The 144,179-nt window shown below is 41.1% G+C and overlaps 2 protein-coding genes across 4 annotated transcripts in view; one reads left to right on the plus strand and one right to left on the minus strand.

The window, feature by feature from the left end:
- The first annotated feature begins 7,704 nt into the window (after positions 1-7,704).
- Positions 7,705-92,298, plus strand: LUZP1 (leucine zipper protein 1). Of its 2 annotated transcripts, none has more exons than XM_036257059.1 (4): positions 7,705-7,927; positions 65,264-65,371; positions 86,099-89,301; positions 90,989-92,298. In XM_036257059.1, the coding sequence occupies exons 3-4, from the start codon at positions 86,218-86,220 to the stop codon at positions 91,151-91,153; spliced, it is 3,249 nt and encodes a 1,082-aa protein (XP_036112952.1). In that variant the 5' UTR covers positions 7,705-7,927; positions 65,264-65,371; positions 86,099-86,217; the 3' UTR covers positions 91,154-92,298. The 2 variants fall into 2 exon arrangements, with proteins under 2 accessions (XP_036112952.1, XP_036112953.1); XM_036257060.1 differs by lacking the exon at positions 7,705-7,927 and adding an exon at positions 57,435-57,464.
- A 4,215-nt stretch (positions 92,299-96,513) lies between these two features.
- KDM1A (lysine demethylase 1A) overlaps positions 96,514-144,179 on the minus strand; it is a 62,164-nt gene continuing 14,498 nt past the window's right edge. Inside the window, exons 3-20 of one of the 2 annotated variants that reach the window (XM_036256076.1) lie at positions 137,585-137,644; positions 131,338-131,471; positions 127,806-127,884; positions 127,339-127,431; positions 125,492-125,598; positions 123,179-123,260; positions 121,592-121,686; positions 112,643-112,785; positions 112,086-112,176; positions 110,840-110,974; positions 110,383-110,456; positions 108,776-108,887; positions 103,759-103,891; positions 101,295-101,482; positions 100,798-100,912; positions 98,928-99,055; positions 97,838-97,984; positions 96,516-97,006 (exon numbers count right to left, since the gene is read on the minus strand). In XM_036256076.1, the coding sequence (XP_036111969.1) occupies positions 96,821-97,006; positions 97,838-97,984; positions 98,928-99,055; positions 100,798-100,912; positions 101,295-101,482; positions 103,759-103,891; positions 108,776-108,887; positions 110,383-110,456; positions 110,840-110,974; positions 112,086-112,176; positions 112,643-112,785; positions 121,592-121,686; positions 123,179-123,260; positions 125,492-125,598; positions 127,339-127,431; positions 127,806-127,884; positions 131,338-131,471; positions 137,585-137,644 (2,102 nt within the window). In that variant the 3' untranslated portion in view covers positions 96,516-96,820. Of the gene's footprint in view, positions 97,007-97,837; positions 97,985-98,927; positions 99,056-100,797; positions 100,913-101,294; positions 101,483-103,758; positions 103,892-108,775; positions 108,888-110,382; positions 110,457-110,839; positions 110,975-112,085; positions 112,177-112,642; positions 112,786-121,591; positions 121,687-123,178; positions 123,261-125,491; positions 125,599-127,338; positions 127,432-127,805; positions 127,885-131,337; positions 131,472-137,584; positions 137,645-144,179 lie in introns of both variants that reach the window. The other variant, XM_036256075.1, reaches the window with a different exon arrangement.

The following is a 144,179-nucleotide window of genomic DNA, read 5'->3' on the forward strand; positions in this document are numbered from 1 at the left end:
AATACCATGCAACGTGTATTGTGGTCTTCCTTTGTTTACAAGGAACCATGCATGAGCAAAATAGAGTATTTATGTTTTAGACCAAACATATTTGTCCAACAGGGGAACGGGCCCTTCTGAGAGAAAGAAAGTTCATCATGATAGGAAGTATTCAAACAGAGGCTGAATTTCCACTTGGCTAAAGGTTCTGAAAGAAGTCAAGCTAAACTACCTCCTACCAGTCCTTCTAACTGTGAGCTTCTGGGCTAGGCTTCATGGTTAACTCTGAGCACCTATTTTGTGCAAAGTTCCAGGTGGGGCTTTGGTGACCCAGGAACAATTGAGACGAGGTGCTGGCCCTCCGGGTTACTCACCTGTAATAGGTTGAAGCAGGATATCTGGGAAGCAGGAGAGTGGAATGGTCTGAGCTCTGCAGACAGGAGACTAGTTTAATTCATAACTGTTGTTTTGTAGCTGTGTGGCATTGGAGAAGTCACTTGACCTCTCTGGTTCTCAGTTTCCTCATTTCCTAAATAGGTCCATCCGTTATCTTTATAGATTCTGAAGACTCAATGATGAAGTAGTTTTAGAGCATTTGTAGCACAGCGCCTGGTATGTAATAAGCACTTTATTTTATTGGCAGTAATAATTTTATGATGACCTTGAGTAAGTCACTTCGTTTTTTAAAGCCTCCGTTTTCTCATCCGTAGGATGGAGTTAATAAACTCACATCATGAGGTTGGAATGTTGCTATGTTATGGGGTCTGGGGTCTGCCATTTAGTCTCTAAACTTCCTCTCGGGGTAAGTGGGTCGCATCCTACCAGGCTGTGGGACTAAAAGATGACGGACTCAATCAGCACGGTCCAGGCACAGAGTAGGAACCGCCGTTAACCAGGACGCGATTTCCTGGCCTCGCTCCCGGGTAAGGAGGTCTGTGCTGGGTCCCATCCCCCAGCCGGTCCTGCTCAGGAAACGCGGAGAGAAAGCCAGGAACCAGGCCTGCCAGGCCCCGCGGCCCCTCCGCGCCGTCCCTCCTCCCCCGTCCTTGACTGCAGGAAGCCGGCTGGCGGGAACGCCCTGCCTGGTGGGTGGGAAAGGCCGGGAGCGCGCGGGCCCCGCCGGCTTCCCAGGCCGCTGCAGCGCGAGCTGTCACTGCGGCAAACGCGCCGCCCTCCCCCGCCGCCCGCCCGCCCGCGCTCCTGGTGCAGTCTGCCCGTCAGTATTTCAGCGAAGTGCTGCAGCCCGATCCCTGGGCGGCCGGAGCAGAAAGACAGTTCTACCGGCGCCATCGCCCACCGGCACGGAGCCCACGCCGCTGGCGCTGGGCTGGGGAGGGAGACTGTCCAACCCTCTTTTGGGAGGTGAGATGCTGAGGCCTGAGGGTTTATAGGTGAGTGGTCCAAGGTCATGGCTAGAAAACAACAGGGCCAGGATTCAACTTGTGGTCTGTTTTAACCCTAAAGTTTGTTCCTTGAGTCTGTGGTCCTGGTCAAGTCCTTGAGGGGTTCAGGGAGGTCAGGTTCTTGTGGAAGCTCAAGAACAGGAGATGAGAATCTGGGGGCTACTGATGGTCTCCCAGAGGTCCATAAACCCCTTGGTTTTGTAAGTAACATGTTGTGTGTTGCATTTAAAAAAAAAAAAACTCTCACCTGAGGATATTTCTTATTGCTTTTTAGAGAGGAATAGAGAGAAAGAAAGAAAGAAAGAAGGAAAGAGAAAACCATTGATGTTAAAGAGAAACTTTAATCCCATATGCACCCCAACCAGGGATCAAACCCACAACCTAGGTATGTGCCCTGAATGAGACTCCATCCTGTTTTGGTGTTTGGGACTATGCTCTAACCCACTGAGCCACCAGGTCAGGGCTGTGTGTTGCATTTTTCTTCAGAGTTTCAAAGGTGTCAGTGATCCCCAAATGGTTAAGAACCACAGCTTTCCAAGGCCTGCAGGTTCCTCTGAGGGGAAGCGTACTGTAAGAGGGCCTGAGGTTCCTCTACAGCCCATAGCATCTGGAGAATATCTGTGCAGGGTCCTACTGTTACTCTGGAGGACTTGGGGTCTCTACAGGATCCCAGGATCTTTCTCTTGGATCTTGAAAATATTTCTATAGGATTCTGGGGTGTTTGGGGATTTGAGGTCCCCATGGAGTCCTGGTGTCTTTTTCTGAGGTTCTGAGAATCTCACTATAATGCCCTATGGTCCTCCGTGGTACGAGTTCTAAAGCGGACTTCAGGATGCCAATGAACTCCCTGAAATTGTAGCCATGACTTTGTGGGGCTATCTGTATACATATAGTTTCTGGGAGAGGTTTCTTGGATTTCACCAGATTCTCAAAGGGGGTCTCTAATCCCCAAAGCTGGGCAAAACATTGCTTTAGAGCATTCAGTGTTAGATAGACCTTGCTCCCTTCTTATGAATGAGAGCCAGGGAAGAATAAGATGGAAGAAATAAAAGGCAGTGTTGTATAGTAGACAGAATATGAGCTATGGAGTCAGGCATTCTGGGTTAAAATCCTAGCTTTTCCCTTTATTAGCTGTATGACCTTGAGCACATTTCTTAACCTTTCTGAGCCTCAAGGCCACCTCCTTTAGGAAGCCTTCTCTGTGTCCTGGGTTAAGCTACATCCCAACTCTACATCCTGGAAACCCTCACAGCACCTGGCCTGATACTTTGTGGCACTCAATGCAATTGTTGTAATTCATTGTGTTTAATGTTGTCTTGTTTCTCCAGACCTTGGCTGTCTCACAGTTTGTGCAGTGCCTGGCACATGTTAGGCTCTCAGCCATTTGTTATGAAATAAATAAGAGTGAAGGAATGGAGGGATGCATGGCAGATGTACTGGGAGCAGAAGGATTAAAAATGAATATGTATCGTTCCCATCCTTGAGGAGGTCCCAGGCTAGTGGGAAAAATAATATGAGTTCATGCTAGGAAGACTATCCTAAATGTGTTAATGGGGGATAAAACTTAATGGGGATACACAGCAATGGAGAAAGCACTAGGAGATTCAAAGATGAATGGGATTCAGTCCTGGAAGAGCTGACCTAGGGACTTCCCTTTGTATCATGTGCTGCAACTTACAAAGTGCTTAACTCACACAAAATATCCAGGTATTCCCTTATCCTGCAGAGATGGGTAAACTGCTGCTGAGAAGAGTTCAAGGCCACCCAGGCAATCATGGATGCCTGAGTGTGGCTCACTGGCTTCAAAATTCAGTCCATATCCTGCAGGAATTGGGCTTTGATATTGTGCTGATCTTGGTTTATTTATTTTAAGAAACATGCCCGGCTGGTGTGGCTCAGTGGTTGAGCATCAACCCATGCACCAAGAGGTCACTGGTTCGATTCCCAGTCAGGGCACATGCCCAGGTTGTGGGCCAAATCTCCAGTAGAGGGCATGCTGGAGGCGGCCAATCAATGTTCTTTCTCATCGATGTTTCTATCTCTTTCTCCCTCTCTAAAATCAATAAACACATGTTTTATTTCTTTACCAATAAAGAAAAAAGCTAAAAAAAAAATATTTAAAAAGCATGTGTTTATTGATTTTAGAGAGAGAGAGGAAAGGAGCAGGAGAGCGAGCGAGCGAGAGAGAAAGAGAGAGAGAGAATGATGTGAGAGAAATATTGATCTGTTGCCTCCTGTATGCACTTTGACCTGGGACTGAACCCACAACCTGGGCATGTACCCTGACCAAGAATTGAACCAGCAACCTTTCCGTGCACGCTCAACCAACTGAGCCACACCAGCCAGGGCTATTTTTATTTAAAAATAAATATTTTAATTTATTGATCTGAGAGAGAGAGAGACATCGATTTGTTATTTCACTTATTTACACATTCATTGGTTTTTCTTGTATGTGCCCTGACTGGGGATCAAACCTACAACCTTTTTTTTTTTTTTTTGGTATGTGCCCCTAGTGGGAACCGAACCTGGGACTCTCTGGTCTGCAGGCCGACGTTCCAACCGCTGAGCCAAACTGGCCAGGGCTAAACCTACAACCTCGATTGTATTGGAATGACGCTCTAACCCTGAGCTACTCAGCCAGGATATGAAGGTTTTGGTTTAGATCCCACTAGATGTGAGACTTTGGACACATTACTTTACCTCCTTGAGCCTTGTTTTTCTAATCTGCAAGACAGGAATATTAACACTCATAACCTATATGGGATAGTAACTATAAAGTATCCAGTATGATGCTTGGTTTATTGTAAAGGATCCATAAGTGTTTGTTGAGTGAATTAATGAAATATAGGTGCTTGTGGGTGGCCTGATGTGAGTGGACTTAAAATCATGCCTTTCTGGGGATAGTAGGAGTAATTTAGGGCAATTTTATCCCTTTCCACTCTTGCTCTCTATGATTCCTGTGAGCCTTAGCACTGGCCTCATCCACAATGTTATACTTTATTGTTTACAAACTAACAAAAGTGAACCAAGTTCTGGCCAGTTTGGCTCAGCGGTTAGAGCGTTGGCCTGTGGAAAAATGAATCTCGGGTTCGATTCCAGTCAGATCGTGCAGGAAGCAACCAGTCAATGTGGCTCTATCACATTGATGTTTCTCTCTGTCTGTCTCTCCCTCCTTCCCACTCTATCTGATGATAAATGGAAATATATCCTCGGGTGAGGAATTAAAAAAAAAAAGAACAAAAGTGAACCAACCCCAGCTTGGTTAGTGTGTGTGTGTGTGTGTGTGTGCATACGTGTATATCTATATCTATCTATTTATATATGTGTGTGTGTATATATATATACACATATATATGTTTGCTACCTTTTTCCTGATGACTAAATAATAGAACCTCCTGGTAAAAAATTTAAATTTAAATTGCAGAAAGATATAACGAGGAAAATAAAAGTGCAAATTTAGGCACAGTAGGCAAAAGATGCTGACATATTGTTAGTCTTTGGGAGATGGGGGAGGGCATAGGACGGGAACAAAAATTTTTGCCCTGGCCGGTTTGGCTCAGCGGTTAGAGCGTCGGCCTGCGGTCCTGAGAGACCCGGGTTCGGTTCCCGCTAAGGGCGCGGACCTCGGCTGCAGTTTGTCCCCGGCCCTGGTCGGTTGTGCGGGTGGCAGCCACTCGATGTGTTCCTTTCACATCGATGTTTCTCTCTCTCTCTGTTCCTCTCTCTCCCTCCCACTCTACCTGAACAAAAAATGGAAAAATGTCCTCGGGTGAGGATAAAGAAAAAAAAAAAAAAAAAAAAAAATTAAAAAAAAAAAAAAATTTTTTTTCCTGCTTATTAGTATCTCCTACTGGCTTTGCCATAGCTCTTGGGAGTTCTGTTAGGAGTCTTGCCTTTGGCTGTAGCATTGAAAGTTCAAGTACAGCTAAGGGCTGGGGAGGGGGTAGAAGGTGAGAATTTCTGGGTAGGGGCTTTCTCCTGAATGCCATGAAGAATGAGATGTAACCTGTGGAACTTCCTATTATTCAGATGCCCGTTGCTGATTTGTCTTGAAGAGTATTTTCTAAAGTTTTTGCTACACACATACGCGCGCGCGCGTGCGTACAAATCAAGAAGTAAATAGTTCTCTGTATTCTCCATATTTTTATGCATATACTAAGCATGTAACCATGAGATCCTACTACACCTACAATTATGCAACTTACTCTTGTCATTTAACAATACCCAGTAGATACATTTTTCTTGCCTGTTCACAAAAATCTACCTTATTCCTTTTACCAACCGAGCTTCTTGAAGTCAGGACTATTAGTTAACCCTACAGCCCAGAGGCCAGCACATGAAAAGCCTTACTGGGAGGACATCTTGAAATAGTAATAGCAGCCACCATATCCTGCCATGAATTGGGTGCCAGACTCTGAACTAAACTCTTTCACATGTTATTTCATTTAATCATCACAGCCACTGTATGAGATGGGTACTATTATTATTCCCATTTTTAAAATGAGAAACCTAGGTGCAGAGGCTTGAAAGTCCAAGGTCACACAGCTGGTAAGTGGTGGAGCTGAGATTTGGATCCTGGTCTGTCCTGTGCCAAAGCTTTGGTGTAAATGAATGAATACGTGGTTGATGGTGTCATCGGTCTCCGGGAGAAAATTCTGTCCTCAGAACCTCCCTTGTGTGTCCTGGGTTCTCTCTTCCAAAGGTTTGCAATGCTTGGAATCAGCGTCAGCACATAGGAAGGACTCAGTAAAGGGCTTTTTTTTGCCTGCAGTAATCCTGTGGCCATGCTTGCTTTTCATGGGAAGTAGCATTTTTGAATTTCCTATTCTAAAAATAAGCCTCAATTTGTTAGGGGCCCTTGAGGACCAGCCCAGGCATTTCAGGACAGCTATTTGCCTGTCCACAGCACAGGAAATTAATCAGAATCCCAAAGCCCTTTCCCTCTTCCCACAGGCCAGCACTCTGGAAACGCCCAGGCCTTGCTGCAGCCCTCCTAGAGGATTGCGGAGATGCTAAGTGCCAAGGGCAGTAACATAAATCCATCACTCTGTAAGGAAAGTGAGAGGAGAAAGACATGAGGGAGAAATGGGTCAGATCTGTTGCAAAGAATGTGCAGAGAGAACTCGGAAGCTGTTCCCACTTTTGAGGGGTGCCAAGTGACAGAGATACCCTGTGGTGTCAGATGTGACTGCAGAATCCCCCTGGGGTCTAGGAACTGGAGTGTTGGTTCCTGTTCCAGTGGCAGTCCTCTGCAGGGCCACTTTCAGTGATCCTCTTGCTCTCATGAGTTCCAAGTCTTCTACTATGTAATGATTGTGCAGATTATCATGAAGGATGGTATGTGGTGTTACAAGCTAGAAATAATATTGATGATAATAATAAGGAAAATAAGAATGACAACTACATGGTTTGTGGAACATGTGTGGGATCCGACTTCAAGGAAGGGAGAAAATGCTAAGAAACAAAAGGGAGGTCAATTTGATATAACTTAAAATGTGTTCTTGACCACATGAGAGTTAAACACAATGCCATGGACATTCCAAGCAGGGAGAGCCAGACTTCTCACTGGGGGAAACTAGGAGTTGTAAGTTGAGATGAGACAGAGAGGGAAGAGCATAGCATGAGCAATGGGGCAGATGTGGGAAAGCAGTGGGTGTGCTAGAGGAAGTTTGGATAAACTTTAGAGTGTGTGTGTGTGTGTGTGTGTGTGTAAAGGTAGTTCAGGGCTTTCGCCTTTATTCCATAGGCAATAAGGAACTTACAAGAGATGTCTCAAGAGACCAGCTATGCTGCTGCAGTCAGAGAGGAAGCAGCCCTCAGCACATCTATGCCCTTGTGAATGCAGCTCTGTGCCAGTATGTGGGAGGACATCTACCAGGAGAGTGTCTCTGGTTTGTTCTGCACCACCCTGGGTGTGGGTCTTGGGGTCCCTTCAAAAGCTTTCCTCCCCACTTCTCTGGGCTCTAGGTACCTTGCACATAGTAGGTCCACGGGAAATTATTATAGAATTATTGGAGGGACTTTTGCGATCATCTGGTTATCGCCCCTTCCCATTTTAAAGAAGTTGAAAGTGAGGGTTGGGAAAGGACTTGTTTAGGATCACACAATGAATTAATAGAGCTGAGGACTGGAACTCAAGCCTTCTGAGTCTAAACTGAGTTCCTTTCCCACATTTGCTGAGTAACAGAAATAGTATTTGCTGAGTGATTACTCCATACCAGGCCCCGGGCTAAGCACCTTTTCATGGATTATCTCACTTAATCCTCACAACCCCCAGAGAGTGCCCCTCTTGTCTCCCATTTTGATTTCCCACCGCGCCCGCAACTCGGCGGAATCCAAGCCTTGGGAAGGGGGAAAATCGACCGTGGGGGCGGGGCGTACAGACCAGCCCCACCCCCCGCCGCAGACCCCGCCTTCCAGGACGCTGACGTCACCCTGTGGGCCAGCCCCTCATTGTCAGTCCCGGGGAGCCCGAGGAGGCGCCGGGCGCCGGGAGCAGGGTGCCGGATCCCTGGGCGGCGGGAGCGTGGGCCGGAGCCGCCGAGGTGAGGGGTCCGCGGTGGGGCGGCGAGAGCGCGGAGCGGGAGGCCGGGCGGGCGGGCGAGGGGAGAGGAGGGCGTCCAGAGTGGGTGGCCTGCCCCGCGGAAGGGTCGGGACACCCGGGGGCGGCGGGGCAGAACCGGCGGGCGCAGCCGGGGGAGGACTGGGGGTGTGTGGACTTGATGGGGGGGGGAGAGTGAGTGGGATTTTGGAGTTAGAGCTCGGGAGGGGAGATCTTTGGGGGCGAGACCTTGAGAATGTTTTTGGAGTTTTTGAAGGGGGAGGGAAGCTTCTAAGAGACTTCTTGGTGGGAACGAGAATCTGAGGAGAAATGTTGAGTCAGGGAGCTGAGGGGATGTCTGGGGGGGCGGAGGAAGAGTTTTAGGGTCGAGTTTGGGAGTCGGGGGAGAGCGCGCGGGGCCGGGTGGGGGCGGGGAGCGGCGCGCCGGAGCGGGGGGCCGGGGCTGCCGGGGAGGGGGCTGCGCGGGGCCCGCGGGCACCCGGGGAGGAAGGAAGTGATCTTACAGGAAGAGCCCGGGAGCTCCGGAGGAGGAGGAGGAGCAGGAGCAGGAGCAGGAGCAGGAGGGAGGTTTGGGAGCGCTCGGGCCGGCGTGCGAGGCCGGCTGCGGGACCCGGCTGCGGGGGCGCGGGCCGGGCGGGGAGGGGTCCCGCCGCAGCTGTCGGCCCGCCTCGCCCGCCCGCGTCCCGGCGAACGCTGGTCTCACAGCCAGACCGCCGGGCCAGGAAGGAATTTAAGGCATTCGCTTTGTTTAAGTTGCCAGTAGACAGTCCTGAGGACTAATTAATGGTGGAATCTGCAGGGGAACGCGGGCGAGCCGGGCCGGGGCCGCCCCCCGCCCGCCGCCGCAGAGCCGCCGCCGCAGCCGCAGCCGCAGCCGCCGCCGCCGCGGTGAACTTTCCGCAGCGCACGCGGCCGGTCTCCCTGGCGCACCCCCGCCCCTGCCCGGCCCGGCAGGAGCCATAGCTTCCCGAAGCGCAGGAATGAAGTGCGGTTTCTGGGGCTGGGAGCCTCGGGCTGCGGAGGCTGCCTGCGGGGAACCCGGCGGCCCGGGGCGGCGGGGCGGGGGGGCTCGGAGCCCGGTTTAGCGCTCTGTGAGGTGCCTGCGGTTTCTGTTAATAACCTTGGAGGAAGGCTCTGGGAGCCAAGAAAGACCATCTTGCTCTGGAGCATCTGTTTCTTCATCGTCAGCCCCTTTCCTAACACTGCAGAGCTTGTTGTGGCTTGTTTCGGAAATGCCTAGACTAGTGCTCACACTTGAGGGTGGGAGAGGGGAGGAGAATAGGTACCCCCAAAACGCTGCAGTGTGCTCTCCACGAAGACACAGACTGCTTGCAGATTTTCCATCGCACCTTCCCTGACACGAATGACCTTGGGAAGAGAATTATGCTTTTGAGCTCCTGGTGCTTTATCTGTCTGTCACGTGTGGAAAAAAGACTCTGGATTCCCCTGCCTTTTGAGGGTATTTTGAGAGGTGGGGTTTGTTCAGGGCTTTTTACGAACTGCCGCAGTTCTGGCTTCAGGAGCTGGACTAGTGTCAGAACGGGGGAATTCAGGTCACCTAGTAAGATTTCACTACCTCACATTAGGGCGGGAGAGAGGGGTATGGATTTTCGGGGGACATTTCCCTTCTGAGAATCTGTACAGTATGTTCCAGATTGCTTTCTGTCACATTGTGTGCGGGATGGTGGCATTCGTGTGGTTAAATTGAATAACCCCCATAGAAAATTCTCTTGTTAGAAATAATTATTTTGCTCAGAATTCCCCTTGGGGCAGATTAAGGTTTTGCTCAATTTACTCCGAAGAATTTTCCAGGTTTCTAAAATTAAATCACTTTTCTAAACATAGTAACTAAAAGTTTGAAAAACTGGAAATAATGGGATGGGAAGGGAGTTGATTAGAATATAAAGAATGCAACAAATACTTGTTCATCGTCCTGTGATTACTAGTGGGGATTGTGGCTTAACCTTGATTATTAATAGGTATTTTCTTACTCTTAATAATTTAAGACCAAGAAAGGGAACTAATATTGTTGAATTGTCTAATCTGTGCCCAGTAATTGTGCTAGGTGATATATAGCTCACATAGTCTTCACAACAAGTAGTTGGCATCTCTGTTTCACAGATGAGCAAACTGTGAGGGTCAGAAGGTGAAGGGACTTTTCCCAAGTTTATATATAAAATTAGTAAGAAGTGGAGCTGGAATTCAAACCTAAGTCTGTTTCTAAGGTCCATGTTATTTCCACTAGGCATACTGCATTGGGAACCAGGAGGATTTTAGACCCTAGACCCAGTAATAGACTTAAGTCAATTAAGTCTATTTCCCAATAATGTTGCCTTCTTTTCTTCCAGCAATGTTGTCGGTATGCTTTTGAGATAGTCTAGTTTTTTTGTTTTATAGAAAGACAAACATACAAGGCTGTGGTAGTGGTATGTTCTTTTTTTTTTTTTAATCCTCACCCAAGGATATTTTTCTTTTTTTTTTTTATCCTCACCCGAGGACATTTTTCCATTTTTTGTTCAGATAGAGTGGGAGGGAGAGAGAGGAACAGAGAGAGAGAGAGAGAGAAACATCGATGTGAAAGGGACACATCGAGTGGTTGCCACCCGCACAACCGACCAGGGCCGGGGACAAACTGCAACCGAGGTACATGCCCTTAGCGGGAACCGAACCCGGGTCTCTCAGGACCGCAGGCCGACGCTCTAACCGCTGAACCAAACTGGCCAGGGCCCAAGGATATTTTTCTATTTATCTTCAGTTAGAGTGGGAGGGAGAGAGAGGGACAGCAAGGGGAAGAGAGAGAGAGAAACATCTACATGAGAGGGACACATTGACTAGTTACCTCCCCCATAACCCCCACCAGGGCCAGGGACAAATCCCAACCAAGGTATGTACCCTTGGCTGGGATTGAACCCGCCACTCATTGGTCCATAGGCTGATACTCTACTGCTGAGCCAAACTGGCCAGGGCCAGTGGTGTATTCTATATGCAGTAGGTGCTTAATAAACTTTCTTTCTAACATTAAAAAATGTTTTTATTGATTTTTTGTTTTGTTTTGTTTTAAAGAGAGGAAAGGAGAGACAGATAGAAACATTGATGTGAGAAACATTGATCAGCTGCCTCCTGCACGCCCCCTTCTGGGGATCCAGCCCAACCCAGGCATATGCCCTGATTGGGAATCAAACTGGGACCTCTCAGTCCATGGGGATGATGCTCAATCCACTGAGCCACATGGCCAGACATAAATTGTTTTCTTTTAGATTACCTGGGTGATCATAGATTGCATTTATGTAATGAAAGATGTTAGCTAACTGTTCTTCCACTGTAGAGATCATCATTGAGGTGACATTCATGATCAAAAATTGAACCGTTTTTCATGTAACATGGCTTTTTGGGACAGTGTCAGCTTATGAGTAAAGCATTACATACAGGTAGGACCTACATAGTCTAGCTGAAAGATTTGGTATAAACTTTAATGCACATAATAGATGCTTAGTAAATATTAGCTGAATGAATGTATACATTCTTTTTTTAAAGTCAGCTTTTTCAAGGTATAATTTACCTACAATAAAGTTTACCAATTTTAAGTGTGTACTTTGTGATGTATACATGACAAATGTATATAGTTGTGTAATCACTATTGCCTTCATTTGTTTAAACTGGTTAGTTTAAACAACCAGTTTAGGCAAATTGGTTAGCAGAGTGATCCCTGGGAATTTTGAAGTTCTTATATTCACATTTAGTACTGTTGCCATCAGAGTGAATACTAGAGCATCAAGGTGCTAAATTTGTAGGATATAGGGAACTCTTAGATATTGAATGGTGAGATGCATGAGGAGAAGAGAAGTAAGATGGGGACACTTGTCAAATTAGGGGAAAGACAAATTGAACCAGGTTTTCATTATTTTTGACACATTGGGGGGGGGGAATTCCCAAATTATTAAAGAATTGAGCTGTTATTTTTATGGTTTTTGTTTGTTTTTTAAATGGTAGCTCCTGAAATACAAAACATCATCCTTGGCTATCCTTAAGAAATGCTTATACTTTATGGTTGTTCAAATACTTCTTAAGGGTGGGGATGCTATAAAATGATTGAAGGTCTTGCCCTTCCACCTATGACAGAATATCCTTAGTTTATCTCTAACTTCTTTTAGCTAATATTCCACAAAGGGAATACATTAGGTAGAAAATGTGTCTTGCTGGGAAGACATAAAACAATTTTTTCCTTCTCATAATTTCTTGTTACTAAACCTGCCCCAATCAGTTTTATTTAAGTTTCGCTTTTTTTTTTTGTTTTTTTTTTCTGTGGTACGTGCCTCTAGTAGGAACCAAACCCTGGACTCTGGCCTGCAGGCCGACGCTCAACTGCTGAGCCAAACTGGCCAGGGCTATTTAAGTTTCTATCTTAGGAAATGCTTGAAACCTATTACTGTGCTTCTAGAAGAAACCTCATTTTTACTTCTTTCCTTTTTGTTTCTCTTTATTTATTCTATTTCTATGTTGACTGTTTTATTTATTTATTAATTTATTTAATCCACACCTGAGCACATTTTTGCATTTATCTTCAGATAGAGCGAGAAGGATGGGGGAAGAGAGATAGAGAAACATTGATGTGAGAGAGATACATCGAGTGGTTGCCATCCACACGACCCCAACCGGGGCTGGAGACAAACTGCAACTGAGGTACATTCCTGTAGTGGGAACCGAACCCGGGACTCTCTGGTCCACAGGCTGATGCTCTAACCGCTGAGCCAAACTGGCCAGGGCTATGTTGACTGTTTTATAATCATCCTCTCCCACCCAGTGAATCCTGAGAATGGAAACTTCTCAACCATCAGCCTTCCATATACTATTAGGAAATAAAAATTAAATTAAAATATCAGTCTACCAACTCAGTGTTTTGGGTTATGATAGGGAGAAAATAACAACTCTATGAGTCATTATCCTCATTTTATTTAGTTTTTTAAATCCTCACGCTTGTCTTCTCCACTGGACTTCACAGGAACAGGGAACTCATCAGTTTTGTTCACCAGTTACCTAACAAAATGACTTACATGTAGTAGGTGTTTAATAAATATTTAATGACCACATGCCCATTTATTTTCAGACAGAGTCGGGGAGAGGGGAGAGAGAGAGAAAGAAACATTGATGTGTCCAATTGGTTGCCTCCCGCACAACTCTGACCAGAGCTGGAACCAAACTGCAACCAGGTTATCCCCCCTTGACTGGAATCAAACCCAAGACTCTTTGGTCTATGAGTGGATGCTCTAACCGCTGAGCCAAACCAGCCAGGGCATAATCCTTATTTTATACATGAGGGTCTGAGCTCAGAGCAGTAATGCCAGAGCTAGTGAGGGGCAGATCATTGATTTGAACCCAGTTATGATTGATACTCAAGTTTGGGATCTTTCTATTTCATTACACTCTCTGGTGTATTGGGGTTGAGGGGAGAGGGAAGGCCAGGGAGGGTGAAGAGAAGTGCTTGAAAATACCTATTAAAATGTAAGCCAAAACATAACAAGTATTGCTAACCTGTTTAGGCATTGCTGTTTTCATCTATTTCTTTCTTAATTTCTGGAGATAGCTTTTTACATACCTCCTTATAAATTCTAAATTCTTTTTTTTTATCCTCACCTGAGGACATTTTTCCATTTTCAGATAGAGTGGGAGGGAGCGAGGAAGACAAAGAAAGAGAAACATCGATGTGAAAGGGACACATCGAATGGCTGCCTCCCGCAAGACCCCAACCAGGGCCAGGGATGAATTGCAACTGAGGTATGTGCCCTTGACCGGAATTGAACTCAAGACTCCTTGGTCCGTGGGCCAACGCTCTAACTGCTGAACCAGACCGGCCAGGGCCCTCCTTATAAATTCTAAAGAATTTATAGCTTATCCTTTATTGCAAAAATCTCTTCCCAGATCCAGCATTTATTCTTTATAAACATCTTTATAAACATGGTACTTTTTATTTACTGGCTAATTTACTCCTTTCCCTATTTTATGAGTATGTGAAAGCAGCAGGTTAATCAATCAATCAGGACCCTACATATTTGTATATGTTTCTCTCTTTGTTTATCTGGATAGAGTAATAGTTTTAAAAATGCATATTATGTTATTAAAAACTTGCATATAATTTAAAAAACTCATTACAGTGTTTCTTTGTTTTTATAAATTATTTCATTATTTTATTTATTTTTTTAATCCTCGCCTGAGGACATGCTTAGAGAGAGGAAAGGAGAGAGAGGGAGACAGAGAGAAAAACATCAATGTGAGAGTGAAACATTGACTGGTTGCCTTCCACATGGGGATCAAACCTGCAACCCAGGTATGTACCCTGACTGGGAATCAAACTGGCAATCCTTTGGAATACTGGATGATGCTCAACCAACTGAGCCGCTCCAGCTGGACTTATTACAATGTTTTATTGATGTATATTGTGTGTGTGTGTCATAAAAATACAATTTGATGACTTTTTCACAAACTGAAAATAGTCATGTAACCAGCATCCAGATCAAGAAACAGCGTAACTAGTACCTAGAAGACCTGATATAGTTTCCTTCCAGTTCCCGAAGCCCTTCTGCACGCCCCTTTCCCCCAGGATGGCTTCTAACCATGTAGATTAGTTGTTTCTGTTTTTGTACTTTTGTAAAAATTGAATCGTACAGCATATATTCTTTTGAGTCTGGCTTCTTTTATTCAACAATATGTTTATGAATATGAAAACACTTTATTTTTTAATCCTCACGTGAGGATATTTTTCCATTGATTTTCAGGTAGAGTCAGAGGGATGGAGGGAGTGAGAGGGGGAAGAGAGAGAGAGAGAGAGAGAGAGAGAGAGACATTGATGTGGGAGAGACACACACATTGACTGGTTGCCTCCCACACGACCCCAACCAGGGCTGGGGATCAAACCACAACTCAGGTATGTGCCCTTGACCAGAATCAAACCCAGGACTCTGGTCTGAGGGTCAACGCTCTAACCACTGAGCCAAACTGGTTAGGTTGGCAAACACTTTAAATGATTTTCTTTGGGCTTAGAATAAAGTCCAAGTTCAAACTCTTTATCTTGGCCTTGTATATAACCTGGCCTCTGCCTTCCTCTCCAATCTCATTGTCCATTATGCTTTAGTCACAGTAGTTTATTTATTTTTAAACTCAGCAAGTCCTTTCATACCTCAGGGCTTTTGTATGGGTGGCTCTCTCTTTCTTGAACACTTTGTTCTGCTCTTTGCCTGGCTGCCTCCTCCAAGCCTCAGCTTATGTATCAGAGATACTTTCCCTAATTGTTCTATTTCGCTAGTCCTTTCCCGTTATTCCCTGTTACTGTTGTCTGTTGCCTCCCTTCTTTTTTTTTTTTTAATCCTTACCCGAGGACATTTTTCCATTTTTTTTATACAGGTAGAGTGGGAGGGAGAGAGAGGAACAGAGAGAGAGAGAGAGAAACATCAATGTGAAAGGAACACATCGAGTGGCTGCCACCCGCACGACTGACCAGAGCCGGGGACAAACTGCAACCGAGGTACATGCCCTTAGCGGGAACCGAACCCGGGTCTCAGGACCGCAGGCCAACGCTTTAACCGCTGACCCAAACCGGCCAGGGCTGTTGCCTCCCTTCTTAACACTTATTACAATTTATAATGATATATCTGCTTACATGATGATTATTTGTCTTCACTGGACTTCACAGGAACAGGGAACTCATTGGTTTTGTTCACCAGTTACCTAACAAAATGACTGACATGTAGTAGGTGTTTAATAAATATTTAATGACCACATGCCCAATTCAGCACCTTTGTTCTCATCTTTTAGTCCTTTTCTTCTCTTATGCTGTTTAACTAGTTAATTTTTTCCATCCTTCAAGGCTCAGCTCAATTACCCCTCTTTGAAGTCTATCCTGAGTTTACTATGGTAAACCTCTGTAAAAAATTATGACATTAGGCCCTGGCCGGTTTTGCTCAGCGGTTAGAGCGTCGGCCTGTGGTCCAGAGAGACCTGGGTTTGGTTCCTGCTGGGGGCGCATACCTCGGTTGTGGTTTGTCCCTGGCCCTGGTTGGTCATACAGGTGGCAGCCACTCGATGTGTCTCTTTCGCATCGATGTTTCTCTCTCTCTCTCTTCCTCTCTCTCCCTCCCACTCTGTCTGAACAAAAGATGGAAAAATGTCCTCGGGTGAGGATTAAAAAAAAAATTGTGATATTAGTTTGGTTGGTCGACCAATGCACCAAGAGGTTGCCGGTTTGATTCCTGGTCAGGCCACATGCCCAGGTTGTGAGCCCAATCCCCAGTAGGGGACATCCAGGAGGCGGCCATTCGATGTTCTCTCTCAACAATGTTTCTCTCTCCCTCTCCCTTCCTCTCAAATCAATAAAGAAGAAATTTAAAAATGGTGACATTAATTGCTGGTACCCCTTGTGTTCTTGGTGAGTCATACTAGTATGAGTCTTATCTACCTAGTTGGATCAAAAGCATCTTTCTCAAAAATCTTGCAGCTTGTAATGCCAGTACCCCTCATACTCTTAGTTAACTTGACTAGCTTGTATCTTTACCTAATTTGATCAGAAGCCTCTTGATCAAAAGCTAATTTTGTCTTAGCCTGTACTTCCCTCAGTTCCTTTCACTGAGCTTTGCACATAGTCGTCTCTCAGTAAAGTTTTTTTTTTTGTTTTTTTTTTAAATCCTCACCCGAGGATATTTTTCCATTTATCTTCAGATAGAGTGGGAGGGAGGGAGGAAGGTAGAAACATCGATGTGAGAGACACATTGATTGGTTGCCTTTCTCACAACCCAACTAGGGCCAGGGATTGAATCGCAACTAAGGTACTTACCCTTGACCAGAATCGAACCCAAGACTCTTTGGTCCATGGCCAGTGCTCTAACTGCTGAGCCAAACTCGCCAGGGCCCAGTAGAGTTTTGGATGATTGACCATAATGATGCTTATGTATAGGTAGCAGTTTTAATTTCTCAGGCTTATTAACATGGATTCTTTTTTTTTTTTTTTATCCTCGCCTAAGAACATTTTTGCATTTATCTTTAGATAGAGCAGGAGAGAGAGAGAGAGAGAGAGAGAGAGAGATGGGAGAGAGACACATTGACTGACTGCCATCCACACGACCCCAACTGTGGCCAGGGACAAACTGCAACCAAGGTACATGTGCTTAGCGGGAACCAAACCTGGGACTCTCTGGTCTGCAGGCTGATGCTTTAACTGCTGAGCCAAACCGGTCAGGGCAACATGGATTCATTTTACTAGAATTCTGCTTAGTGTTTTCTCTAGTCCAAAGACTGGGAGTGTCCTTCTGCTTCAGGTGATTTAACAGCTATTTGGTTGTGAAGGTACAGGAATTCAGTCCTGGTGCCATAAAACAGATATTCCTTTGGAATCTGTCATTGACAAAGAAGTACTAACTATGCATAGTTTCTTCTTGGGAAGAAGCTTAGTGCTTCTCACGCTCTGAGATTGGAGTTATTAACTGAAATGAGATACTAGGTAGTAATGTCATTTGAATTATTTTTTTGAATAACATTTTTAAAAAGTTTTTTCTTAAAAATTTTTTTTTCTTTATTGATTTGAGACAGAGAGGAAGGGAGAGGGAGAGAGAGATAGAAACATCGATGAGAGAGAACCTTGATTGGCCGCCTCCTGCATGACCCCCACTGGGGATCGGGCCCACAACTTGGGCATGTGCCCTGACGGGGAATCGAACCAGTGACATCTTGGAGCATGGGTCAACACTCAGCGCTGAGTCACACCGGCCAGGCTGAATAACATTTTATTTTGATGTCAACAATGAAAAATTTAAGCAATTAAACCTGTTTAAAGTCACCTTCTCTGACTTGCCAGTAAGCTCTCTCAGTAGTTATTCTTACTCTTTTATTAAAGGCAGAAGAATGTATGTACTAATTTTGTATGTACTTAAGCGAATTTAAATGCAAATTTAAATTAGTAATAACTAGAATGGTTTAACTTAGTAACATGTTGCACAATTAAGTGATAAATACAAATAGTTTTTACGAAGTGCCTACTATGTATTTTAAAGTAGTGATCATTTTGGCTTTTCTGAGAGAACTATATCAGAAGATTGTGGGGTAATTTAGTAACTTGTTTTTTAAATGGAAACATTGTGGCAGAGGTACTTAGGAAGTTTCTGAGAGACACTGGAGTCATTTTGTTAACTTTCATAATCTTACTATTATCTTTTTCTTTAACAACCTAGAAATATTGTATGAAATCAGCCTATTTACTTTTTAACTTATGTGTAGAATCAGAAATTTCTTTTGAAATGTGAAGGGACAAATAATAAACTGTGGGGAATTCATTATAAAAAGTAATTTTCAGAATGGATTACAAAGTTAGTACATATTTAATTCAGTCTCCTACACTTTATACATTCACAGTAAAATTGTTCATAGTTTTTGTTTTTAGGCATTAAGAGATCTTGTAGTACATTTCTGAATCACAAATTTTATTCAAGTAAAGCTTTATTAAATGTGGTTTATTGTATTCTGATTCTTTAACAATTGGTTACTCATTTATGTTTTATTCTCATTCTTTGACCATTTTGGCTAAATAGCACTTTACCTTATAAGGGTATTTAAAACTCTGCAGTTCCAGTTAGCCTCAGAAAGCCCCAATTTCTCCAGATAGTGGCTGTGAGGATTAAATGATTAATGTACAAAAGCACTGTGTTCATAATGTTGGTACATAGTAAATATTAGTTAGTACTTAAAGAAAACTTTTTTGAGAGTCTGTTTATTTAATTTTTAAAATTTATTTTAAAGAGAGAAAGTAGGGGGAGAGAGAGATAGAAAGAGAGAAAGAAAGAGAAAGAGAAACATCTCTCAGTTGCCTCCCGTACATGCCCCAATCGGGGGATTATACCCAAACTCACCACCTTTTGGTGTATGGGACCACACCCCAACCAACTGAACCACAAGGCCAGGGCGAGAGTATGTTTATTAAAGTTGGTGCAGTGAAACAAGGAAGGGCTTAGGATAGAAGAAGCAGCAGAAGACAGCATAGACAGAGCTGCTTTGGCTCTCTAGAAACATGGGAAAGAAGTGAACCAAGGTGGGGCTGCTGTCAGCTCACTGGAGAGTCGGGAAAGGAGCCTTGGGAGCAGGTTTTAGTGATCATCAGCCTGGTGACCTGCTGCTGCCCATTGCATCCCTTGTTGCAAGCCTCCTGGGACCCTTTAGAGTTTAGGAGATGCATGCCTGTGGGGGAAGAAGATGGGAAAGGGAAAGGTGCTGGTGGCTCATTATTTCAGTTTTACCCTTGCGTTATTTACTCAAAGAACCGAAGAAAAACTTTCTTATTATTTTTATTTATTTATTTTTTAAATCCTCACCTGAGGATATTTTTCCATTTATCTTCAGATAGAGTGGGAGGGAGGAAGGAGAGGGAGAGAAACACTGATGTGAGAGAGACACATCGATTGTTTGCCTCCCACACAACCCCAACCAGGGCTGGGACTGAACTGCAACCAAGGTACATGTCCTTGACCAGAATCGAACCTGCAACTCCTTGGTCCGTGGGCCGATGCTCTAATTGCTTAGCAAAATGGCCAGGGCATCTTATTACTTTTTTTTTTTTTAATCCTCACCCGAGGACATTTTTTTCTATTTTTTGTTCAGATAGAGTGGGAGGGAGGGAGAGAGAGAGAAACATCGATGTGAAAGGGACACATCGAGTGGTTCCCACCCGCACGACCCAACCAGGGCTGGGGACAAACTGCAACCGAGGTACGTGCCCCTAGTGGGAACCGAACCCGGGTCTCTGCACCACAGGTGGATGCTCTAACCACTGAGCAAAACCGGCCAGGGCTACTTTTAAAAATTAATATTTAGTCTTTACCTGGCCAGTTTGGCTCAGTGGATTGAGTGTCATTTCATGGACTGAGAGGTCCCAGTTCAGGGCACATGCCCAGGTTGTGGGCCTGGTTCCCGGTGAGGGGCATGCAGGAGGCCACCAGTCGATGTTCTCTCTCATGGATGTTTCTATCTCTCTCTCCCTCTCCCTTCCTCTCTCTCTAAATCAATAAAGAAAAAATATTAAAAACAAAGAAACAAAAAACATAAACAAAGGGCATCTCAGATGAAAGGAGTTTTTTATATTGAATAATTTAGCCTCATGAAAAATATTTACTTTAGTATTCTTTGGTGAAAATGCCATTGAGCAGTGGTACAGTGGTGACTTCTTAAGGAGGTCTGTCGTTATGCTATTAATTTATGTCAAAATGACAGGTTATTGTTTACATAGGTTAGTCTGGGCTGAAGTTTGGTCTGTGAAGGCTTCATAGAGGCAGTTTGGACCAGAGTTTTGCAATAAGAGGGATGGATAGGACTTAAATAGACAGAAAGGAAGAGGGTGGTTTTCCAGGCCAGGGCAAAAGGAAAAGCAAAGATAATGAGATTGGAGTAAACTTGTATTATTGATTGGACTTGAGAATACTTGTCTGATCTAATAATAGAGTTTAGCATATGAACTAGAAAGAGATATTATTAGTAAGGTATAATGCTCAGTCAGATTATGAATAGTCTTGAAAGTTATATTGAGGCATTTGGACTTGATCTTGCCAACATTTGGGAACCATTGAAGGTTTATAAGTTGGGGAATGACTAGTAAACTTGAAATTATAGACTGATTTATCAGAGGGTTTATATAGATTATTGGAAAGGAGGCCAGTTAAAGAATTTTGTGGAAATTTAGGTGTGAACACTATCAGGACCTGAATTTAGGGACTAAAAAAATGGACCTGAATTTAGGGACTAAGAAAATGAATATATTGGAGAGATATTTTGAAGAAGGAAGGAAGAGATAGGTTTAATGATGACATGGAGAAAGGAAGTAAAGGTAACTCAAAGATTAGGAGATTGGGAACATTTGTGATTAGTTAACTGAAGTTGGGAAAGGGGACAAGACAGCCTTTTGCCTCAAATTTTCTGCTAACTGCTTTACATCTGTGTGTTTTTACAATTCTATTTGAGATATGTTGAGAGTCTTTAAAATTGCTCTGGGATTGAATTGGAAGTTAAAGGGGTTCTTTTATTTTGGAAGTACTCATTTGGGGAAAAAAATAGTACATTTCAAACCACTAAACATTGAGTAAGTTCTTAGTTATGGAGATTGAAACCCTAATAAATAGTATCATCATTAGATGATTATCTAATTATCTACGTGCAGAGGAATTTTTGGAATGCATTTGTTACTTTAGAAATTTTTTGTTTAATTTGTCCTGTGTGTGCGGGGGTGGGAAAAAGTGGGAGGGAGAAGCTTAAAAGACCAAGTATGTTCGCTGCTCCTAGTTCTAGTCAGTGACATTCACTTATCTTTTGGGTAATGTCCCTCATATACTTTGGTAGAATTCTCAGCAAATCCTTATTAAAAACAAAGGTTCAATTCAGAAAACAAACAAAAAACTATTGAGACAGTTCAACAAATTGCTAGTCTTGGCAAATAAAATTAAAGGAAGTTTTCAGGATCCAACTTCTGGGATTTGAAGATCATACCACTTGAAAATGTAGTTAGATCTGTAAATTTAGTTTCATGATGCCTAGCACCTTTTTGGTATGTGCCCCTTCATTCCTTCCATCATCTGCAGTCATTAAATTCTTTAGTTTACTCTTCATGTTTGCCGTTGAAAATTGCTTCTAAGTTCTATCTACTGCTGTCATCTCCGTAGTAATATAGCTCAGCCCCACCCTTGTCTGCCTCATTCTGATGTTCCTTTACCAGCTGCTTCTACTGAGTCTGGTAGAACCTGTGTGCAAATGTGAGCAAAGTCTTAGGTTCTTAATCTTGTCTCTCAACATTTCCTCTCTCTCCTACCTAACCCATAGTTGAAAACAAGGCCCTGGTGGGGTAGCTAAATTGGTTAGAGCATTGTCCTGATACACAAAGGTTTTGGGTTCCATCCTAGCAGGGCACTTACAAGAGACAACCAATGAATGCATAAATAAGTCAAACGACAAATCTGTGTTTCTCTTTCTCTCTCCCCCACCTCTAAAATAAATTTAAAAAAAAGTAAACAAGACCAGTTTTCTAATGAATATTATTATTCTGTTTTTGCTGGTTGAATACTCTGACTTTTTAGATAGCAATGTATTTCTGGTCCTTCACTGTGGCTTTCAAATCATTGTTTTGCCATTTTTGCATGACTTCTCATTTTTCAAAGTCCCTCCCATTTGCTGTCTCCATTTTCATTTCTTTTGTCCAGTGGATCACTTTTCTTTTTTGTCCCATTCCGTAGTATCCACTTTGTCTAGTACTTCATTTTTTTCAATTACTGTCTTTCTGCCATGCATCTTTACTTCACTCTTCATTGAGTCCTTTCTTTCAGATTATAAATATACTGAGGTCTTTTCTACCCTAAAACAAATAAATAAAACCCCCTTGCCTTTCTATCTCTGAATTATTGCCATCTTTTTTATTTTACTCTCATTTTTAAGAAGTGCATTCTGTATGTACTTTTTAAAAAAATACTTTTTTTTTAAATTGATTTTTTAGAGAGAGAGGATGGGAGAGGGAGAGAGAGAGAAATATAGATGAGAGAGAACGTAGATCGACTGCCTCCTGCATGCCCCCCACTGGGGATTGGGCCCATAACCTGGGCATGTGCCCTGACTGGGAACCAAACCAGTGACCTCTTGATGCATGGGTTGATGATCAACCAGTGAACCACACCAGCTGGCTGTATGCATTTTTTTCTTCTTTTCTCACTCATTCCTTAACACCTTGCCCTTGTTTCTGTCCTTAATATTTTACTGAAATGACCTTTCAGAAGACCCAGTACCCATGCATTTCCATATCCTTTTATTCGTTAATCTCTCTACAATCTTTTTCTAAAAAATTTTTTATAAAGTTTTTTTTTTTCTTTATTGATTTTAGAGAGAAAGGGAGTGAGAGGGAGAGAGAGATAGAAACATTGATGAGAGAGAACATCGATTGGCCGCCTCCTGCATGCCTCCCACTGGGGATTTGGCCCACAACCTGGGCATGTGTTTTGACCGGGAATTGAACTGGTGACCTCTTGGTGCATGGGTCGATGCTCAACCACTGAGCCACACCGGCCAGACTCTCTACAATCTTTAGACTATTGATCATTTTCTTCATTGAGCACTCTGTTCTTTGACTTGGAATTAAAAATAGTGTTTAGTCCCATCTAGCCTAGTAAGGCTATTTTGTCTGGAACTTGGCTGATTGTTGGACTCTGATGTTCATCTTGTGGCCTGTACTGACTAGCAGAGAAGGGGTGGAGCAAGTTGGCACTGTGCATCTTATAGTGCTCTGTATACCATGTGGACTTTTAAGTAAATAATTGATTTGACTTGCCAGTCTTCCTGTTCTTTCTCTTTCTCCTGATCCTGCTGTGGCTTGTGTGTAAGATGGTATCTGCCTCATAGTGTTCTGAAAAATAAATGAGTTCATGCAAAGGGCTTAGAATGACACAAAGTGAACATACAATAAATGTTAGCTATTGTTATTATGTTTTTAAGTTTTTCAAGGACTTTATTATTATTATTTTTAATTCTCACCCGAGGACATTTTTCCATATTTTATTCAGATAGAGTGGGAGGGAGAGAGAGGAAGAGAGAGAGAGAGAAACATTGATGTGAAAGGGACACATCGAGTGGCTGCCACCCGCACGACCGAACCAGGGCCAGGGACAAACTGCAACTGAAATACATGCCCTTAGTGGGAACCGAACCCGGGTCTCTCTGGACCTCAGGCTAACACTCTAACCACTGAGCAAAACTCGCCAGGGCTTAAGTTCTTTAAATAACATTTCCTTCAAATAACATATTCCTATGAGAGAGGTAGAGTCTAGAGTCTTGCATATTTAGTCCCATTTTACAGATGAGAAATTCATGAAGGAACTTGTCTAAAGACACCAGAACAGAATTTAATCGAATAAAATTTAAAAGGTTATTTAACCCTAGTCTGAAAGAAAAAAAATGGTTGTGATGAGTGTCATAATAGTCACTTCTCTTGTGTAAGTAGGACAAATCTGTGGTGTTTGGAATGAGAAGGAAGACTGTTCCTAGCTACTCCCAGCTACTCAGTTCTTTTGGTCCTTGATTCTCTACCTGCTATTAGATGGGAGGTGGGCAGGATGTTCCTGCATCATTCCTAAGCCATCTAGCAAGCTGAGAGAAACAGTATTTGAAGGGTATAGGATTTGCTGGGAACTGAGAAAACAGCTTACCTTTTCTGTGTAGAAAAAAAGGTAAAATGAGTGGGAGAATTGAGCTACCTGTATGAGCTGTTGCTATCATGTGCGTTGTTTCATGGATTTAACTCTTAAACTACTTCAACTGAATTCCACTTTTTTGTCCTGTGTCAGTTACTTGCAGTTGTTTAGACATTTTTAGGGTCTAAGTACTTCTAGTTTTTTATTATTTTTTTAATGGCCTGAAATGGCTTGATGGTGCTCAGCTGTCAGCACCTGATTTTGCTGCAGTGTGTACTGCATGATCTCTGCATTACTGTAACCAGAACTTGGTTAGACTTGCCCTTTCTATTTCTTTGATGAAAAGATTTCTTTGCATCTCTCCCTTAGGCTAGTCTGCTGTAGCATTGGAGGCTCTTCTACCCCTTGGAAAAACCTGAAGAGAAAAGAATTTTTGAGCAGTTAGTTACCTTGTGTTGGGGTTTCTCTTGGCCAGAATTTCTCCAGCTGTTAGCCTTCTCTTAGGTCTGGTACATAGAAACTATGTCTTCAGCAAATGTGTATTGTACCTGTCCATGTAAGAGACTACCTCTACTAGTCAGTAGAAATGCAGAGTATAAAAATGGAAGCATATTGAATTAGACTGAATAATGATTAATGGTAGATGAAGCAATATATCGAGTGAAAGAAATCTAGGATCAGATAGACCTGTATTCAATTCCCAGTTCTTCTGTTTATGACCAGTATGACCCACTGGCAAATTGCTTAACCTCCCTGAATCACAGTTGTTTTTTTTTTTTATCCTCACCCGAGGACATTTTTCCATTTTTTGTTCAGATAGAGTGGGAGGGAGAGAGAGGAACAGAGAGAGAGAGAGAAACATCGATATGAAAGGAACACATCGAGTGGCTGCCACCTGCACAACCGACCAGGGCCAGGGACAAACTGCAACCGAGGTACGCGCCCTTAGCGGGAACCGAACCCGGGTCTCTCAGGACCACAGGCCGACGCTCTAACCGCTGAGCCAAACCAGCCAGGGCTGAATCACAGTTTTCTTACATACAAGTAGATGTACTCATACCCAGTTCTTAGGGTTTTTGTTTTTTTTTTGGTTAATCCTCACTGAGGATATTTTTCCATTGATTTTTAGATAGAGTGGAAGGGAGGGAGCAGGATACATCGATGAAGAGAGACACATCGATCGGTTGCCTCCCACATGACCACATCCAGGGCCAGGAATGGAACCCACAACCCTTTGGTCCATGAGCTGATGCTCTAACCCCTGAGCCAGGGCTTCTTAGGGTTGTATTAAGGATCAATTGAGTTTATTTTTATTTATTTATTTTTAATCCTTACCCAAGGACATTTTTCCACTTTTTGTTCAGCTAGAGTGGGAGGGGGAGACAGGAAGAGAGAGAGAGAGAGAGAGAGAGAGAGAGAGAAACATCGATGTGAAAGGGACACATCGAGTGGCTGCCACCCTCATGACCCAACCAGGGCTGGGGACAAACTGCAACCAAGGTACATGCCCTTAGCGGGAACCGAACCCTGGTCTCTCCAGACCGCAGGTCAGTGCTCCAACCGCTGAGCCAAACTGGCCAGGGTGATCAATTGAGTTTAAATTTCTGACACTGAACAGAATGCATAGATATAATGCTGTGAACTGTTACCTTTCTGAAATTGACTTCCTCATTAAAATTGGGTATTAGTATTTAGCTCAGGTGTGTTGTAAAAATTAAATGAGGATAGGTAGGTACGTAAGTAGATAGATAGAAATGTAGGTAGGTAGATAGCCTGGCATGTAGATTTTATATGTACAAAAAACAGCTGAAGCAAATGAAATGTTATAGGCAGTATTTCTTTGAAAGAAGCAAATTAAAATGCTACCCAAGTCATACCAAATTCATTAGTGCTATTTCAGTAGTCTATTTGGGTGACTCTTGCTGTGCTGAGCTGAATATGTGCATTTCCAATTGTATTTTGCCCATGATTCATTATTTCCTCAGTTTATCTCATAGTCCAATTTGTTCTTTTTTCCTTCTTTTATGTTATTTTTTTTTAATTTACTTTTTTTAAATTCTCACCTGAGGACATTTTTTGCATTTATCTTGAGGGAGAGAGGGAGAGAGAAACATTGATGTGAGGGAGAGAGACATCGAATGGTTGCCACCCACACAACCCCAACCAGGGCCGGGACAAATGCAACCGAAGTATGTGCCCTTAGCAGTGGTTCTCAACCTTCCTAATGCCGCAACCCTTTAATACAGTTCCTCATGTTGTGGTGACCCCCAACCATAAAATTTTTGTTGCTACTTCATAACTGTAATTTTGCTACTGTTATGTCTTAGATGACCCCTGTGAAAGGGTTGTTCGACCCTCAAAGGGGTTGCAACCCACAGGTTGAGAACCAGTAAGGCTTAGCAGGAACTGAACCTAGCCTCTCTGGTCCATGGGCCCAAGCTCTAACCGCTGAGCCAAACCTGCCATGGCCCAGTTTATTTGCTTTTATTCTTATGTTTTTCAGATAGAGTAGGAAGGAGGGAGGGAGAGAGATTGAAACATCGATGTGAGAGAGAAACATTGATTGGTTGCCTTCTGTACAACCTGACCAGGGCTGGTGATGAACCACAACCAAAGTATGTGCCCTTGATTGGAATTGAAACCCCGACTCTTTGGTCCACGGGCTGACGCTCTAACCGCTGATCCAAACTGGCCAGGGCATAGTCTGTTCTTTTTATAATATATTTTTTATTGATTTTTTTTTTAGAGAGAGAGGAAAGGAAAGAGAGCTAGAAACATTGATATGAGAGAGAAACATCAATCAGCTGCCTTCTGCACACCCCCTACTGGGGATTGAGTCCAAGACCCGGGCATGTGCCCTGATCAGGGATAACTGGGCCTCTTAGTCCATGGGACGACATTCAATGCACTGAGCTAGTCATAAGAATAAACCTGGATTTTTATTAAAGAAATTTTTTTTTGGTACGTACCCCTAGCGGGAACCGAACCTGGGACTCTCTGGTCCGCAGGCCAATGCTCCAACCACTGAGTCAAACCGGCCAGGGCTGTTAAAGAATTTATACCTAAAAGAGACCTTTAAAGATTTTTTTAATTCAGTGTCCTCTATTACAAATGATAAATTAGAGGCACAAAAAAGTTAGGTTCATTGTTTTAACATCCTATTTGCTGGGTGTTTACTATGTTCCTGACTCAGGCTGTATAAGTAGTTAGTGGCAGAATTGAGATGAGAAGTTAGGTTTCCCGGACTCTCAGTTCATTATTTACAGTATACCACTTTGCCATTGATTACTAAATTAGAATCTGGTTAAGACTTAGTATCAGGAATTTATCAGTGTTTCAGTTTTCAGCTAAGAGTTATAAAAATTTGCCTTCAGCTGTGGCCGATTTGGCTCAGCAGTTAAAGCATTTGCCTTAGTAACAAAGAGTCAGGGGTTTGATTCCTGGTCAAGGGCACATACCTGGGTTGCAGGTTCAGTCCCCGGCTTTCCACTCAACTCCACCTGGTTGGAGTTGATTGGAAAGCAACCAATCGATGCATGTCTCTCACTTCAATGTTTCTCTCTCTTTTCTCTCTCACTCCTTTCCACTCTATCTAAAAATCAATGGAAGAATATCCTCGGGTGAGGATTAACAAAAAAGAAAAACGAAATTTGCCCTCAAGTTCTGATCCCTAATTTTGTGGCATCAAGTAGAACTGATGTATACTTGTTAGGTATTTTATGTATAAATGATGCATAGTTTTAATTTTTTAATCATTCTTCTTTCAAGGACCAATTTTTTTGCCTTTGAGAGTTATATGTGGCTCTAAGGTCTTGAATTGACTACCTGTGATTTATTATAGCAATTTCAATCCAACACCCTTGGTGTTAACACTACCCAACCCAGGTTCTCCCTGGTCACATGGACTCCCAATGAAAATGATTTATATTGGCACTGTGCCTATTTCTAACCACCTGTTCTATTAATGTGGTTTTTCGACATCTTCAGTGGAATATGCAACTACATTGGAATCACAAATACAACTCTCTTGAAAATCTCAAAAATTTTTACCTAAACACCTACCCCATAAATAGGTACTAGTATAGGCTGATGAAATGATATGAATAGGAGTGTAGCATATTCCCGAGGAGTCCACAGTTCTTTTTTTTTTTTTATACTCACCTGAGGACACCCTTCCATTTTTTGTTCAGACAGAGTGGGAGAGGGAGAGAGTAAGAGAGAGAGAGAGAGAGAAAGAAACATCGACATGAAAGGGACACATCGAGTAGCTGTCACCTGCACAACCAACCAGGACCGGGGACAAACTGCATCCGAGGCACGCACCCTTAGCGGGAACCGAACCTGGGTCTCGCTGGACTGCAGGCCGACGCTCTAACCACTGAGCCAAACTGGCCAGGGCAAGTCCACAGTTCATTATATGCAGTTTCAAAAACCAAAAAGTACTTAAAAATGAAAAACGTAACTCACTTTGTGGCAAAACCTGACCTGAACTAAAGTGAGGCTATTTATAATCTTTATTTATCCTACTTAGTATGGTTATTTATATATTTAACTGTAAAAAGTTAATGTATTTGCCTACTGGAAGATGTCTTAGTCCGTATCATATTATCTTTCTAAAATCTAAAAAATTCTGAATTTCCAAATTCCCAAATCAAGGTAGAGGAATCAAACCGGTGCCTCTTGGTGCATGGGTCGATACTCAACTGCTGAACCACACCAGTTGGGCCATTGGTTGACTCTTGTATGTGTCCTGACCAGCTATCGAACCTGCAGCCTTGGTGAACCTGCAGCCTTGGTGGGTCGGATGACGCTCTAACCAACTGAGCTCCACCTGGCCAGGACCCCCTTCAATTCTATATTTTTTTGAAAATTTCTAAACCTACTAAATAGTTCAGTGAATAGTGTTATGAACAGTCATATACTTTTTACCTATATTATTGGTTTTCAGAGGGTTTATTCACAGATTTTGGGGGTCCCCAAGGCCCTTTAAGGGGATCTGTAGCCCGGCCAGCATGGCTCAGTGATTGAGCATTGACCCATGCACCAAGAGGTCACTGGTTCGATTCCCGGGCAGGGCACATGACCAGGTAGTGGGCCAAATCCCCAGTGAGGCATGTGCAGGAGGTGGCCAATCGATATTTCTCTCTCATTGATGTTTCTATCTCTCTCTCCCTCTCCCTTCCTCTCTCTCTAAAATTAATAAAGATAAAAAAAGGGGGGAGGATCTGTAAAATCAAATCTACTAAGACCTCATTTACCTCTTTCACAGTAGTGACATTTGTACTGTTGATGCAAAAGTAAGCAAGGGTGGATAAAGCTGCTGATGCTTTAGCACAAATCAAGGTAGAGATATCAAATTACATTAGTAATAATTAAGTTTGTGATACACTTTCAGTAAAATCAAATTCGCCAGTTTCACTTTCACTTTTACTTAAGATATGTTCTTCATGGGCCCTGGCCAGGTGGCTCAGTTGATTGGAGTGTCCTCCCATACACTGAAAGGTTGTAGGTTTGATTCCCAGTCTGCGCAGGTAAAGGAGGCGACTAATTGATATTTCCCTCTCACATCGATCTTTCTCTCCTTCTAAAATCAGTACAATGATATCTTTGGGTGAGGATTTAAAAAAAAAAAAATCCTTGATAAAGCAGGAATAAGTCTCAATTTTATTAAATCTTGACCCTTGAGCACACATCGTTTTAATAGTCTGTGTGGCTCTGGCCAGGTGGTTCAGTTAGTTGGAGCATCGCCCTCTGCACCAAAAGGTCGTGGGTGTATTCCGAGTTGAGGCACATGCCCAGGTTGTGCGGTTTGATCCCCAGTTGGACGTGTAGGGGGTGCAAATGTTTCTTTCTCTCCTTCCCTTGCCCTTCCTCTCTCTAAAATCAATGAAAAGACGTGTGTGTGTGTGTGTGTGTGTGTGTATCTATTTATCTATCTCTAAATATATATTTTTTAGTCCTCATCCGAGGATATTTTTCTGTTTATCTCAGATAGAGCTGGGGGGGGGGGGGGAGAGAAACATCAACCTGGGAGAGACACATCGACTGGTTGCCTCCCACACAACCCTGACCAGGGCCAGGGCCGAACCACAACTGATGTACATGCCCTTGATAGGCATTGAACCCATGGCTCTTTGGTCCGCAGGCCGACACTCTAACTGCTGAGCCAAACCAGCCAAGGCTGTTTTACATTTTTTTTAAAAAATCCTCTTCTGAGGACATTTTTCCTTTTTTTGTTTAGATAGAGTGGGAGGGAGAGAGAGGAAGAAAAAGAGAGAAACATCGACGTGAAAGGGACACATTGAGTGGCTGCCATCCGCACGACCAACCAGGGCCGGGGACAAATTGCAACCGAGGTACGCGCCCTTAGCAGGAACCGAACCCGGGTCTCACCAAACCCGGGTCTCTCTGAACCGCAGGCCGACGCTCTAACCGCTGAGCCAAAATGGCCAGGGCTACATTTTTATACTGAAAATATTAGATAAATATAACCCATATAAACAAATTTAGAATTACCTTTGGGGTAATTTTAAAGATTAAGTGTGAAGTAGTTCTGAGATAAAAAATTTGAGAACCACTGACCCAGATTCACAATTGTTAATATTTTGTCATATTTGCTTTATCTAATTTTTTTCTGAAACATTTGAAAGCAAGTTGTATACATCATGACCTGTAGCCCTTAAATACTTCTGTATTCAACATCAATACAATAATATTTAATATTCATATTCAGTAACCCAGTTCCATAAATGTTCTTTGTAGCTTTTCCTCCTCTTCAGAATTCACTTTAAGGATTTCTTGATATATTGGGTTATCATGTCCCTTTTAATCTAGAGCAGGGATTGGCAAACTTTAATAAAGGATCAGATAGTAAATATTTTTGGCTATGTGGGGTCTACCTCTTGCAAGAAACAAGAAGTCATAGATAATATGTAAATGAATGGGCATGGCTGTACTCCAATAAAACTAGTTTGAAGACCGCTGATTTAGAACAGCTCCACTTTAAGTTTTTGTGTATCATTAATAATACTTTTTCTTTTGAAGAGTCCAGACCAATTATAATGTCCCATAAATTGGATTTGTTTGATTGTTTTCTTAAGCTTAGATACAGGATAAACATTTTTATTAAGAAATATTGCATAGATGATGCTGTGTCATATGGGGAGGCACATAATATTAGTCTGTCCCATTATTGTTGATGGTAAGATTGATCTCCTTGTTGTAAAAGCACCTACTGTCCTTTGTAAGTAATTTGTAGGGTGACTTTTAGACAATGTAAATATCCTGTTCTCCTACCAAATGGTTTTAGCATTTAGCATTCTGCTTGCCTGAATCAGTTATACTTTGGTGGTTGTGATTATAGTTCTTGACATCTGCTTTAATAATAACAGTAATAAAAGCCAAATTGCATTTTCAAAATACTCGTGAACTTAGAAAGTTCTATTCATATATATTGTCACTGCAATTCTGTAGTTTAGTTTCCCATCATACTCTCTCTCTCTGGGAGGGTGAGGCTGGAAGATTGGGCCTACATGTGTTATCCTGACAGCTGGTTTCTAGAAGCAGGGTTCCAAAATATGGTGTCTTTGTCTTCTGAGCCCAGAGCTGCTTAGGAATAAAGGACGTAGCCTAGTCTAGACTGGAAGTGGTCTTTGCTTTGGGTAGTTTTTCTTGTTCCTTACCTCTGTATGTTGATATTTCTTGTGTTTCGGTGGTTCAATTTGTGGACCTTATAATACTCTCAGGATCTGTTTTTTGTCTAACTAAATGTTAAAGCTTATATTGCATTCCAACCAAGTAGTTACAGCTTAGAGAAATGCATATTAATTTTTTAAGAGAAACATTTTCCTCCACTAACTTCTTATGAAAAATTTCAAACTTACAGAAAAAAGCTAATACAGAAGTCTAATAAATACTTGTTCCTTTCACCAGGATTAAATAATTGTTAACTGTTTGCCTTATACTCTGTAGCTATAAATATCTATATATCTATATCCATTTTTTCTTAACGATTTGATAAACTGCAGCTGTGTAACCCCTAGAATAAAGACACTACTACATAACCACCATATCATCAAACGTCAACAAATTATTTTTCTAATATATAATATTGGTCCATTTTCATTGTCTCCAGATTTCTCAAGAATATCTCTTATAGTTTTTTTTTTGAGAAATAGTCTCTTGAAGGACAATGATAGATGAGAGATTGACATATAGGGTGGGGCAAAAGTAGGTTTACAGTTGTGAGGATGTGAAACAGTTTGTTCATGTATTATTTATTAATTATTGTATTATTTTCCTTATGAACAACTGTAAACCTACTTTTGTTCCACCCTGTATAAGTGAACAGTGAAGTGCTCTGTGTGGTCTCTGTATGGTTGCCCTGCAGGTAGCTGCATCTGGTTGCATTTTGTAAGTCAATAAAATGAGGTCATCTGACTGCAGGGCTTCTTTAGTTTTTGATCAAGTGTTGGACTTCTCAGAATATCAATGATGAAATGATAAATTGAAAAATAATAAATTAGAATGACACCTAGCCTAGTACCTGGCTCATAATAGGTACTTACAGAATATTTTTTATTTAATTAAAAATTTAACTGGAAGGGTGTGCCAGAAAAGACTATAATTGAGCATTTATTTATTTATGTTTTTATTGATTTTTTTAGAGAGAGGAAGAGAGAGAGATAGAAATGTTGATGTGAGAGAGAAACATCGATTGGCTGTCTCCTGCACGCCCCCTACTGGGGATTGAGCCTGCAACCCAGGTATGTGTCCTGACCAGGAATCCAGCTGGGGCCTCTGAGTCCATGGGGCGATGCTCAATCCACTGAGCCACACTGGCTGGGCTATAGTTGAGCATTATTGAGTGATACTAGTGCAGTTAGTCTGTTACATGCTGTGGGAGATGAAGTAGAAAACAATATTCATACTCTTGAGAAGAACTATATATAGTATTAGCTGAGAGGAAACAAACTTTTTTTTTTTGTTTATATATATATTTGTAATGTTTTTACTGATTTTTTTTTTAGAGAGAGAAGAAGGGAGAGATAGAAACATCAATGTGAGAGAGAAAGACTGAATGGTTGCCTCCTGCCTGCCCCCTGGTGGAGATTGAGCCTGAATCCCGGGCATGTGCCCTGACTGGGAATTGAACCAAACCACTCTGTCCATGAGATGACACTCAATCCACTGAGCCACACCGGCCAGGCGTGGTTAATATTTATTCGCTGTCTTCTGAACGCCAGGTAGTGTTCTAGGTACTGGGGTATAGTGATGAACAAGACTGACAAAATTCTTGCCTTCATGAAGCTTACATACTTGTTGGGAGAGACAAGCAGTAAAAATATCAACAATAATTTAGATAGAGATAGAGGAAAATAAAACAATTTAATACAGTAGGGATTAATGAGAAGAGAGTGCAGCTTTAGCTAGGACTGTCAGGGAAGGCATTTCTGAGAAAGTGAAATTTGAATTGTGACTTGAATAAAGAGGAGGGAGCAGCCATGGGAAGATCTGGGGGAAGGCAGAGGAAGCTACAACTGAGATCCTAAGTTGTGATTAGCTGGCCTAGGTGAAGACCCATAGAAACCAGTGTGAATGGAGCAGAGAGTGAGAAGGATCAGAGAGAGTGGTAGAAGAATATGATAGGAGATGAAATAGGAGAGGAAATCAATGACCAGATTGTGTAGGGTTTTTATTTCTTTTAAGTGATAGGAAACCATTGAGAAATGCAAATTATACTCCTTAAAAATAACTGAAGGATTCACGTAATTAATGAGGGCTTGCTTTTAACTATTACTTGGTATGTCCTGAGGATACTCCCCTCTCCACACTTTTGTTTTTTTTTCTTAAACAGATCTTTGAATAATTGTTACATTCATAACATTATACTGGTGGGAATACAAAGAAATAATAAATCTATACTATACCTTCAAGGTGGTTTGCATTGTAGCTGGAGTAATATGAAATAAATGAAAAAATATGTCTAAGAATAATGCATCTGTCATAGTAGTATATACTTAGATGCTAAATGGTGTAGTAGGTGCTCAAGAAGGGAAGAGTTAAAGAGCAGTGGGTATAGAGTTCCACTGAAGAGAAGATGGCATTGAACTGTTTTTTGAATAGATTTGATGAGGTGAAGGTCATTCTAGTAAGGCACAATGTCGGGGCAAAGGTGTAACATGAAGGAGTTTGTGCTCAGGAAATAATGAGTACATTAGTCTGTCCAGAAAAAGAAAAAGAGAATGGCCAGTGTGCTGGGGCCTTGAGTGACAGACTAAGGAATTTAGACTTTAGTATGTAGTTGTAGTGGGTACTTCTCATAAATCTTATTTGTGTGTCGGTCACTTGTATTTGAAATCTGTATATTTAACTAATAGTTATTATCCACTGTGTGCACTTGTATTCTTTGAAATTCTAACAGCTTTGATCACTTGCAGATGTAAAATTGAACTGTAATTCTGGCAAATGGTTTGTATATAGATACAGAAACAGATGCAGAAAAGGAATGAACCAGGAAAAAAAAATTATTTTAAATGATTTTATTTCCTTAGGAAGTTTGATGGGGTGGGATTTGTGTATTTAGTAGATGCTGAGTAGTTGGGGGATTTGTTGTTTAGAAATGGATTGGGGAAAATGTTGAAACTATAAGAAAGAAGGCTATACTGATGTTAAAATGTGTTACAAGATTCCAAATCTCATTGTTATCTTTATAATGCTGGTCTTACAGGTTGAGTCTTATATAAGGCTTTTATTCTGTCATCAGCGTTTAAATTACACTAATAATTATCTTTGTATAACACTTTATAGTTTATGAAGTGTTTTTAAGGGCATTTTTACAGTTGAATTTTGGGGTACCGTTGTTAGGTGGGGAGGCAAGAGCATTTATCACTATTTTATAGCTTAAACTTGAACTCAGATTTTACTTCATGTCTACCTCTTACTGTACTAAACAACATTGCTTTTATGATTTCACTTGCTTTATATCCAGATTTCCATAGTAATACATTATTTTGATAGATTCCATTTTGGAATAAACCAGTATTTTTTTTTTAAACTGAAAAGGCTATATTTTCCAATATTTTTTATTATTTAAAGGGAGTTGAATGAACTTGATTTTTTTTGTTATTTAAAACTAAAGTTGGACTGAAGAATTTGATCTTAGACAGATTTTTTATTTTTATCCTCACCCGAGGACATTTTTCCATTTTTGTCCAGATAGAGTGGGAGGGAGGGAGGAAGGGAAGGAGAGAGAGAGAGAGAGAGAGAGAGAGAGACATCGACATGAAAGGGACACATTGAGCGGCCACCTCCCGCATCACCCCAACTGAGGCTGGCAACGAATTGCAACCGAGTTACTTGTCCTTAGCAGGAACCGAACCCCGGTCTCTGGACTGCGGGCCGACACTCTAACTTCTGAGCCAGACCAGCCAGGGCTTAAACAGATTCTTGAGTTTGAACTAAAATAACCTATTTAACTCTCTAGGAATAAGCAAACATTAACCAGATGTCTTTGTGGTAGGTGTAGCACAGGGAATGGGAGATGGGGGGAGCCTTAGGAATGAAAGTGTTACAATGGAAAAAGCAAGAATTTAAACTCAAGTAGAGCTGAATTTGAATCCCAGACTGCTACTTATTGCTTACAAATTTCTTTACTTCTTGGAGCTTCAAATTCCTCATCTATAAAATGGAGATAATAATACCTATCTTATAAGGAAGGACTATTTTGAGGATTAGGATGATATGTACAAAGCATGCTGCTTTATAAGAAATTATTTTGCATAAACGAATAAGTAGACAAATGTGTGTGGTAAGAGTTAACTGAGTCTTGACAGAAAGTGCTTGGCTGACCTGCTACAGAATGGAGTGAAGTGATAATGGCTGCCAACATACTATGCTCTGCTTTTGTTGAAACGTGCAGCTCTCACACTGGTGTTTGCCAACATTGTATTTGACTCCTCATATTGTAGAAGCCAAGTCATTCCTATAAAGTACATATAAGTCATTTGGAAACATCTATAGGATGAACCTTTAAACCTCTGTTGCAGTTTAGTTAGGGGGATGGAAATTTCAGGTTACTACAGAGTAGTGAAAGTCAGGTGGTGGGGTGCCTCTCTGGGTTGGCACCTAGATTCAGTTTCCTGAATGATGTAACCATTGAAAGGAAGAATTGCCACCCAGGGTGAGATGTTTGATGATAGTATGGCAGGTGAACTGTATAGGATAGGATAAAAGACCAAGAACTTATTTTGTTTTCTGAAGTAGTGCTTTATTCATCTGTAAACATTTATTGAACACCTACTACATGCTAGGTACTGTTCTGGGTGCTAGGAATACAGTGGTAGTAATGGGAAAGCCTCTTGTCTAATATAGTAGAGCTTACGTTCTAGTGAGGGAGTATGTAAATATAAAATACAATGACTCTCAGGTAATGCTAAGTACAATGGGAGAATAAAACAGAAGAAGCAAGTAGCAAATTAGAGAAAGGATGTTTGTTTGTATTTTATATATTTCATATAGCTTTTTAAATGGATTTTTTTGTTTGTTTTAGAGATAGAGAGAGGAAGAGAGAAGGAGAGAGAGTTTAGAGAAACATTGATATGAGAGTGAAATAGCAATTGGCTGGCAACCTTTCGTTGCACAGAATGATGCCCAACTAACTGAGCCACACTGGCCAGGGCTGAGGGTTGTAGTGGTTATTTTTATCTTTTTTTTTTTTTTTAATCCTCACCTGAGGATATTTTTCTATTTATCTTCAGATAGAGTGGGAGGGTGGGAGAGAGAGAGAAACATTGATGTGAGAGGGACACATCGACTGGTTGCCTCCCGCATGACCCTGACCAGGCAGGGGAAGAACCACAACTGAGGTACATGCCCTTGACCAGAACTGAACATGGGGGAAAATAGGTCTGCGGGCTGACCCTCTAACCACTGAGCCAAACCAGCCAGGTCAGTGGCAGTTACTTTTAGATAGGGTTTCACTTAGGGATGATAGGGAAAACTTCTTTGAGAAGTAACAAATGAGCAGAGTCCAGAATAAAGCCAGTGTGTGGCCCTCTAAGAAAAGGAGCCCAAGCTGTGTATTTTAAGTTGCTTTAGAAAGTGGAAGGGAGGATTACCTTGTTAAATGATTGAAATTAGCCTGTATTAATTCTCATGTGTCTACTGTAGGGACAGAGTGGGTTTGGTACAGTTGAAAATCAGCCTGCTACCATCTTTGGAACATATACTGTAGGCTACATCACTCCAGAAAATTTACATTTAGGTATCCAGGAGACCTAACAATTTTTTCCCCCCTCACAGTATTTTTTAAAAGTTATGTATAGTCCTTGGACTATCTCTATCAGAATTTAAAGGTAAATCTATGGGTTCCACAATAGATCCAATAAATTAGAATATTTGAGGATGGTACCCAGCAATCTGCAATTTTAACAAGTTATTCCATATTCATACTGAGATTTGAAAATTACTGTTTCAAATCTTGTTGATAGAAATCATCTTTATTCCAGGCTTAGTGGGTGGGCAGGCAAGTACCTGCTTATTTAAGATTCATTACTTTTCATAATTTACATTGGAGCTTGCATTTCCTTTTGCTTGATTGAATTCTTGGCTTTAACCTTTGATATACTGTAGCCTCCATATTAAGATGTGTTGATAAATAAGCAGAAAATGAAACTTGTCCTCTTTGCTTAAATTATTTTGAATTTTCACCATCATCCCTATCCCCGAGAAGGAGCAGCCTCTGAAAGGAAAATGCAGAATTGGCTGTAAAACTGATATGCTTTAGAACAAAGCTTGTTTACATTCAGTAGTTTTTTTTTGTTTGTTTTCTGTTAGTTGAAAATTATAGTAATTGTACTTAAGGTTTTTTATTTTTTCATAGGTCTTTAAATCTCTGCTATTCAAAATGCTGAATGAAAGAAAAAACAGAATAAAGATATTGAGAAGGTATTTAATATACTTAGTAGCAGGCAATCAATAATATTAATTTGATTCAAGGGAGGGGATGGAAACAATCAGCAATGGCAAATTGAAATCATCTGTAGATGGTCAAACCATTTCCCTAAAGGTGTTACACCAACATTCTCGTAGGCGGGCACATTGTTGAAGAAAGTATACAGTATTTTCCCCCATGTTAGTTTTAGTGGTACCACTGATAGTCGTCAAGTTGTGGGAAAACTAGTAGCCAGGAAGCCTTTCTGCCAGGACCCACCTCCAAGCCAGTGGCCAAGCTTAAGAATTTTGTGTCCTGCCTTTTGGGTACTGTTAGGGCTACTGTCTTCCTTTCTTGGAAAGAGGTTGAGCCTTTTATAACTGGAAAAGGCCCTATAATGAATGAAAGTCAATACTTTTCATTTTACTGTTAAAGAAACCAAGATTCAGAGAATTGAAATTTTCTTCAAGTCCTTGATACTACAATATGAAGTCTGGTAATGTGGTTTCCTTTGATGAGGTCATACAATTGAGTAATTTAAAAAAAAGATTTTTTTCTTTATTGATTTTAGAGAGAGAGGAAGGGAGAGGGAGAGAGACATAGAAACATCCATGAGAGAGAACATCGATTGGTCGCCTCCTGCACACACCCCACTGGGGATCTGGTCCACAACCTGGGCATGTGCCCTGACTGGGAATTGAACAGGCAACCTCTTGGTGAATGGGTCAGTGCTCAAGCACTGAGCCATACCAGCCAGGCCAATCGAGTGATCTTTAAAAAAATGTGTCCCTTTTGCAGTGGTCGGTGTGGCTTAGTTGGTTAGGCACATGCCTAGGTTGTGGGCTTGATCCCTGGAAGGGGGCATGCAGGAGGCAGCTTATTGATGGTCTGCTCTCATATCAGTGTTTTTCTTTCTCTTTCCCTTTCCCTTCCTCTCTCTCTCTCTTAAAAAGAAAAATGTGCCCTGGCCGGTTTTGCTCAGCGGTTAGAGCGTTGGCCTGCGGTCCAGAGAGACCCGGGTTTGGTTCCCGCTAAGGGCACGTACCTCGGTTGCAGTTTGTCCCCGGCCCTGGTTGGTCGTGCGGGTGGCAGCCACTCGATGTGTCCCTTTCACGTCGATGTTTCTCTCTCTCTCTCTCCCCCCCCCTCTCCCTCCCACTCTATCTGAACAAAAAATGGAAAAATGTCCTCAGGTGAGGATTAAAAAAAAATATGCGTGTGTCTATATATAAATATATGTATTTAAATCAATGCGTGTGTGTGTGTGTGTATTTTTTCCCCCCAAACCCTCACCTGAGGATATTTTTCCATTGATTTTTTTTTTTTTTTTTTTAAGATAGAGTGGGAGGGAGGAAGGGAGAGAGGAAAGAGAGAGAAACATTGATTTGAGAGACACACATTGATTGGTTGCCTCTTGGGGTTGGGGATTGAAGATCGAACCTGCAACCCAGGTACGTGCCCTTGACTGAATGGGGCTCACGACTCTTTGGTCTGTGGGCTGATGCTGTAACTGCTGAGCCAAACTGGCCAGGTCTCAGTAAAAATATATTTTGAGCTCTGGCTGGTTTGGCTTAGCGGTTACAGCATTGGCCCACAGACCGGAGAGTCCTGGGTTCAGTTACCACTAAGGGCACATAACTCAGTTGCAGTTTGTCCCTGGCCCCGGATAGAGTCATGTGGTGGCAACCACTCAATGTGTCTCTCTCACGTCAATGTTTCTCTCTCTTTCTCCTTCCTTCTCTCCCACTCTATCTGAAGATAAATGCAAAAATGTCCTCAGGTAAGGATTTAAAAAAAAATGTTTTTAGAAAAACGTGCCCCTTTCAGCCCTGACTGTGTAGCTCAATTGGTTAGAACATCATGCCAATATGCCAAGGTTCGATCACTGATCAGGGCACATACAAGAATCAATCAACAAATGCAAAATAAGTGGAACACCAAATCAATGTTTCTCTCCCTTCCTCTCTCTAAAATTAGTAAATTAAAAAGAAACAAGATTGCTTTAAAAAAAGAAGAAACCTTTCTCCCAAAGGTTGTTATCTTTTCCGTTCAAAGGTTTCTGTTCCACCCTGACTATTCTATCCTGTTGGTTGTTTTTGAATTTGCTTTTCCAGTGATTGGGAGGTCCTATTAGGGTATGAGTGGCAATTTATATCTTGCTTTTAGTAAAACTTACATATCATTTAAGAGAAAAACTCTTAAGCCCAGCTGGTTTGGCTCTGTGGATTGAGCATCATCCCATGGACTGAGGAGGTCCTGGTTTGTACTGTACCTACCATGCCAGGGTTTTGGGCTTGATCTCCTGTAGGAGACATGCATGAGGCCCCTGATTGATGTATCTCTTTCAAATTGATGTTTCTTTCTATCTCTCCCTTTCTTTCTCTCTAAAATCAATAAAGAAAAAAAAACATTAAAAAAAAGAGAGAGAGAGAAAAACTCTTGAAATTAAGGCATATGGAAGGGACAGTAACTGGCCCTGAGTCACACTGCAGAGCAGCAGAGGAGGTGAGTTCACAGGAGTTGGTTTCTTTGCTTGGCACCTACCATATATAGGGTGGGGCAAAAGTAGGTTTACAGTTGTTCGTATGGGAAATAATACAATACCTAATAAATAACAATACAATAATAAACTTTTGCATACCCACAACTATACACCTACTTTTGTTTCACCCTGTATTTACTTTCTTTTTCCTGCCTTTCCTAAGCCACTTCACTCCTGTAAACTTAGTCTTATGAGAAGAATACTGTGGCATAAGAAGCTTGAGTTGGGAGTTTGGATTCTTGGTCTTAGGTACAACTTTGCTTCAAGCCTCCATTTCCTCCCTTTGGGCCTTATATCCTCCATCTTCACAATGCAAGGCTGGACTAGATAATATTCGATGACCAGGGATCTCTGATAACTGATGTCATGAATCCTGGAATGGCTTGCAGCTTGCAGTTTACTCTGACACAAAGAATAGAGTCTACATTGGAACTTTTACCACAAGGCACTTTGGGTGGTCTCAGGCTAATTTCCCCCCCCAGGAGACATGTTTGTGAGAGTGTGGGTTGTATAAATAAACCAGGGTTTTGTTTTGTCTTAAAGACATAGTAAAAGGTTAAAAAAATAAGTTACCGAAGTCTTGAAAGTTGTGGGAAGTACATTAATGTGTATCTCAAGTAACTGTTCTAGAATGTTTTGTTAGATTTTTATAAGGTAGCGATTTTCAACTGTTGTACTGCAAGAATTTTAAAAAATATACAATACCTATTTAGTCAGGAAATAGTCTATTTTCCTTAGATTGTCAAATAAGAAAAATGACAACAGCCAGTACAACAATAGCTGTCCAATATGAATGAATCAAAATTATACCTATTTTTCTGTCAGATCGGCAAAATATATATTTTTTGGTGTGCTGCAAAATTTTAGTAATTAGTTTATGTGAGCCATAAGATGAAAAAGTTTGAAAATTGCTGATAGAGGGTGGCACAGTATTGTGGTATTCTCCTGATGCTATTGCAAAGAACAAGGGGCTATAAGGAAGTTCAAAGTCCATAGTTAGTTTCCACTTTTGAAAAAGGAGTGCTTGCTTACCCCAGGGTGTGAGAGAAGGGAGAGCTATTGAGGATAAGATTTCTAGCTTCCTTGGAACTCCCACTTCCCCGTGGTATGGTTTGAGCCCCTTTTGGCTCTTTGTGACTAGAAAATCTGCATTGAGGCTCGACTTGTTTAATTTAGGGGAGTTTGTTTCCCTTGAAATTGTCACTTTAACTCTAGAATAGACTAATGATTGTTTTAGGGTACTCAGAGCTCCTTGATTATGAATCTGTCCCCTGAGCGGGCTTGATGGCTATATTGTAAGGTGATAAAGTACAGTCTGGCTCTGTCTGTACTGGAAACCATTCATCCGAATGCCCTATTCTTCTCTGTGGGTGGGGTTCTTTCCATTCCTGCCTGAATGAAAGCATTTAGCTGACTTCCTGATCATGCCCTGTCTTGTCCTTCATTTTTTCTTTGCCTTTCATTATTCTTTGCTGCAACTCAGCCCATCTTCCAGTTGTGTCTCTGTACAATCAAGGGCCACAAAGCTTTGTCTATGTTTGTTATTGGAAAGGAAACTTTATAAGCTGGAATTAGGAAAGGGGTTTAGGTTTCTTTGCTATATTCACAAGATTAGGGTGAGGAGTGGGGAAGCTGGGACGTGGGGAGACTTGGATCTAATAAAACACTCTAGATGAAGTATTTGCGGAAATGGAACTTTGGGTTGCTGACAGAACAAAAGTATTTGAGGAATGCTCTTGATTTGATAAATAGGTTATTTTTAGTTTGCAGAAAAAGTAGTTTCATCAGTTTAGTGGAATCTTGCAGTTGTGTTTGTAACCTAAACTAATCGGTTTAGGCTTGTGCCAGAAAAGTGTCAGGTAGCACGCTAATTTCCTCCTAACTTTTAGTACTGCTTGGTTTAACTCCTCCAGTCCTGTGGCTGGGCCTCAGGGCATTGGTTGGTAGTGTGGAGTAATTGGGGGAAAGGGGAGAGCTGCTGTTGCTTGAGATGTTCATGGAGGATACAGAACCTGTATGGTAGCCTTAGTGCATGCACTTGGGCTATAGATCTTTGCTGTAGGTGTAATGTGGTGCTTAATAGTGTTCCCTTTTGGAACACCAAGCATGACTTTGGGTGTAACTGCCTTAGAATTTGATAGGCTATTTTTCCAATTTACTTGGTACTCTTTATCCATCTCTTGGTTCTTGTTTTTTTTTACTCTACCTTGAGTGATTTTTATTGGATTTTAAGCTCTCAGGTTATCATTCATTCAGCATACCTTTATTGAGTGCCCACTCAAATGTGTGCCTGGCATCATGGTAGGTGCTGAGTGTCCTTTGGTGTTTGTTTTAGAGACTCTAGATTTTATATAGTATGTTAATTCTGTGGAAGAATGGCAACTTATTGATTACTTCAAGTATTCTTATTTTTAATTTTGGGTAGGGCAGTTTATATAAATTACTGGGTCAGTAAAACATGTTTAGTGGTCCATTCCAGTTTGGGTACTATATACTTATTTATGGGAGATAGACCTTCCTAAGATGTGAACTTTGCAGTGGTGTGGGGAAAATGATAGTACAAAGTATTGAAGAAAAAATAAAAACAAGTACAAACTAAGTCAGCTGTGTATAACTAACTACCTGAGTGCTACGTGGTCAGTAAGTTTTACAGCTCCCTGCTGGAGCAAGTTTTGCTTTTACAGTATTTCTTTAGCTTTACATAACAGAGCTGTTAGCCAGCAGCTTTTGAATGTGGCTGTTTGTAGTTTTGGGATTTTTTTTTCTCCGTGCCCTGGTCTTATTTTTTGGTTAAATAATGTGTATAACTGATTCTCATGGGAACAAGGAAAACTTAAGAGGTAGTCAGCTCAATAAAGTAAAACAGCTAGTGACTTTTGGAGAGGCCAGGGTCGTGGGGGTGGTGATGTTCCTGTTTCTCTTCCTGGGCACTGAAGAAAGAGGCTACAAATGAAAGTCCTCCTGGGGCCAGAACCAGGTGGAGGGCAGCAATGGGGGGAAAATGGGAAATATTTGTAATACTCTCAACAATAAAGATAAATTTAAAAAAATAAACAAAAATAAAAGTCCTCCTTTAGTTGCTTTCAGTATGCCTTAGGTCAGCAGATTATTTAAAATACAAGCCTCAGTTTCTTTACATATAAAATGGTTTGGTAATACCTCCTCATAGAGTTGTGAGGATTAATTGAGATTATGGTAATGAAAGCACTTTGTACTATGAAATGATGTATAAGCACTAGATATTATTAGGCAGTATATTATTTAGGGAGGAAGAGGCATAGACTTTTGAAGCCTCTGGTAGGATATTTCTAAGGAGCCTTTTTGATGATTCTGGGTATCCTAGAATCTGGACTTCCTTCAGTTGGTGTTAATAAGGAAAATAATATTATTCATTGTTATTTGAAAGAAGGGGTACATGTGGGAGATGAATTATTCTTTCTGATAAATCTATATAAGTATATCTATACTTTAAAAATATATTTTTAATTGATTTTTAGAGAGGAAGGGAGAGGGGGAAAGAGAGAAACATCAGTGAGAGAGAAACATCGACCAGCTGCCTCCTGGACACAGGGATCGAGCCCTCAATCCAGGCATGTGCCCTGACTGGGAATCAGCCAGTGACCTCTTGGTACATGGGTCGACATTCAACCACTGAACCACACTGACTAGGCAGTATATCTGTACTTATAAGAACATAAATAAGGCACTCCTCATCATTTTCAGATATTTAGCCATTGAGCATTTACTGAACTGTTACTATGGGCCATGTTCAGTGCATATGCTTGGATTCACAGCTGAATCCAAGCCTAATCCTGGTCTTTTAAGAGCTCAAGGTTTGTGGAGGGAGATAAACAAGTCGATAATTATAATTCAGAACTGTAAGTGCTATGCTAGAGGTAAACCTAGGGTCTTTCAAAAGGGCCTGTTCATACTTGATTCCTCTCAGCTTCCTCTCCACACTTTGTTTACATACTGAGAGATCTTGTTTACAAGCTGTGAGGCCTAGAGAAGTGAAGCAGTTTGCCTAACATGACCGTAGCTAGTCAGTAGTAAAGCTAGAATTGAAATCCGAGTTGTCATACTGCTCACTGTCTCTTAGTTCCATCAGTACCAACCTTGACTTTTCCTCCCTGGCCCTAAATCCTTATTCTTTTCAGAGGTGCCTCCCTCCCTGCTCCACCATCTTTTCAAGTTTCTGTTCTTATTACCTTGTCTCAAAGTTACTATTGCAATAGAATAGAAGTAGAAAGACCTGGGAGTCTTATGTTTGAGCTTATTAAGGTAGAAGAATGGTTCTTAACAATGGCTGCACATTAGAATGGCTTTTAGTGCTTTTATAGAGTACTGATACCTAAGATTCTGATTTTTTTCTTCCATATTTGTTTATACGTTATTGAGATATATCTTACAGTATAATACATAAATTTTTTAGAAATGAATTTTTACATATACAGTCATGTGAAGACTACTCACATCAAGATATACATGAGGTCAAGATATAGAACATTTTCAGAATTCCAGGATGCTCCCTCATGCTTATTCCTCATTGATACTGGCTGTTCAAGTAACCACTTATTCTGCCTTCTATCTCCATTAATTAGTTCATCTGTTCTTGAGTTGCATGTAAATAGAATCAAATAGCATGCACTCTTTTGGGTCTGGAGTTTTTATTTAACATTTACCTGGATTTCATCCATGTTGTGTGTAGTAGTATGTAACATTTCATTGTTTGGAAGTAGCACAATTATTTATTCACTGTTTATGGATAATTGGGACAGTTATAGCTCTATGACAAAGCTGCCATGAACATTCTTAGTCTTGTCTATGTCTTTTGGTGGACATATACAAGAGTGGAATTGCTGGGTCATATGTCCAGCTTTGGGTAGATACTGACAAATAGTTTTGTGGTTGTACTAGGTGTCAGCATTAAAAGTTTTTTATTATGGCCCTGGCCGGTTTGGCTCCGCGGTTAGAGCATTGGCCTGCGGTCTGGAGAGACCCGGGTTCGGTTCTCGCTAAGGGCACGTATCTCGGTTGCAGTTTGTCCCCGGCCCTGGTTGGGTGGCAACCACTCGATGTGTCTCTCTCACGTTGATGTTTCTCTCTCTCTCTCTCTCTCTTTCTCTCACTCTCTCCCCCTTCCACTCTATCTGAACAAAATATCGAAAAATGTCCTCGGGTGAGGATAAAAAATAAATAAATAAATAAATAAATAAAAGTTTTTTATTATGAAAATTTCAAACCGTCACAAAACAAAGAAGGCTAATACAGTGAACCTACATATATCTAGATTCAGTAATTTTCAAGATTGTGCTACATTTGCTTCATTCCTTTTTTCCCTTGTTTGTTGAAGAATTTTAAAGCAAATCCAAGATAGTCATTTTTACCCCTACACACTTCTGTATGCATATTTAAATTGGACATTTTCTCACATAACTAAATGCCATTATCAAATTTGATGAAATTAACAAATCTTTTTTTTTTTTTTATCCTCACCTGAGGATATTTTTCTATTTCTCTTCAGATAGAGAGGGAGGGAGAGAGAGAGAAACATCGATATGAGAGAGACACATCAATTGGTTGCCTCCCACATAACCCCAACCAGGGCCAGCGATGAACTGCAACCGAGGTACATGCCCTTGGCCGGAATCCAACCCATGGCTCATTGGTCCTCAGACCAATGCTCTATTGCTGAGCCAAACTGGCCAGGATAACAAAATCTTTAATAGTCTAATTCCTAGGTCATAATAAAATTTCCCGATTGTCTAAAAAATGTCTGCAGTTAGAATACGGATCCATCCAGAGTCCACAGGGTAAGAGCAGTTTCTCTTCCCCTGCTCCCCCTTTTTAATATCATTGACTTGTTATAAAAATCGAGTCAGTTGTCTGATAGTAGTAATATTTTTGAAAGCTCCCTAGATTTTTCTATTAATTAACCAGAGTTGAAAACTCTCAGATAGAGTGTATCTTAAGACTATTCTTAAAGGGAAGGTGAAAGGTAGGTAATAGAATATAAATAATTTGTGGGTGATAGAAGCTATCATCTGAGGACTTTACTCAGTAAAACTTATATGCCTAAACTGGTCAAAGGTAGGCCTCTGTGTGTAGATATAATATAACAATAGTCATGTTTTTAGTGTACACAGGGCTTTCACATACGTTATTTCATTTGATTTTTACAGTCTTATAGTCAGGACATATTGTCATTTCTACTTCCCAAATGAGGAAACTTTGCAGAATTAAAGCAATTTTACAAGGGTCACAGAACCAGTAAATCAGAGAGACAAGACTGGGACTCAGGATTCTATTGTCCTTTGTACTGCCCAGTATGTGTGTGAGTGTGAGTACTGTTTTGTTTTCAGTACAGAAGACATTGACTTGAGACTTGTTGTTCAGCATGACTTACTAAAAGAATGAGATAAAGAGACACAGCCATAGCTACAGGATGGAACTCAGATGAAGGCAGACATAGGGAACCTGGCAGGGAGCCTGACCATTTTTTCTGACTCCAGTATCCTCCCTGCCTTTTCAGATTTTGCTTGGTTACACCTCTGGTCCCACCCACCCACTTCTCTTAGTATTTCTTAAAAAAAAAAAATTTTTTTTGTTGTTAATCCTCACCGAGGATATTTTTCCATTGATTTTTAGATAGGGAGGGAGGGCAGGAGGGGGGGAGAGAGAGATGGAGATCTATGTGAGAGAGGCACATCGATTGGTTGCCTCCCACACAATCCCAACCAATATCCAGGATTGAACCTGCAACCCAGATATGTGCCCTTGACCGGGAATTGAACCCTCAGCCCTTCCATCTGCAGGTCGACACTCTAACAGTTGATTCAAACAGGCCATGGCTCTTAGTTTTGTTTTTTTTTTAAATTTTTTTGCCTTGATTTTTAGAGAGAAAGGAAGGGAGAGGAAGAGAGAGAGAGAGAAGCATTGATGAGAGAACCTCGATTGGCCGCCTCCTGCATGCCCTCTCACATTGGGCCCACAATCTGAGCATGTGCCCCCGACTGGGAATTGAATTAGCGACCTCTTGGTGCATGGGTTGATGCTCAACCATTTAGCCACACTGGCTGGGCTCTTAGTATTTCTTTAAAATAATTTCTGCTGGAACTGGGCAAGTTAATTTCGCAAGGTTTCTTTCTCAAGGGAAAGTGAAATGAAATAAAAATTTGCAAGGGCTCAGTTGGTGTAGCTCAGTGGTTGAGTGTCGACCCATGCACCAAGAGGTCACTGGTTTGATTCTGGGTTGGAGCACATGCCCAGGTTGTGGGCCCAATCCCCAGTGTGGAGCATGAGAAGGCGGCCAGTCGATGTTCTCTCTTATTGATGTTTCTATCTCTTTCTCCCTCTACCTTCATCTCTCTAAAAATCAACAGAGGAAAAAAAAAGCAAGGAATATAAGGCTTAATCAAAATGATGATGATAAGAAAACTGAACATGTATAGAATATATTTTATGCCAGGCCTTATGTACTTAGGCACTTATTGAATATTTTCATATAACCCTTCTATCAGCCCCATGAAGATATTAAAGTTTTTGTATACACTTGAAGAAACTGAGATTGTGATGTCTAAGCTATTATAGTGAGGACCCAGATTCCGTAGCTTCTGAGACCATGTGTGCTCTTTTCATTATAATATGTCGTCTGGGCAGTAGTCAGGGAAGAGAGGGAGTGTGGAATAGAGACAAAGGGAAATTCTCTATAGAGGCCATGAGATGGAAAGAAACTTCTTACTAGGAGTAGAAATAACAATGACTCCTTCAAAATGGGCTTTGAAATTAAAATGGCAGCAGAAAACCTTTATAACTCAGGTCTTCTAGTAGATACAGCTCTGTATTTATTCTGTTTGTGACAGCACCAAGGGAAAGTATATAGAAGGGCATTTTTATCTTCCACTGTCATAAGGGAGATGTCTGTATAAACACACAAGACTTCTAGATCAATACTGTGGGCATTTACAAATCAGTCCAAGGGAAGTGGTCATCTAAGCTGGATGTGAGGATAAAAGGTTTTGGAAACTTTGGATGACTTGAGATTACTAGGAATTATAGCTCGTACATGTTGCAGTTCTAGGATGGTACCCCCATTAAACAGACAGAACTTTTCTACAAAGCTGTCTGTATTAATTGTTTCATTCCACTTACTCGGTTAGCTCCAGATTGGCTTCTGCCCTTATCATTTCACTGTAACACCTTACAGTAAGGTCACTGATGTCCTCCGTGAAGCTGAATTCAACAGACATTTTTAGTCTTTAATTTTCTCAGTGAAGCTGACACTTTTGACCACTCCTTCCTTTTAGAAACTCTCTTCTCTTAGCTCCAGTGACATAACAGTGTCCTATTCTTCCTCCAATTTTTCTGTTGTTTTTACAGGCTCATCCTCCCTTCTATAGCTATTAAATGTTCTACTGTTCAGGCCCTTCTCTCTTCTCATAGTTGGTACTCTCTCTGGGTGATCTCATCCACCTCACTGGCTTTAGTAACCACACCTCTGTTCATGTGACTCATAGATTTATGTCTCCATCCCAGATCATTCCCCTGTGCTACAGACCCATCTTTTGTCAGCCAGGCACTGTTCTAGGTACTGGGGATATAGTGATAAACTAGATAGAAAATGGGAGTAGGTGTAGGGAGGAGGAGACAAGCAATAAACAAATAGACAAAATACCAGACAGGGTTAAGTGCTAATAAGGTGAGCATGTTATGTTAGGGGTGGTATGTTAGAGGTTGAGAGGTACTTTATATTGGCTGGTCAAGTGTTTACAGAGGTGGTAAAATGTAAACTTACCCTTCAATGGCAAAAAGGAGCCAGGTGTACAAAGTGATTGACCAGTGCAAAGGTCCTAAGGCAAGAATGAACACAGTGTGTACAAGAAACAGGAAGTAAGGAGAGGACCTGGTAGGGGATTAGGGCAGAGAGGTGGTTAGGGGTCAGATCATGTAGGGCTTTGGAGGCTATGACGAGGACTTTATTTTATTTTATTTTTTTATCCTCACCCGAGGACATTTTTCGATATTTTGCTCAGATAGAGTGGGAGGGGGAGAGAGAGAGAGAGAAACATCGACGTGAAAGGGAAACATCGAGTGGCTGCCACCCACAAGACCCAACCAGGGCTGGGGACAAACTGCAAACGAGGCATGTACCCTTAGCAGGAACTGAACCCAGGTCTCTCCAGACCGCAGGCCAGCACTCTAACCGCTGAGCCAAACCGGCCAGGGCTATGATGAGGACTTTAGATTATTCTAAGGAAAGGGAAAGCTGTTAGAAGTATTTTTTTGTTTGTTTGTTTGTTTGATTTTTTATCCTCACCTGAGGACATTTTTCCATTTTTTTGTTCAGATAGAGTGGGAGGGAGAGAGAGGGAGAGAGAGAGAGAGAGAAACATCGATGTGAAAGGGACACATCGAGTGGCTGCCACCCGCTCGACCAACCAGGGCCGGGGACAAACTGCAACCGAGGTATATGCCCTTAGCGGGAACCGAACCCAGGTCTCTCTGGACCGCAGGCTGACTCTCTAACTGCTGAGCCAAACCGGCCAGGGCTGTTTTGTTGCTTTTAAGCAGGATAGAGTCTTGATCTGGTAAAAATTTTTTAAATCTAATTGGACTGTTTGGAGAGTGGTCTATAGAGGGACAGTTAGTGGTCTATATAGGGACAGGGAGGCTTAAGGAGGCTATTATAGTAGGTAGGGTGAGAGTTTAGTAGCTTGGTCTATGGTGATTAACAGAGAGCAGAGGGACAGATTCAAGAAAATTTGGAAGTAAAGTTGATAGCACTTGCTGATGGATTTCCATGTGGCTTGTGAGGGAAAGAAACATTCAAAATGATTCCCGACAATTGGCCTGGACAATTCGATGAATGGTGGTGCTGTGAACTGAGATAGGGGAAGATTTGAAGAAGAATGGGTTTGGGGAGAGGGTTGGAAGGTAAATACCATCGAGAATATGTGGGTATGTGATGTCAGTTAGACATCTGTGTAGAGATGTCAGATGGGCTGCTGGATATGCTTTTGGAGTTCAGGGTGATGAGTGCCGGAGATACAAATTTGGAAGTCATTGATATTAAAAGTCATTGGACTGGATGAGGTTACCTAAATATGGGGAGGGTACCAATAAGGAAAAGAGGTCCTAGGACTGGCCCTGGTCAAGCAGAGAAGGAGCCAGCATAGAAGACTAGGATGAGCCAGTGGAGTAGGAAGGAAATCAGGAAAGGGTGATGTCCTGGAACCAAAGAAGAAAGTGTTTTGATGGAGCAAGAGTAGTTATTTGTGTTAAATGCTATTTAGAGGTTAAAGAAGTGACCACAGACTTTGGCAACATTGAGACCTTTGACTGATGAGCAGTTTTAGTGGGACATTGAGAGTAGAAACCTAATTGTAGTGAACTGAAGGAATGAGAGGTAAAGAAATGAAGAGTATAGACAACTCTCTCTCTCTCTTTTTTATCCTCACTTGAGGACATTTTTACATATATCTTCAGATAGAGCAGGAGATAGAGAGGGAGGGAGGGAGAGAGAGAAACATTGACTGGCTGCCACCCACATGACCCCAACTGTGGCCGGGGAAAAACGTCAACCAAGGTACGTGCCCTTAGCGGAAACCGAACCCAGGACTATCCGGTCCGTGGGCTGACGCTCTAACTGCTCAGCCAAACTGGCCAGGGCTAGACAACTCTTTTTAAGAGGTATTGCTGTAAAGATAAGCAGATATGTAGAGGTGTTGGGGCTGAAGTAGCTAGGAGATGTGGGATCAAGAGATTAATTATTTCTGTTTTTTGTTTGTTTGTTTTTGAAAGATGGGCAATTCTAGAATCCTGATTCTCAAATGTGGCCTCTGGATCAATCAGGGAACCTGTTGGAAATACAGAATCTCAGGTCCCACCCCAAACCTACTGAATCAGAATCTGCATTTTAATGAGATCCCTAGCTGCTTCGTATGCACATTCAAGTTTGAGAAGCACTGTTCCAGAGGGTGGCTTCTCAAGCTATCTGTGATGCAGGACCAATTAATTTTCTCTTGATCTGTCTGGGACCACTATGTCTGATTTGTATGTAGCTAACTCCACCTGTGACTTACTGTGTGAGTTCGTCAACACTCTTACTGGTTTAGACCCTGTTTGAGAAGTTCACTGATCATCTGCTTGGATGTTGCAGCAGTGTCATCTTGCTACACAAATGTCTAAATGCTTACTCTCAATTTCTGTACTTCTAATGGTAACAGTTTGTGGTTTGTGGACCACACTTCAAGTAGCATGCTTGTATGCTGATGGGCATGAGTTAAAGAGAAAAAAATGAAGATGTAAGAGAGAGTGGGGATAATTGCATATGAAGGTAAGAGGGAATTGGATCCATATTAGATAGGAAAGGTTGTACTTTATATACCAACAAAGACTCTTTATTCTAACAGTAGGGAAAGATTGCTGATGTGCTGTTAGATTTGGAGTTAGGAAGATGATGGTATGAATGTTGCATCTTGGTGACAAGGTTATTAGCTGATAGGGGCTGGAAGTTTATTGAGAGAAAGATGTGAAAGTCATTTTGGAGAGTGGGAAAGTGAATCAACTAGGGGAAATGTAGCAGGATTGTTGGCAGCATCGAGGGACCTGTTTGAAATTTGTAGTGATAAATTTAAAATACCAGTTGAAGAAGAGCATTTGAAATCTTGTTCCCTGGCATATGTCATCAGTATGGCTCAAATAAACTTTTAAAAAACATTATTAATTTATTTTTATTACAAATGTTTCTCCTTTTCCCTCCATTGACACCCTCCTCCTCAAATAAACTCATATAAAAAAAGAAAAAAGCCAATCAATGTAGTTGTATTTTCTCTAGAGACATGATTTAGTTTATAACTTAGCTGTTTTGATATAGGCCTGGAGAGGTTGTTAGTTTGGTTTCCTGAGGATTGAAGTTTTACTAGTTGAATATGAAGAAGAGGTGGGGAGGGTAAGTGAATGAAAGGTTTTTGCATGGGACTGATTATGAGGAAAGTGAGAACATGAAGGGGAGGGCATGTAATTCCATTAAATTACTTCTTTTCTCTTATAACATGTGGATAAAAAACCTGTTGCACAGAGTTGTTACAAAGATTAATTCACATAAAGTGCCTAGAAGGGTGCCTGTGCCTGGTACATAGTATGTGCCCTCTGTGCACCCAGGATTGTTAGCTGTTATTTCCATCATCTTTCCTGGACCACAGAACTGGCCTCCTTGCTGATCTCTTGGCATCATTCTTACCTCCTTCCATGTATTGTCCATACTGAGGCCAAATTGATCTTTTTGAAATGTACACATTTTACCCTTATTTAACACTTAAATGACTTCCTATAGCTCTTTGGATAAAGACCCAATTTGTAGTTTGTAGTTCGGCTTTCAAGGGCCTGCATGGTGTGGCTCTCTCTATACCTCTTCTCATGCGGCTACTTGACCTTCCTTCTTTGGTCACACAGATATAGTTTAGTTCCTCAAGCTCACCATGCTTCCTCTTCTATTTAGAATGTTCTCACCACTAGTGGGAGCCTTCTTAGGTCTCCCCGAGTGAGTAAGTTTCTATTAATTGTATTTCATATATTTTATATTTAATAGTATGATCTTTCATCAATGTTTTTGTGTTACACTCTACAGCAAATGCCATGAAAACAGGTCTCCCTACTCACTGTTTTATCCCCATTGTTTAACCTCAGAGCTTGATGCACCGTAGGCAGTCAGTATTTAATGAATGAATGAACAAATGAACTTATCAGTTTTATGTTTGTGATGTTTGGGCTGTGGATCAGGAGTGGCTTTCTTGAGGGTAAGATCTGAGAATAATTCCTTAGAGAGGTGGTATAATGGAGAGGAGAAAGCAAAATTTGGGGCACAAATACCTAGGGGAGAATCCACTTGTCAGCTTCCACTTATCAGCTGTGTGATTTTGAGCCTTTTATTTCTTCCTTTTTTATAAAGTAGACAGTATTATTTACCTGATAGAGTTACTGTGAAGATTAAATTAGGTAATAAAAGCACTTTTGGTTCCTTTCTCCTAAGGGTAATTGCTGTTCAACTACATTTGCCATCACCTGCTTTTATCCTTATGGCCCCTTGATATTCTACTCATAGACTTCTAGAGGTTAAAGGGAGGCAGCATATTTTTTTTGATTCAGCCAGCTTTCTTAAAGCAGGTGAGTAACCCATAATTTTAGACATGTGGTTCTGTTGCTAAAGCCCACAAACATGGACCAATTGCAAGGAGGCCTAGTCTCAATTATAGACTACTTGTTAGAAAAAGAAACAGTAGAGCCAGGTGGCAGTCCTTGAGGGCCTGCTTTTAAATAGCTACCCTAATCTCAAGCTAGTCTTATCAGTTGTTTATTAATAGTGCTTCCAAAGTGCTTGAGAGTTCTTAAATCCTTTCCTTCCAATTCCAGTTTTGCTTATACTCTTGGTTCTTTGTTAGGTAAGGTTTCTTTAATAAGGTGAAGAAAAAAAAACCCTAAAGCTTAGAGATGGAATTACTGGATTCTACTCCTGTCTCTGTTTCTAGTTTTCTAAAAAGGTCATAAGTCTTGTCCAGCCTGTGTGGCTCAGTGGATTGAGTGTTGTTTCATGGATTGAGAGGTCCTGGTTTGATTCTTGGTCAGGGCACATGCCTGGGTTGTGGCTGGATCCCCAGTATGTAGAGGGTGTGCAGGAGGCAGCTGATATCCCCCCCCCCTTTCTCTCTCACTAAAAAGTCAATAAAAACATATTAAAATAAATAAATAAATAAATAAATGGGTTACAAGTCTTTTAGTCTGTTTGCTCATCTGTCATATGGGTTGGGGGAAGATAATATCTGCTTTTTGTTTTCTTTTAAATCCTCACCCGAGGATGCCCAGCCAGTGTGGCTCAGTGGTTGAGCGTCAACCCATGCAACAAGAGGTCGCTGGTTCAATTCCCAGTCAGGGCACATGCCCAGGTGGTGGGCCCAATCCCCAGTGGAGGGCGTGCAGGAGGCGGCCAGTCGATGTTCTCTCTCATTGATGTTTCTACCTCTCTCTCCCTCTCCCTTCCTCTCCCCGAAATCAATGAAGAAAAAAAAAATCCTCACCTGAGAACATTTTCATTGAGATTTAGCGAGAAGAGAAGGGGTGGGGGGAGAGAGAGAGAAACATTAATCGATTGGCTGCCTCCCACATACACCTTGACAGGAGTTGGGGGTTGAACCCACAACCTAGGCATGTGCTCTGACCAGGAAACAAACCCGAGACCCTTTGGTGTAGGAATGACACTCCCACTGACCAAAGCACACCAGCCAGGGTAAGAGCATCTGCCTTTTCATCCCAAGAGTTACATAGATAAAAAAGTTACCCTGGGAGAAATAGAAATAAAGTAAAAGACATTATTTTAGCAGTCCTTCATTATAAATAGGTATTGAAATGGCTATTAACACAATTTTTGGAATTAGTAAGACTATAAATTAATTACTAAATAATTATAATTAAGTGTAATTATTAATTATAAATTTATTATTTAAGAAACTTGAATAGTTGTATAACCCTGAAATATTATAATGAATCAAATGAATTGGCATGTCTCCATGTCTACCTTTTGAGACTGCCCATTATTTATGGTTTCTTTGAGGGCAGATGGAGATAGCATGGATAAAAATGTCATACATACTGTTTTTTAAATAATGATTTTTCAATTACAGTTGATGTACAGTATTATATTACATTTATGTAACTCAAAACTATCTGACACCATACATAATTATTACAATATTATTGACTATATTCCCTATGCTATAATTCACATCCCCATGACTGTTTTGTAACTACTGATTTGTACTTTTTCACCTATCCCCTCAACCCCCCTCCCCTCTGGCAACCATCAAAATGTTCTCTGTATCTATGAGTCTGCTTATAGTCTGCTTTTTTGTGTATTTTATTTTTTAAATATGTTTACTTTTAAATACATTTTTATTGATTTTTTTTAAAGAGAGAGTAAGGGAGAGAGAGATAGAAAGAAACATTGATGTGTGAGAGAAACATTGATGGATTGGCTGCCTCCTCCATGCCCCACACTGATGATCGAGCTACAAGGATAAAAGCAGGTAATGGCAAATGTAGTTGAACAGCAATTACCCTTAGGAGAAAGGAACCAAAAGTACTTTTATTACCTAATTAAATCTTCATAGTAACTCTATCAGGTTGAGCCCAAAACCCAGGCATGTGCCATGACCTGGAATCGAACTGGTGACTTCTTGGTGTATGGAACAATGCTCAACCAACTGAGCCGTACCAACCAGCCGTACCAACCAACTGAGCCGTACCAACCAGGGCTATTTTGTTTTTAGATTTCACATGTAAGTGAAATCATGTGGTAATTTGTCTTTCTGGGACTTATTTCACTCAGTGTAATACCCTCTAGGCTCAATCTTGTTGTTGCAGATGGCAAAATTTCATTCTTTTTTTATGGCTGAGTCATATTTCACTGTATATGTGCATTACTTCTTCTTTATCCATTCATCTGTCAGTGGACACTTAAGTTGCTTTCGTATCTTGGCTATTGTGAATAATGCTCCAATGAACATATGGATGCACATGTCTTTTAGATTTAGTGTTTTGGGTTCCTTTGGATAAATACCCAGAAGTGGAATTGCTAAGTCCTTGTCTCTCTCTCTTTTTCAAAAAGAATTTTTATTGATTTTTTTAGAGAGAGAAGAAGGGAGAGGGAGAGAGAGAAGCACTGATGTAAGAGTGAACATCGACCAGCTGTGTCCTGCACACCCCATACCCGATTGAGCTGGCAACCTTTTGGTGCAACCAACTGAGCCACACCAGCGAGGACCCTTCATTGTCTCCTGTTATGGCCTTTATTTTAAAGTCTCTTTTGTTTGGTAAAGTATTTTGTCTGCTACCCTAACTTTTATTTATTTATTTTCCATTTCTCTTTTCATGAAATATCTTTTTCCATCCCTTTACTTTGTTACTTTCAATCTGAAGTGAGTCTCTTATAGACAGCATTTGTAAGGGTCTTGTTTTATCCATTCAGCCACTTCTGTCTTTTTAAAATTTAATTTTTAGAGAGAGAGGAAGGGAGAAGGAGAGAGAAAAACATTGATATGAGAGCGAAACTTCTATTGGCTGCCTCCTGCATGCCCCCTACCTGGGATTGAGCCTTCAACTGGGCATGTGCCCTGACTGGGAATTGAACTGGAAACCTTTCAGTGCATGGGACAATGCCCAACCAACTGAACCACATAGGCCAGGGCCAGCCACCTCTTTCTTTTTTTCTTTTTTTGGTTGATCCTCACCCAAGGATATTTTTCCATTGATTTTTAGAGAGAGAGACAGAGAGAGAGAGAGAGAAAGAAAGAGAAAACATCTGTGTGAGAGAGACACATTGGTTGTCTTCCACAACTCCAACTGGTGCCGGGGATCAAGCCTACAACTCAGGTATATGCTCTTGACCAGGTATCGAACCCATGACCCTTTGGTTCTCGGGCCAGTGCTCTGACTGCTGAGTCATATCAGCCTGGGCTCACCTCTATTTTTTGATTGGATCATTTAATCTATTTGCATTTAAAGTAATTATTGATAGATATGTATTTATTGCCATTTTATTATTCATATTTATTATTTTTCTTCTTAAAGAAGACCCTGTAACATTTCTTGTAATACTGGTTTGGTGGTGATGAACTCCTTTAGTTTTTTCTTGTCTGGGAAGCTCTTTATGTGTCTTTTGATTCTAAATGATGGCTTTGCTGAATAGAGTATTTTTGGTTGTAGGTTCTTGCTTTGCATCACTTTGAATATATTGTACCAATTCCTTCTGACCTGCAAAATTTCTGCTGAGAAATCAGCCGACAGTCTTACGGGAGCTGCCTTGTAGGTAACTAACTGATTTTCTCTTGCTGCTTTTATCTTTCTCTCTTTGGTTTTACATAACCTTTGCCATTTTAATTATGATGTGTCTTGGTGTGATCCTCTTTGGATTCATATAGTTTGTGTGGGATCAGGTCTCAGAGAATCATTAGGGAGGGGCAGGGTGAACAGAGTTTAGCCAGGTTGGTAGAGACTCAGATCTGGCCCCTGCCTGCCAGTTCTGTGTGGTGAGGGTTTAGCAAAGGAACAATGACTTCTGTCAGCACTTGTCTGGGAGAAAACTGTCCCTCCATCCCTTGCCTGAAAGCCAGACAATTCAGTTTCTCCTCATATGCCCCTAGCACCTTTGGAGCTGCTTCCCAGTGCCGGAGCTCAGAGTGAGTGAGTCTGAGTATGCCCATGCACAGGCCCTTTGAGAGGAACTGCCTGGGACTACAGAAGCTCTCTGCCTCACTCAGCCACAATCTCTGCTGGTTTTCACAAGTTAAGGGGACTTCTCTTCTGAGCACTGGAACCCTTGGCTGAGGAGCCCAGTGTGGGACTGGGACCCCTCACTTCTCAGGAAGGACCTCTGGAGCTGCGTTTGAGATATCCCTCCTTAATTTCTTTTTTTCCTTAAATTCTCACCCGAGGACATTTTTCCATATATCTTCAGATAGAGTGGGAAGGAGGGAGGGAGGGAAGGAGGGAGGGAGGGAGGGAGGGAGGGAAGAAGAAGAAGAAGAAAAGAGAGAGAGAGAGAGAGGGAGAGGTGAGAGAGAGGTGAGAGAGACACATTGATGATCCCAACCGGGGCCAGGGACGACCTGCAACTGAGGTATGTGCCTTTGCCAGAATCAAACCTGCAACTCTTTGGTCCGCAGACTGTTGCTCTACCGCTGAGCCAAACCGACCAGGACATCCCTCCTGATTTTTAACCACCACATGTGGGTTTGGGACCAGCCAGTTCCATGTCGCCACCCCTTCTACAAGTCTGGATGTGGCATCTACTGTATATCTTTAGTTACAGGACTTCTGTTCAGCTAGATTTCAGGTGGTTCTCAATTATGGTTGTTCTGTAGTTTAGTTGTAATTTTGATGTGGCCATGTTTACCTACTCCACTATCTTGACAGGAAACTCAAGATGTCATATATATTGTTATTTGAAAAGACCTTAGATATCATTTCATCTGACTTTTTTGTTCCCTTGATGAAACAGACCCAGAGGGTGTAAAAAAAGACTTTTCCTGAGGTCTGACAGCATGTTAGTGGTAGAACTCCCGGTTCAAGGTTTTTTACCCTTAGTGGGCACCTCTTTTTCAGTTTTCCACTTTAGTCAGAAAAGAACACTTGCTATGGATTCTCTTCCCTTGTGGGCAGGTTGGGTGGTAGGTGGGAGATAACAAAAGGCAGGGCTTATAGAAATTGACATGTCTAATGCAGCTTATATTTATTCCGCCACTTTTACCTAGAGTGTTCTTAACTCCAACATGAAGTGACTTGAATGTGGGAAGCTGGTCAATGATGACTTTCAGATTAGTTACTTTTACCAACATAGGTGACACTGGGTTGGTTCTCAGCAGGAGCTAGCACTGGTTAGCCCCAGCCAGACCCAGTGATTGATTGGTCCCACCCTATCCTGCTGTCAGCCTGTTTACTAGGCTGGCTTTTTGGTAAAGAAATTGTATAGGGCAGAAAAAAACCTTTAATATCTCTTCTGGCTTTTTTTTTCTGAACAATCCTGAGGATGCTATTTCAGCAATTAAAGGGGGAGAAAAACCGTTTCCTGCTTCTCAATATACACAATGGGGCACTAGATTTGATTTCCAGGACTTTGGATATTATTAGCTATTTCAGGTTTAAATTTTTACTGTACTCTCTCATTTTCCACCTTTAAACTTTCTTCTTTGCTTATATCTAGGTAACTTCGGGAGGTTAATTAGTAGATGAGGTGTAGTCAGTCCAACAGAATTGTAGGTAATGGTTTCTCTGGGATCCCTAGTCATTCTGGTTCTCTCTGAGATAAATTTTTCTGGTAACAGAAAGTAAAGTTATCATTGTGTACACTTGGCTGAAGGGTCTGAGCGGTGGTTCTAGAGATTGCAGATGACCCAGAGTTATTTCGGGTAATATCTATTGATCTGTCTTTAGGTTTCAGTGACTCTTATCTGTCAAGTCCATTCTGTTCTTAAGCCCATTCAGAATTTTGAAAAATTTAGATACTGCTTTTCTGCTCTAAAATTGCCATTTTGGAAATGTATATTTGAAGCTTATATAATCTTGTTAATTAATGTCACCCCGGATAAATTTAATAAAAAGGAAAAAAATAAAATTGCCACTTGAAAAAATTTTCAGTTTCTCTGCTTAGTTATAATAACTGCTTTAGTATCCTTGTCTGGTAATTCCAACATCTGGGTCATTTTGGAATTGCCCTTTGCTGATTGTCTTTTCCCTTGCAAAGGGATTTAATTTCTAGTTCTTCGTGTAATTTTGGTTTCTACCCTGAAGATAAATGAATATAAATGTTATATTATAGAGACTCTGGCTTCTTTTGGTGTTTTCATTTTAGTAGGCAATTAACTTGGTTAGAACAACAAACTCTGTTTTACCTGTGGTAGGTGGCAGTTCAAATCTCAGTCTAGTTCTTTTGTCCTGTGCTGAGGTTCTTGGCTTCTGCCTTGTACATACATGGTTTAAGTGTCAGCTAGAGATTTGGGCAGAGTTTATACAGAGAACCTGGGATTCTCCTTTTGTGGCTTTCTTTCTTTGCTTCTTTCTTTCGTTAATTCTCTACTGGAGGATATTTTTCCATTGATTTTCAGATAGCGTATGGGGTGGGGGGGAGAAATATCGATATGAGAGAGACACATACGACTGGTTGCCTCCTGCATGACCCCAACCAGGGCTAGGGATTGAACCCACAACCGAGGTTCAATGTGCCCTTGACCAGGAATTGAACCCATGACTCTTTTTTTTTTTTTTAATCCTCACCCGAGGACATTTTTCTATTTTTTGTTTAGATAGAGTGGGAGGGAGGGAGGGGGGAGAGAGAGAGAGAGAGAGAGAGAGAGAGAGAGAGATCGACGTCAAAGGGACACATTGAGTGGTTGCCATCCTCACGACCCAACCAGGGTCGGGGACAAACTGCAACCGAGGTACATGCCCTTAGCCGGAAACGAACTCGGGTCTCTCTGGACTGCAGGCCGACACTCTAACCACTGAGCAAAACCGGCCAGGGCGAACCCATGACTCTGGTTTTCAGGCTGACGCTCTGACTGCTGAGTCAAACCAGCCAGGACTTGTGGCTTTTTCTTTTATTTTCTTTTTTTTTTTATCCTCACCCGAGGACATTTTTCCATTTTTTGTTCAGATAGAGCGGGAGGGAGAGAGAGGAAGAGAGAGAGAGAGAGAGAAACATCGATGTGAAGGGACACATCGAGTGGCTGCCACCCGCACGACCAACCAGGGCCGGGGACAAACTGCAACCGAGGTACATGCCCTTAGCGGGAACCGAACCCGGGTCTCTCTGTACCGCAGGCCAATGCTCTAACCGCTGAGCCAAACCGGCCAGGGCTTGTGGCTTTTTCTTGCTTCTTGTTATCTGTGGCTGCTCTGGGCTCTGTCTTTGGTTTCTGTAGGCAGAAAGCCTCGGGTTTTTATTTATTTTTTTCTTAAATTTTTATTTGTTGGTTGATTTTAGAAAGAGAGGAAGGGAGAGAGAGCGCGCGTGAGAGAAAGAAACATTGACCTATTGCTCCACCCATTTATGATATTCACTGGTTGACCCCTGTATGTGGGGTATTGAACCCGCAACCTAGGGTTTGTTTTTTTAATTAGAACTTTAGGTAGTTGTTTACATTTTTTTATTCAGTTTATAGTTGTCATCTCTGGGAAGATTATACTGGAAGCAGAATCCCCTACTAACATTTTTATCTATTATCGAAGTGTTTTGGGAACAAAAATATGTATTTAAGAGAGCTTTAATTTTCAGCAGTCAAATGAGGATGGATTGATGGATTTTTTTTGTTGTCGTTAGTTTATTTTTTAATCCTTACGTGAGGATATGTTTTTTTTTAAATATTTTATTATTTTTTTTTTAATCCTCACCCGAGGACATTTTTCCATTTTTTGTTCAGATGGGGGGGGGGGGACACATTGACGTGAAAGGGACACATCGAGTGGGTGCCACCCGCACGGCCAACCAGGGCCGGGGACAAACTGCAACCGAGGTACGTGCCCTTAGTGGGAACTGAACCCTGGTCTCTCTGGACTGCAGGCTGATGCTCTAACTGCTGAGCCAAACTGGACAGGGCTTAAATTATTTTTATTAATTTATTTTTGTTACAGAGGTTTCTTCTTTTTGCCCCACTGACACCCTCCTCCCAGTCTTCCCCCCTCCCCGCCCCCAGCTTTGTTGTCTGTGTCCATTGATTATGCATACATGCATGTAAGTTCTGTAGTTTATCTCTTCTCTCCCTCCCACCTCCTCTTCTGAGGTTTGTCAGTCTGTACCCTACTTCTATGTCTTGGTCTCTTTTGTTTTGTTTTGTTTTGTTTTTTTTAATCTTCACCTGAGGACACTTTTCCATTTTTTGCACAGACAGAGTGGGAGGGAGAGAAAGGAAGGGAGAGAGAGTGAGAAACATCGACGTGAAGGGACACATCGAGTGGCTGCCACCCGCACGACCAACCAGGGCCGGGGACAAACTGCAACCGAAGTACGTGCCCTTAGCGGGAACCGAACCCGGGTCTTTCCGGGCCACAGGCCGACGCTCTAACCGCTGAGCCAAACTGGCCAGGGCGTCTTGGTCTCTTTTGTTCATCAGTTTGTTTTGTTCATTATATTTCACAAATAAGTGAGATCATGTGTTATTTGTCTTTCTCTGCTTGGCTTGTTTCACTTAGGATAATACTCTCCAGGTCCCTTCATGTCATCTCAAAGGATAAGAGATCTTTCTTTTTTACAGCTGCGTAGTATTCCATTGTGTATATGTACCACTGCTTTTTTATCCATTCATCTATTGATGGCCACTTGGGCTATTTCCAGATCTTAGCTATTGTAAATAGTGCTGCTATGAACATAGGGGTACATATATTCTTTCTGATTGGTGTTTCGGGCTTCTTAGAGTATATTCCTAGAAGTGGGATCACTGGGTCAAATGGCAATTCAATTTTTAACTTTTTGAGGTAACACCATAGTGTTTTCCATAGTGGCTACACCAGTCTGCATTCCCACTAGCTGTGTACTAGAGTCCCCTTTTCTCCACACTCTCGCTAGCACTTGTTGTTTGATGATTTGTTGATGGCAGCCTTTCTGACAGGTGTGAGATGATACCTTATTGTTGCTTTGATTTGCATCTCTCTGATGACTAATGACGTTGAACATTTCTTTATATGTCTCTTGGCCATTTGTATGTCCTTTTTGGAAAGGTGTCTCTTTAGGCCCTCTATTTTTTAATTGAGTTCTTTGTCTTCCTTTTGTTGAGTTGTATGGGCATTCTATATATTTTGGAAATTAACCCCTTATCTGATGTATCCTTGGCAATTACGCTCTTCCATATAGTGGGTTCCCTTTCCATTTTGATGGTTGTTTCTTTTGCTGTGTAGAAGTTTTTTAGTTTGATGTAGTCCCATGTGTTCATTTTTTCCTTTGTTGATGATTCCAGGCGGACTCAACCATATTCACTTTAACTTGCTTTGCAACTTTGGGCAAGTAAGTCTAAGTCTTTTTCTCTTTCCCTCTCTGGGACTCATTTTCTCCTTTGGAAAATGAGGCAGTCGGACTATCCATACTATATAAGGGTTTTTTCTTCCCTGCTTCTCCACAGACAGACACATGCACACCACTGTCACCACCAACAGTAACAAGAAGCACAGAAAAGATGCCAGAGGGAAGTGATGTGGGTGGATCTATCAGGGTGGAAAGCTCTCTGAAGGGCAGCACTAAAGTGTTTGAGGATGTCTACAGTCACCCTCTTGTTTCTGGGGACAGAAGGCTAGTACAGTGAGGATGCAAGAAGTAAAAGTCTTTCAGAAGCAAAGGAAAGAAATTGTTTGCTGTTTGTTTCCGCCCCTGAGAGATGGGAGAGGATATAGATAGTTGAAAACAAATCAGGATCATCTGGAGATCCTGTTTGTTTGATTTTTGGCTGTGCTTTTACCCTGTTTTAGGGGGATAGCCTCCTGGGCCTTAGTTATATGCCAGCAAATTTGGCAGTAGGTGGTGGGGGCAGTAGTTGTCAGTAGGGGTACTGCTTTCACTGTTAGGGCTACATTTCCCTTAGTGGAGATAATAGGCCAGATTTATGTGGCCACTACTTAGAGTTCAGGATTTGTATGTGGGAGAAGTTCTAGTCTGTGGGGAGGAAAGTAAGTGTGTGTGTGTGTGTGTGTGTGTGTGTGTGTGTGTGTGTGTGAAGTTGGTGGAGAGGAGGAAAGAGACAAGTGATAGGTGAGGGCAGGACAGAAGATCTTTAGGCCAGTTCTGAAGCTGTTTGAATAGCTTCAGAACTGGCTTATTCTACTTAGACTGAGTCTTTTAAAAAGTGTATGTGGGAGGGAGAGCTAAAGCTTCTCCACATTCATCCAGGCTATCCCTTAGGTGCTGCCCCTGGTACAGATCCTTTTTACTATTCCCCTCCCACCCTCTTCCCCCCCCAGCTATTTTCAGTGTTTATCAATAATTCTTTAAAGGTTTTATGGGCTCGAGGCTTCAGGCCCTCATCTCTTTATTATTTATTTATTTATCCTCATTCTAGGACATTTTCCCATTCTTTTGCTCAGATAGAGTGGGAGGGAGAGAGAGAAAACATTGATGTGAAAGGGACACATTGAGTGGCTGCCACCCGCACGACCCAACCAGGGCCGGGGACAAACTGCAACCGAGGTACGTGCCCTTAGTAGGAACTGAACCCGGGTCTCTCTGGACCGCAGGCTGACACTCTAACTGCTGAGCCAAACTGGCCAGGGCTCTCATCTTTTTAAAAAAGCTGTTTAAAAAACTGTCATTTTATTATTTCTTCATCTTAATTCTAACCTTCTAGCTCTCTAGAGGGATAGAGGCAGGGATAGATTGTATTTGTGTATGTTATAGTATACCAGTGGAGGTGTAGAAATCAGATAAAAGGGATCAGCATCCTTGGTAGGAGTTCAAAAGGTGGTCTGCAGGATATGGAAGGGGAGGGATGGGCAGTTGTGATGAAAGGAGAGAGGTGTAAGACCATGTACAAAAGTTTATTTTTATCACTAGCTTAGCTATTTTTCCATCCTAGGATTGACAGAAGTTTGACCCAGATCTTTCATCTTCAGTAACTTATTAGGGGTAAGATTCAATGGGTTATTATGCTTTTCAGCTTTCTTGTAGAAAGAAGGCTAGTTACAAAACCAAAGGGCAGCCCTGGTTCGTTTGGCTCAGTGGATAGAGCATTGGCCTGTGTACCAAAGGGTGTAGGGTTTGGTTCCCTGTCAATTTCAGTTCCTTTCTTAAAATGAGGGCATTTAACTAGTTGATTTCTGAGATCCTTCCCAGCTTATAAGATGTCACATGAATTTTTAGACTCTTGAGGAATGTATAGGTCTGTTAATTTAAGGAAAGACAATGTAATCTGCACTGGAACCACATCTGATTGGAAAGGGGAAGTCTCCTGGAGCCAAACTTCTCTGCCCTGGAAAGAGAGTCAGTAGCATCTGGACTCAGATTCTGCCTTCTCTCTTTTCTGACACTACGCTGTATATGATAGTCTTTGACAGGCCTTTGGTTCAGCTTGCTCAGTCTGGATGCAGTTCATTTTTTACTTATCTCTTCCTTCCGGTTTGTATTTTGTCCAGGTCAAAGAGGCAACTGCCATTGAAAGATAGTAGGTGACTGTTTCCAGGACAACAACCACTGGGGGGAGCAGCCTGAAGCATTGACTGAAAGGTTAAATTACCTAAATGGTAAGTAGGTTGTGCAGTGAAACCTGGCCACAATGATAGAATTGGGTAGTTTATGAAGTCTGCAATTTTTGCACCATTATTAGAGAGAGGAAAGTCAGTATTTGTTTATGACCATTATGAACCATACACTGTGCTTAAGTACTTCACATGGTTTCTCATTTAATCAACCAGCTAGTCTAATGAAGGAAAATCTTTGCATGAAGTTGACAACCTTTAATAGGTTTAGCTACCATTTACTGAATACTTACTGTGCTAGGCCCAGTCCTATTTAACGTACATTATCCCCCTGTGAGGTAAGTACTGTTATCATCACTATGAAGAAATGAGCTTAGAGAAGTTAAATAACTTCTCCAAATTCACACAGGTAGGACTAGATTTCAAACCTGGGTTATTCATTGTACTTTAATGTCTCTCTCTTTTTTTTCATTCCTCACCCGAGGATACTTTTCTATTTATCATTAGATAGAGTGGGAAGGAGGGAGAGAGAGAGACAGAGAGAAACATCGCTGTAATAGAGCCACGTTGACTGGTTGCCTTCCGCACAACCCATCCAGGGCCGAGGACGAACTGCAACCAAGGTACGTGCCCTTGACCGGAATCGAACCCGTGGCTCATTGGTCCGAGGGCCGGCGCTCTAATTGCTGAGCCAAACTGGCCAGGGCTTAATGTCTCTTGAGAGATTTACTTTTTGGTTGAGTCAGTGACTGACTTATTCTTTAAAAAGCAAAGCAGAATAAACAAAAAAAAACCTTTTGATTAATAACTAGCTCCTTTCCCTAGGGTTCTGTGTGCCAGTATGTTACTGGTTGATGTTGACCAAGGTAGTAGAGAGTACTAATGAAAAAAAAAGAAACTTGAGTAGTGAGTACCCAGAGGGCCTTCGAGCCACAGCAAGACCTTTGGAGTACATTTTATTCTAAGCAAGATGGGAGCTCCTGAAGAATGGAGAACAGTGATCTTGGTCGCCAGTGATAGCTGGGTAATAAATAGTTAAAGGTTCTCTGAGAACGTAGAGCAACAGGGTACCAGAGATAGAGTCTGAGAACTGGGTTCTAGGCATGGGAGTGACTGGACATGGAATCTTAGCGAGACCTTGCATTCTCATGGTAACCCCTGCTGTGAAATAGGCATAGTCAGGTATAATATAGAGCTAGCTTCTCCTGAGGGAGTGGGAAACTTCTAGGCAAACTCTTGCCTTGTTAATTGGTTCGGGATTCTTGTTCTGTTCCTTTCCCTGGGTAATGAAATTAATTTTGGTTGGGTGGAGTGGCAGCAAGTATTCATTTGTTCATTGATCTTTCTGATGATACTTTAAGTCTCTTTTCATTGGCTCACCAATGTTTTTTAGTATACTTAGTGAATTGGGGGTGAATAATTATTTTCATCAGCAAAATTATTCCACATACTTATTATACATAGAATATTTTGCTATATACTGGTGCTTATGTTCTAAATTTTTGCCCTGGCCAGTTTGGCTCAGCGGTTAGAGTGTCGGCCTGCGGTCTAGAGAGACCTAGGTTTGGTTCCTGTTAAGGGCACATACCTCAGTTACAGTTTGTCCCTGGCCCTGGTTGGGTCGTGCGGGTGGCAGCCACTCGATGTTTCCCTTTCACGTTGATGTTTCTCTTTCTCTCCCTCCCACTCTGTCTGAACAAAAAATGGAAAAATGTCCTTGGGTGAGGATAAATAAATAAATAAAATTTTATTTTATTTTATTGATTTTTAGAGAGAGAGGAAAGCAAAGAGAAACATCAACTTGTTCCACTTATTTATGTATTCATTGGTTTATTCTTTATTTATTTTAGCTTTTTTGTTGTTGTTAATCCTCATCCGAGGATATTTTTCCATTAATTTTTGGATAGAGTGGAACGGAGGAGGGAAGATGGGAGGGAGGAAAGGGGAGAGGGAGAGGAAGAGGGGGGGAGAGAGAGAGAGAGAGAGAATCAAACCTGCAACCTTTTTGGTGTACAGGATGATGCTCCAACCGAGCCACCTGGCCAGGACTTGACTTAGGTTTTAAAAGGTTTACTCTCGTTGCTGTGGGATAATAGACTGTGGAGGGTGGGGAGAGGCAGGCAGTGATGGAAGCAGGGAGAATACTTAGATGCTCTTGCAGTGGTCAGTTGTCCAAAAAAGGATGATGGTGGCTCAGACTAGGATGGTGGTGGTGGGTAGCCAGAAAGTAATGGATTCTAGACATATTTTAAAGGTAGAATCAAATTCCAATTCTCCTGTAGAGATGTTTGATTTACCTGGAGTTAATATCTAGGTCACATGGGTTTGAGGGTATCAATGGAAACTTGACAATGATCCCTGGTAAAATTCTAAAACTATGCCTATGTTTATTTGTCTTATTTGTTCATTTGTTGCTTTCAGTTTTATGTCCCACATATGAATGAATTCATATATGGCTCTTTGCCACCTGACTTATTTCACTTATCATGATATTCTCAAGATCCATCCATGTTGTCACAAATGGCAGTATTTTATTTTTTCTTATGGCTGAATAGTATTCCATTGTATACATGTACCACATCTTTATCCAATCATCTATCGAAAGACACTCTGGTTGTTTCCATGTCTTGGCCACTGTGAATGCTGCTGCAATGAACATAGGAATGCGTACATCTTTATGAATAAGTGTTTATCAATTTTTTTGGTTAGTTACCCAGAAAGGGGTAGCTGAATCATGTAATAACTCTATTCTTAATTTTTTGAGGACACTCCATAGTGTTTTCCATAGTGGCTATACCAGTTTACATTCCCACCAGCAGTGAATGAGGGTTCCTTTTTCTCCACAACCTCTTCAACACTTGTTATTACTTATCTTGTTGATAATAGCCATTCTAATGAGGTGGTATCTCATTGTAGTTTTTTTTTCTTTTTTTTTTAATCCTCACCTGAGGACATTGTTCAGATAGAGTGGGAGGGGGGGAGAGAGAGAGAGAGAGAGAGAGAGAGAGAGAGAGAGATGTGAAAGGGATACATTGAGTGGTTGCCACCCGCACGACCCAACCAGGGCCGCGGACAAACTGCAACCGAGGTACGTGCCCTTAGTGGGAACCGAACCCGGGTCTCTCTGGACTGCAGGCCGACGCTCTAACCACTGAGCCAAACCGGCCAGGGCTCATTGTAGTTTTGATATGCATTTCCCTAATAGCTAGTAAAGTTGAGTATATTTTCATATATCTGTTGGCCATTTGTATGTCTGTTCAGGTCCTTTGCCGATTTTTAAAAATTAGATTGCTTGCCCTGGCCAGTTTGGCTCAGCGGTTAGAGCGTTGGCCTGCGGTCCGGAGAGACCTGGGTTCGGTTCCCACTAAGGGCGTGTACCTCGGTTGCAGTTTGTCCCCGGCCCTGGTTGGTCGTGCAGGTGGCAGCCACTCGATGTGTCCCTTTCGCGTCGATGTTTCTCTCTCTCTCTCTCCCTCTCTCTCCCTCCCACTCTATCTGTACAAAAAAATGGAAAAATGTCCTCGGGTGAGGATTAAAAAAAAAATTAGATTGCTCATTTGTTGTTGAATCTGTGAATTCTTTATATATTTTGGATATTAACCTCTTATGGGAGGTATCGTTTGCAAATACCTTCTCTCATTTAGTTGATTGCCTTTTTGTTTTTTTCATCCTCACCTATGTTTTTATTGATTTTTAAAGAAAGAGGAAGGGGAAGAGAGAGAGGGAGGGTAGCAGAGGGGACTGTTGATGTGAGAGAGAAACATCGATCAGTTGCCTCCCATACACACCCCCAAACCTACAACCTTGATGTGCCCTAACCAGGAATGGAACCCGCAACCTTTTGGTGTACAGAACAGTGCTCCAATCAGCTTAGCCACCTGACCAAGGCACCTTTTTGTTTGTTGATAGTTCTTTTTGCTGTGCAGAAGCTCTTTAGTTTGATACTTTCCCATTCATTTATTTTTGCTTTTTCTTCCCTTGCCTTTGAGGTCAAATTCATAAAATCCTCTTTAAAACCAAGAGTCTTAAGTATAGTACCTATGTTTTCTTCTATATAATTTATTGTTTCTGGTCTTATATTTAGGTCTTTGATTTATTTTGAGTTGATTTTTATTTATGGTGATAAATAGCAGTCTAGTTTCATTCTATTGCATGAATGAATTTTGCCAGCACCATTAATTGAATATGCTTTCTTTTCTCCATTGTATGTTTTTGGCTCTTTTGTTGAAAATTATTTTCCCATATACACGTGGGTTTATTTCTGTGCTCTCAGTTCTCTATTCCATTGATCTGTGTCTGTTTTTCTGCTAATATCACGCTCTTTTGATTATCATCACTTTGTAGTATAATTTGAAGTCAAGAAGTTTGATATCTCTAAACAACCAAAAACTGAGACACAGACAACAGTGTGGTGGTTACCAGAGGGAAAGGGAGGTGAGTGAGGTGGTTAATAAAGGGTAAAGGGGGTCAAATATATGGTTACGGAAGGGGATTTGATTTTGGGTGATGGACACACAATGCAATGTACAGGTGATGTATTATTATAGAATTGTACACTGGAAACATATAATTTTATTAACCATTGTGTCACCTCAACAAATTTAATTTAAAAAAAAATTTTCAACATTCAAAAAACGATTAAAGGATGAGAACAGTGACCCCTAGAAGCTAGCTTGTGTTCACTAAGAGTAAGTCATGCTGACAAGTATTCTTTTTTTTCCTTTAAGCTTTGCCATGATTTTACTTAAACTATAAAATCAGTACATTTTTTATAGGAATATTAGAAAACAAAGGCCCCTCCCCCCCAACACACACACACTATCTGAATTACTGTATAGCACTTGATGTATATCAGGGCACTTGATTTTTTTTTTTTAATCCTCACCCGAGGACATTTTTCTATTTTTTGTACAGATAGAGTGGGAGGGAGAGAGAGGAAGAGAGAGAGAGAGAGAGAGTAACATCGATGTGAAAGGGCACATCGAGTGGCTGCCACACGCACGACCAACAAGGGCCGGGGACAAACCGCAACCGAAGCACGAGGGCACTTGATTTTTGAAAAGTTTTCTAGCCTGGAGGATCCAGGACTATGCTATAAAGATAATATGTCTTAAGTCCTAAAATTAGGTATTTAACATTTTCTCATGTGATCCCAAGACAAAGGAAACTTTGGGCTGGCTTCATGTAGGTATTCTATAAGTACCAAGTTAATGGATCAGTATTTATCTAGACAGGCTGTGTTGTAGTGCTATTCTGGAGGACTGTTCTTAGTTATATTTTGTTTAACAATTTGAACATCAATTTGGATGAAGATATTGAAAAGACATGCCTATCAGATATATAATAGTGAATACTTGCAAACTGGAAGGTGTAGAAAATATTTAGACAATTGAAACTATTGAATGAAACTAACTTTCAAGTTGAAATGCAAAAAATAGCAAATAAATTAAGTTTTAATTTACATGACACTTATGATGGACCAGGTACTGGTCTAAACAGTTCATGTATTAAGTTATTTCCATGTACAGTTAGCCTTTAAGGTAGGTATTGAAATAAGAAGTCAAGTAACTTATCCAAAGTTATACAGTTAGTAAATGGCAAAATCAGGGTTTAAACTTAGGCTATCTGGCTTTACAGTCTAATCTTTTTATTTTTTATCCTCACCCAAGGACATTTTTGCATTCATCTTCAGATAGAGCGAGATGGAGAGGGGGGGAAGAGAGAGAGAGAAACATTGATGTGAGAGAGACACATCGAATGGCTGCCACCCACACGACCCCAGCTGGGGCCGGGGACAAACTTTAACCGAGGTACGTGCCTTTAGTGGGACCTGAACCCGGGACTCTGGTCTGCGGGCCGACGATCTAACGCTGAGCCAAATTGGACAGGGCACAGTCTATAATCTTTAATCATTGCACCATATTGCCTGCAAAAGAAAGAATAATTAAGCCCCATATTTAGGTTATTAAAATTAATTAGATTTAATAGCAGTTTATTTGAAAAAAGTTTAGTATGAACCTACAGACTGGTAATAAGACTGCCAGATTAGCTCATGTATTCTTTGGCTTCGTTATTAAAATCAGATCAACCAGGTCATCTTTCAAATCCACTCTCATCCCTTTACCCCCATGTTACTGTCTTAGTTCAGGCCCTTTTCCTATGTCTTGCCTTGACTATTTCTATAGTACCCTAGTTTATCCTGTTGAATATTTTTTCAAAAATGTAATTCTAATTGTGTTACTCCTTTGCCTAAATCCCTTTGTCCAAAACAGGTTACAAATTTGCTTCTCATATCCAGTTGCAGGCATGTCAGTGTGTGTTTTGAAGGGGCTATACAATGGTGTTCTTTTTATTTCCTTTAAAAATTTTGTTGAATTAGTTGGCTACATTTTCTCTTAGCCATCGTCCTCGCAGGCTGTCACTCATATTATTGGCCTTATCTCTTTGGCATTTGCATTTGCAACCTTTGGCATAAAGGTTAATTATTTTTCCTAGAATGTAGTGGCTGGATATGAAAACAATTTGCTAGATGTAGTTTGGTCATTACAGAATACAGTGAGACTGTTACTTTCATTATTTACCAAACATTTATAAGGTTCTCACCTTGCCAGCACCTTATCACTGTATTAAGTGCCCAGCACAGAAAAATAAAGATGACACAGCCCCTGCTCTTGTAGCTTAGAGTCCCGTAGAGGAATACAAATATATAAGCAAGTGTCATGGATACAGTGATAGAAGTATTTACAAAGTTTGGGGTGGTCCATTTTTGTTGGGGGAGGGGCTATTTGTAAAGGTTTTGCAGTGAAAGATATTTTCCATCAGAATAGGGCAGGGGAGGCTAGAAGAAAGGAGATGGGAGAAAGGTCAACTGTAAGCTTGTTCTTCAAACATTAACACCTTAGCCTCTGCACTTGCTGTGAGGTTTCAAGGGCTTGGGTGTTGCACCCTGTCTACCCTCCAACCTTATCCCTTATCTGCTCTGCTTTTCCTCTTGTGCCTCTTGTACCAGTCCTGCTGAATTACTTAAAGTTCCCTAGATGCAGCATTGTTTTGTTTGCCCCTTCTCCCCTTTCCTCCCTCCTCCTTCCCTTTATTTTCCCCTTCCTCCCTTCCTGTAAATAATTATTTTATACCATAGATAGATAGATAGATAGATAGATAGATAGATAGATAGATACACACACACACACACACACACACCCCAGGGGCTGTTCAAAGTGCTGGAGAGACAGCAGTATGAAACAGCTATAAACATAAAAAACATGTTCCTGACATGAATCTGACATTCTTCTAATGTCACTAGTAAACAAGTGGTTAAATGTGCTAAGAAGAAAAAAATAAGTAGGATATTTCCCCTTAGAGCTGTCTAAAGATGGAATGAGTTGCCTTGGGAGGAATTGTGTGTCCTTTTTAAAAAAAAATCCTCATCCAAGGATACATTTTTAGAGAGAGAGAGAAAGGAACATAGATGTGAGAGAGAAACATTGATTGGTTGTCTCCTGTATGCATCCCAACTGGGAATCGAACCCATGACCCTTTGGTATATGGGATAACACACCAAACAACTGAGCCACCTGGCCAGGGAGAGTGTCTTTCTTGTCATTAGGAGTACTTCAGTAGAAGTTGAATGTCTACTTTCTAGATCACTTCATTGCGTGGGAGGCTGGATTCAGATGAACTGTAAATCCTTCTAACCTGGAGAATCTCTACATGCTGGTTGGGTTACTAACCCTGAGGTTTGCATATCTAAAATACATGAATTTGTGATTCTGGGAAAGATCATTTAAGCCCAGTAATTAAGTAGAAATACTTAAGAAGTGATGGTGAGATGTAGATAGCCTAAGGTTTTAAGACAGGTAATTAGAAAAGGTCAGGAGGAAGCTGCTTAAAATAGTTTTCCAACCTTGGCTGGGTTTGCTCAGTAAGTTAGAGCAGCCCAAGCACTGAAGAGTCTCAGGTTTGATCCCCGGCCCCAGTCGGGGTCCTGCGCAGGAAACAACCAATCAATGTGTCTCTCTCACATTGATGTTTCGCTCTATTTCTCTCCCCCCTGCCCCTTCCATTCTATCTAAAAAAAAATCAATGGAAAAATATCCTCAAGTGAGGATTAACAAAAACAAAATAAAACAAAAATAGTTCTTCCTTTTCTTTTAGATCAGGGGTTGGAAAACTGGTCCACAGGCTTACTGCCTGTTTTGGTAAATAAAGTTTAATTGAAACAGAGCCATGTCATTTGCTTATATATTGTGTATGGCTACTTCATGCTGCAGTGGCAGAGTTGTGTAGTTGGGACAGAGACCTTAGATCTTACAAAGTCTTCAATGTGTACTAAAAAACTAAGTTGTAGCCCGGACCAGAGAGTCCTGGGTTCGGTTTCTGCTAAGGGCCCATACCTCGGTTGCGTTTGTTCCTGGCCCCACTTGGGGTCGTGTGGGTGGCGACCAGTCGATGTGACTCTCTCTCTCACATCGATGTTTCTCTCTCTTCTTCCCTCTCTCTCCCTCCCTCTCTCCTTCCTGCTCTGTCTGAAGATAAATGCAAAAATGTCCTCGGGGAAAAAAAACTAAGTTGTATATTTATATGAATACTATGATACTTTAAAATAAGTTTACCAGCCCCCTACTTTAAATAACTGTTAGGAAGTGAATTATGGCAACTGTGTTGGGGAGAAGGTGGGGGTAAGGCAAGTTTGATTATGTTCTATTACAGACCTTCCTGGCCCACTAGGACAAGAGCTAGCCTCCAAAATGCTGGATAGGGACACTTGGAACTGGGTTCCAAAACTGGCAGAAAGGAGCCCTGAATGAGAGACAGTTTGTGCTTATCTTTCCAGTATGAATGGGAACTGAGCTAGACACTAGTGTGTGTGGGTGTGTGTGTGTGTGTAGGGGGGGGGGGTTTGGCATTAAAGGATGGGACTGCCCTTCCTTCTCTTCACTTACCTCTGATTTGTGAGGTTTACCATAAAAAATTTCCTTCCCAGATGCCATCCTCAGGCACAGTCACTTCTGAGCAGTAAAATGCGCTAAGTGAAAACATCAGGGAAGAGAAGAGGGATGCAAGGGGTTGGTGCTGTATTAGGCGAAATGTCAGGGGTGTTTCTTTATTGTTGTTCTTTTTTTTTTTTTTTTTAATCCTCACCCGAGGACATTTTCTATTTTTTGTTCAGAGAGAGAGAGAGAGAGAGAAACATCGACGTGAAAGGGTCACATCGAGTGGCTGCCACCCACACAACCCAACCAGGGCCGGGGACAAACTGCAACCGAGGTACGTGCCCTTAGCGGGAACCGAACCCGGGTCTCTCTGGACCGCAGGCTGATGCTCTAACCGCTGAGCCAAACCGGCCAGGGCTTTATTGTTGTTCTTATAATTGGTTTTGTCTTTCTGATTGCTTAAAGGCAAGGGTTAGATCTTAAGGATCTGTAGTACTTGGCTAGGTGCATTATAGGTGTTCTATAGCTGTCCACTGAATAAACTAATTTTATCTGGATAAATATATTTAATGGGGAATGTGGTAGGTACTTTGTGTATGGTCCTGGAGGAAACAAAGCATTTCTTTCTCTGGCATTTTAGGGCCAAAAGGACAGACATAGTGACAGTTTAAACCCATTTTCTATCCATTTCCTTGTTTTCCCTGGGTAGTGTTGCTATTTTTAGCCAGTTGTTATTTTTAGGAGGATTCTGCCTGTTGAAACCTACCTTAGGTTTACCTAGGACTCTTCAAAGAGCTTTGGCTGACTTTGTATTTTTGCTTTGCGGTAGGTTGGATTGATATTATTTTGTCAGAGGAATGTACTGATATGTAGAGATCAATGACTTGGCCAAACAAGGTGGCATTCTTAAAAGAATAAGACTTTAGAACTAGATTTGGGTTCTCTATCTGGCTATCCTTACCAGCTGTGTGACCTTGGGCAAATTCCAGGGCCCTATCCCATAAGGATATTGTGAAGGCTAAATAGAATAACAGTAATAGCTAGTACTGTTTATTGTGATATATGTGCAAGGCATTCTGCTAAGTGCTTTACATGCCTGGGGATTACCATGTTGTCTTTTTCCTTTTCTTTTAAATCCTCACCCAAAGATATGCCTTCATTGATTCTAGAGAGAGAGAAGAAAGGGGAGAGAGAGTGGGGAACACTGACGTGAGAGCGAAACATTGATTGGCCACCCTATCCCCAAACAAGCCTCAAACAGGAATCAAACCTGCAACCCAGGCATGTGCCCTGACCAGGGATTGAACTCAAAACCTCTTGGTGTACAGGACAGTGCTCCAGCCAACTGAGCCACCCAGCCAGGGCATATTGTCTTCGTATGGATGAGAAAATCTCAGATAAGTAATTTAAGAAAAAGTACACATTAGATCTGAGATCCCTAGAGAGAGAATGTATATTAAGTACTTAATATATTTCTGTAGTATATAGTACTCAATTTGTGATTGTTCTTTATTTGTTCCTTTTATACCTTGTTGTTATTTGGTTGGTGTATAATCACAACTGCTCACTTTGTAAAAACGCTTAAGAGTTTGTAGGGAGATGATTTTACACGATGGGAAGAATCCTGGATAGAGAGTCAGGAGACTTAAGTTGCTGGAGAAATCACAGGGTTTACGTCTAAGTCTCCGTTCCTTCATTTTTAAAATAAAGAGATTGGTTCAAATAGGTGGTTTTATTTTAAATAAAAGTGGTGAAACTAGCCCTGGTTGGTTTGGCTCACCAGTTAGAGCTTCGGCCCATGAACCAAAGAGTTGCAGGTTCAATTCCTGTCAGGGGCACGTACCTTGGTTGGGGTTCAGTCCCCAGCTCTGGTCGTGCAGGAGGAAACCAATCAATAATGTGTCTCTCTCACATTGATGTTTCTCTCTCTCCCTCCCTCCCACCTCCCTCCCTTCCACTTTATCTGAAGATAAATGGAAAAAAAAATCCTTGGTTGAGGATTTTTAAAAAAGGTGAAACTATTTCTTTAGTCTTATGGGGGAAGCCCAATATATTAAGAAGTTAAAATTATTGTATAACCACTATGCTGTATACCTGAAACTAATACAATAATATTGAGTGTAAACTATAATTGAAAAAAATTTTTTTTAATTAAAAAAAAGGGTAAAATCAGTTGCTTTGGTTGACTAAGTGCAATTTAGAAGCTCAGACTGCTCAAACCTTCTCCCCTGGTCTCTTTTCAGATGATCCCTGAGGGGGTTTGCTGAGCCTAGTTTGAAAACCAGTGGACTAAATGATTTTTTAGCTATGGTGTTTGCCTCTGAAATACCATTCTAAGGAGTGGAAGAAGATCTAGAAATACTTTCTTCTCTAACACTTGGTACAATAACTAGAGCTAGATAGAGATAGTGGTGTGTTTTTTTGGTATTTTTGTCCCATTTCCATGGCATAGACCTGAGAGCCAGAAGGGGGAAGGGGCATTGTCCAACAGAGAGAAGCTCTGAGGTTGAGACATTGTGCAGGTGGCGTAGGGCTTGGGATGAGATCATGGAAAGCATCATCACAGGACCTGGTATCTGTGCTGGCTGTGTAAGCTCTTGCCAATGGTTTTCTCCTTTGTAACCCTTGAGTAGCTTATTGACATCATTTCTATTATTTTCTATTAATGGTTAATGAAAGGGCTGACCAGCCATTTGGTGATTCGGGGGCTCATTCAGCCATTCATTCATCAAATTTTAAGCATTAGTTATGTGCGAGGCTTCCTTCCAGATCCCGAGAATACAGTGGTGAATAAGAAACAAATTGGAGAGACAAAATGAGTTAATAAATTTGAATACAGTGTGGTAAGTGCTGTGATGGGACCAATACAGCCAACTTTAGAAGATGGAGAGGCCCTGATTTGGCTTGGGGTTTTGGGAAGGAGGTACTGCAAGAGCTTCCAGGAGGAGGTAATTATCTAAAGTGGGATTTAAAGAAATAAGGAATTACCAATCAAGTTGGTAAAGGCCCACAAGAAAAGACAGAGTGCAAGGTTTGTGGTCTGCAAGAGTTCAGAGCGGATGCAGAGTTTGAAGATGAGGCTGAAGAAATAGACCAGATCGTGAAGAACTTCACATGCCACGTTGGGGAATTTGGACTTCATTCTGAGAGCAGCAAGGATCTTTAAAGGATTTTGAGTAGTGGTGTGTGATAACTTGCTTTATATTTCCAGTAAGTATTTGCTGTATATTTATTTACTTGGTTTAGCTTTCTCATTCCTTGTTCTGTACTGGTTGATTCATGTCAGTCTTGACTAGAACATGTAAAATTGACACTAAAAGCCAAATGAATAAAAAAACAATATAATTCTTGGACTCTACTAATTCAGAATTATAATTAGTAGATGGGGCTATATGGAAGTTTAATATTTCTCTGAAAAAGGTATTTGTTTATGAAAGCTTATAAACTAGTATAAATAAAATTTGGTGAGGGGAATGTTTCAGTTTGTGGTAAGCCAGTTGTTAAAAACAGCTTTATTGAGCCTTGGCCGGTTTGGCTCAGTGGTTAGAGCATCAGCCTGTGGTCCGGAGAGACCTGGGTTCGGTTCCTGCTAAGGGCACGTACCTCAGTTGCGGTTTGTCCCGGGCCCTGGTTGGGTTGTGTGGGTGACAACCACTCGATGTGTCCCTTTCACGTCAATGTTTCTCTCTCTCTCTCCCTCCCACTCTATCTGAACAAAAAATAAAAAAATGTCCTTGGGTGAGGATTAAAAAAATAAATAAAAAAATATAAACAGCTTTTTGAGATATAACTTATATATCATAAATTAGTTCATTTCTCTACAGAGTACAATTTAATGACTTTCTAGCATATTTATGAGGATAAGCTGTTTTATAGCACTTGTAGGAGCATCAGATACATCGTTTATCTTCTAATAACTGCTATACCAGTACAGATCCTTTATATCTACTCATTGTCCCCTACCCTCTTCACCTTGTGTATAAATTGGTAGGTTCCCCCTCCCCCACTGTGCAACTAGGCAAAAGTCCAAAAAAAAGCATTTTTAAAAAATTTAATTTATTTTTGTTACAGATGTTTCTCCTTTTTCCCCCCACTGATACCTCCTCCCCCCAAAAAGAAGCATTTTTGTATGTGGCACTCAGAATAGGAAAAATGGATGGGAATGAGGGAAAGGGTTTCTGTCTTATAAAAATATATAAACTTAGGATATGTTTCCCTCTTCGTTTTTGAGCACGAGGAAACTTGTAGGCTGTGAAAAGGAACCTGGGAGACCAAAAGAAGCGAAGATGACAGAGAAAGCTAGGGAAATAGAGTGGTAGAGAGGGAAATAATCAGAAAGAGGATAGGATCTGAGAGGCTGAGAGGAGGAGGCTATATAATTCCAACCCTCCCAAGTCCTTGGTGTTGTTTTGAATTGAGCTTGGGCTCCATCTGGTGGTTTTAGGCTTAAAGGACAATCAATGGAAGGAATCTTGGGGTCTGAGATGTAAGTGGCATTTGGAATCTCCTCAGATTCCACTTAAGGTTATTTCTCTTTTGCCCTGGGTTTTCTTAATGGAATCATTGATGAGGCAGTTTTTCTTTCACCAGTGGTTGCTGTTTTCTCTCTTTTTTTAATCCTCACCTGAGGACATTCCTCCATTTTTTGTTCATATGGGGGGGGGGGGTGAGAGACATCAATGTGAAAGGGACACATCGGGTGGCTGCCACCCACACAACCCAACCAGGGCCGGGGACAAACCGCAACCGAGGTACATGCCCCCAGTGAGAACCGAACCTGGGTCTCTCTGGACCATAGGTCAACGCTCTAACTGCTGAGCCAAACTGGCCAGGGCAGTTGCTATTTTCTCTTAACGGCTTAAACCATGGTTCCCTCCTTCCTAAATCCATACTTTTAGATACACTCTTTGATTGTAGATCTTTGTTCTGTTCTTTCTTTTTTTTTTAATCCTCACCTGAGGATATTTTTTTCCATTTATCTTCAGATAGAGTGGGAGGGAGGGGGAGAGAGAGACAGACAGAGAGAGAGACACACACACATGGACTGGTTGCCTCCTGCACAACCCCAACCAGGGCTGGGATGAACCACGATAAAGGTATGTGCCCTTGACCTGAATCAAACCCGCGACTCTGGTCCACAGGTCGACATTCTAACTGCTGAGCCAAATCGGCTAGGGCGGATCTTTGTTCTTTATTAAAAAAGCATTCATTGCTATAAATTTGTCTCTATATACTGCTTTTGCTATATCCCACAACATTTGATAAAGTTGTATTTTTATTTTCATTCAGTTCAAAGAATTATTAAAATTTTGAGATTTTTTTTTACCAATGTGTTTAGAAGTGTTTAATCTTCATGTATTTGGGGAATATCCCAGCTATTTTTCTGGTATTGATTTCTAGTTTAATTCCATTGTTGTCTGAGAGCATACAGTATATATTTTCTGTTCTTTTCAACTTGTTAAGGTGTGTTTTATGACCCAGAATGTGGTCTGTGTTGGTGAATGTTCCATGTGACCTTGAGAAGAATGTATATTCTGCTATTGTAGTAGTCTGTACATGTCCTTTATATCCAGTTGATTGATGGTGTTACTGAATTTAACTATGTCCTTACTGATTTTCTGTCTGCTAGGTTTGTCCATTTATGACAGAAGAATGGAACTTTCCAACTGTGGTAGGAATGGATTCATCTGTTTCTCCTTGCAGTTCTATCAGTTTTTGCCTTGTATATTTTGATGCTCTGTTTTAAGATGCATACAAATATATTAAGGACTATTGTGTCTTCTTGGAGAAGTGACCCCTTTATCATTATGTAATGCCCCTCTTTACCGGATAACTTTGCTTTCTCTGAAGTCTGCTGTCTGAAATTAATGGAGTGACTCCAGCTTTCTTTTGATTAGTGTTAACATGGGATAGCTTTCTCTATTCCTTTTCTTTCAGTCTGTATGTCTTCATTAAAATTTAACTTGTTACTTGTTACTGTTACTGTTTTGTTTGTTGCCCATGTTTCTTGTCTTCTATTTCTGCTTTTGGTGCCTTTAACTGAGCATTTTATCTGGTTCCATTTCCTTTCTTAGCATATCAATTAAACTTTTTTTTTTAAGTGGTTGTCCTAGAGTTAGTGCAATGCAAGTACCTTATAATAACAAGTAATCCGAATTTCTCTCTCCTGTCCCTTGTAACATTGCTGTTGTTTATATCACGTACACGTAAATTATGTCCATTGATTACATTCTTGCTGTTATTATTTTGAACAAACTTATCTGTTAGATCAATCAAGAATATGGAAAATTAGGCCCCGGCTGGGTAGCTCAGTTGGTTAGAGCATCATCCTAATACGCCAAGGTTGAAGGTTTGATCCCTAGTCAGGGCACATACAAGAATCAGCCAATGAATGCAAATAAGTGGAACAACAAATTGATGTTTCTCTCTATTCTCTCTAAAATCAATTTTTAAAAATATGAAAATTTTATTTTAGCCCTGGCCGGTTTGGCTCAGTGGTTAGGGTGTCAGCCCGTGGACCAGAGAGTCATAGGTTCAATTCTGGCCAAGGTAGGCACGTACCTCTGTTGCGGTTTGTGCAGGAGGAGGCAGCCAGTCGATGTATCCCTCTCATGTCAAAGTTTCTCTCTCTCCCCCTCCCTCCCACTCTATAAATAGAAAAAAAAAAGTGTGGCTGGTGTGGCTCAGTGGTTGAGCGTCGACCCATGCACCAAGAGGTCACCGGTTCAATTCTGGTCAGGACACATGCCCAGGTTGTGGGCCAGAATCCCAGTGGGGAGCATGCAGGAGGCAGCCAGTTGATGTTCTCTCTCATCAAAGTTTCTGTCTCTTTCTCCCTCTCACTTTCTCTCTAAAATCAGTAAAGGAAAATAAATTTAAAAAAAGAAAAATGTCCTCTGATGAGGATTGGGAAAAATTTTTTATTTTATTTTACTTTCAACCATTCCTTGTCTAGTGCTTTTCCTTTCTTTATGTGGCCTGAATTTTTGACCTATATCATTTTCCTTCTCATGGAAGCATTTTCTTTCAAGGCAGGCCTACTGGCAACAGATCCCCTCAGTTTTTATTTTCAGAGAAAGTATTTCTCCTTCACTTTTTGTTCTGTTAATCCTCACTTGAGCATATTTTTGCACTGCTTTTTAGAGAGAGTGGAAGGGAGGTGGGGCGGGGGGAGACAGACAGACATTGAGGTGACACATTGATTGGTTGCTTCCCGTACAACCCTGACCAGGGCCAGGGATCAAACCTGCAACCCAGATAGGTGCCTTTGACCGGGAATCAAACCCACGACTGTGGTCTGCAGGCGGATGCCCTAACCACTGAGCTTAACTGGCCAGGGCTGTTACAGTATTTTTGATCTCTAACATTTCCTTTTTATTCTTTCCTAGAAGTTCCATTTCATTGCTTACATTACCGTGTTCTTACATGTTGTCTGGAACACTTAGCATATTATTCATAGTTGTTTGAAATTTCTGTCTTGATAATTCCAACATCTCTGCCATGTCTGAGTCTGGTTCTGATGCTTACTCTGTTTCTTCAAACTGTGGTTTTTGTCTTTTAGTGTGTGTGCCTTGTAATTTTTTGTTTAAAGTCAGACATGATGTCCTGGGTAAAAGAACTGAGGTAAACAGGTTTTAGTGACGTGGTGGTAAGGTGTAGAGGGAGAGAAGTGTTCCACTGTCCTATGATTAGGTCTCAGTGTTTTAGTGAATCTGTGCTGTCGGGCTGTGCACTGCACAAGTGCTTCTTAGTGTTCTGTGGACATCCTAGTATACCCAAACCCCACCCCTTAGGTGGTACAGGATAGCTAGAGTGGGCTAGAGGTGGTTATTTCCCTCCCTCCACACAGAAAGCTGGAGGGTTCATTTAGGCTCTGATAAAACACCAATAAGTTAGGCTCCCCCCCCTCCTGGAAGCATAGGGGGTTTTCTTTCACCTTTAGTGTGAGAACCTGGTACAGCTCATGGAAGTAAAAACTCTCTGTGGTACATCCCTGCTAATACTGAGACGGCCTACTGAGTTTTTTAAACTCTGAGTTGACCACACTGAGCTCCAGCATTTTGTCAGTTGCAGTTTAGGTTTTCCTACCTTGGTACTAGTTCCCCTGGAGGTTTCTGCTGTGAACAATTGTGATTTTTCTGAATCCAGTCTAATTTTTTTGGGGAAGCAGTTTTCTCTGTGACCTCAGTTCTCATGTGGATCTAGGAAGTTGTTGATTTTCAGTTTGTTCAGCTTTTTACTTGTTTGGACAAAGTGATGACTTATAAGCTGCTTACATGCTGGACCAGAAACTGGAAATCGGCCCTACCTCTATGCTTTTAACTTTTTTCTTGCCTTAAATTTTTTTTGTTTATTGTGGTAAAAAAAAATTAATAACATAAAATGTATCATTTAACCATTGTAAGTGTATAGTTCAGTAGTGTTAAGTATATATTCACGTTGTGCAACCAATTTGTTATCTTGCAGAACTGAAACTCTATGTCCGTTAAATAACAAACCCCCCATTTCCTTTTCCCCCAGCAACCACCATTCTACTTTCTATGAATTTAACTATTCTAGATACCACATGTAAGTGAAATCATAGTCTTTGTCTTTTGTGACTGGGACATTTCACTTAGCCAGTGTGCTCAGGATTCATCTACTTTGTAGCATGTGTCAAAGTGTATCCACTTATCCCTTTATGGACACTTGGATGCTTCCACCTTTGACTGTTGTGAATAATGCTATGAACAGGAGTGCAGATCTCTTTGAGATCCTGCTTCAATTTTTTTTGGATATATACCCAGAGTGGAATTGCTGGATCATATGGTAATTCTATTTTTAATTTTTTGAGAAACTGTCAGTTTTCCATAGTTTATTTTCCCACCAACAATATCCAAGGGTTCCAATTTCTCCACATTCTCACCAACACTTGTTTTTTGATAGTCATCCTGGTGGTGTGATTTGTGGTTTCGATTTGCATTTCCTGAATGATTAGTGATGTTGAATATCTTTTCATAAGGTTGTTGCCATTTGGATATCATCTTTGGAGAAATTTCTGTTAAGTCTTTGCCCATTTAAAAATGAGGTTATTGACCTTGCTGCAGTAGTTAGAGCGTTGGCTCATGCACCGAAGGGTTGAGGGTTCAATTTCCGGTCAAGGACATGTACCTGGGTTGCAGGTTTGATCCCTGGTTCTGGTTGGGGCGCATGTGGGAGGCAACCAATCAATGTCTGTATGCGTCTTTCTACTCCTCAACTTTCTTTCACTTTCTAAAAAATCAATGGAAAAAATATCCTCAGGTGAGAGTGAGGATTACCCCCCAAAAAAGGTTATTTGTTTTTTGTTGTTAATTAACATTATATGAGTTCTTTATTAATGCCTTCTTTAGTATATAATACCTATTCTTTTTAAAATTTGTTTCTTTATTGATTCTAGAGAGAGAGGAAGAAAGAGGGAGAGAGAGATAGAAACATCATTGAGAACATCGATTGGCCACCTCCTGCATGCCTCCCACTGGGGATTTGGCCCACAATGTGGACATGTGACCTGGCTGGGAATCGAACGCGTGACCTCTTAGTGCATGGGTTGATGCTCAACCACTGAGCTATACCAGCCAGGCGATATCTATTCTTAATAAGGTCTGAAGTTAGTTACAATAACTGTGGCCTCTCTTCCCAAAGAATACAGTGTTTTACTTGAATTCTGATTTCTCTCTGACTTACATGTTATTATTGTCCAGTGCTTTAGTTCCACTTTGATTTTATCCTGCCCCTCCTGCCCAATTAATATTTTTTTTAAAAAACGTGTCTTATTTTTATTTATTTATTTATTTTTGTACGTGCCCCTAGTGGAAACCGAACCCGGAACTCTCTGGTTCGCAGGCCGACACTCCAACCGCTGAGCCAAACTGGCCAGGGTGCAATTAATTTTTGTTATTAACTGATTCAGTGCTTGTTTGGGTCAAATTTATTTGCTTATTATTCCTTCCTCTATCTCGTGCCTTCCTTAAGTGATCAGTTTCTGTACTCGGAAGTACATTAAAAAAATAGTTCTTTCACTGAGGGTCTGTATTTAAACATTTAGGTTTTCATTTTCCTTTTGTTCTCATCTAGACACAGATTTTATTTTGGATGGAATTTTGCTCCCTGAATATGAGGCTTCATTCCATATCTTTTATCAGCTCTTGAACATTCTTAGCTAGTTGCTTTTTAAATATTCCTCTTCCCCCATTCTGTCTTGTTTTTCATTTTGTACTACTTGTTAAATTTCTTCATTTTGGGACCTCGTTTGTATTTTCTCCTTTTCTATTAACCTCTCATTCACTTTTTCAATCTTTCTGTGCTGCCTTTTGTAATTTCCTCTTATTTCTTCTTAACCACTACATTCTTTATTTGCATCTATTTGCGATTTTTTCTTTACATTTTTGGCAATTTTATTTGGTTAATTTTAAAATCTTCTGATTTTTGTTGATAGCATCTTGTTATTGTCTCCCTTTTTTGATTCCTTCTTTTGACTTTAAATATTAGAATGTACTTAATTTATGGTCTGTGGCCTGTCATACTTTGGTTCTCATTGTAAATCTCCTTTGTTCAGTCATTGTACAAGAGTGGGCCTTAGTTGTTTTGTAATTTAGAATTGCAAACTCAGGTTCAGCAAGACTTATCTGTGGGGCTCTTGTGTGAATTTGGTAAAATCTCTTTCCAGACTGTTTTTGTTTATATCTGGTAGATTTCCCAGGAATATTACCAGGCTGAGACAATTTTTTGGTTGATTCTCAGTGAGAGCAAGTCATCCTAGACCACTCAAGCAGTGTAAATTTGAACTGTGAACTCAAGTGAAGGCAGGCCCAAGAGTATACATTCTCTAGGCCAGTGCTGGGGAACCTTTTTTCTACCAAGGGCCATTTGGATATTTATAACATAATTCATGGGCCATACAAAATTATCAACTTAAAAATTAGCCTGTTATATTTGGTCAGGCTAATTTGGTGAGGCGTGTGATGTTAGCTGGTATTCATGGGCCAGATGTTCCCCAACCCTACTGTAGGCATACTGTCCTCCCTTTCTGCCTTGATAAAGCCCAGGTCCTGTTATCTTTCTATGTCAATAAAGTGATTTAAAAAAAACAAAGACAAAACTAGTCTACTTCTTTCCCTGAAGCTGTAGTTCTTAATATTCTTAGGATTGTTTACTGCTTTTCTATGAAGAGCTTTCCATGCATTATTTCAGAACAGTACTGGGGAGAGAGGTGATAGGCATCATTATCCCTATTTTATAACTAAGTGAAACTGAGGCTGTTTACCTAATGATTTATAGGAAAGTTAATGACTATCCTGAGATTATGCAGATAACAAATGGTAAAGGTTTTCTCATAGCCTGCCATGAGAAATGAGCCATTCTTTTTTTTTTAATCCTCACCAGAGGACATTTTTTCCAATTTTTGTTCAGATAGAGCGGGAGGGGGGGAGAGAGAGAGAAACATCAAGTGGCTGCCACCTGCACAACCCAGCCAGGGCCGGGGACAAACTGCAACCAAGGCACATGCCTTTAGCGGAAACTGAACCCGGGTCTCTCTGGACCGCAGGCCGATGCTCTAACCGTTGAGCCAAACCAACCAGGGCGAAATAAGCCATTCTTCTGTGTCTTTTTGCCATGCTGTCACTCATTGCATTCTTCATTAGGCTAAAACTAGATACCAGCTCATTATCAGCCATGAGGAACCAGTCTTATCCTGCAGGTTTATTCAGATTAAGAGTAACCGCTATGTTTTAGGCACAAGAATCACATATGGAAGCTGGGAGATGACTTGCAGATTTTATATTTGCTGCCTGACATGCTTTCTGCTTTCCTTCTATAGAGTGAAAATGGTCTCCAGCTGCCAAAGAAGGTTGTGGATGCCAAGAAAAAGGTAACCATTTCTCATCCCCCGGAGTGGAATTGGATGCCTCTTGGAGTTCACACTGGCTGACAGTAGACATGGCTGAGTTTACAAACTACAAGGATGCTGCCTCCAGCCGCCACCTGCGGTTTAAGTTACAGAGTCTAAGCCGCCGCCTTGATGAGTTGGAAGAAGCCACAAAAAACCTCCAGAAGGCAGAGGATGAGCTGCTGGATCTCCAGGACAAGGTGATTCAGGCAGAAGGCAGCAACTCCAGCATGCTGGCAGAGATTGAAGTGCTGCGCCAGCGAGTGCTGAGAATTGAAGGCAAAGATGAGGAAATTAAGAGAGCAGAGGACCTGTGTCAGCTGATGAAGGAGAAACTTGAAGAGGAGGAAAACCTCACCCGGGAGCTGAAATCTGAGATTGAGCGGCTTCAGAAACGAATGGCCGAACTGGAGAAGCTAGAAGAGGCCTTTAGCAGGAGTAAGAATGACTGTACCCAACTCTGTCTGAGCCTGAATGAGGAGAGAAACCTGACGAAGAAAATCTCCTCTGAGCTGGAAATGCTCAGGGTCAAAGTGAAAGAACTCGAATCTTCTGAGGACCGCCTAGATAAAACTGAGCAGAGTTTAGTGTCAGAGTTGGAAAAGCTGAAATCATTAACTCTGAGCTTTGTAAGTGAGAGAAAATACTTGAATGAAAAGGAGAAAGAAAATGAGAAACTTATAAAAGAGCTCACTCAAAAACTGGAGCAGAACAAAAAAATGAACCGAGATTATACAAGGAATGCTTCTAACCTTCTGGAAAGGCATGACCTACGGATTGAGGATGGTATCTCTTCCACAGTGCCATCCAAAGAATCAAGAAGGAAGGGCACGCTGGACTATCTAAAGCAGGTAGAGAATGAAACAAGAAATAAATCCGAAAATGAAAAGAACCGAAATCAGGAAGACAATAAAGTCAAAGACCTTAACCAAGAGATTGAGAAACTTAAGACACAAATCAAGCATTTTGAATCTTTGGAAGAAGAGGTTAAGAAAATGAGGGCCAAAAATAATGACCTTCAGGATAATTACCTAAGTGAACAAAATAAAAACAAACTCTTAGCCAGCCAGCTGGAGGAGATAAAGCTACAAATCAAGAAACAGAAAGAGTTAGAGAATGGGGAGGTGGAAGGGGAAGATGCTTTCCTGTCCAGCAAAGGCAGGCATGAGAGGACTAAGTTTAGAGGTCATGGGAATGAGGTGTCTGTGTCCAAGCACACATCTCGGGAACTGTCCCCTCAGCATAAGCGGGAAAGGCACCGAAACAGGGAGTTTGCTCTTAACAATGAAAACTATTCTCTGAGCACCAGGCAGGTTTCCTCTCCTGGTTTCACCAGCAGGAGGGCAGCCAAAGCTTCCAACATAGGGGCAGGGACAGATAGTGGGACTCAGGAGACAAAGAGGACTGAAGATCGATTTGCATCTGGCTCCTCTCAAAGTGAAGGGAAGAAGTCCAGGGAGCAGCCATCAGTGCTTAGCCGCTACCCCCCAGCTGCTCAGGAGCACAATAAAGTGTGGAAGGGTACTCCCAAGCTAGGTACTGAGAGTGGGTTGAAGGGAAAAGTAGAGAAGACAACACGAACATTTAGTGATACCACCCATGGATCCGTTCCCAGTGACATACTGGGTAGAGCTGACAAGTCTTCTGACACCTGCACGGAGGCCCTCTTTGGCAAGCGGGGGCAGGTGCCTAGCAATGGAAGTCAGGCAGCTCAGGCTGCAGACTCTGGCAGTTCTAAGGCCATTGGTGCTCTAGCCTCATCGCGAAGATCTTCCTCAGAAGGGCTCTCTAAGGGCAAAAAGGCTGCCAACGGCCCAGAGGCTGATACCAGTTTCCCTAATTCTAAGGCTCCACTTTTGTCAAAGTATCCTTATAGTTCCAGAAGCCAAGAGAACATCCTTCAGAATTTTTCAACCCCAAATAAAGAAGGAGTTGATCAATCTGTAGCAATTGTGATGGAAGACAGCAGTCAGCATGAGGCCCTGAGGTGTCGAGTCATCAAATCTAGTGGCAGAGAGAAGCCAGACTCAGATGACGATATGGACATGACATCTCTTGTTACTGCCAAATTGGTAAACACAACCATCACCCCGGAGCCAGAGCTCAAACAACAGCCCAACTCTAGAGAAAAAGCCAAATCCCGAGGGGGCCTTAGAACTGCCCTGTTCGAGAATGATAAAGATGCTGGGACAGAAAATGAATCTGTGAAAACTGTCAGAGCCTCCACCAATGCCGTGGAGTTCCCAGAGGCCAATGGTGCTGGGGTTAAAAGTCAAAGGCCCTTCAGCCCCAGAGAGGCCCTGCGGTCTAGAGCTGTCATCAAACCTGTCATCATTGATAAAGATGTGAAAAAAATCATGGGAGGGTCTGGAACTGAGGCCATATTGGAGAAACAGAAATCCACCTCCAAACCAGGGCCAAACAAAGTGACAAGCAGCATTACTATCTACCCCTCTGACAGCAGCAGCAATAGCAGCAGCAGCAGCCCTAGAGCCGCTCCAGGTGAGGTCCTGCGGGAGAGGCACACATCTACCAGCAACATCCAGGTTGGGTCATCAGAGCTCACATCAGTTAGCAACCATGTCAGTTCTCCCTTTGAGCTCTCCATTCACAAACATGACATCACCTTGCAGTTCACAGAAGCTGAAAGAATGGGAGATGGGCCCCTGAAGAACAGGCCTGAAACAGTGGTCTCTCGGAGCAGCATTATAATCAAGCCATCGGACCTGGTGGAGAGGAATAATCACGTACCCCCTGCAGAGACAATCAGGTGGAAAAACCATAGTGCCCCTTCAGAGGCGAGCCCTTCAGATGCCAGACATGTCACTGTGCGGAATGCCTGGAAGAGCAGGCGAGATTTGAACTCTTTAGAAGACCTCCCAACTCAAATAGGTAAAAGCGTGGTATCTACCAATGCCTACACCCAGAGGTCCTCCACAGACTATTCAGACCTTGAACAGCCCAGGTCGTACCTTTTTGAGCAGGGTACTCGAAGGGTAGGAAACCCAGGGGATGCTCCTGAGCTCTCTTCTAGAAGGACCCAAAGTAGCCTCACTGTGTCAGAGATGCTCACTCGGCGGAATCGGGTAGGAGATGCTGTCACAGCTACCACCTGGAACTACTTGGCAGGCATGGTAAGTCCCACTTCCTTCCCTCTCTCTCCGCTGCTGCTGTCCTTTCCCTCCTCCCACTTTCCCTTTCTCCTTTGCCTCTCTTACCTGGCCTGTGTGACTCAGGATTAAGGGAACTGTGGGGCTGGGAAACAGTGGATAGCTCAGAGAACTGTTGAAGATAACGGTAGGTTTGCCCTTAAAGAATAAAGGACCTTGGGGAAGGTAGTGGACAGAGAAGCATGAATTCCCAAAATCCTTCCCTCCCTTTCTCTTCCATTTGTCTTCATGTACGAAGGCCTCAAAAGAGGAGATAGGGCCTCTGTTCTCTTGGTTGCAGTGTAGCCAAAGGAGCTCCCCTTCTGGCTCCATAGAGCAGCACCTAGAATCACAAGCAGCAGCTGAAGCTGCTGGGAAGCTCTGAGTGAGAGGAGGAAGCCCGGCACCCTTTCTGTAGAGCTGAGATGGGAGCCCGGGAAACGAGTTCTAGGCCGTCTCAGTTCAGACAGTGGATGTTTGCCAGCTGCTGGCATACAGAGGATGAGGAGAGCTCGTGCTTACACTGGGCCTACTTTATAGGCTTTATGCCCAAGCATCTTTTTGCCCCAGACACCTGTCAAACCCATTATATCAGTTGTGGGCAGGGCTGCAGGTTCATGTAGGTCATTACAGGATAAATCCAGAAGCTCCTCATTTGAGGGTCAGACTGTCAGAACAGCATTAAAAGGGGAAGCCCCTGTGAGTATCTTTCAGATGTGGAGCCCGTGTTGATGGCACTCGGACTGTTGACACTGTTCTCTTCTTTTAAAGGCAGGTGACTGTTAACGTGAAAAGCCCCTGAAAGTCTTTACAGGGCACTTAACACTTGACAAGGCACTTCCCCACCCACTTACTTCATTCAGTCTCTCCACAGCTATGGGCAGTATCCCCCTTTTTTGAGATGTAGAAACTGAAGGTCAGAGACGGACAGTGCCTTACACCAAGGCCATCCAAGTGAATTACTGGAAGAACTAAAATTTGAATCCAGGATATCTGTCTCTAAATCCATTCTTCTTTGTACCCTGCCAACCTTTCTCACTCATACTTGTATTTTTTGATCTGCATTTATTTGCTTCAGAGCACCAAAGCAAACCATAAAAAAGGCAGACGTCTGGTAGAAGAGCAGTGGAGAAAGATGGGTATTTAGCCCTCTGAAGCTTTGTCTGTCTGAGATATGATGAGGGATGTGTGATGAGAGAGAGAGGACATGGCATATCACAGGGAAAGCACCTGAGGTTGTTGGTGGGAAGTAGGAAGGAGCTGTCCAGCTTGTTGCAGCACTTACCCACCAAGGGAGTGACCGCCCTGAGAAGCATGCAGCCTGCATGTGCAGAACTAGAGGAATGCTGGCTACTACGTAGGGGTACCGCTCCCAGGCCCCCTTCCTGGCCTTGTACTCTGTAGGGCTCCTGTTCAGTTGTGCCCCCCCCCCCCCCCCAGTCTACCCTAGGAGCTCCTAGCAGATTGGAGTTTGTAGTTTACCCTGATTTCCATGGAACTTTTATATTGGCCTGTCTTCAGGCCGTAGCTTATCTTTGCAGTTATGCTATGGTCTGTCTGTGCTATATTTCCCTCTGCCAGGCTGGAGAGGACCATTGGGTAGGAAGTGACAGTATCTTTGTTATTCACTACATGGTCCTTCACAGCTCACTTTTGTCATTTATTGGCACAGGAGGAAGGTGATGACTGCACACTCAGTGTCTACAGGCGACCTCACAACTCCCTGGAACAGTCTGAACAGTCTGAACTGCCCGTGAAGCAGGGGCTGTCAGAGCCGGGGCGAGTTAAGGCCGAGGAACGGTTACGACCAGCCAGGCCCTGTGCTGAAGAAAACTGAGCCAGCTGGGTGAGGTCAGCTGTCTCCTCTGCTCCTGCTTCTCAGCTCTTCCACCTTCTCATCTATGAAGGATCCCAGGCCAGTTAACCGGGCTACACACCAGGCCTTGGTTGGAGATAGTGGCAGAGAGCCAGACTGTGGCTCAGGTCATTTTTGCCAGTTGGCCAGAGGAGATCAGAAACTACAAGCTGGACAGAGTCACCCAGGCCCAGCCTTCCCCGATTGATGCATGAGTCCTCTCTCCTTGTCCCTGCTCTGTCCCCCAGGTAGGGTGGGCCACTCTGGCCCCCAAATAGGGAATGATATAGAAACTCCTTATATCTCCACCATACAACAGCAGCCTTTCTGTGTGGTTAATGTTCAGATTTCTTAGTCTCTTCACCACATTCAGTTCACTGTCTGCCCTAGGAAGCACTGACACTAAGACTTACCAGCCATCAGCTCCATTTAGGGGGCTTCCATTCCTTTCCCCTTTGGGGTTCCTCAGACTTTACTGAAGATGTCTGTGCTGCCTCTAAGGGATTATGGGACTGTGACCTGGCCCCCTTGCTGACCACTGTTTCGGGGGCAGAGCACATGGGTGCCCACCCACCTACTGGATTGACATCATCCCTCCCACAACCCCAGCTCTCAGCTCACCGTACAGAGGCGCCTGGAAGTGCAGAAACTTCATGCATCTCCTTCCCTGGGCACAATAATGCTGCTGGCATTGCCTGCTCCTCTCCTATGGCTGGAGAATTCATGCTGACTTTGTTTCCACTTTTAGACAATTCCCAGACTAAACTGGGCTTGACCCAGCATACTCTGCCTTCTAGGAAGCGCCCGGCAAAGGGGAAAGTGGACAGGAAGAAGCGCTTTCCCTTTAGTCACTCCACAAAGCAATAGCTCCATGAAAGGTATGGACTTTGTTCCTCTTCCTCTATCTCCCATGTTGGAGGTATCGCACTTTACCAAGCTGATGCATTCCTAGAGGTGGGCCCATGATTTCTGCAAACAGCTATCATCATGACTTCATGGGAGGGAAGGTAACACATGCCCATCAAGGGCCCCAGATTTATACAGTTCATAATGCAGCAAACTTTTCAGGAAGCCACATAAATAATCACATGGGGAAGTTAAAAAGAACCATATAATCTTGACACTTTTTTCTGTAGCATTCTTAGTTCAAAGAAGGGATCCCCTTTCAAAGGCTACTTTATGAAGCAGACACTTCCTTCATAGTGAAAGAGAGCAGGAATCAGGAAAGCTGAATTTTCTTCATGGTTTTGTACGTTGCCTCAGTTTCCCTATCTATAAAATGAGTTATTTGAAATGAATGGTTTCTAAGGGTCTAAATCTGACACTAAGATTCTTCCGTTTCCATCATCCCATTGGTTGGGGTGTGGGGGGTGATTCTCGCTTTTGGAAGGTGTCATCCAAATGGGTTTGGAGAACGTGTCCTTCCCACTGCCTTTGATTGCTTTCCTGGGACCTTTTAATGCCATGGGGTTGAGCTCAGAGAAGCTCCCTAGGCCTCATTTTCCAGTCTGTAAGATGAAGGGGTTAGATTAGGTGGTCTCTGCAGCCCTTTTTGGCACCCATGCCTTGCCAAATGCCACACAGTATCTCCTGGCTAGCTAGCACTTTCCATAACACAGGTTGGTGTGTCTCCTGTGCTGCTTGAGTCATCTCCTCTGCCTCCACTCAGTGTGAGAACCAGTGTTCATTCCCCCGGTCTGCAACAGACTTGGCAGTCCTGGAGGCCTGGGAGCACCTACCATACTTTCAGGGGCAGGAATGTTTTGCTCCTATTTCCATTTCCTGGAGTTTTGCCAATCTAAGGGCGTTGTCATGAGGCTTGCCTTCCCTTCACACTGCTGCCTCAGATGCTCAACTTCAGATGCTGTTTTTCAAAAACCTCTTCCTACTGCTGCTCCTGGGTCACTGGCCAGAAACTGGCTTGCTTAAGGTGACCACCTCTCACTTATAGCCTCCTTGCCATTCTTCACCGGTTGTCAGCTCTGACAGTCCAAAGGAAGCTGCCTCTGGTGATCAACGGAGAATACAGGAAAGTCGGTGGTTCTTCTCTGCTGGTGGGAATAGAAGGGTGCCAACCCATGCCTTTCAAGGTCTCACCGATAATTCTCCTCTTTGGGCACTGGAGCCCTGGATTCTGGTGCTGTAGCTCCTGGTGCCAAAGTCTGGATCTTTCCACATTTCAGCAGCATCAACATCTGCCGCTCCCCAAAATGCTCTGTGGAAGAGGGGCAGCTGTGAGGCCCTCTTGCTGGGGTGGCTGTCTTAAAATCTGAGTGCAATAGGGTTTGATTGTAACAATTATTTCAGGATAAATATTTTTTCATCTGCACACTTTTTAGAACCGCTGTAAACTAGGTATTTTTTTTTTAATGTCCTTAGCATTGCAGAAAATACCATTTGTAAAAGCCTGTGAAGGCTGGAGGCTTAGTTACCTTGGGCTTCACATAGCTGGCAAGGCTGGCTCTCCAACTCCAAAGATGGAAGGCACGTTTCTGAAAAGCAACCTAGGTGAGACCCAGGCCTCACCATTAGGGGTCCTGGAAGAAAACCTCCAAATAAAGGGGAGACCTGGTAGTTGAGTAGTTGTCTAATCAAGCCAAATTATTTCCTGTCCCAGCCAATAAACCCACTTTTATGACAAGCCTTTTCTACAACTTGGCTTGAACTCTTAAGTTTTACTGGCACAGGTGTATGGTTTTGGGAGGGTTCCTAGTGAGGCTGGGGAACCTGGCACTCCAGAGCTGCTTTGTTGGAGGAAGTACACCTGGCTAAATGCCAGAAGCTGGTCTCTTCCACCTGCTGTCACCTGTCTCTTGCCATTCTGATACTAAAAACTGGAGAAAGCTGCAGGGACCCGGGCATGGCTGTTTTTGCTTTTGAGTGGCAGTGAAAGTTACAATGTGGGTTAAAGGGATTTGCAGTGGGGCCAAGGATTCCAACCTTGGCCACAGGCAAGCTTGCACATAAATCATCCCTCTCTCATGGGGTGTGAGAGGGTCTATATTGATCTTGGACTTGTCATTCTGGGGCAGTTTTAGTTCTTCATATTTAGTGGGTTAGTGCCAAGTGCTACGACTTCCCAATAAAGGGAACGGGGAACAGCCTCTTGTTTTTGTTCAAGACTGCTTTGGAAGAGCTGCTTTTGGGGATTACCTTTTGAATACCCCGAGTGGGGAACAGGGTTCTCCTCAAAGCCTCACAACCAAGATCATAGGAAAGGGGCCCTATTTTCCTGCTGCTTCACAGCTCAGAACATGTACTGAATGGAATGTATTTTTAAGAGAATAAAGTCTATTTTTTTGTATTTTAAAGATTGGGAGGGCTAGGGAAGTAGCCCTCAAAAACTGTTATTACATTACAGGGCCCTTTGCTAAGGGGTGTCAGTATCTGTTGGTCCACACTTAACTTGCTCAGGCAGGTGCTCGGTCTCACCCCTGCCCTTTGGAGTCTAGGTGCAGCAGCTTCTACATTCCTGCTCCAAGCATGGGACCAAGGAGACTGGAACCCTGTTGCTGGAAACCAGGGCAAAGCCATGAGCAGTGACTCAGGGCTCCTTGGGTGCATGTGTATAGTTGAAGCTGCCTGTCTGCATGTATCCTTTGGCTCTAATGCTGTCTGTTGGCTCTGCAGCACAATATGTAACCAATAAAGCTCCCTAGTTTCCACGTGCTCTGTGTGAGTCAGTGATGCCTTTTTTGTTGATGTCATTTCTGCATACAACTATTTTCTATGCATTGGTGCAGCTAGCATATTTCATTGTATTTTATTTAAAATCCTCAGCCAATTACTGGTGCTGTAAGGAGACTGGAAACATAGCTGAGGCTTAGTAAAAGACATGCCTAGAAGCCAAAAGTGAATTGGAGTTAGAATCATATAGCACCTACTTAAGATGAGATCAGGCCTGTTCAGGGTGGTATGACCTTAGCACCTATTTTAGTGCTACATTTTTAAAAGACTTATCTGTTGTCACATAACAGTAGTCTCTCCAGCTACCTATGCCATCTATTTAAAAAACAAACTTTTAAAAGCACTTACTACTGGAACAGACACTTTAACCAACCCCTTCCCTGCCCCAAGGTTAACAATATTAATGGCAGAGCTGGGCTCCAAAGTCCATATACTTTCCACTACATGCTCTTCTCACCTTTACTTCAGTTACACCTCTGCCCTGATCCTGGTGTGTAAAATTTCCTCATTGCTGTCTCTTTCCAAAACTAGAGGAAAAGTCTCTCCAGTCAGACCACCAGTGTAATGTTCCTTAAATCTTACTAAGAATAAAACCTCATTTAGGGAAGAATTGACTAATACACGTAAAATCCAACTTCTGGAAGCAGATTACACACATGCACCTAGTCTGTTATGAGCCCTTGGGGAAGGAACAGGTATCCTGTTCACTGTAAGTTTTTACTTTGCATGGCAAAAGGGACTTTGTGGATGTGAGTAAGGATTTTCAGATGACCTGGGTGGGCCTTAAGTGAAATCACAAGTGCCCTAATAAGGGCGCTAGAGGAGGAACGCAAGAAGGGGAAGATGGAAGCAGAGACTGGAGTGATGCGCTTTTAAAATGGAGGAAGGGGCCACAAGCCAAGGTTCCAGACAACCACTAGAACAGCAGTTCTCAGCCTGTGGGTCGCGACCCCTTTGGAGGTCGAACAACCCTTTCACAGGGGTTGCCTAAGACAGTAGCAAAATTACAGTTATGAGGTAGCAATGAGAATAATTTTATGGTTGGGGGGGTCACCACAAAATGAGGAACTGTATTAAAGGGTCGTGGCATTAGGAAGGTTGAGAACCACTGCCCTAGAAGCTGAGAAACACAGGAAACAATCTTCCCTCAGAACCTGCTGGTAATGTTACAGCAGCAACAGGGAAAACACCAGTGAAGTTACCTAAACCCTTGATCTGCTCCTTATGCAGAATTTGCCAAAATTTTATACCAGTACCTTGGATGTAAATGGAGAGTTAGCACACACCCATGGAGGGAATCTGGAGAATAATGCCAGAAAGGTCTACCAGAGGCCTACCCAAACTTTGTGTTGTCCTATGTTTTATCTTGAGAATTCAGTTTCCCACTATCCATGTGCTTGATCTGCAGCTTCAAAGCCTATGGCACATGGTCACCCCACAATCCCAGTGGGGAAGTCTAGCCCTACAGACCAGGAAGCCCACTGTTTCTAAAGGACCCCCCTCAACCCTATCTTCTGACCTGACCAAACTATTTTTCTCTTTTATATAAACATCCTCCTTGTGTAAACAGATAAAATTAACATCTCCAAAGGAGTAACACTCCTGGTCTTGTATACAACTCTAACCCTAAGGAGAAACACAAAAAAGACAGGACTAATTTTATATGAAGTTTTATTCTCAAAATATAAAAAAATTACCACACACCAAGAGACTAAGATGTTTTCATAGTGCTTGCTTGCCTCAATCTTGAAGAACACACACTTCCACCTGATGGACAAGTGCCTCCTGCCCTGGCTCTAAGTGGCTCAAAGGAGGCAACTGCTTGGCCATCAAGAACTTCAGCAGCTGACTGGGAGCCCGGATGCCAGGGCAAGTTTCTCAGGAATCTAGTATTGCTAGAAGAGCTTTGCTTACATAGCAAAAGACATATACGTTGGCCTCTTCCCTTAGGACACATCTGTCTCATATGCTTGGGGACTGCTGTGCAGGAACCCCTGGTGTGGCCTGGCGAGGCAGGGTATACATGGCTCCCAAAAACTGGTCTGCAATCCTTCCTGCTTCTCGAAGCCCACTCAGCAGAGCACCATGGACTGTAGCAGGGTAGTTACGGATCGTGTGTTCTCCAGCAAAGAAGAGTCGTGGAATTGGCTATTTCAGTAAAAAAATATGAAGAGGAAATCAGCAAGTTGCAAATATATCTTTGTTCTTGTGTCTGAACTGCCAAATTCCTGTTGGCTTTTGAAGCTGACCCCCCCCCCCCAAACCCTAATCCATCATTTTACCAAAAAGGGCCTCCCTTGTCAGCAGGCATTTTCTTAGAACTGACAGAAGTAGAAAAGGGACAATAAAACCCAGCCCAGCCTTAGTTCTGCAGTGATGCTTAATTACATCTGTTCTTAGGTATCAGCTTCTTAGGGGGATACCCAGTTCTAAACCTGACTTTGCCTCATGTAGTACCTACTGGGGTGGGGGGTGTCCTGACTACTCCAAACCATAGAGAATACAGCATTTGTTTTCACTCAGCTCAGAGCAGGCCTTACTTAGCACAGGGTCCTGAGAACACGTACTATTCTTTGGAGCAGGGTCAGGCATTGTCTAGGTAAGGACCCAAGGTTATTTCTCAGGGGCTGCCCCTGGAGGCCCCTCGTGACTGGGACCCTGCAACAATCCTATGAGCCATTACAAAATGGGGTGCAATTAAAAACAAGTGACAAAAATCTGAATAAAGAAAAAGTAAGTGATTGATTTATACTCTGGACTCTTACATTCTGAACACAGACTGCTTAGATTTACAAAACCAAAATGTGAGAAATCTGACACAGATGATACTGCTCCTCCCTTTTACTCTGCTCTGGGTTATCTGAAAGGGTCCAAGGACAAAAATGACTAAATGTGTAACAATCAGAGGCATTTTTATCCTGAGATCCTGGGATACTGGCTTCCCCAAATAACCCCAGGTACAGTTTATTAGTTTCTCACCTGTGGGGCACCTGGAATGGAGGGGCCAGGAGTGATGGGCTGAGCCATTAAATCATAGTCATTTCCAGATGATCCTGCAGCTACATAAGAATAGGAGCCCCGGGCCCAGGGATCAGCACGCCAGCGAGACACCACAGTTTCCTTCGGCTAAAGAAAAAGCCATGGGCAGAAGTTGTTACTGGACACCAAGGACAAACCAATAATTTCTGAAAGGTGGAAAAGCTGTGGTGAGTGGAGATACATATGAGAACTAAAAGGACAACAGGCAGGAGAGTTAGCTAAGTGATGACTGTTGATGTTTTAAAATGTATAGCACAACATGCCTTCAAACTGCAAGGAAGCCTCCATGTTGCATTCTTGTCTGTGAATCCAGAGATCTACCTAGGACTTAACCTAATTTCTCTTTTACAAATTCACACGAAGCATTAATATGCCTCCTCACAAAGGAATCATAAGGGTCTACAGGTGTTTCAATGGGCCTAAAGAATCAAAAAAAGCATCAGGAGATTCTCTAAAGACTTCCCTGAAGGAGCCCTGGCCAGTTTGGCTCAGCGGTTGGAGCGTCGGCCTGCGGTCCAGAGAGACCCGGGTTCGGTTCCCGCTAAGGGCACGTACTTCGGTTGCAGTTTGTCCCCGGCCCTGGTTGGTCGTGCGGGTGACGGCCACTCGATGTGTCCCTTCACGTCGATGTTTCTCTCTCTCTCTCTCCCTTCCTCTCTCTCCCTCCCACTCTATCTGTACAAAAAATGGAAAAATATCCTCGGGTGAGGATTAAACAAAAAAAAAAAAGAAAAGACTTCCCTGAAGGAGCTTGGCCACTCTGTCTGAAAGTGGGGTGGTGGGGTGGTGCTGGTGGTGGTGGTAAGATTCCAAAAGCAGAGACAACAGACAAGCAGACAAATGCAGCAAATAGCTTTCTGAATCCCACACTTACAGCATGAACTCCAAACATTAGCATTCATGTAAATCCATACACAACCTCTCAATTCTGGTTGAAATTGTCCTGACCAAGTACCTGTGCCACAACTTATGAGAATATGTCAAACCCTGCTTTACAAACCCCAGATCCCTGCTTGCCCTACCCACTTACCTGGGGAACTGCGCTGCTACCAAAAATCCCTTTGAGAATGGCCAGGCATCGGCCTACAATCACATCATCACTTATGTTTTCCATGATGCCAGCAGCTTCTCCTGCCACTAGTGCCAGTAGTATTGGAGCTGGGGAAACAAACGACAGTTCCAGGATTTTCTACAGACTTTTCTCAAAACCCTCCTCAGCAGGTCCCACATTATTCTTGGTGCTCTGACATGTAGTGACTAATAGACATGCATCACTTATGCTAGAGACGAGTTGTTTCTGAAACACCAACTTGAAATCTATCCCAAGAGGGAGCTGGCAAACTGACTCATGCACTTCACTGCTTATAATTCTGCAGAACACAGAAATCTGGAAGATGTAATTTCAGACCTTGTTAACAAAACAAAACAAGTATCTGTTTGTTGAGACAAAGAACGCTTAGCTCTGACCACTGTAGACAGTTACACGAGAGTTATCCTTTCAGCCACGCGGGCCCCTCCAAGCCCATCACCACCTTCACTCATCCCTTTGATGACTATGCAGCAGGCTTCATGGGATAAGCACAGTAGTACATGCTGGGGGTACAGAAGCTGTAAACTTCAACTATGACAGAAGCTACTGAAGAACAATACAGGATACAGAGAAAATAGAGAATTTAGATTTAAAGAGTGGAGGTATATGTATCTTAGAAGTCCTCTTTGAAATAGTGACATCTAGGTGAAGGCCCGAGTAAGCCATGTTGGGAAGAAAGAGAGAGAAGAAAAGCACCCCGGGCACAGCGTTTCAGGGCAGAGGCACCGAAGCGGGGCACAGCATGGTACAATCCGGGACGCCAGGAGGGCGGCGAGGGTGCCTGGGGCCCAGGGAGCAGAGAGGAGTGAGGATGGCGGGAGGAAGGAATACTGAGGAAGTTGAAGCAGAGAAGGCTAGATTATGCAGGCTTTCTCAGTAATGGTCCAGAGGATGGAAAGCCCTCGGAAGATGGAACAGGAGCAGGGATGGCAGCTAGTGGTGCTGGCGAGTGAAGAGGGGAGAGTGGCTTGGACCGGGAGGTGGGCAGTAGAAGAGAAGAGAAGCAAACGGCTGCGGGAGTGCAGAGTGCAGGTGGCACTGGCAGGCCCGGCGGCCTGGACGCAGGAAGGGAAAGCACCCAGCTGCTGCCAGAAGGCCGAGTGTTAAGGGAACAAAGCGTCTCCCCTGTGGGGTAGCGGCCCTGGCCACGTGAAGGCTGCTCCGCATCAGGCAGTGGGGCAATGGGAAGAACTGGGTGGGAGTCAAACTTAACTGATGTGTCTGCACTGTCAAGGCCATACCTCCTGATGCTGCTGCACAGTATATATCTTACATTCTTTCCTGGAATGAGGTAGGGTCTAAATATAGTTTTTTTAAAAGCTCCGTACAGGATTAAGAGCAATCCAAATACAGAAGGAAGTACAACAGAAAAGTAGGAGTTTCATAAATACATTCTAAGGGAAGTGATAAAAGATTCAGGGGCAAATCAAATATACAAGTCTGAGAATGAGGAATATAAATTTCCCCTTCCAGGAAGCCTCCCTGGGCTTATCCCTCCTGGCGGGGTGGATTCCTCCTTTTATTTATTCTTTTGCAGTGCCCTGGGCTTTCATCCTGTCATCTACTATGGCCCAGAGACTGCCCACCTCCTCACTCCATCTCCCGCAAGTTGCTTGTGGTCTCCTTAAAGGCAAGGGTTTTTTGTTTGTTTTTTTCATATCCCCAGCACTTATAAAGGATTTCAGGAATTGCTTGTTAATGAAAAATAAAGACACACACACACATATATATTTTTTGAGAAAAACCAGAATATTCCTAATTCTCTGTTCCTATAAGGATATGAGAAATATCGAAACTGGAAAGCAGTTACCTTTATAGAGGTTCCAGAAGAGGAAGAGCTCACCCCTGCTGGCAGTTGTGCTGCCGACGTGCCCGAACAAATTGACACTTGGATCCCAGAACACCCGGTCAAAACACAACACCACCTATCATAAAAAATAAGCAAATGAGCTGGAGACAGGGCTCCAAGAACATGGCTTAAGCACAGCTGTGCCTCAGTAGGAAGTACTTCCTCAGACCTTACATTTCTTCTAATCTACTCTTAACATAAGCCTAGAAATCCTGACTATAACTGTATTACTTAGGATGACATTTAGAGCTTTCTTTTCAATAAGCTTGGGTTTGTGAAGTGACCCCAGAAGACCAAGTTCTCATGGATACTTTATGTATAATTAGGCAATGAAGTGAAAGAATGGACAGGATTCAACCTATATCTGAGCTGAGAACACAGCAAGATGTACGAAACTGCAAACCCCTCTCCTGTCCCAGTGGAGGGTGGGCATGAGAGCGGTGCTAAGGGCAGGTTACCTTGTTAAGGTTGCCAAATCCCATCCGTTGGACTGCAGATGTTTTCCACTCAGGAAGAGGCGGCACAAACTGAACAGCTGGTGGCTGCTGCTTCAACACACCCAAGGGGAGGGTACAGAGAACTGCATCACATTTATAAATAAAGGTCTGGCTTGTGGAGCGAGTATTCACAGCTATCACTTCACATCCTAAAGAAGTTTGAGGGAAAAGACTTTACTGGTGAAAAGGATGGTATTGATAAGGGTACTGAACATTTAGTGCACCGTAGACTATATGCTATCCCAATTAATTCTTCACACAAGTCTATGAAGTCAGTTCTATCCATTTTTACTGAAGGAAACAGACAAAAGTGAAACAGCACAGGTATTAAGTGTCAGGATTCAAATGCTAATAGTCAACTTCAGAGTCCTTGCTCTTCACCACTGTACTCTCACATTTCTGGTACACAGTGTTCTGGACTGATAAAAGGACCTGATCATTTACTGAAGTTAAGTAAATTTAGACCAAAAATTCAAAGTAAAATATCCCAACAGAACCAACACCTCCTCCACTGTGCATAGGTGCTCGCTCGTAAGGACCAGGAGAAGAATGACACCAAGAGCCTGTGGTACCGACCTACGGGACGCAACGCAGAACCGTGGGGCTCGCTATTCTTGAGAGCGCACTGCGATGCTTAGCCTGCCAGGACGTGAGCGAGCCCAAAGCAAGCCACGGAAAAGGCACCTGAACGCAGATTAATGTTATTTATCCTCATATGTGCTTGACTTTTTTCTTCCGTGAATGTCTATTTATGTAACTTCAAAAATAATTTAAGTAAGTATGAGCTCTCAGTACATATCCCCATTTTCTTTTTTTTTTTTAAATCCTCACTTGAGGAGATATATAAGAGGAGAAGGGAGAAACATCGATGTGAGAAACATCAATTGGTTGCCTCCCATACGCGCCCTGACCAGGGATCAAACCCGGAATCTAGCTATGTGCCCTGACCAGGAGTCGAACCTGCAACCTTTTGGTGTACAGGATGGTGCTCCAATCAACTGAGCCACCTGACCAGGGCCATGTCCATTTTCTGTGGTCACAAAACTAGAATGACAGAAAAGGTATTCTCACTATTCTTCACCTGCATGCAAGTGGCTATTTCAAGGTTATATATCTCCTCAACACCATCAGCTAGAAGCTGCCTCCGAAGGGAAAATTTAAATGAAAAAGTTTTAGCGGTTCTGAAAGGAGTATCTGTGGTGATCTGGGAGACTCTAGAAGGGGCCGTGGAGGGCAAGACTAATGGCCACATCTCCGCTTGTCCATCATGAGGGCCCTCCGAGAGGGGCGTGACTAGTTACCATAAGGAGTTCAAGATTATTAATTCCAAAGGTGGGTGGACCAAGAGTTCTCTGTATCCCATTTTAAATGTGCCTGAAACCAGCAATAAAGAGCACTGAGCCTATTGTCACAGGAACCAAGGCAGTTTAAAGTCAACTTATCAAGACTGCTCCCAGAATTAGAAAGTAGCCTGAGCCATTAGCCCACCTGAATAGGAAAAGCCAGAGTGGATCCAAAGACCGAGATGCAAGATGGTAAAATACAGGGTGGGTTCCACTGGAGACTAGGGACCCAAGTTCTGGTTATTTAAGAATACGGCCTGGGCCGGCTGGTGTGGCTCAGTGGTTGAGCATCATCCACCCCTGCACCAAGAGGTCGCCAGTTTGATTCCTGGTCAGGGCACATGCCCAGATTGTGGGCCCAATCCCAGTAGGGGGCATGCAGGAGGCGGCCAATCGATGTTCTCTCAAATCAATGTTTCTCTCTCTCTCTCTCTCTCTCTCTCTCTCTCTCTCACTTCCTCTCTCTTTAAAAATCAATAAAGGAAAAATCAATAAAAGAAAACAGCTTTAAAAAATATATATATATACTTAACAAAATTAAACTCAAATTCACTGGCTGTTTTTTTTTATCCTCACCTGAGGACATTTTTGCATGTATCTTCAGACAGAGTGGGAGGGAGAGAGGGAGGAAAAGAGAGAGAAACATCGACATGAGAGAGACACATCGACTAGTTGCCATCCACATGACCTTAACTGGGACCGGGGACAAACTGCAACCGAGGTACGTGCCCTTAACAGCAACCGAACCCGGGCCTCTCTGGTCCGCAGGCTGACGCTCCAACCACTGAGCCAAACCAGCCAGGGCTCACTGGCTGTTTTTATATCAATTAATATATGCACAATTTGGAAACTAAAACTTGCATCAATTTTCTGGTTTATACAACGATGGGGTTAGAATCTCCCCAAAAGCTCTACAGGCTCAATCCTTTTGAAAATGCAAAATTTTAAATTTAGGAGTCAAAGTTTAAAAGACACTCTATCAGGAAATAACCTAATACTTTTTCTATAGGACAAACTCAACAAAAGATGAGTACCATGTTTCAGAGTAAGAGATTTATCTCCCCAGTGAAGCAGTAACATACCTGAAGCCGTGTAGCGAACCTGTCGAACTGCTGTATTCAATTTAATATCTAGGCCTTCTGCTAACGCCACAGGCACACACGAGTAGCCATTCCTCACTGTCAGGTGGCTGCCAGTAAACTCAAAGTCGTCATCCTAAAGAGGAGAGAAAAGGACATATTTTCACACTTTTTAAATTGATTTTAGAGAGCAAGGAAGGGAGAGGGAGAGAGATGGAAACACAGAGAGAACATCGATTGGCCGCCTCCTGCATGCCCCCCACTGACAATTTGGCCCACAACCTGGGCATGTGCCCTGGTCAGGAATTGAACTGGCAACCTCTTGGTGCATGGGTCAATGCTCAACCATTGAGCCATACTGGCCAGGCCACACTTTTAAAATCTAATGTATGCCATTTATACTGAGTTCTGTAAAATAAGGCTAAAAACAGCAGCTTATGGAACCTGTCAATATAATATGCTAAAACAGAAATAAACAATCACTCCATATTCAGCTATAGCTGCCCCAGGAAACTGAAGGGAAAAAAAATGTCGACCAGCCAGTGTGGCTCAGTGGTTGAGCATTGACCCATGCACCAAGAGGTCATCGGTTCAATACCTGGTCAGGGCACATGCCCAGGTTGTGGGCCTGATCCCCAGCGGGGGGCATGCAGAAGGCGGCCGAACGATGTTCTCTCTCATCGATGTTTCTATCTCTGTTTCCCTCTCCCTTCCTCTCTTTCTCTCTAAAATCAAGAAAGAAAGAAACATTAAAAAAAAATAAAAAATGCCCAAGTGTCCATAATGGCTATCTTTGGGCAGTTTCTTTTTTCCCTAGATAGAGTTTTTATCATCGAGTCCAGATTATTCATGGGCGTGCAAGAGGGAAGGAAGCTGATTCAATAAATTCAGACAATTAGGTATCTTTTTTTTTTTTTTAAGAGAAGTACGCCTTTATTTCCTTGTTTCACAAATAAAGTTGGCTGAGAGCTGGTTGCTTTTTGGTGATTAGTCAAAGAGACCAAATCCCATATCCTCGTCCGACTCCTCCGACTCCTCCTTTGCTTCAACCTTGGCTGGGGCTGGGGCTGCGGCAGCAGCTGGAGCAGCAGTGGTGGCAGCGGCCACGGGGGCAGCAGCCACAAAAGCAGATGGATCAGCCAGGAAGGCCTTGACCTTTTCAGCAAGTGGGAAGGTGTAATCAGTCTCCACAGACAAAGCCAGAACCCGCTTGTACCCATTGATGATAGAACGGGGTACTGATGCAACAGCTGGGTAACCAATCTGCAGACACGCTGGCAACATTGCACACACCCTCCAGGAATCGGGCATGCAGAGTTTCCTCTGTGATGTCAAGCACTTCCGGGCTGTAGATGCTGCCAATGTCAAACACCTGCTGGATGATCAGCCCAAAGGAGAAGGGGGAGACGTTCAGCATGTTCAGCAGTGTGGCTTCGCTGGCTCCCACTTTGTCCAGTCTTTTTTTTTTTAATCCTCACCCGAGGATATTTTTCCATTTTTTGTACAGATAGAATGGGAGGGAGAGAGAGGAAGGGAGAGAGAGAGAGAAACATCGATGTGAAGGGACACATCGAGTGGCTGCCACCCGCACAACCAACCAGGGCCGGGGACAAACTGCAACCGAAGTACATGCCCTTAGCGGGAACCGAACCCGGGTCTCTCCGGACCGAAGGCCGACGCTCTAACCGCTGAGCCAAACTGGCCAGGGCTGTCTCCAGTCTTAATCAGCTGCACGTCACTCAGGATTTCAATGGTGCCCCTAGAGATTTTAGTGGTGATGCCTAAAGCCTGGAAGAAAGAGGTCTTCTCTGGCCCCAGACCAGTGTTCTGGGCTGGCACAGTGACTTCACATGGGGCACTGGCACCAGCACGGGCAGCAGCTGGCACCTTATTGGCCAGGAGCATGTCCCTGATCTCAGTGAGGTCCTCCTTAGTGAACACAAAGCCCACATTCCCCCGGATATGAGGCAACAGTTTCTCCAGAGCTGGGTTGTTTTCCAGATGTCCTCGGATGGCCTTGCGCATCACGGTGTTCTTGCCCATCAGCACCACAGCCTTCCCGCGGAGGGACATGCGGATCTGCTGCATCTGCTTGGAGCCCACATTGTCGGCTCCCACAATGAAGCATTTTGGATAATCATCCAGAAGTTGGATGATCTTAAGGAAGTAGTTGGACTTCCAGGTCGCCCTGTCTTCCCTGGGCGTCACGGCGGTGCGTCAGGGATTGCCACGCAGGGTTTAAAGACGATGTCACTCTCACGAGGACGCCTGGCGAGAGGAAGCTAGGTATCTTTTTTTGGTTTGGTTTTTTAATGCATTACAGACTTGGTAGACTATCAGATTCACCATCCTAATTACATTCTCTTTTATCCAAAAACAAAATCAGTTTTTATTCCTTAAACTTACAAGTTTTTTGTTTTTTTTAATCCTCACCTGAGGATATTTTCCCATTGATTTTTCAGACAGAATGGGAGGGAAGGAGGGAGAGACAGAAACATCGATGTGAGAGAGATATCGACTGACTGCCTCCCACATGACCCTGACCAGGGTCGGGGATCCAACCTGCAACCGAGGTACCCTTGATGGGGAATTGAAGCTGTGACTCTGGTCCGCGGGCCAACACTCCAACCGCTGAGCCAAACTGGCCAGGGCTAAACTTACAAGTTTTAAAGTTGAGGAAGAGTTCCAAAACTAAAGTCAGTTGAATAAATGAAACCAATCTAGGATTATAAAGATTGGCCCAAGATAATTCATATAGTAATGAAGTCAAGATTTGGCCTGGAACAATTACCCAAATGATCTTATTTCTTTGAATTTATGAAAAAAAATTTCTATATAGAGAAACTTTTGAAGGCTAGTCAGTATTTCTAATTTCATAAAATTCCTGGGGAAAACATACCACAATTCTTAGAAATTACATAAAAATACTGGGCTGGCAGCAAAACTCTCACTAAGTGACTGGTTCATCTGCTCCCTGTACTGATTAATTCAAATCACCCACATTTAAAATTCAATACCATTACAAATGGATACATACTGAAACTCCAAATGATGACTCAGTTCTTAGGAGGGATCTAATTTAGTGTTTACATGAAAAACTACAAAGAAACTAGGAATTCTGCAAGATATTTACCACTAACAAGTCTAAATCGTCACTGAAATTCAAATACTAAAAAACACTAATCTAAAGATTAACACTTAATCTAAAGATTAAGAAGCCAATATAATCTTATTAGGAAAACATATAATGAAAATATGTAATAAAAAGATAATATTTACTTCTATACAGTCTTAAATCGGGCCAAAGTCTCAGATTGAGAGATTGGTCCATTCAACACAAGAAGCCCTGTGACTTCCACCAATTCAAGAGTAAATCATCTTGAGCATGACATATATTGTCACATTATTCTTAAGTATTTTAAGGATGACAATCACTCTAAATCAGATCTATACATTCAACACAATCCCAATCAAACTCCCAGAAGTTGTTTTTTAATAGAAATTGATAAACTGATTCTAAAATTTTTATGGAAATACAGAAGACCAAAAATACCCAAAACAATAATAAAAAAAAAAAAGAACAAAATTGAAGAACTTATATTACCTGATTTCAAGACATATTACAGAGCAACAATAATCAGACAGTGTGATACTGGAATTGGATAGACAAACAGAAAAAAGTAACCATAAACAGACCCAACTGATTTCAACAAAGGTACCAAGACACATAAAGAAAAAGGATGGTGCTAGAATAATTAATTACATAACCACATGGAAAAATATTAACTCTAACTTCACCTCTCACTATACACAATAATTAACTCAAAAATGGATCACAGACCTAACATAAGAGCAAAGTCCATAAAATCTGAAGAAAACTGGAGAAAATCTTTGTAACCTTGGTTTAGACAAAAAATGTTCAGGATTTTACAAAAAACACAGCTTCAAAGTTAATAAAACAGGACACTTCATAAAATTTAAAACCTTTGCTCTTTGAAAGAAACTTTTTAGAAAATAAAAAGGCAATCTGTAGACTGGCAGAAAATATTTGCAAAACATAAATCTGACAAAGAAACATCGACATGAAAGGGACACATCGAGTGGTTGCCACCTGCACGACCCAACTAGGACCAGGGACAAATTGCAACCGAGGTACGTGCCCTTAGAGGAAACCAAACCTGGGTCTCTCTGGACCACAGGCTGATGCTCTAACCGCTGAGCCAATCTGGCCAGGGCCCAATCAGATTTTTAAATGGGCAAAGATCTAAATTAGACTTGTCATCAAAGAATTGACATACAAATGGCCAATAAGTACATGAATGGATGCTTCACATCACCAGTCATGAAGGAAATACAAATTAAAACCACAATGAAATATAAGAATGGCCAAAGTTTTAAAAACTGGCAGGACTAAGTGTTGGTGAGAATGTGGAGCAACGGAAACTTTTCCACACATTGCTAGTGGGAATGCAATCTTGAAAACAGATTAGAAGTTTCTTATAAAGTTTTATAAAAATCTACTTCTTGTAAGATTCAGCAATTTCACTCCTAGATATTTATCCAAGAGAAAGGCATGAATGTTCATCCCAGCTTCAATCATTATAGCCAAAAATGGAAACAACCCACATGTCCATCAATATATCAGTGAAAGGACAAAGTGCTCACAGACTGCATTATTGTATGTAAATGAGATTTTTCTTTTTTAAATTTTCTTTTCCTTTATTGATTTTAGAGAGAGAGGAAGTGAGAGGGAGAAAGAGACAGAAACAGTGATGAGCAAGAACATCGACTGGCTGCCTCCTGCATGCCCCCCACTGGGGGTTGGGCCCACAACCCGGACATGTGCCCTGACCGGGAATCGAACCGGCGACCTCTTGGTGCATGGGTCTATGCTCAACCACTGAGCCATACCAGCCAGACTGAATTAGCTTTCTTAATAAAGCTTAAAAACACACAAACAAATGAACAGTTTCTCTTAAGAGCCCTCTCCAAGATTGTGCAAAAAATAAAGGAATTTTACCTGATCCCAATGTTTAAGGGAGAGTGTAGAAAGAGGTGTGGCATTAGCAAACTCAAGATTTGCAAAATGCCAATCAAGTATTTGTCTGTCTCTTGATGAGAGATATACATCACTGCAAAATGAGAACAAAGGAGCACAAGATTATTAAAGGACTTTACTGTTATGCTCAATGGGAGGAAGTGGATTATCTTAGTAACTGTGTGACAATCTAAACCTGGGACTGGGCCTTATGTGAAGAAATTCTAAGTTAAAAAAGTAGGACCTGATCTGTCATTATTAACTCCTTTATTCCTGATGCCTAGAGCAGTGCCAAGCTCACTACATAAAGCAAATTACAATCAGGCCTCGTTTGCCTAGGGGAGGGAGAGAGATTTCTTTATATGGTTACCTTGCATTACAAAAGCATATTCATTGTAAAAGTTTTTGTTTTATATTTTAAAGAAAGCACGGTCTTTTTGGCAAGAATGGGTGGCAACCCTGACTGCAGAGCAGAGTAGACCTACGTGGAGACCAGGTGCAATGTGGAGCAGTGACAGCATGTAAGTATTCATTGTCAAAATCCAGCAGAAATAAAGTGTAATACTTTCCTACTCCTCAGAATTATGGGAATTTGAAGCAACACCAACTTCTATGTCACTTGAAGAAGACAATTTTCATTCACTACACTTTCATTCCAATATCAGATTTTATGAAGAAAGGTTATCTTCAAACAATATATTTAAGTATCTAGGACATGGTTACACATTAAAATATAAGACTGGGGGTTTAGGAACCTGAGAAGCACAGCTGACCATTGAACAACTCCAGGTTAAAGGCAACCCCTCCGCCCCCCGCTCTAATATCCAGATTAACTTAAAAACAAAACAAAACAAAACCCACCCAAGGATATTTTTCTATTTATGTTCAGATAGAATGGGAGAGAGAGAAACATCGATGTGAGAGGGACACATCGACTGGTTACCTCCCACACGAACCCGACCAGGACCGGGGACGAACTGCAACCGAAATACATGCCCTAGGCCGGAATTGAACCTGTAACTCATTGGTCTGCGGGCCGATGCTCTAACCCTTGAGCCAAACTGGCCAGGGCCATCCAGGTTAGCTTTTGACTCTCCTAAAACTTAACTACCAATAGTCTACTGTTGAGAGGAAGTTTCACTGATACAATAAACAGTCAACCCACAGTTGCATATTATATGTATAATATGCTGTATTCTTATAGTAAAGTGAGCTAGAGAAAAGAAAATTACAAGGAAAAAAAATATATATATTATGCAATCATGACATATCTTTTTATGTTTTTTTTTCTAGATTTCTAGACTATGCAGTTATCTGCAAGTTTTTTCAAATTGTTACAAATCTCCAAAATTTTTTTTCCAATATATATACTAAAAAAAATCTATGTATAAGTGGATTTGAGTGGTTCAAACCTGTGTTGTTCAAGGGTAAACTGTAGTCCATATGCACAAAAAGCTTACATTCATTAAACAATTTATAATCCATTCATTCAACATAAATAAAATCATGGTGCTTTATAATGTTCCCTCCAAATCTAACAGAAACAACAGTAAATGCTAGCCCTCTGAATATCTGTGTTTTTTTCTTACCTTGGGGGATTAGCTTCCAATTCTTGAAGTTTTTCTTCTAGTTTTCCCTGTGTTTCAGCTAATTCATCATATTCCTGATAAAATTAAGAGAACCAGTTGATCTAGATGTGTCAGAGACCAACCTAGTTATTTATACCACAAAATGTAAGGTCTGGACCACATCCCTGCCCAGGTCACATCTGTAAGTGTCTTGGCTTAAGGCTAGGTCAGGGCTTGGGGATGGCTGTTCTTGGAGACAAATTATAATGTGAGCCTGATATTAAGATGAGGGGAGGTAGGAATAGCAACTACCACTTTCTATGCCCCCTTGGCTCCTGTGTACCAAATCCTCTTCTCTTCTTATTATAGGCACCTGTGATTGGCTAGTGGCTCGCTCTTTTGCAAAGTTTCTCAGATCTATACTATGACTTAGGATTCCAAGTAAAACCAACTGGGCATGTACATATGTATACCATACCTTGCACAGGGCAGTCAGATCCCTATGTTTGCTTTTCACTAAGAACTCAGCAGTGATATCTCTGGGCGGCTTGACTTCAGATGCTTCTTTGTACTGCTGATGGAGCTCTTTAATTTTCTCTTTCAAATTTACCATCTAAGAAGAAAATACACAAATTTACCATGCCAGATAGTGATGTCATTCATCTCCAAATCACATGCTTTGGCTCCTCCCCTAAACTGCTACTATAACAAAACAGGTCATTGGAATTCTTAAAAAGCTCTTGTATATCATAACATTTTAGAATAGGAAAAAAATCCTACATGGCTCAACACAAGAATATCATTGCACTGTCAGATAAGTAAGACTGGTTCTGTCTTCTAAAACAAATGGGAAAACTAGGAGTGTCCCACTGATTAAAAAGAATTATATACACATATGCAAATTAATTTAATTTCCAGGATAAACAAACTTCCACCACTGTAACAAACTTGTTTTGGAAAGCAAATGATCATGATTTGTTTTTTAAATATATAAAAGGTCAAGTCATCACACAAAGCACCTTAAGGAACCACTCCCTGGGTCAACCTGGTCAGATTTCTAATGGTACTACAGAGACTAGGGGACGGTTAAAGCTTGAGACTGGGGCCCCACAGCTATCTTGCAGGCTGGCCGTTCTCTGGCCTCTCTTCTCATTCCATCCGCACCACAATCATGAAAAGGAGGTCAGAGACCTCTTCACTTGACAAGATGAAGAAATAAAGCACAGTGAGAGCGAGGCAAGAATCTAGTCACAAGATGCCCCAGATTCTACATGACAACCCCCACAGGAGCTGTCTCACTTCATATTTTCTCCCTAAGCTGGTGTTATGTTTGCAGCTAGCAGGGTAAGGAGCAGCAAATGGTTTCCTACTCTGTAGCCAGGGCTCTGGAGGGTGATGTTATAGAGCCCTCCATAGATATACCATTGACACTACTGGAATAATTATGGTAATGAATTATAGTCCTGGCTGCTGACCTGTTGTTCTCATCTCTCATCCCAGAATTCAGCAGAGGGCACTAGGTCAGCTTTACAACAGCCAAAGGGACCCTGACAACAATTTACCAATAATGCCACACTGAAGACTGACAGATAAAACAGTGCCTTTTGCTAGTCATTCTTTTCTTAAGAGTAATTAATGAGTCCTGGTGCTTTTAGAATTTCTAAATTAAAGGCTTTTATTTTCCTTACTGATGCACCTTTAGCTATGAATAAACAGAATTTTACCTTATTAAGAAGCTCTTTTAATTCTTCCTGAGTTTTCACTATCTTCTTCCAATGTTCAATCTGCTCATCTTTGACATGCTTTTCTTGTAACCTAAGAGAGACAGTTCGTATGTCCTGGTCACACAGTCAGCTTTGGGACATAAGACTGGTATCCATCAAAAAACATTCAAGAGGAACAAGGCTCACTGAAATTTCTAATACTCTGGAATGAGAAAGTTGGCTGGTGGCAAATTATTTTCTAGGCTATATTAAATATAGTTTAGTGCCATAAAAGTGAATTATGTATCATGTAATTATTTTAAATGGTTTTACTTTTATTATTTTTTTTTGTATGTGTCCCTACTGGGAACTGAACCTGGGACTCTCTGGTCTGCAGGCTGACGCTCCAACCGCTGAGCCAAACTGGCCAGGGCAGTTTTACTTTTAGATTTAACTATTTCACATGGAAACAAGCAAACATTCACTCAAATAAGATTTGATGCAAAATTTAAACAAAAATAGCAAATCTCTAAATGGACTTCACTAGACAACAAGCAGCACTGAATTGAAGTACTTACTGAATGACAACTTCCAATGCCTGGCCAAGGGACACAGGCTTATTATTGAGGACATTGAAGTCTAGCTGATGACTAAGGTAAGATGTAGCTTCTAGCAACCGGTTAAACTCTTGCTCTACCATTTCATCTTTTTCTTTAGGAACCTGAAAATCCGAAGTATAGCAGAGTTGGTCCTCATGAGACTAAATATAACCACCCATGAAAACACAAATGCTGTACAGATTAAAAAGTCAGAATGTGTATCTCAAAGGAGAAACCTTTGAGGACAATGATTTAAACTTTCTTTTCTATGAAGTGGTTAATTCCATTAAATGAGATATGAAATGTTGTTGGCACTGGTATTTTCCTATTCTCCCAATTTTGCCCTCAGAGCTAGGACTCCACCTCTATTAACAGCCCCATGATTCACACTGATGCTAATCAAAGTTATGTGGAGCTGACATGCACTGAGATAAGCTGGGCTGACATGCAAACAATAGCTAGAAAAGTCCCAGAGAACAAAAATTGTGTCAACACACCTGAGGACCTTCCAGAAAAAGGGCAAGATGAACAAATAAGAAGCCCGAGGTATCTGCTTCCCTTCAAAGATGACAATTTAAGGTGGGAGTAGGAAAGAGAGAAGTGAAATTTGCTATTAACAACCTATTAATTTGCAGAGTTAAGTATTTTATGGCACCAATTAAGTTCAGAGTTGAATGTTCAAAGCTCAGATTATGAGTGACTGAGGTATCAGGTCTGGTTCACTTGGTGGAGGAAGAGAAAAGATTGCAAAGCAGATCATCAAGCTGTAAGACCATGCTCCCAGGCCCTATTGTGCCCCTGCCTATTGATAGCATCAGTTAGTGGACACAAATACCTCTGCTGCCACGCAATTCTGTATCTGCAATTCTATTGCTGAATTCATGACAGCAGCAAGAGAAGAAAAAAGCACGTCTAATGCAAGCAAGCATCTCTTGACATAATAAGCCGGGCATCAACTGGGAAATGGGATTTAAAATATGAATCTCACTTTATAGTCAACCTAAAATTGGTAACAAGAAAACAAAAAAAGTTCTAATAAACACTAAGGCTGAAGAGAAGTGATCTCTTACAATCAGAGATGACTGATTTGTGGACAAGATCATCAACAGTAAGACTCTACCTCTTGTTTGAAACCCCTTAGTTTTTGCCCTTCCCAACTGAACAGATGATTTTGAGCACAAGCCCCTTCACTGATAAGTCACATGAATATCTCCGTACGAGCCAGGGGGTGGCAAAAAGTACAATCTGCACCAAAAAAATAAGAGGGGAAAGGACTACAACTGTCCTTTGAAACTGTAAATATGACAGATACCATAAGTGATTCAACCAAAAGTGTATTTTATTTTATTTTTTAAATCCTTACCCGAGGATATTTTTCCATTTATCATCAGATAGACTGGGGGGGGGGGGGATGGGGAAGAGCGGGGGGGGGGGGGGGAGAGACAGACAGACAGACATTGATGTGAGAGACACATCGGCTGGCTGCCTCCCATAGACATAGATGTGAGAGAGACACATCGATTGGCTGCTTCCCATAGGACCTGACCAGGGCCGGGGACGAACCGCAACCAAAGTATGTGCCCTTGACTGGAATCAAACCCGCAACTCATTTGGTCCTTGGGCCAACACTCTAAAGCGGTCAGGGTTCAAAAGTGTATTTTAAAGTATCGAGTTCTAAAAGACCACACAGGAGAGATCAGGAAATCTTTATGAAATAGAGAATCCTCATTAGTCTAAGAAATATGAACCCGAGAATCTTCTGGTTTATGTTGAGAAATAAGACAGAGAATCCGGCTTTGGATAGTTAGTGCTATTTATTTATCAGAGTACCTAGGATTCGGTGGATCAAACACATCTGACCTCCTATTCAGCTCCATGGCCAAAGAAAGGATCTCTTGATGATATCCCTACTTATTCTGATTACACAGCTATCAAAGCTAATGGAAGAGACCATCTTGTCAGGAATTTCATTTACTTTCTCATCAGTTATTTTTCCTCATTAATGTGATGGTCATATTTAGAGTAGCAAGCAATGCTGAAATTTTGCTTGGTATAATTCCTGCAATGATGCTACAAAAGATGGTTGTAGAAACTCTAAATTTGGTGCACCTTTTAAAAAGGAAACAATTACACTTTCAACTGATTATCTACAGTTATGAGATCTTAACAGATCCTAGATGCAATGTATGTGACTACTTTCCTGGAATAGAGAAAAAGGTGGTATTTCTATGTGTGGCTTCTAAAATGTCTAGCAAGAGATGCTATAGCAGCAAGAGGGACCAGATCACATATGCCTCTACAATAGGGCAGAATGTGCCAATACACAAGTGTGCAAATGGTACAGATTAAAGCTCTTCCAGTGTCAACTGGATGTCTTGCTTCAGACAAGCTTTAATCTTTGCAGCTAGGGTGACAGTCACATAGGGAAGTTCATACTGAAAATACGCAGCACTCAGGCTCAGTAACTGGGGTCCAGGGTGTGTGGTAGAGAAATATTTAAAGGGACACTGTCAAGGTTAAAGGGACCAAATTTGACCTTTTGTTTCTTCCCTGTTTGCTGAGCAGCCCACTTGATTCATTACACTTTTCCCTTTAGTCTCCCCACAGCCCCCACAAAAAACCTGACTTTTTACATGCGCTTTCAATGACAAAAACTCAAATGGCACCAGCCCAACATATAGGTGCAAATCTACAACAACAAACCAGTGTGAATGTATGATGGAGAGGACCTTTGGAAGGGAAAGATTTAAGTTTCAAGCTTTTAATGGGTTATTGTAAACAGTGAGGAAAATGATTTGAAAAATTATGAAAAAAATACCTTGACAGTGTCCTTTTAACCAGTGCAGCAGAGAGAGAAATAAACTGTAAATAACAGCCCAACAGCCACGTCAAGTTTAATTTTGTACGACAGCAGTAAAATCAAGGCTTTAAATACACAGCACGACAGAAGCATTGTTAGCTCAGAAGCTGCAACCACCAGAGAACTAAGGAACAGACTGTACAGTGACCAAAATGGAAAAGTCAAGGCACAGAAATGGGCAAAAGAAAGGTAGTGTGGGGAGGAGGGGTAGTGGTAAAGGGAGATGGTATCAGAAAGCAGTGAGGAATAAAGCAAACTGAATAAAAGAGAAAAAGAAACACAGAACAGTAATAAGAACAACAAACAAACAAAACCAAACCAAAAGGCCACTGCCACGTCTGACGGAAGTCAGGACGACACGGCTGCATCTCCTGTACACCATCTCACTCGAGGCCCCAGGAAGGAGACTACAGAAACAGCAGTTAGGCCTCAGCCGGTTTCTGCCTAAACTGCTATGGGAATGTTGCCAAGGAGACCCGGGATAGCTTTGAAACCTGAATATTTTTCCATTAACTTTAAAATTCCACTTTGAAATTAAAGGAATAGTTAGAAAACAGAAAATAAAATATTTGTCCATTAATCAATAATGACTGGGCGAAACCCAAAATGTGGTGTTGATATATTGAAATTTGAATGTTTCTAAAATTAAGCTAGTTAGATATGCCCTACTTGACATACCCAGACAATGAAAAAAACTTGCAAATGATGACCTTTAAGCACCTGCTAATTACCTATTCTAGGTCATTTCTTTCCCCTTGGTGAGAACCTTTGGACTCTTAGTTCCACAAATTATGAAAAGGAGTTGAAATATTGACAATCTCTAAACACAAGAAGCAATAAATTTTAGTTTTACCTGATCATTCTATTTAGGTTCTTAAACTGCTTTGCAAAGGGCTGGGCACTATGTTAGACAAGTAGCTGGATTTCTGTATTACAATACAGCAAGAACATGTTACAGCAAACTAAGAAGCAAGCAGTTTTTTCGGAAAGGGCATTTGATAGTTTCCTAGTAAATAATTAAGCAAAAAAGATATCACTTGAAACAGATTTTGATATGACTTTTCAAAGCCATTTATTTCCCCATGACAAGCTCCAGATAAACAGTTCCATAAGACTAAGAAAATCTGGTGAGTCTCACTGCTCTAAATGGGTACAATCCTGATCGTTTTGGTCTTGTAGACTATATGGAACATTCCTGAACATGGCCAAGGGAGGAGCAGCCTATGCATCTAGCCCATGCAGAATAAATTTACGGAGAACCAAGCAACTTTTTGGACAGGGTCCCTGATCCTGCAAGAAGTCATCTCAAAGAAAGGACAACTCTCCTTAGTCCTACCTCTGGCAGCATTCTATCACCACAAACTCTTAAGGTCTTCAAAAACATCACCTCACTTCCAGTCTGTATAAGTTCTTAAGGAGCAGAGCAGAATGGAATTGACTGCAACTAGGTTCTGAGTACAGAAAGTTCGGAATTTAGCCAGAGAAATCCTCAAAAAAGCTGCAATGGCCAAAACTGGCCAACACAGGCTACAGTCAATCTCCACCTCTCCCATTTCCATGCACTTCTAGAATTATGATAAAACAAAAGATTTAGATTGGTTCCTTTGGTAAAACCTGGAAGAAATAATTTACATCTGAACAGTCTCTAATTCAGGTTCCCAAATAACTAAGGAAAATGAGATATAGCCATTATTCCTAAAGGGAGAATAAGGAAAACAAGCATTTCTTCAATCAAAAAGTTCAATGTGAGCCTATAAATGAAGGCTGATGCCTTTAAACTCACAGGGAATATTTAGATAATGTAAATATTGGACTTCTCTAAAACAGTGACTAGCCTATGTGGAGAAGGTACACACAATGTGTCTAAGGGGTACTACTAGCAATTCTAGTATACAGTAGAGGTGCTCAGTAAATTCCTGTTAAATGAATAAAATACATTTTAGAAAAGCACTACATTTGAGGGGAAAATACCTATTTTGCAACTTCAGGAACGTTAAAGGAAGGCAGGAGATTTTTACATTTATAAAAAGCAGAGATTGGCAGTCATAATTTTAAAGGGTAGAGAAAGAATACCTTAAAGATATTGAAGATATTTCCACAAAGGAAAGTAAAAACTGAAAAGGCCAGCAGGCCTCTAAGTATAGTAACCTAAGCACCACTCTCTATGACTACAAGTGAAAACTGGTTACCTTATGATAGGTACTGAGTACATCTAGTTAATGGTCATTGTAAAAGACCTGGTGTCTATTATCTTTCTTCCTCAGAACAGTTGAGCTATTTAAGAAAACCAGTTATCTTTTTTTTGAGTAGTTTCTGAGTCTTTGGATCTCATTTGGTAATATAGAACTCTAACTTTTTGTCCCATTGTGATGCAGAATGCTACAGTACTTTGGGAATTTGATTAAAATACCTTTTCATTATTCAAAAGCAGACAAAACAAAATTAAATTAAAACTCCCGAGTTACTGGCTGGTGTACAGGAGATGCAGAAAACATTCAGTCATTTCTCCCTTCTTCCCCAACAATCCATGTTTTCAGTCCCCTCATTGGTGACTCCCAAAACGTTCCTGAAATATTACCCTATTTACCCAACCTTCTCCACATCCACTTAAAGCTGATTTAAAGTATAGTTCAGAGTATAATTCCATCATCAGTCAATCTGAGGGCAGCTGCTAAAAGATACTTTTATCTACAGGGATATCCTGTTTAGAACCAAATAGGAAAACCCTTGTTCTAGTACCCAGAGCCATAAAATAAACTTTCCCTGTCAAAACGAACACAGAAACTCTCTATTTTAGCTGTCAATGCAGGACCAGAGAGAACAGAGAAGTAAACTCTTTCAGGGATACTTGTGATTGTGATTAAAAATAACAAGAAACAAAACAAAAACCACTTGCTATGTAATTTTTCCCTATAGCAGCAAAATGGCTGGGTATGTGATATGTCCTTAAGATAATATTGCAAGGGATATTTCTAAAAGTGTAGGCCTTGTAGAGGATGAGATTTATTTCAATGTACTAACAAAAGAAACATCAAATAACTCACCCTTTCTTTTTGGGGCTGTCCACAAATAAAGGAAGAACACAACCCCACTTCATTAGATTTTACTGAAGAAAAATCAATGACTGGGCAAATGGGCCTTGATGCCTTCTTAGAGTACATAACTGTTAAAAACAAAGCTCTTTGAAAAGGAGACCCAGCTGATGCAGTCACACAGGCCATTAGAGTTGTACACTCTTAACCATGTCCCCACCCTTCCCTGAAATAGCCAAGCTTAAGCAGAACAAGCGTGAAGTTGAGTGGATCCTGGCTCTACAATTTACTGACTTACATAATGACCTCAGGCAAACACATGTCTGAGCTTTAGATTCTTCCCCTGCAAAATGGGAGAATGAAGCAACTCACCTACTGACTCCTTAGATTTCTAAAGCCATGAAACATAATTGTAATTATAAGCATCAGTTAATGCAGCTATGAGTTGTTAGCACTTGTCCTATAAATTAAAAGCCAGTCTTCTGGTTAACAGTTGTCCATTCATACTCTGAACTAGACTACTGGAAACAGTAAAATACAAAAACATTAACACGCCTTCTTAGGTTTAACTACCTTAAGGGAAATGGAACTCAACACTACAAATAATTTTTCCCCAACTTTGAGACTGCTTCAAGAATCCCCCTTACTACTGGGCTACTGCACCAAATAGAAACATACTAACTTTGAAAAATCCTACAAAGATCAGAGTTGAATGACAATGACAAATTTCACTTGGAAAAATATCCCAGCATACAAAATCCTAAAAACGACATACCTGCTTAACAACAGTTTACTACAGTGTTACTCAAAGGGCTGATCCTGGTGAGATAAGGAGCTTATGCCAGAACGTAAATTAACACACCACTTCCTTCAATGAGAAAGTCTTGCTACCAAAGAGTTATTATCTGAACTCAGTGTGGTGAGTGATGTAGTTTATCTGCATTCTGGAGCCAGCTATTTACCTCAACCCATAGCGGCAACAATAGTTCATGGATTGGCAGCTTGTTACAGGCCACACGTGAGAGGAATACTGGTATACTACTTAGAAACAAACAAACAAAAAATGTGTTAAAGCTCATCTAATACCAAGAAAGCAGACAATTTTTCTGGATAGCTCTATGAAAAAAAGCTTTCCTTTTACTGTCAGAGTAAATGAAACTAGGTACCCTATATTCAGGAAAATCTAAAGAAAAAGGCAGTGTAGCGTGTCAATAATCACTGGTAATCTTTGGTTTGGATCCCATTACTTCTTGGGGACTAATGTAATATCCACGTTAGAGGCCTTGCTTCAATTCAATTCTCTAAACTACTGCCTGACTATCAAAAATACCTATCTGATCATGTTACTTTCCCTACTCTAGACCTTGTGAAATCCCAACCTACAAATCAGCCTCCACCTTAAACTTTGGTTTTATATCATTAGCCCCTTGCCAGTATAATCCTACCCTCCTTTAGACCTCTCGTAGACTTAAACTTTCTTCCGCCTTCAATGCCTTTCTCTCCACGACCATATGTTCAAGTCCTAAGCCACCTTCAAAATGCTCTCCCTCCCTCTAAATGTCTCCCACCCTTGTCCCTCCAACCTCCAGAGACTCTCTCCCTAGGCTCTTCAGTAGCAATTTCTCCTTCTACCTAACCCTCAGCAAATTTACCTTGTCTTTGTGTTACTGGAATATGCAGGAGTAATATGCTTAGAAGGAAAAAAAAAATCACTTTGATTTTAATGACAGCTGCTATTGCTGATGTTCTTAAGTTCATAAGATATCTGGAGTCACTAGAATTTAAGCCCCTTGAAGGCAGAGACAGCTTCAGTGCTTAGAATAGGGCCTAGATTACGGCAAATGTTCAATAAATACTTGTTGACTAACTGGCTGATATACTTTAAAATACTCCAGACCAAAAAGGAGGCTGAATAAAACAAGATTGGAATAGAAAAATGGAAGTCCATTATGGCATTCTTTCTACTTCTGTATATGTTTGAAATTTTCCATAATAAAAAGTTGATATTTGTGTACAATTCCCACTACCCTGTGGCGTATTATGTAGCAGGGAATGTCTCATTCAATTCTATATCCTTTATATATCTTTGCAGAGTAGTAAAAGTTCTCCTTTGTCCTTTTTCTCTCTCTCGTTCTATTTTGTTAATTCTGTAAGAAGGCTGCCCAGCCCTCCACTCCGCCCCTCCCCCAAAGTCCTGGAAGGAAATCTGGATCCAGAATGGTGGAGATGGGAACCAAAGCACTCCACTCCCTGAAAGTCTGTCCTTCTCAGAGATGAATTCCATAAAGCTTAAAGGTATTTAGAAATAGGTTAGAATGTCCCATGGCACCTAAAGTTGGGATCTTACCACTTTTAGTAACAATAACTAAACTGCCATATACATAGCAAATCTTTCCTTCCTTAGAATTGTAGATACCCTTACTTCTGACAGGGGAACTGGTAAAACTTCTGCTGAATACAAACTTTTGAATTTCACTTCTAAACACTAGGATTGAATTACAGTATAAGCCTATCATATAGCTGTTAAACTAATGTCACTCTCCCAGACTGAACATGCTACTGCTATACAAGGAAGCTCCTATGTGTCTGGGTCAATAAGTACCTACCATAAGCATCGACTAAATACCAACATTTGGCTATTAGCCCATTAAAAACTTGAGCCTACAAACACAAAACGGAAGTCATAAAGAGCACATGGAGCTAAAGCACATGATGGAAGGCACAATACAAAGAAAAGAATCAGGTGACAATTACACAGGTCTCTTGGAGTAGCTGGCTACAGCTAAATAAAAAGATTAACTGTCTAGCTAGCCTTCATTAAATGTCTAAAGATAAATGCTTAAACAGGCATATGTATTGACATGTATGCAGTAATAATCCCTTCCCATATAACTCAGAGTTAAGGAATAACCACAAACATCATTTCTGCCCTCAGTTCATATATATATGTGTGTATATTCACCCACATATTTTCCCCAAAATTGTTTTCAACTGAACCAAAGAAATTTTGAAAAGTTCTGTTTGTCCTCCACTTACAGCTTGTCCATTGGCTTCATAAAGTGGGCATTTTTGCTTGATCTTGGCCAGTTCCATATTTACTTGTTTGCTGACTACAGCCATGGGATTCCCTCCTAGGAAAAACTCAAATGATTAAATTCAACATACCTATGAAAAGAACAAAAACTCCAAAGCAAAAATATTTTTACTCAAATTTAAAATATCCTAAGCTTGTATATTATATACATATACACGTATAAAAAGCCAAAAGTAAGACAAATGTGTAAGATGAGCATAAAGCAAAAAATTACCTATAATCTCAGTTAACATTTTATTAGATTCTTCTAGATTTTATGTGCACAGAATTACAGACATACACACACAAAAGGATCGTAACATGTTTTGTTTTGTAATATTTTTACAACTTAGCAATAAACTGTGGACATCCTTTCATGTTAATATGGAGTTATATCATTTTTAGTGGCTATATAGTTCTCATTGTATAATAATTTCATCTTCTAATCTGTGGTTTCTAATGTTCTGCTATGCCACGTTAAAAATGCCACATTTAAATGTCTGTACAATTTAAAATGTGCACATATTGATATATCCTTTCAGGAAAACAATTTGTCAATTTACCTCTCACTAACACTAACAGTAGTATCTAAGCCAATATATTATATTATATTTTATTTATTTTTTAGGAGAAATTATTTTTATTTTATTTTTTAAGTTATTTTTATTAATTTGTTTTTGTCACAGATGCCTCCCCCCTCCCCCACTGACACCCTCCTCCCCACCCCCAGCTTTGTTGTTTATATCCATTGGTTATACATTGGTTATATGCATATAAGTTCTGTGGTTTATCTCTTCTTCCCCAACACTCCCCCTCTTCTGAGGTTTGTCAGTCTGTACCCTACCTCTATGTCTCTGGGTCAATTTTGTTCATCAGTTTGTTTGGTTCATTATATTCTACAAATAAGTGAGATCATGTGATATTTGTCTTTCTCTGCTTGGCTTGTTTCGCTTAGCCTAATAACTCTCCAGGTACCTCCATGTCACCTCAAATGATAAGATATCTTTCTTTCTTACAGCTGCATAGTATTCCATTGTGTATATGTACCACAGCTTTTTTATCCACTCATCTACTGATGGACACTTGGGTTGTTTCCAGATCTTAGCTATTGTAAACAGTGCTGCTATGAACATAGGGGTACATATATTCCTTCTGATTGGTGTTTCAGGCTTCTTAGAGTATAGTCCTAGAAGTAGGGTCACTGGATCAAATGGCAGTTCAATTTTTAACTTTTTGAGTTAACACCATAGTGTTTTCCATAGTGGCAACACCAGTCTGCATTCCCACCAGCAGTGTACTGGAGTCCCCTTTTCTCCACACCCTTGCCAACACTTGTTTGATGATTTGTTGATGGCAGCCATTCTGACAGGTGTGAGATGATACCTCATCGTTGTTTTAATTTATATCTCTCTGATGATTAGTGACTGTTGAGCATTTTTTCATCTGTCTTTTGTAAGACAATATACTTTAAAATTGTATCTATGGCTTTAAAATATAAGCTTAAACAATCTTTGAATCTCAGATGGGTATTACAGCACAAAACCACTTACCAAGACCTGTTACTACCATGGCTCCAAGATCAGCTACATAGTTTCCTTTTCGAAATGTGGCAACTCGTCCACCTACACGATCCTGTTTTTCAGAAATCAAATGGCTAAAATCATCAATTCTATTTTAACGGTAAGAACCTGGGATGGTACCATCCCAGGCCTTTGTCCTTTATGAATTAAAAAGAAAGGTGTAGCTTAGAGTTTACACGGAGTGTGCAATCAACAGTACAGTAGGCACAAAGAACAAATGGAGTTAAAGTGGAAGACTATTTGAGGGAGTGTAGGTAACAATGACATCTACAGAGGTATAGAATTACGATATGAAGTAGGAAAAACAATTTGATAGAAGAGATATTTAGTCATAGGTACTGCTCTCTATCAGCTGTCTCTATCACTAATGGGCAGGCTAAGCAAGGGCCACACACATAGAAAATATGGATTAAAAAATTCCAACACTAAATGCCATCTTTCTACCATTGAGTTTCGACTCTTGTCCTGCAGAGCCCAAAGTCAACTGTGAATGATTTGATAGATTTCTTTGACAAATGTTTCTCCAGAGCAGGCCCATGCCCAGGGGCAGATTGTCTAATGAGCAAGAACTGTCAACAATACCTCTCATTTTTAAACAGGCCCAAGTTTATCTCTGCTGACTAGGGATTTTCAAATATGGGGCAACTTACTGAGCTGTAGGAATATTTCAGTCATGGATAAATAATACGGGCATAGAAACTTTAAGCAAGCAGATAAACAATCACAGAGGGCACACAACTGTTATCTGAATTAATGAATAATATACTATTTTTATCATAATATACTATTTTTAGTAAAACTGTATCAGAAATGGTTTACTTTTGATTTTCCCATATTTGAAAAGACTATTTCTAAAAATTAGCAATTGTAAAAAGTGATTTGGATTGCACTACATAAAACATTTCTAAAGCTTTTATAAAATTTTAAGTTGTTTAGGTTACCTTGAGAAGCATTTATTTATTTTTTAAAATTGATTTTAGAAAGAGGAAGAGAAAGAGAAACATTGATGTAAGAGAGAAACATTGATCAGTTAGTTGGCTCCCAAACAAACGTGGACCAGGGAATGAACCAGCAACCTGGATATGTACCCTGACTGGGAATTGAGCCTCCAACCTTTCAGTGTATGGGACAATGCTCCAACCAACTGAGCCACATTGGCCAGGGAAGAAATGTTTTGTTTTTTTTTTAATCCTCACCCGAGGATATTTTTCCAATTTATCTTCAGATGGGGGGGGGGGGGGGCAGAGAGAGAGAGAAACATTGACATGACGACATGTAGAGGGACACATCGACTGGGTTGCCTCCCGCATGACCCCAACCAGGGCAGGGGATGAACCACACCAAGGTCATAGTACCCTTAACCGGAATCGAACCCGTGACTCATTGGTCCATGGGCCACTCTAACCACTGAGCCAACTGGCTAGGGCCAGAAGTTCTTTTTTTAATTAATTTTTTAAATCCTCACTGAGGATATGTTTTCATTTATTTTTTTGGAGGGAGCGGAAGAGAGAGAGAGAGAAAGAAAGAAACATCAACCTGTTGCCTCCCATACGCACCCTAACCAGGGATCAACATGCAACACAGGTACATGCCCTGACCAGGAATTGAACCCACAACCTTTTGGTATATGGGACAATGGCTCAGCCAAAAGCCACCGGGCCAGGGCAAGTAGTGCTTTTTAAATAGTGGAAGTCTAAAATAAGTAAGTAAATAAATAAATAAACAGCAGAAGTCCAGGGAGTCCTTAAGTCACTGAAGATAATTAAATCTCAAAATTTAATAAAAATAATTTGAATAGTAGTATCCTAATAGGATGTTCTTTTTTCCACTCTGTGCTATCATCCTTTTCCTCCTTTAGTTTCCTTTTCTCTCTCTAGGACTAATGAGAAGGGAACCAATATCTTGGCTTGATCAGACCCTAAAAAATGGCATGGCTGCTGCCTGAGAAGCAACTCCTTTCCTTGACTATCAAACGAGGAATACAGTTCACTCTGTTCCACTTCTGAAAATACTGCCTCCTGCTAAGGATATGTCCATGAAGGCCCCATGACCTGCAAATACCCATCAAATGGATATATCATTTACAACCTCTAAATCCCCACTGAGCACTTTTCAAAGCTTTACTGTAAAAAGTGCTTCAATATAAATAACACTATCCAAAATACTTTGAATATTAATATAAATCAATTTGGCTTAGTTCAAGTTATGATTTCTTAATTTGCAACAGATAACTGCCTTAGGTTCCTTTGGGTCAGGCTTCTAAACCCATAATAAAATTCTTACCCTAGCTTCCAGAAGTGTGACATCCATTCCGAAACTTTGTAACTGACGAGCTGCTGCCAAGCCTGAGACTCCAGAGCCTATAATAATTACCTTTCCTGTCTTTTTAGCTAAAAGCAGAAACAAAGAAAAATTAGAATATTTTATTGTAGGTTTGAGTTTGTTCTTATGGTAGGTTGTTTTTTTTAAATGTTTTTATTGATTTTTTTATAGAAAGGAGAGAGATAGAAAGATCAATGTGAGAGAGAAACATAGATTGACTGCCTCCTATACGCCCCCTACTGGGGATCGAGCCCACAACCCGGGCATGTACCTTGACTGGGAATTGAACCAGGACCTCTCGGTCCATGGGACAATGCTCAATTCACTGAACCACACTGGTTGGGCTTTTTAAAAAAATCCTCACCTGAGGATATTTTTCCATTTATCATCAGACAGAGTGGGAAGGGGAAGGGAGAGAGAGAAACATTGATGTGAGAGAGAAACATCAACTAGTTGCCTCCCACACGACCCAACCAGAGCCGGGATGAACCACAACCAAGGTACGTGCCCTTGACCGGATTCGTACCCACAACTCATTGGTCCGTGAGCTGATGCTTTAACCAATGAGCCAAATCAGCCAGGGCCTTTGAAAAAAAATGTTTTTATTGATTTTAGAGAGAAAGGAAAGGAGAGGGAGAGAGAGAGATACATCAATGAGAGAGAAACATCAACATCAATTGGCTGCCTCCTGCACGCCCCACAAGGGGATCGAGCCCAAGACCTGGGCATGTGCCCTGACCAGGAATAGAATTGGCAACCTATTGGTCCATGGATCGAAGCTCAACCACTGGCTGGGCTACTTATGGCATTTTATCATGAAAACCTCTTAACATATCATGATGTATTACAAAGTAAACAATTCAGACAGTGATTTTCAAAATATGGACACCATCTGAATACAAATTAACAAATACATAAAACCTATAAACTATAATTCAATGTTAAAAATGTATAAGTGAAATCCTTTATGTTGGAATTTACATTCTTATTTTTTCAGTCATGTGTTTCAGTATCTCTGATCCTTGGTTAACTTATTGTAAATAACCTGCTTCATTCATTACTTCACAATTATACTAGGACAATTTGACCAGAAACCCTAAAAGTTCTTTTTTTTTAATCCTCATCTGAGGACATTTTTGCATTTATCTTTAGATAGAGCGGGAGAGAAACATCGATGTGAGAGAGACACATCGAGTGGTTGTCATCCACACAACCCCAACCAGTGCTGAGGACAAACCACAACCAAGGTACGTGCCCTTAGCGGGAACTGAACCCGGGTCTCTCCAGTCCACAGGCCAACTAAAGCCCTTTTCTTTAAGCTCTACTTCTACAGTCTTCAGTATCCCTTTTGGAAGAATTATTAAAGCATTAAATATAAATGTATTTTTAAAATAATAAATAAATAAATGTATTAATTCTTAAAATATCTCTATCTCCTGGACTCCTGGCAGACATTATCCAGAGACCATGAAAGGGTAACCAGTAAGTAAAAAATAAAAATGCAACCTTTAGCAGTATTAAAAACTGGTCAGTGAGAGAAAACTGCAAACCTCCTGCTTTCACAACTCACTTCTCTCATTTTTTAACTAATTTTATATTTTAATTGATTCCTCTTAAATGGGAAGTCCAGTACCTTTACCAAGTACCCATCAAACCAGAAATTATAGAAACTGCATTTACAAAGAGATTTTAAGTTTGACTCCAAATATATATTTAGAAATAAAAATAAAATGCTAAAATCCTACTGGAAATAAAATTTGAGTCCTAGAATTATAACAAAATCATGAATGCATTGGCCAGGTCCTTACTTGGGAGGGGTTTTATCCTCTTATAGATGCCGAAGTTGATAAGACCATGTCGCTCTAAATAACTGTGAACTCGGTGGACAAGCACAGTATCACCTACAGGATAAATGAATTTAAAAACATGTTTATATTTTTAGCAATTTAAACAAAAAACTTTTTAACTCTTCTATTTCTCCATCATGAAATCATTCTACACATCTTTTCCATAACCTTCAGGTCATGTGACTCCTTTAGAAAAGTGATTCTTAGAACTCTTAGTCTGTGAGGTAGTATAAAATACATATCACATAATTAGGAATTCTTAAGAATGATAATCCATTGTAGCTTTTCTACAATGCTTTTTTACAAGGTGAAATAAGATGAAATATGAATTTAAAAAATTCATTATCAAAGAACCATGAGACTGCTGGAAGGAAATGTCAGTTTTCATAATCCATTCCCAAACCCGTCCTACTGAACACATTACTTACTGTTGTAAGGTGCTTCTAATTGCTGGAGAGTAGCCTCAAAAGTCAGCTGAATCTTTGGATTATCCAACCACAACTGCAACTGTATTTAGATGATAGAAACTGGATTACACACAATTACATGTATACCATTTGACCACTTTAAAATAACCTTTTAATTTTAAGGCCTCAATTATGGGCTTGCCTTTCACTGAAACAGTGAGGATTATATTCCTTACAAAGAAACTAGTGAAACACAAAACTATGTCAATCAAATGAGCAAATTACTGAAGAAGCTGGGAGATGTTTAACCTAAAAAAAGAGAAAAAATACCTAGTAACTTGCCAAGATCATACAACTGATAGGGAAAAACTAGGACTTAAACCTGGAATGCATGACTCCAGAGATACTAGGTAGATAAAATTAGATATACAGAAATGGGGGAAAAGAGATGCCAAGGAAAACTCCTCAGTTTGTAGCTTGTACAACTAAATGAATTATTATGCCATTTACTGAATCAGGATCACTAAAAGATAAGATAATGAGTTTACTTTCCAGACAATCAAGAGGAGATAAAAGACTGGCATCTACATAAATAGCTGGAACTCATGGAAAAGTTAAGGTCTAGTGCTATTTGCTTATGGGTGGTAACTGACGCCAAAAGTGTAGAAGAGGGGGCCTTATGGGAGACAGGAGGGGACCAAAGGAATTCCAACCAGTGATGGCTTATTGTTCCAAGGATCAAGCCTATAAAGCAGTCAGAGAAGACAACAGTCAGAGAAGCAGTAGAAAAACCATAACACTATGTTAAACTAAGGGACTAGTGAGTTTAAGAAAAAAGGAGTGGTCAATATTTTCAAATACTGCTGAAAAGCAGTAAGATGAGAAATGAAAAATATTGTGGTACAATCAATAGGCTCTAGCCCTGGCCGGTTTGGCTCAGCGGTTAGAGCGTTGGCCCGCAGACCAGAGAGTCCCGGGTTCGGTTCCCACTAAGGGCACATATCTCAACTGCGGTTTGTCCCCGCCCCTGGTTGGGGTTGTACGGGTGGCAACCAGTAGACGTGTCTCTCTCACATCAATGTTTCTTTCTCTCCCTAACATGAATTCTCTTCCAACTGAATATATATCTTCAAAATGTAAGACCAACTGCATACCACCATATTTAAGTCTTAGCTAAAACTTAATAAAGACAGCTTATACACAAGTTTCAATGAAGGAGAAATTTAGTCAGGTGTAAATAAATCTAATTAAGAAATCTAACAAAATTCATAGCATCTCTACTTTTCTCTGTGGCCACTGTCAAGGGAAAATGTAATTCAAGTATACTCAGGGTCCAAGCTCCTCATTCCCCAACATAAGCCTCTTCCTCCTTCTATCATATAAAGTAAACCTCAGGTCATAAGTGAACACTCCCCTCAGAATAAGCAAAATAAAAAGCGGTAATTTTGTTTAAAAAGATCTACTTAGATCAAATGTTGATATGCAACACACAGATGTGGATTCAATTACAAGACAAATCAACCTCAGAAATACACATTTAAGAATTTTCTATTCACTTGTTAAAAATCAACCTGTTTTTTCTTCACAAAAGAGAACCTTTAATCTGTATACAAAAATCCACTATAACTTACCAATCACTCTAGCTAAACAATCCAAATATGGCAGTAATTTTGCAACCTAACAACCACAATAAAGAAGTTAGTGGTGGCACCCTGGCCAGTCTGGCTCAGTGGTCAGAGTGTTGGCCTGTGGACCAAAGGGTCATGGGTTTGATTCCAGTCAAGGGCACATACCTCAGTTGCGGTTCAGTCCCCGGCACTCAGGTTGTGCCAGAGGCAACCAATTGATGTGTTGTCACTCTCTCATTGATGTTTCTCTCTCTCTCCCTCCCACTCTGTCTGAAGATAAATGGAGGAATATCCTCGGGTGAACATTTAAAGACAAAAAAAGAAGTTAGTGGTGGCTAAAAAGCAGACATGCTAAAATGACACCTCTGAACTAAAGTCAAAATAGTTAAAATGACAATGTAAATTTGTTTTTTATCATCCTAGAGTACAATGAATATGTTCTGAATAGTACACTGCCCTCTTCTACTCTATGGTTAAAGAATTCCTGATGAGCCCTGGCCGGTTTGGCTCAGCGGTTAGAGAGTCGGCCTGCGGAGACCCGGGTTCGGTTCCCGCTAAGGGCACGTACCTCGGTTGCAGTTTGTCCCCGGCCCTGGTCGGTTGTGCGGGTGGCAGCCACTCGATGTGTTCCTTTCACATTGATGTTTCTCTCTCTCCCTCCCACTCTACCTGAACAAAAAAAAAATGGGAAAATGTCCTCGGGTGAGGATAAAAAAAAAAAAGAATTCCTGATGAATAAAAGACATGGGAGAAAAATTTATAGAAGAAATATGAATAACTAATAAATGTGAAAAGCAGTGTTTATTTAAATAATCCAAGAAATGGAAAATAAATGAAATAGTGTTGATCTATTACAGCAGCAGATGTTATCATCATTTTAATAACAAAAACAAGGACAGGGCAATGGGGATGGTACCTGGTTCAGCCTTTTGGGGAAGCAATCTGGCAATGTGTATCAAAACTTAAGTGTTCATACTTTTTAACAAGGTAGTTTTCCTTCTGGAACTGTATCATAAAGAGATAATAAACAGATAGAGTCAAGAATGCATAAAAGTTGCCCAGAGCTCAATAATAACATGGCAAAAATGGACAATGAAATGTCCAACAGTTAAATTATGATTCAACTGTCAGACAAAATATTATGCAAACATTAAAAATCAATTATATGTAGCCAGAGGAAGAGGCTGAACCAGATGAGTAGAATAGAATAATGATTTCTCTTATTTTGAGAAAGAAAGAAAAAGTGATTATTATTATTTTTAAAAATATGTTTTAGAGGAAGGGAGAGAGAGATAGAAACATTGATCAGCTGCCTCCTGCACGCCCCCTACCAGGGATCGAGTCCATAACCCAGGCATGTGCCCTGACCGGGAATTGCACCGGGACCTCTCAGGCCATGGGGAGATGCTCAATCCACTGAGCCACACCGGTCAGGCCAAAATGATTATTTAAAAAAAATGTGTAAAGATTTTTTTTTATCCTCACCTGAGGACATTTTTTGCACTATCTTCAGATAAAGCAAGAGGGAGAGTGGGGGGCGGGGGGAGAGAAACATCGACGTAAGAGAGACACATCGACTGGTTGCCACCCACACGACCCCAACCCGGGCCAGGGACAAACTGCAACCAAGGTATGTGCCCTTAGTGGGAACCGAACCCGGGCCGATGCTCTAACTGCTGAGCCAAACTGGCCAGGGTAAAATGTGTAAAGATTCTTATTGTATATATGAGGTGATGAGGAATGAAAAGGATCCAAAGAATGAGAGCAAGTAGATCTTAATTTTGTAAAAACAAGAATTACGTACACATTTTTAAAACTACCTGAAGGGGAGAAAAACAATACATTTTTAACAATGATACTCTCTTTTCCCCATATTCTGTATAAAAAATGCATTTTTAATAATGAGATGGAAAAAAAAAACTTACTGTGCGGTTTCTAATAAATAGAAAGACCTTCTGGGTCTGCTGTGGTCCACTGATAATATCTGGAAAACAAGCTGCTTCTTGAGAAGTCATCCTGTCATGAGGAAGTCTACTCTGGAATGCTGCACCCTCTACACCTAGTAAAGAAAGCAAAGGACTTCTGGGAAAAGTGCAAGTGAATTCAAAATTAGGGATAACGATTATGCATGCCTCAAACTCCTTTTTGATCTAAAGAACCTCTGTAAAGCTCTGCCTCATTCACAGCCTGATCTCACCTCCTTTTTAAAAAAACTAATTTTCTCAAAAGCTAAAACATACTTAGAATTTAGTCATTCTTTTGAGCTTAACATGCCAAAATAACAGTTTACTGAGTGAAACAATACACCTTATAAAACATAAAATATTGGCGTATTTTTCATTGACAAAATAACTATAATACCGGAGAATACACTAATTAAAATTAGCATCACTGATAGTGTACAATACATTTTAAAACTGAAGAACCAGAATAAAGAAAACTACACTAACGGAAAGCAAAAGAGGCTACGGAGTGAAAAACACAATCACCTGCCCTCTTTGAGGATCATAAACAAAGGTAACAGGAAGAGGACTCTAAGGTTTAATAACAAACAGTAGGAAATACTCGATCTCATCAATGGCACCATCCATTAGTTCCCACAGCTCAATGCTGGCAAGCAATGAAAGAAGTTAAGCAGACTACAATGATGAGAGGAAAGAAAGCAAGGAATTTACCTTTTGGGCAGAAAAATTGGAATGATTTACTACATACTGCAAGTAAAATATGTTACTGTATATACTATATAACACATATACAGGTAGTACATCTCATATATAAGTAAAATATATTTTATTTTGAAACTCTTTAAATTGGGTATTAAATTGATGTTTTTATATGCTGGTGGTTAAGTACATCTTTATAAGACGTCCTTAGAAATAATTAGCTTATATTTTACTTGTATTTTTTTTTCGGTTAATCCTCACCCGAGGATATTTTTTCCCCACCGATTTTCAGAGAGAGTGGAAAAGAGGGATAGAGAGAGAGAAATATTGATGGGAGAGAGAAACATTGATTGGTAGCCTCCTGCACGACCCCAACGGGGGCCAGGGATCGAATCTGCAACTCAGGTATGTGCTCTTGGCTGGAAATTCAACACAAGACCCTTCGGTCCGCGAGCCGATGCTCTAACTGCTAAGCCAATCCAGCCAGTGCTTTACTTATATTTCTAAGATCACTTTATTAAAATGTACTTAACCATTAGCTTATAAAATATCAAGACACAATTTAAAGATGTCAAAATTCAATACCACTGAAGTGATTATATATAAGTAATGAAATAGGCACCAGATATCCATAATTAATTATTTTAAAGCACTTAAGACAAGAAGTTGAAAGCAAAATTAAAGGAAAAGATATTAGTAAGATTACGAGAATAAAAAGAACAAGGCAGGGAAAGTTGTAACTTAGAAAATTATAGCTAAGCTATTCAAGTGTTTCCACAAAGACATTCAAACACTACACTACCTAGGAAAAAATAATGGTTAACAAGAGGTTAAGCAAAAATGCCCAACACTAATATGGGCGGCACATTAAGAAACACTGTTCTTGGCGACAAGGAAAAAAACCTATCTATCCATGGCAGATAATGTGGGAAAAATACTGTGTTCCAAGTTACTAAATCAAATCAACAATCCTCACATTTAATAAATCCCAACCTATAATTAAAGACTGTCAGGATAATTAATTATTCCTAAAAAAAAAAAAAAAAAAAATATCACTGAGAGCCATATTGTTGAGGGTGGAGCATGAAATTAAGGCAAGAAAAGAAGAAATGCTGACTACAGAGGATATAGGTTATTTCAGTAATGTGAAATTTTCTAAGACTACAGCTTTGATGTTCCCAGCCCAATACCACCAAATCAAAATAAATAAACAAGCCCTGGCCCATGTGGTTAAGTGGTTAGAGGTCAGCCTACGCACCAAAGGGTTGCAGGTTCAATCCTAGGCCTTGGTTGGGGCACATGCGGGTAGCAACCAATTGATGTGTCTCTCTCACATCAATGTTCTCTCAGTCTCTCTCACCCTCTCTCCTTCTCTTCCACTCTCTCTAAAAATCAATGGAAAAAATATCCTCAAATGAGGATTAATAAACATATACATGCAAAAATCAAATAACTAACTAAACAACAACAACCAAAAACAAGACCAAATACATGTTATATTATAAAGAGCATTACCTACATAACAATAATAACAATCCCGAGTATTTGGACCAAATATCTCTTAATAGGTACTTCTTGGTTTATTTTATGAGTGCATACTATTAACATGAAAAAAAAAATCAATAAACTCTACTTTTCTCCCTCCCGAAAATAGGGGTAGTTTTCATTTGTTTAATTGATGGTCACTGAACATCAATTGTACTGCAAAATACTATCATCATGGACAGTAAAACTATGTAGGAAAAAACACTAAATTTTATATTACATTTGGCTTCTCATTCCAAGTGTTATTATCAAAAATCACTCTAATATAGCTGGCTAACTTTCATAATCTTGAGAATATGTAAAAATTAAGAAATTTTATTTCATGTGCCACTTTTAAATTATCTTTAAATAAAACATCAAAAGTTTAACAAAAGGACCCTGGCCAGTTTTCTCAGTGGTTAGAGCATCGGCCTAAGAGTCGCTGGTTCAATTCCAGTCAAGGGCACATACCTTGGTTGTGGTCCAGTCCCCGGTCCTGGTCGGGGTTGTATGGGAGGCAGCCAATTGATGTGCCTCTCTCACGTTAATGTTTCTCTCTCTCTCTCTTTCTCTCTCCTCCTCCCACTCTATCTGAAGATAAAGGAAAAAAAATATCCTCGGGTGAGGATTAAAAAAAAAAGTTTAACAAAAGGAATTTAAAGAAGTCAAAAGTTGTGACATTAGTGTATCCATGGATTAATAGTCTTCTCCATCTTGATCTTCTATATAACATCTAAAAAAAAATCTAGTTATTCTTAAATACCTTATCAGTTTCTAAAAAGGAAAAATGATCTCTAAAAATAATCTTAATAATTATTTCCTTCCTTTTGTTTTTAAGGGATAAAGTCTACTATTTCAAGGAAGAAAGGCCACTATTAAAATCAAGGTAAAGCCCTGGCCGGTTTGGCTCAGCAGTTAGAGCATCAGCCTGCGGTCCAGAGAGACCTGGATTCGGATCCCGCTAAGGGCACGTACCTCGGTTGCAGTTTGTCCCCAGCCCTGGTTGGATCATGCGGGTGGCAACCATTCGATGTGTCCCTTTCACATCAATGTCTCTCTCTCTCTTTCTCTCTCTCTCCCCCTCCCACTCTATCTGAACAAAAAAATGGAAAAATGTCCTTGGGTGAGGATAAAATAAAATAAAATAAAATAAAAGTAAAAAGCCTGCAAGATAAAAATTTAACCTTTTGTCAAAGAAACAAAAATTATTTGGAACCTAAACTGTTCAGAAGCTAAATGAAAACATCCTTTTTATAGGATATTTCCAAAATGAACTAACAGACCACTATGGATAATCTAACTCATAGGTGTCTCCCTCCCTCCCTCCCTCCCTTCATTCATTTATTAGTATGAGCCCCTAGCGGGAACCGAACCCGGGACTCTCTGGTCTGCAGGCCGACGCTCCAACCGCTGAGCCAAATCGGCCAGATTTAGATGTCTCCTTTAGACAGAAAAACCTTAGAGAATAGAGCTGACATTAATAATACCCTTATTAAAAGGGAGTTATCAATAGAATAGATAATTCAGATAATTACACTTGGCTCTGGAATACAGTTTTATACTTTGGTATTTGTGTTATCCTAGAAATTGATTCTGTTTCAAAGACGCTATCTAAATTTTTAAAAAGCCCAAGGTTGCCTACATACCAATCTTGCCCTTTGTTCAGTTACTCTTTCTCACCACTTCACACAGGAAATTCTAGCATCACCTTTCAAAAAGCAGTCATGCCAAAAGCACAACTACTCTTTCAAATGGTCTGACTGGCTCAATACTTACTCTGAAAACAAAGTAAAAGTAGTTAGATTATTTAAGGGAATAATTTAGATATTTCTGGATAGATCAGTTAGAGAGGCAGAAATGGGGAGGGGGAGAAGTAAAGCTATAGTCCTCCTATTCCATGAACTTATTCCCCATCCACCCTGATTCTGGTATGATAAAGGCAGCATCTTGAGAAGGGTAAGAAAACAGAAATATGAAAGTTAATAGAGAAGAAAAGAAGGCCTCTCCATGAGTTACTTGCCCCACTTTTTCCCCATAAAGTAGATTAACTATAACTAGGCTCTCATTGAAAAGTGAAAACAAAAGCCTGATAGAATCTACATATAAAAGTCTACTTAAAATCAGTAAACTATACGGATGCACCATATCCAGTCCTGTAACAGTTTAAAAACAAAAAGACTAAAGAATGAGGGAAAGGAGAGAAAAGAAAAAGAGAATCATACTTTAGATGTTTTATTTTTAGGGTAAATGTACACTTTAAATGATTCTATGAAGGAGTATGTAATGAACAGTCTATGCTTAAGAAACAAGACTTCTGGGTTCTCACTCCCCTCAACTGCTGGTGTATCCCTGGTCAGGTCATTTAACTTTGTTTCAGGTCTTAATCCATAAAACAGGGGTGACACAATACTGTTTGTCTAGGAAGCTAGACAAGATGACCTCAAGTTCCCTTCTAACTTTTAAGATTTAAGATGTATGTCCCAACTTGATTTGGATCGTAAAAAGTCAAGATATGATCCTGGTCCCAAGACACTCATGAGGGTCACTGGCTTTATTCAAGAGAAGAGTGTTAACCACTTATAAGCACGTTTCTAATGCTGACTGATCACTGCAGAAATGTGTGCTTCTGAACATGACAAAGAACTGAAGGGAGGGTGATACTGAAGGGTTCAGAATAGTGCCACCATTTCTGGAAACACTTAAAACTCATGTTCTACTAATATTATGTCTGTAGCACCAGTTTTATGTGACATTTTGCTCTTACTTTCAGCAATACAATGTATTGTTTACTTCAGCAAAAGAGTAAATTTATTCACATAAAAACAAAACAAAAAGCAACAAGAAACTCATTACATTTCTTCAAGATTAAAGCTCTAAAAGCTATCCCTGAACCTCACAATTCCACAGAAGATCCAATTGTGCATCCTATGATGAAAGACATTCTTGAAGGTTTGACTCTGAATGAGGATTCTAAGTCACCTAAGATAGCCATGTACTGGCTATTAACCGGGCTAGCATTTAAAGCAACCTGTTTCTAACATTCTGGATCCCCTAAATACTAACTTCTGTATTAATGCTGAAGTATCTTTGCTCCAAGAGAGTATACAAATACTCCCTGGACCTGCTGTACACAAACTACAATAGACAAATAATTTAAAAATAGACATAACAGTTGAAAAGTGACCAACTACAAAAATAAAGTAATAGCTATTCCAATTCTATCCAAACGTAAAAGCAGCCTTGACAATGGAACACAAAAACATTCTTTAAGAGGCAAAGGATGAAATCCAGATGTACTACACTTTGGATTCCTGAACCAAACTTTACCTGTTCTAAATGGGCCCTAAAAATCCTTTAACCTTTTTTTTCTAGAAGTAAAAATCTCATAGTTTGGTCTGAAAATAAAGAGCATTTCGAACAGACTTTTTTTTTTAAAAAAAGTAACTTTCATGCGAGAAATGAAATGTTTAAATTGCAAAATAATTAACTATGTAATGTTAATCGAAAAAACCTGACCCAACACTATGTAACAAACCATTTCTAAAAAGAGTCACTTGCCTACATAATTCCTGACTAGTCCGAGAATACCCTTCTGTCCTTTTATTTTTTTTTTGGAAGACGTCTTTCTAGCCTATGGATTCTCCTCTGTGTATACAGTTCTATTTCCTTTTAAAGGTCCCATGATTCCTAAGTCTATGTTTTATATCATGTTTACAGTTACTGTAAAAGCTGTTGGGGAGAAAAGTATCCGCCATCTCCTTAAAACCACAAAGAGCGGAGGGCTGAGATCGGCCTGAGGACTTCAAAAGGTTTTGCTTGCTTTTGTTCTGGCTATACTCTTCTCCTAATACTACTCTGTCCTGTGGGTTAAATTTCCCCTGCGCTTCTGGCTAAAATGTGGATACCACAGCCAAAAACACTTGCAAGCATCAATCCCTGACCTGGCGGCTCTTGCTAAGTGGCAAGCATCTAATGCCACCCTCACCTGATGCTTGGCCGTCTCCATACCCTCCAGAACTGTCGTCTTGAAGTCCTCCTGCTTGCCCTGTGGAAGGAAAGAGGAGAACTCAGGGACCTTACTCCATAAATTGAGATAAAATCTGGACATAAAGGCCTAATAGTTGGCGACTATCAAATTCACCACCAACTAGTAAACCCATATTCAGAGAGCTTCTTTGGAATCAAGGCCCAGGGAATCACATCATAGTCTTCAAAATTCTGGTCAGAAAATTTCAACTTTACACACTGATTCTTGTTGAAAGGTAGCAAAACAAAGTACATAATATTTCTAATCGCTAAATCCTTGCTGACAGTCTTATTTATTAGTCAAGGTTAGATTGGGGGCGGGGAGGGGAATCCCAATGTCTTTTACTTCTTGTTGCTAGACTGAGAATGGGTGCGACATGAGCTCTAGGATCTGAAGTTGCAGCAATTCAGCATCCGCTCAATAGCTCTTTCTTTATCTTCACTCTTCTATCTAGAAGTATATCAGACTGGTAAAAGACTTAAATTTTTAATGAAAAATTCTCCCCTTCACCTCAAAGCAGGGTATGTAACAAAATAATCCAATTCCAAAAAAGTTTTACTATACATACTAAACTAGATCTGAATATACCAGTTCTTCTTCCTTAGTAAAACTTTAAAACACACCGTAAGATGGCCTGCTGTCATGTGCCAAGTACAGTAAGTCTGCTAAAAAAATTTCCTCATTGATTAATGTGTAGAAATAACGTCAAGAGAAGTATCACAGCTTCAAAGGTCAATATGAGAAAGTCAGAATAGATCATCTTCCAGACTCTTCCAAAATCTATCACCAAGACAGATACTATGATCCTCTTAAGTTCCTAGCCACCTGGTACACTACAGAAAAATACACTGTGATCTTTGGAAGATATGAAAAGACTACCCAATATTCCAAAAAGTAGACAAGTTTCATTTAAACAGTTTATTTAAAAAGAATCTTAACTAGAAAGCAGATTAATTATTCTACCATTTGAGTTAAAAGGAGTAGCAAAGTGAAATTAACATAGTACCCTTACTGTAAGAATGCTTACAGGTCTGTGAACCTTAAAATGACACCTTCATCTTTAAATATATGAAGGTGTTTAGACAGAAATGATTTTTGACAATATTAGAATGTATTACTAGAAGGTATGTGCTCTGCTTTGAAGGTAGAACAGAATTTCATTCTAAAATTATCTCACTATGCTCCATCTAAAGGGCCCTTTAGGTTCTAGAAGATTATGGTTCTCAGACAAGGCACAAGGCATGTGACTTGTTGTTTAAAAGCCTTTGGAAAAGGGTATATAATTAAGAAGAGATGGCTCTAATTATATAATCCAATCTGCAAACATATCCTTTTTTTAAATCCTCACCCGAGGACATTTCCATTTTTTTGTTCAGAGTGGGAGGGAGACAGAGGAAGAGAGAGAGAGAGAGAGACATCGATGTGAAAGGGACACATCGAGTGGCTGCCACCCTCACGACCCAACCAGGACGGGGACAAACTGCAAGTGAGGTACATGCCCTTAGTGGGAACCGAACCCGGGTCTCTGGGGACTGCAGGCCAACACTCTATAACCACTGAGCCAAACTGGCCAGGGCTGCAAACATATCTTAAAATTGAAGGCCCTACATTTAAAATTCAACTTCTAAAGTTTAAATAAAAAATGTTCATTCTTAGTAACTTCTGGATTTGTTTATAAAAATCTTTCAAAGTTAAAAAAAAGTACTGTTTTTATTTTGTTTAGTTCCACATAGAACCAAGCTAGATTAGAAGACTGAACTGCACTTTAAAAAGGGAAGAGAGGACCTGGCCATTTTGGCTCAGTAGACCGAAGGGTTGCGGGTTTGATTCTGGTCAAGTGCACGTACTTGAGTTGCAGGTTCCATCCCTGGCCCCGGTCAGGGTCGTGTGGGAGGCAACCAATCGATGTTTCTCTCTTTCCCTCCCTCTCTCTTCTACTAGCTATAAAACTCAATGGAAAAATATCCTCAGGTTAGGATTAACAAAAAATAAAAAAGGGAGAGAGGAATTCAGAACAATAAATATGGTTTCCAAGAATAACATTTAGGCATTGGGAATAATAAGTCCCTTTCTCTCAAATTATATTTCCTAGCTTGGCAAATTATAAAAGCAATGTCATGAAGAAATCTAACCACGTCTAAAAAAGTAAATAAATGAAAACAAAACCTCTTTCAAGCCAGCCATTAAGTCTGAATTATTTTTATCCTTCCTTCTATTGTGTTCCTCCTTTTCCCACTACAGTTGTCCCTCGCCACTTCGCGCTTTGACTTTCATTGCTTCGCTCTGTTGCAGTTTTTTTCAAATACTGTATTTGCCACGCAGTCTGCTAATTAGCTTATTTTAACCTACAGGTAGCTCTTGACTGATTTTTCTTTTCCTGTCAATAGTACTTTAAACAGAAATATGGATTTCTTACCTGACTTATATGCTCAAAAGCTTAACAGGTTGCTCTTTTACAAACTAGGTAGGGCAGTCTTTTATAAAGATACTGTTTTTGATAAAAGATGTAGGAGTATAAAAATCCAAAGTATTACTTATGCAGAGAAATAGGAAAAAAACCCAAGCAGAAGTTGATATAAACATGTAAGAAATGATGGAAAACAAAACAAAAAGTGCTTATGAAGCAAAGGAACATCTTGACTTGAAGGTTTATAACATGTTTGAAAGTAAATATGAAGTTGCTACTTTTCTCTAATCATAATATACTCATGAGTATCTGAGGGTCCTATTTCTCCAAAGACATCTGAAAACATCATCTTTATTGTTGGTATTCTAGACCAAGTCTTCATCATTTTCTTCTAAAAAGCATCCCTACAAACATTTGCAGCTAACTCTCCATCCACATAGTGTTTCTGATGAAAACATATGAAACGTCTATATTCATTTGCTCTTTGGGTCTTTCTAGCCTAGGACTCTGCTTCTGACAGTGGCACAATGACATGGAACGGAAGGCAAGTACAGTTATCTTCCATGAGTTCAAATTCAAAATAGAAAATGAAAATATATACAAAAGCATTTTTTTAGTTTCACCTTGATTTTGGCACCATTTCAAACTTCCTTTTGTTTTCATCACCCTCACCCCCATCTACCCCTCTCAAGTTAAGTAGGGATCCTTCTTAATATAGGTTATTTATGCCTATCTTCTCCAAATTGAAAATAAAATCTTTTTGCTTTATTTCACATAGTAGCCTTTCAATTGTCCTCTAATAAACCTCTGCAGATCTATTAAGGAATTTTTTTTTTTGGTTAATCTTCACCCAAGGATATTTTTTCCATTAATTTTTACAGAGAGTGGAAGGGAGGGAAGGAGGAGGAGAGAGAGAGAAAAAAACATTGATGTTAGAGAGATGCATTGATTGGCTGACTCCCGCACGTGCCCTCAACCAGGACTGGGGATTAAACATGCAACCCAGGTTCCTGCCCTTGACTGGGAATCAAATGCTCGACCCTTTGGTACGCGGGTTGGTGCTATAACCACTGAGCAACACCAGCCAGGGTTGTTAAGTAATTCTTAAACAGTTAAGTGTTTTAGTTATAGTCACACTACTGGATTTTTTCTCATCTTGATTCAAATTCTCAAGAGACCACTCTTCCAGTATCTTAAAAAAAAAAAGTATCTGAAGTCATCACAGACTTTCATCTGGCAAGCATGGATGCAAGAATCATTAGCTTGTTCTCAGGAAAATACTGACCAAGATGTTCACATTTTGACTAGTTTCTTGGAATCACATTCAAATTAATAACTTTTGTAAACATTTGAAAAACTCCTAAAGTTCTAGGAAGCAACAAATTTTAAACAATATCAATTTATCAAAATTTATTTAATTAAAATTTTACCAAATTTACAGAATAAAAGTGACTGTCAAACTACTGATTTCAATCAAACCTTGCAAAGCACAGAGAAAAAAATCTCAAAAGTTAAATCCATCTTTGAAAACAAACGTTTCCACTATATTAACAATCCATTGAGTTTCTCATTTAATAATCTCACTAATTTCAATGTTTACTGAATACTCATCCAAAAATAGCCAAGCACAAATATAAAAAAGTATAATAGTTTGGTTGAGTCCCTATATTAAAAGGACTTAAAATCTAATTGGGGAAAGATGAAAAACATTCAGAAAGCAATTTTTTTTTTTAAAGGAAACAAGGAGCTAACACAGACTTGGGGAATCAGGGACGTTTTGCTGAAGAAATCCAGAGAGATTTAGATAGGCTGAGAGGCAGTGAAACCACCAGCCAGCATGGTCCACAACTTTTACAAAAGCAAGGAGAAAAGCACAAGATGTGGTAAGTGCAGAGAACCAGTTCCCTGTTTAATGAAGGAGTTGGTCTCAATGAGCCACTGTGGCTGATCAAGCAGGATAGGTAAAATGGACTACCTTCAGCCACTCGATGTGTTCCTTTCGCATCGATGTTTCTCTCTCTCTCTCTCTGTTCCTCTCTCTCCCTCCCACTCTACCTGAACAGAAAATGGAAAAATGTCCTCCGGTGAGGATAGATAAATAAATAAATAAATAAATAAATAAATAAATAAATAAATAAATAAAATGGACCACCTTCAGTGCCAAAAACTAAATTTGATATTAACAGCAATGGGGCAGAACTGTATGATCTTTGTAGGGAAAGCAGCAAAACACGTGATATTTTAGTTAAATGAATCTAGTCACTTTATATCAGATAGATTAGAGGGAAAAGGTAAACTAAATAAAGGAGATGATTTAGATGTGAAATAAAGTCCACTAGAATAAAAGGGTGACAGTGAAAATGGATAAAGCATAACAATTCAAAGAGACTGTACAGAGGAAAACAAAAGACTTTACAATAGACTTGATAAATGAGATAAAGGACTTTCAAAATGATGCCAAGTTTTTTTAAGTTCAGGAGAGTGGTGATGGAACAGACAAAATGGGAAATATTTTTTGAGAAAAGTAGTGAGTTATTACTATCATCATCACCAGTTTGTACTGCCTTCCTGTCCTCTCTGTAGTGACAGGGTGCTTTAGAAACACTTCCAAGTGTTATCACTCCTGGTGTATCTCTTTCCTAAGAACTTCTTGACTATGATTCTTGACAGAAGAATAAATCATCTATAGCAGTCAGAAGAAATGCAAAGGAAAGTAAAGTGGGCTCACAAAGGATGACCAGCACGAAGGAAAAGCCTGAGGTGTTCCTCTGAAGCACATTGGAGGCATCTTAATACAGCTAACACTGCTCAATACTCTCCAACAAAATTATCCAAAATGGAATCTATGGGTTCCAATTGGAGCAGCAGTCCTAGTGTTATACTGTCATTTAAAATACTGAACTAAACCATACAGCCTGAATAAAACATCAATCCACCCTATTCCCGGTTCAACTCTATTTACAAATATATTTGTATACAAAGGTGGAATTCATATTTTCTCATTTGATCCTCATATCAAGCCCTATGTTGCAGGTGAGAAAATCCTCAGAGAAAATGTATCCTGTTCCTATATTATACCATGATCAGACCAAATAAAGAATAGTAACAAAATAAATTCAAGGAAATTATAAAAACAAAGTCGCTCGGCTCAACAAAATGCTAATTTGCCTCAATTAAAAATAGAACAAAATAAAGAAATGAAATCATTAGGAAAAGCAGCACATCTCTCAAAGACCAAACAGAAACTGGTAGTATCTGACTCAACGGTTCTATAAGTCAAAAGCAGTAAACAGTTAGAAGGAGCTCAAACTACTTCATTAAAGCCCAACTTCATCTCTTCACATTTAATAGAAAACTTTCAAAATCCAATTTTGCAAATAACATTTAAAAACAACTTCTGAGTTCTCACCATACTTTGAATGCACTTTTATTGTATTGTTTCTTCAATGTAGTCATTTCATTATAAACCTAAACTAGACAATTCTTTGCAGGAGGACCTAGTCTTGAGCTTTTAACCCCCCGAGTCCAGCACTATGCCTAGAACAAAGCACTGTAGTTTTACAATTAATGTGTGTGGAATAAAGTAAATGAGGACCTGCCATGTTTGGGGGAATCTTACTTTGTTACTTTGTGCAGAAAATGTCTCTATCTTATTTTTTGTAATGTTTCCCTCCACCCTATCAATTCCCCTACTTTCCCTCCCACCTTTTATGCCTCCAAAATTTTCCACTGAAATGTAATGTTTAAGAGTATTTTGTCTTCTATTTCACATTTACATGTACATTTGTCTCATACTAAGCTATAAATTACACACACACACACACACACAAATCTTGGTTCATTTATAGTTATCGCAAAATAAAAAATTTTATTGAACTGATCTAGATGATCTTATCAGCCTGTGACATTTTTTTCTCAGCCCTCCAGTAACCATAGTTTCAAATAAGACTGAAACAATGCTATATGCGCCCCACCAAGGGCCAAGAAAATGAATCCTAAGTCTGTTTTGTAAATGTATGCATCATACCTCTTATAAGAACTCAAATGAATCGGGCACTTGACAACAGCAGGCCAAAATAGGAACATAAACAATTCTGGCGGAATGAATTTCCCAGTAACTTCTAGTAAATCTACAAAAGAGGGTCT

The sequence above is a fragment of the Molossus molossus genome, unplaced genomic scaffold, assembly GCF_014108415.1.
Source record: "Molossus molossus isolate mMolMol1 unplaced genomic scaffold, mMolMol1.p scaffold_m16_p_12, whole genome shotgun sequence".
Lineage (NCBI taxonomy): Eukaryota > Metazoa > Chordata > Mammalia > Chiroptera > Molossidae > Molossus > Molossus molossus.

What these genes read in the sequence shown, in the direction of transcription:
- LUZP1 (XM_036257059.1), top strand. Translation starts at nt 86,218, where the DNA reads ATGGCTGAGTTTACAAACTACAAGGATGCTGCCTCCAGCCGCCACCTG. An exon ending in GGAACTACTTGGCAGGCATG is followed by an intron (nt 89,302 to 90,988) that starts GTAAGTCCCACT and finishes TTATTGGCACAG; the next exon opens with GAGGAAGGTGATGACTGCAC.